Consider the following 118,377-nt stretch of genomic DNA (forward strand, 5'->3'; position numbering starts at 1 on the left):
TTTATTTGACAGAGAGAAATCACAAGTAGATGGAGAGGCAGGCAGAGAGAGAGAGAGAGGGAAGCAGGCTCCCTGCTGAGCAGAGAGCCCGATGCAGGACTCGATCCCAGGACCCTGAGATCACGACCTGAGCCAAAGGCAGCGGCTTAACCCACTGAGCCACCCAGGCGCCCTATTTGTATTTTCTTATCTCCAGGAATATTGCATTGAATAACGTGCAAAACTGCACCCTAACAATAACAATGACATGTATCCTGAAAACTTTAAAATGGTCCTGTTAGTTATTACTGAATTGCCTTATCCAAAATAATTATTTGGTACCTATAGTCCTAGGATATTAACATTTTCAAGATAATTCTGGAAATTAGGGACGCCTAATAGCTACATAGAGGGAGGAGTAAATAGTCCAGTTATTTTATATTCACTTTTAAACCAAGAAAGCTATTTTCTACCTTGATGTTTCACTTAATTCCCTATTATAAATTCCAAATGACTTTTAAAATTCTTACCAGAACTCTGGAGAACAACGGACATTAACATATCTGACATAATATACATAATTTCAAACATTATGAAAGGCATTGCTAAAGTTCACAATGCATTTTAAGTAGGAACTACTCTGGGAATAACATTCATTTGAAAGAACACAGCTGAGGGCGCCTGGGTGGCTCAGTGGGTTAAGCCGCTGCCTTCGGCTCAGGTCATGATCTCAGGGTCCTGGGATCGAGTCCCACATCAGGCTCTGTGCTCAGCGGGGAGCCTGCTTCCCTCTCTCTCTCTCTCTGCCTGCCTTTCTGCCTACTTGTGATCTCTGTCAAATAAAAAATAAATAAAATCTAAAAAAAAAAAAAAAGGAAAGAACACAGCTGTTCCTACCCCCTTATTTCACAAATGAAGCAGCGTATGTAGGGGCTAGGAGTTTGGAGTTTGAACTTGGGTTCAAACTAAGCTCCGTTATTTACTAGCCAGAACCTTGGAGCAAATTACTCTAAGCCTCAAATTCCTCATCTCTAAAATCTACTTCTATCTTAAATCTTATTCTAATAAGAGAGGCAATGCTTATGGAACACAATGCTCAATACAGTATGGATGGTGTCAAAAAATTTAAAGACAACAAAAACACTGTGAAGCACAGGGAGATTAAAGACTTGCTCAAAGGGGCACCTGGGTGGCTCAGGGGGTTAAAGCCTCTGCCTGCCGCTCAGGTCATGATCCCAGGGTCCTGGGATAGAGCCCTACATTGGGCTCTCTGCTCAGCAAGGAGCCTGCTTCCCCCTCTCTGTCTCTGCCTGCCTCTCTGCCTACTTGTGATGTCAACTAAAATCTTAAAAAGAAAAAAAAGACTTGCTCAAGGCATGGTTAAGTCTCACTATACTCGGATGCCTGAGTGGCTCAGTGGGTTAAAGCCTCTCTTCCTGCTCAGATCATGATCCCAGGGTCCTGGGATTGAGCCCTACATTGGGCTCTCTGCTCAGTAAGGAGCCTACTTCCCCCCTTCTCTGCCTGCCTCTCCACCTACTTGTGACCCCTCTCTCTCTCTGTCAAATAAATAAATAAATAAATCTTTAAAAAAAAAGTCTCACTATACTTTACAATGAAAAATTGTGTATGAGTATAAATACTCCTTTTAAGGCTTTATGCAAATAATACATTTTTGAAGTAGTATATAAATTATTTACACACATTATTGTGATAAATCCTTTAATAAGAGCAAAAGCACTTATTTCTATGACAATGAATTTTTCCCCTGGATTTGCTTAAATCAAGAAGTATCAAAAAACAAGTTCAGTTCTCTGGCTCCCATCTCACAGATACAGAGAGGATTATTAGCAAGTACCCAGTTCAAAGCTGAGGCCTGGTGAACTTTTCAGATTTCATCCTGCTCCAGGAAAAATTAGTTAACCTCACCTGTCTGGGTTATAGTTTACTTATCTCTAAAAGAGATCATATTAGGTTTTCCTTAAGGCCTTTAGCAGTTCCTGGCTCCTTCCACCTTTTTTATCCTAAAGCTCTCTCACACTGTTTTGAATTAGAACTCTAACTAGGACCTGAACACATAAAACTTTTAATAAAGGGTTAATTTTATAATAAGGAATGTTTTAACTTCTAATCAAGTATCCAGTTTTCAACACCACTTCCTGGTAAACTCCAACTAGAGTAAGTTACAGGAGCTCTAATGGCTCGTGTTCAATCCATTCTCATTAGGTTCTCAACAGGCAACATGAATTGGAAGTGTAGATATGGTAAGAATTCTGGACTTCAATGGATACTGATGCTGACCTAAATACTCCTAAAATCAAACCAGACACAGTATATTCTGAAAAGAACCACATCTAGTCAGATTCTTTGGAAAAGAAAAAACAAACTACACGTTGCCTTTTAGAAAAAGATTTTCTATTTTTTTAATTAGTAAAGAGAGGAAATACGCTAAATTCCTGAATCCTATTCCATTTTACAAACTGACCCATAACATCCTCCTTGGACTCTTCCTGTGTCCACTTCACCCACAACACATATCTCTCATCTATGTACCTGTTTAAGGAAATGACTTCCTGTTAAGACTACAGCCAAGACCAGAGGTAGTCTGCCTTGTGACTCTCTTGAAGGTTAACAGATTTGTTCCACCCTCTTTTACCCACTGAACACCTCCTCCTTTATTTACTCTGCTGGAGAAAAACAGTATTTATCATTCTTGCTCCAAGATGAGGTGAGGAATTTCCATCAGACATCAAAAATACATATTCATCCATTCAACCATCCATCCATCCATTCATCCATTCAATATATACACAAATAACAATGACAAAATTTTCTTTTTCCACAGCAATTGCAGAAGTTGGGAGAAAAGATCACCTGAAGACCCAAACTCCAATACCTATAAATGTGTGAAAAATATCATACCAACTTTAAAAATAACTCTTTAATCATATGCACATAAGGGGAATAAAGGGCAGCACCAGGCTGACTGGGGAAGGGACTAAGGGGTTTTCCCTTTGACCCAATGTCAGCTTGGCACAGTTCTGAGATCACACACACAAATAGGACTGGGTTGGGAAGTGGAATAAGAGGACTGAAGAGACAAAGGCAGGAGGGGAGAGGCAAGGGCTCGCAGTAGTTTCAGTCGGTGGACTCCAACACAGATTCGCTCAGTGCAAGGTCCCAGTAGTGTTCAGCCCCATGCTTTTTGAAGTGCTCTCGAGCCATGTTCTCTGTAGGGCACTGTTTGAACTTCATCTCTCCAAAGCTCCGGTCTTTGGCTGTACCCTGGGAAAGAGACATCTGTAGTTAAGAACACTGTAATTTTTAAAAATGATTTTATTTTTTAAAGTAATTTTTACACCCAGCGTGGGGCTCCAACTACAACCCCCATATCAAGAGCTGTAAGCCCCACCAACTGAATCAGCCAGGTGCCCCAAAACATTGCAAATTCTAATTTAAATCAGATATAATACTTTTTTAAAACCTAGTAGCATTTTTGGGGTGCCTGGGTAGCTCCGTCAGTTAAGTATCTGACTCTTGATTTCAGCTTAGGTCATGATCTCAGGATTGTGAGATAAAGCCCCGCATCGGGCTCTGCAATCAGCAGCGAGTCTGCTTGAGATTCTCTCCCTATCTACCCCGCCATGTGCACATGCACACACGTTCTCTCTCTAATAAATAAATCTTTATTAACTTTTAAATATTTTATTTATTTGAGAGAGAAAAGCGGGGCTGTTGTTTGCATACAAGTAGCGTGGAGGGGCAGAGGGAGAGAGGGAGCAAGACTCTCTACTGAGCAAGGAGCGCCACGCAAGGCTTGATCCCAGGACCATGAGATCATGACCTGAGCTGAAGGCAGACACAACTGACTGAGCCAGGAGTCGCACCTTGAATAAGTGAATCTTTAAAACCTAGTAACTTTTGTGTAGCAATGTGCCTAGTGAGCATGATTTTACAGTAAAAGCTATTCCAACTTCCACTCCCTTGGATATTTGTGTAAGTCTTCATGAATTTATAGGCATAAAAGGCTTCAGAGGTTGTTTTTGTTGTTGCTTTACAGTTCTTTTTTTTTTTTTTTTTTTGGATGAACAAAGGATGAGGAATTCTGTGCTCTGGTACCTGGATTAAAGAGCAAGTCAGGAAGGACTATGGAGGGTGAGATGGGATGAATCACTAACCCACCAGGCCTCCAGATCTAGATTTGGGCCTTAAAGGAGAGAACCAAAGGCTGAAAGGACTCCTTCTACCAAGACTCAGTGGGACCTTGTATATAAGCAGGAGGCTTTGGGGCCCACAGACCAAGAACAATATGAGGGTGAGGGGAAGAGGGGAATGGGAGCAGAGTGGGGGCTACCCAAGGAGAACTACAACAGAAAACCATACAGAACTGGGTGTGTAACCACAACCTTGCCAAAGGCGCCAGCAGCAATGACAGTCACTTTGGCATGCACTTTAGTGCTATCTCAAGAGACTCTCAGGGATGAAATTCCAGTAAGAAGCTAGAGTAGAACCTGGCTTGTTTCTGAACCTGAGATACAATTCCTGTGGATTCTCAGAGATAAATGGAAGAGAAACTGGAAGAGATGAAGGGGTTACGATCTTAAATATGCAGGTGGGGTTTATTATTAAATATATTTGTTAAATATATTTATTTAATATATTATTAAATATATTTATTAAATATGCAGGTGGTTATTATTCTAATTTGTATGCATAAATTGGACAAGTCTGGGATAAGACAAAAGGATATATGAAGAACATTAACAACTGCCTAACTGCCTAGAAAGAGTGGTCTTAAAGAATCAGAGATTAGAAGGAGACCATTTCAGTGAATGTTCTTCTGTGTTATTAGAATTCATTTTAATAAGCATTTACCACTTTTGAAATAATACTTTTATAATAAAGAACTAGTTACTAAACATGAGCACTTTAAAAAAATCGAAGATCTACATGTACTCAATATGAAATAATAAAATAAAAACATTACATCAACACAAAGGTAGAAGATACTTACAATGTAAAAAATGTATTTTGGAGTGGAAATAAAAGGATTACTGCAACACATCAGGATAAGGATATAATTATTCAAGAAAGAAAATTTTAATGCTTCCTGAAAAAACAGGATGGTATTTTATGCTTCTCAAATAATGAACAATCCTTAACTGACATTTTGGCCTGAATAAGCATAATATTCATTAATTCATTCTTCATAATGAACACTGGTTCACTAAGATTTCAGAAATGAGGGAACTGTATAACCATAAATAAGCTCCATTTTACAGAGCACTATTCCTAGTAATCTAATTCTGCTCAGAAAAAATTTGACAAATAGAAAGGGAAAATAATATCCACATTTTGTAGACAAACCAACAGTAATTGATGTTAAGTGTTTTGTCCAGTTGAACAGCTAGGGAGTGGTACTGCGCAGTCTCCCAACTTGATATTCTTAAGTCTAGTACTTCTTTCTTTATATTCAGACCAAAAAAAATCCCATAATCCATTTCCCTCTTTCCACATGTCATATCCAGGACTATGAAATAAACAACTTGGCCGAGCGTTTATATTCTTGCCACAGTTTTCCATACTCTCCCCCGCTCCCAGGTGAAATACACTATATACTCATCAATTTAACTGAAATATAATCAGGAAGAATCTGCTGCCAAATATTTACCATTGATCTCCAAAAAGAAACCTAAATTGCTTAAGGAATCAGTCATCACTTAGTTTTATCATTCCACTGCTCCTCTAGAATGCTATAAACAACTGGGAATTAGTTAAAGTTCTGCTTCAGTGGGTAACAGAAGATCACCTACCTCCCAGACTAGTACACATTTGTTGGTTTTCTTCACAGCTTCTTCATCAGATTCCTCATCATCTGGAAAAAACAATATAGCTAAATCTTGCTCTAGACTTAGACTAGAGATCAAGATTTAGATTCTAAACAAGGAGTATTCAAGTCTACCCCAATTCTTTTAAATAGCTGCCCCCCTGTTTGCCAGGTATCAGGGTCAAATTTCTTCTGTTATTTTTATTTCCCCCGAATTAGACTGAAAGCTCCAAAGAGCCAGAGATACTAATTAATTCAACATCTACTGAGCACTTACTATACATCAAGAGCTGCCCAGGTACTGGGAATAAGGAGAAAAATAAAAAAGACAAGTAATCAACAATAAAATCTTGTCTTAAGGGGCACCTAGGTGGCCCAGTCAGTTAAGTGTCTGCCCTCAGCTCAGGTCATGATTGCAGGGTCTTGGGATCAAGGCCCACATTGGGCTCTCTGCTCAGCAGGAGCCTGCTGGGGAAGCTCTCCCTGCCTCTTCTCCTGCTTGCACTCTGCTTTTGTCAAATAAATAAATAAAATCTTAAAAAACAAAACAAAATTAAAAACTTGTCTTAAACACTTTGAGAGCCAGGCTTCAGATGCCAACATGATAGAGTACCTTATCAAGGAGTTTTTAATCTAGTGGAGGAGGGCAGATAAACTAAATTAAAATATCTTAGAAACCTTGCAAAACGAAAGAAAATATAGGTCAACTGCAGTAAAAAAGTGTACTTTAAGTAGGGCACAAAAATACTTTAAGAACAAAAAATTTAAGAGGCCCAAAGTTAGGTAAAATTAAGAAAAGTAAGGCTCTCTGTGCATGTTAAATGCTAACCCAGGTTTCCAAAGAAGGGAAGAATGAATATTGATGATTCATGACTACTGAATGAATATTGATGATTCATGATGATTCATGACATGTATATTCAAAATATACATGTAATTTATATTTTTATATTTTATACATATATAAAGTCAGGCAAAAGAATAAAAGTGTATATACGTTTTGCCTTCAACCCTTTAAAAAGCTCCCCCCGCCAAAAAATACTTAAGACAATGCACATATAAGTGCATAGCTTGGGCTGCCTGGGTGGTTCAGCTGGTTAAGCGTCTGCCTTCGGTCTGGGCCATGATCCCAGTGTCCTTAGATCAAGCCCCCCATCAGGCTCCCTGCTCAGTGGGGTGCCTGGTTTCTCTCCCTCTGCTGCCACTCCCCTTGCTTATGCTCTGTTTCTGTCAAATAAATAAATAAAACCTTTAAAAAAGAGAGTATTCGTAGCTTGCTACATTTTCACAAACTCAATACACTCCCATAGCCAGTGACCAGGTAGACAGGGAAAGCAGCTCATAGAAAGGTCAGACAGAAGAATAACTAACAGTCACACGCATCACCACATAATAAATACTGTATGAATGCCTATCATGTTCACAATCCAAATGGGTCTTTCTAAAATTCCTAAACATTATCTAGTGTAAGCAATTTTCACTGGGAAGGAATGGCTGACGGGACAGAGAGCCACCCCCAACCCCTGCTGAATCCCCTTGAACCCCCATTCACCATCTCCCTTTGTGCTCGCCGTCTGCTCATCCCACTTTATCCGATGCAGCATGAGACGCTTAAATTTCTTCTGGGCCTTGGGGCCTGGAAACAGAGGAGGAGAACTTTGCCAGAAAGGTGGAAGATGATGACATAGAAAGAACCTCTAAGCGCATTTGTGACGCAGACCTTAATGTGGTAGTTGAAGCAATCCCAGGAACCATATCTTAGGTCCTTCTACTCCAATAAACACAGAAACAGAAACAGAGGCCCAGGATATTATAGCCAGGTATGGCTCTAAAACTCTTTCTTTTCTTCCCACCATTCTTATCACTTCAAGGCCTAGGGTTGCGTGGGGATGGTCTCCCTTCGTTTTTTCAGACTCACCCCCTTCCACTACTACCACGTTGACATCCTTGTGCAGTACCACCACCCCTGTCAGGTACAGCTGCCCAGCATTGGCCTCAATCTTGAACTTCTTGGCTGGGTTGCTCAAATTTCGAACTCTGGAGAAGGGAAAGTTTAGTTACGGCTTTTGTTTTAGCATCAGTTGCTGCCTGAATGGAATGGCAAATAAACAGATGGATCCAAAATGGTTTTCTCTCTAAAAACAAAGCCCTTTGAAGTAAGCAAATACACTAATGCTTAAAAGCTAGAATCAATGAGTATCAAAGTAACTCCACTGTCTTATGCTTCAAAGACTAGCACTGTACACCCTACAACAAACAGCAAGTAATTGAAATGTTCTCTAAGAAAGGAGAGGTATTTGCCATCATCCAAACATATGTGTAAGCTAATTGTTCTTGACAGTATAAAGATCAACAGGGGCGCCTGGGTGGCTCAGTGGGTTAAGCCTCTGCCTTCGGCTCAGGTCATGATCTCAGGGTCCTGGGATCGAGACCCACATCGGGCTCTCTGCTCGGCGGGGAGCCTGCTTCCCCCACCTTGCTTGCCTCTCTGCCTACTTGTGATCTCTCTCTCTCTCTGTCAAATTAATAAATAAAATATTAATAAATAAATAAACAAATAGATAAAGATCAACAAACTCTGCCTCCTAGATACTTATCACGTAAAGTAGTCAGAATGCTATGCATGGAAAATTTCTAGAAAGCTACACAAAAAACTGTTACTCGCAATTACCTACAGTAGGTGGTGTCAAGGGATCAGAGAGTAGGAAGGGGATTTTTTCAGTAAGGGCCTTCTATAGTATTAGATCAAAAAAAATTTTAATAAGCTTTCACTACTTTTCTAATAAAGTACTTTCATAATAAAGAGCTAGTTATTAAAAAGGAGCACATTTTAAAAAATGGAAGGTACACAAGCACTCAACATAAAAGAATAAAATGAAAACCTTAAATCAACAGGAAGGTAGAAAATATTTACAATGTATAAAATATACTTTGGAGTGGAAATAAGAGGATTACTGCAATAAGTGAGGATAAGAATATAGTTTCTGGTTTAGTGCTTCCTGGAGAAATAGGTTATTTTATATTTCAACAAAGGATGATGATCCTTAGTTCACAGGTTTGTTTCAACAGGTATATTCATTCATTCATTCTTCAGAACTAGTACTGGTTCACTGAAAAGCCTCAGAGATCAACAATTAAGTCCTTAAACCTCCCTCATTATAAAAGATTCACTAGCTCCGGATTCATGTTGGAGTCATAGAAGACAGCAGAGACTGATGTGTGCTTTGTCCACAGTGATTCTGCCTCAAGCACTTGGAAAGTTTTTGGTATTTCTAAGGCAAAGGCTGGCCCAGATTGGACACCTACCTATATACAGATATGTGTACCCCCTGTGAAATGTCTTCTTTAAGCTTTTTAATTTTCTTGACCTTTCTCTGTTCTGCTGTAAGTTTTCGGGCAGCGTTGGCCTCTTCATGCGCTCTGTCGTGACAGGAAGGACATCCACAAGTGAGAAAGGCATTGAAGATCAGAGGCAAAGCTGAGGGAAAGAGAGAGCAACAGAGGACTCTCCCCTCCCTCCAAATATGGATCCCCCCAGAAGAGTCTGGGAAAGGTACTTGCCCTGGGTTTCCACCCAATCCCATGGCACTTACTTCTGTCTTTTTGCCATCTGAGCTCTGACATGGGCTTCTACCTTCGTGGGGTCTTGAACAGCTTCTGTTCCTAATACTCGCATCAAATTTGAAATTCTCACTGCATATGGAGAGAGGATATAAAACAATTAATTCTCCAGATGAGATAACCTGTCACCTCTTCTCAATTCATACTGTTTACCTACTTGAAATCTCTGCTCAAAGTTCATTTCCTCCCAAAATCCCTACCTTGAAAAGCCCATCCAATTAACTCAGCATTTGTGGAAGGACACACAATCTAAATAGTTGGTATACATTTACTTAAACTGCTTGAAAATTTATGAAAGATAAGGAACTTAATTTCTTTGGTATTTTTCACTCTGATCACAGCATTTAGTTAAAGATCCTACAGTGCTCACTCAAAAGATTACTGAGTGGTAATGGGAACTACAGGAGTGAAGGTTTCTTTTAACAGTATCTTTGTCAGATATTAAGAATTATGTACAAAACAAATTTATGCACATTCTGCAGCTACTATCTTCACATATTTCAAGACCATTATTCTTTCAGGAAGATCACAGTGCTATATATTTTCATAAGCCTTAAATGACCTCTGAATATGCTGACCTGTCTTAGTAAAATTGTAGAAAATTTAGGAAAGGAAGAAAAGAATCAATGAATGAGTCCGAGAAATGGAAAGCACCCAAATATAGAAAGATGAGAAAGTTCTTCTAGAATTACAGAGATAAACAAACGCACCACCCTTTCTTCCCTCCCTCTAAGATACATACCTTTGGGTTCTGGAGGAGGCATCAGGCCCAGCCTGACTTTCTCTTGTAGTTCCTTCTGTGCTTCCCTCCTTGTTTGCCTTCGAAGTTTCTTCTGTTCCTTCTTAGTAAGATATACCCCCAGAGTAACTGGTGTGTCATTATCAACTGCCAGGTAGAGAAATGAAAGTATAAAAGCAACAAACCCATCAGAGGAATGTAAGTGAGTATCGATCACATTAAAAGAAATTTGGGTGGCTCAGTTGGTTAAGCAGCTGCCTTCGGCTCAGGTCATGATCCCAGCGTCCTGGGATGGAGTCCCACATCGGGCTCCTTGCTCCGCGGGGAACCTGCTTCTCCCTCTGACTCTGCCTGCCATTCTGTCTGCCTGTGCTTGCTCTCTCCTCCTCTTTCTCTCTGATAAATAAATAAAATCTTAAAAAAAAAAAAAAAAAAGAAATTTAATTCTTACTATTTTTTTTTCTTAAAGATTTTATTTATTTGTCAGAGAGAGAGGGAAAGAGAGCGAGAACAGGCAGACAGAGAGGCAGGCAGAGGCAGAGGGAGAAGCAGGCTCCCGCCGAGCAAGGAGCCTGATGGACACTGGATCATGACCTGAGCCGAATGCAGCTGCTCAACCAACTGAGCCACCCAGGCGTCCCTAATTCTTACTATTTTTATGTTGTGATAATGGTAGCATGTTACATTTTTTTAAAAGATTTTATTTAGTTGATAGAGAGAGAGACAGCAAGAGAGGTTAATACAAGCAGAGAGAGAAGCAGGCTTTCTGCTGAGCTAGCAGCCCAATGTGGGGCTTGATCCCAGGACCCAGGGACCATGACCTGAGCTGAAGGCAAATGCTTAAGAACTGAGCCACCCAGGTGCCCCTAGTATGTTACATTTTTTTTTTTAAAAAGCATTCTTATCTTTCATGAGAGTGATCTAACTTGTTTTTTCTTGAAGGAGTTGAATGCTTTAATCAACTGAAAAGTGGCCGATATAGAAAAGAAAGTGAGAGCTGCTCTAGTTATCTTGTCTGAGGATTTGGGGTAGGTGGGGCCACGATGATGAAATTTATACTTTTGAAGTTACAGGGATTGGGGAAAATCCTCGAGACTCCCAAAGCAGGTTTGCTCAAATTTTTATTTAATTTTATTTATTATTAGTTATAAAGATTATTCATTTCAACAATGTCTATATCCAAAGTGGGGCTCAAACTCATGGACCTGAAAGCAAGAGTCACATGCTCTTCTGACCTGAGCCAGCCAGGTCAGAAAACCCTCAACTTTTTACTATTTTTTGAAGATTGATTTATTCATTTTATACAGAGTGTGTACACACATGCAAGTGAGGGGATGGAGGGGGAGAGGGAAAGGGAGAGATCTCAAGCAAACTCCCTGCTGAGTGTGAAGCCTGATGTGGGGCTCCCCTGGATTTCTTTTTTTTCTTTTCTTTTTCTTTTTTTTTTTTTTTTTTTAAAGATTTTATTTATTTATTTGACAGAGACACAGCAAGAGAGGAAACACAAGCAGGGGGAATGGGAGAGGGAGAAGCAGGCTTCCTGCTGAATTGGGAGCCTGATGCGGGGCTCAATCCCAGGACCCTGGGATCATGACCTGAGCAGAAGGCAGAGGCTTTAACCCTATGAGCCACCCAGGTGCCCCAACCTCTTAACTTTTTAAAACAAACACAGTCCCTATGGTCTTCCAATGATCCACACTGATGACATCTAAGTAGACTCTTACTAAGTGATATCCAGTGATTTCCATACGTTGTATTACCTCAAGGTCTCAACCTATTTTTCCAAATTTACTAATTGAGGTATTGTGTCCTTTAGTCATCCCAAATCTGATGCAAGTATTAAAATCTTTTTTTTTTTAAAGATTTTATTTATTTATTTGACAGAGAGAGATTACAAGTAGGCAGAGAGGCAGGCAGAGAGAGAGAGGAGGAAGCAGGCTCCCCGCCGAGCAGAGAGCCCGATGCGGGACTCGATCCCAGGACCCTGAGATCATGACCTGAGCCGAAGGCAGCGGCTTAACCCACTGAGCCACCCAGGCGCCCGCAAGTATTAAAATCTTTAATGATCTGTGGGGTGCCTGGGTGGCTCAGTGGGTTAAGCCTCTGCCTCCCGCCCAGGTCATGATCTTGGGGTCCTGGGATCGAGCCCTGCATCGGGCTCTCTGCTCAGCAGGGAGCCTGCTTCCCCCTCTCCCTCTGCCTGCTGCTCTGCCTATTTGTGATCTCTTTCTCTGTAAAAATAAATAAATAAAATCTTTAATGATCTGCATAACTCTTGTTGAAGAAGATGTAATAGTTAGTATTATCTCTACATGTGAGAAAATTCCAAGTAAATCTAAGTGATTTACCCAGGGGATTCAGCTAGGTAAAAAAAGAGCCACAACTAAAACTTCTCTCTCTTTTGAGTGAGGCAACAGACTTTTGCTACAAAAATGAAAGAGAGAATGGGTAAAGACAAAGGAGACTGAAGAAGGGCAAGTATTCAGTAATGGTGTACAAGACTGGAGTTGGGAGTCGAAGATAAGAATGCTTCTCATTTATTTATTTTAAGTAGGCTTCACACCCAGCGTGGAGTTCAAAGTAGGGCTTAAACACAAATCCTACCTGAACCGAGATCAAGAGTCAGATGCTAAACCGACTGAGCCACTCAGGCATCCCAAGAATGATTTTTTTTGAAGATTATATTTATTTAGAAATAAAACAAAGAGCGAGCACAGAAGGGGGAACAGCAGGCAGAGGGAGATGGAGAAGCAGGCTTGCTGAGAAGGGAGCCCAATGTGGGGCTCAATCCCAGGACACTAGCCGAAGGCAGACACTTAACGACTGAGCCACCCAGGTGCTCCAAGAATGATTTTTTAAAACCCAATTTGTTACACGCATCAGTGAAACCATCTCTGGAGTAGGGCTCACTGCTCTAGAGCTGCACTGTCCGATACCGTAGCTAATAGCCACACACATACACTATCTGCCTACCTACATATTTTTAAAAATTTACTTATTTATATATATATGGAGAGAGAGCGTGTGCATGCATACAAGGAGGAGTGGCAGAGGGAGAGAGAGAGAATCTTAAGCAGGCTCCACACCCAGCACAGAGCCTAACACAGGGCTAGGGCTTGATCCCACAACCCTGAGATCATGACCTGACCTGAAACCAAGAATCAGATGTTAACCATGTGAGTCATCGAGGCACCCCACACATACACTATTTAAATTGAAATTAAAATTGAACATAATTTAAAAGTTAGTCTTTCAGTTGTATTAGTGCAACTCCGTTTTCAAGTGCTCAGTAGTAACAAGTGGACAGCCGATACTGTACAGTCAGCACGGGTAGGGAATATATTCATTATCACATGAAGTTCTACTGGATAATACTTCTCTAGAGCCTTAACTGAGTAAGCTATACATTACCTGGAGGATTGAGTTGGGCTGGGTGTTCAACAAGATTTGTGATTCCAAAATAATCTTCTCTCTTGGGATTTTCCTCTGTACTAAAATTGGAGGAAGAAAGGAAAACAGGATATGTGGGTAGAGACAATTCCAAGAGAGAGGGAGTCTCAGAAACACAATAAAAAATGAACTCTCCGTTATATGTTCTAGCACTTTTTAGTGTTTATCTACAACATGTAATTATATTACATATAATTTTCAAGATGAGAAAACTGGCTCCTACTAAGGTTGGACATATTCTCCACACCAGTCATTCTCAACCTTTTTCCTACACTAACATCCTTGATAGATGTCACATTCTTTCAACTAATAATGGTAACTCCCTGGGACAGTGGTTGACAAAGAAAGGATAAGGGGAAATCCTGGACACAGTCTCCTAAAGCCATGTATCAGAATTATAGAGCAGATATAATTAAAGTTCTTCAAATGTTTCCTAAATGCTTTATTTACCATTCTCTCCCTCATCAATTAAGAATCCTTCCACTATTTTAGGACTGGATCTTTAAGAAATATAAAAACCTATTATAAGTAGCAGAAAATGTAATTAAGAAAACAAATAACTACGTATAACAAAAGCAAATATAAAACTTACATTTTTTCTTTTAGATTATTTGTGCCTGTTCCTTTCAATATTAACACCCAAAATTTAAAAAAACCTATACAATATATTCTTCAGAAAAACATGAGTCTGTGTATGGTTACCTATTTCCCCAGGATTTTAAAATTTTACTTACTGCATGAATATCACCTCTCCCAATAAAACTCTAGCTTTATCAAAAGGTATTACACTGGGTAATAACTCACAGGTCAAAGCCATTGGGGATGATGTAAGAGTCCCACCACTCAATTTCAGGGATATCTCCTTCCTTTAGCTCTTTTTTGGGAGCAATGAGGGCCAGCCTAGTTGAAGTATGGATGCCAGTTTTTCGAGCTGCCTGTGAGATCTCTGCCTGCAGCTTCTCCAGTTGAGCCTAAAGACAAGATAAAACAAGACCTGAAGATAAACTAGAGTTACAGAACACAGGGATATGACAGAACCCCGTATTTTAAAGCACTCTCTTGTTGAACTCTTTATGCCTAATGCAAAGAATTCGTAATTTCTGAAAGCTTAGAAGAACCTTCCGCTTTATTTTATCCTTCGTTGATTTACATACAACTAACTACTCTCAGCACCACCCGCTTCACCCCCCAGTGTGTGCCTATAGCAAATACACGGACATGGAATTTCATGAAAACACCCTTCTTAGAGGATGAAAACGAGCAACACTCACTGAATATACAGCCAATCTAACTCTCCACGTGTGGAGTTAATTTATCTGCAGTAAATGTTAACACCAGGCTAGCTTTCCTCAGTCACTCAGAGTATTCTGAATTGTTTCCTTCCACTGTTTGTATGTGAATTTTCAAACTCAGTTTTATTTCCACATAAGCAGAGTGTAATTAAGAAGACAAATCAGCTAAAAAAATCAAGGATTCCAGGCATAAATGAAGTATTTTAAAAATTAAGTCACTGTTTTATTACTTGTGTATCTAATTGCTAAAACTTAAGAGAACTGAGTTGATAGTTATTCAGGCTGTATTAAATTTCCTTTTCCCCTTCCTAACTTCTAGTTCTGGGTTATATTCTTAACTAGGTACCTTTGTCCGTAACCGCTGGGCAATCTTCTCAAATTTGCCCTTGTCGTGGAATTTAAAAGTGCGTCTCTGGCGCTGGGAAGGGGCAATTGAGACTCGGGGGTCAAAAAAGGTATTAGACTCCATGTCTTCAGATGGCTTTTCTTTTAGCTGTTGTTTGAATTGTTCCCTCTTCACAGCACGAATATTGGCCTTCAGAGTAGGCATGCGGTGCGTCAGCTCGATCTCCTTGCCAGTTGCATCCACAGTCCGGCCTTGCTCATCGAGAATCAGTGGTGTAGGTTTAGTTTGATCTTTTAACTCCACCTTCCTGAGAAACAGTCCACCAAGAAATAAATGCCATATGAGACAATAAATAAAGCAAATAAAAACAAAAGAAAACAAATCAAACCCAACAAAGAGAACAGGTTACAAAATTCTAGGGAATATAAGCCCATCGGTGAATAGTAACAGCTTGATTGAAAACCTCAAACTAAATATTTGAGTACAGGAGACAATCAGATGAAATGAATTTATGTATACATTACATTGATAAGAATTTGCAATCCTATTTCACTCCTAAATTTCTGAATCAGATATAATATGCCAAACCAACTGTAGGTGATAGAAATAAAGGCTATTATCTTTACCCAGTGTAGGGAACACTGAGATCTGGGATCACTCACTGTGATTTAATGGATTTGGCTGAGTTAGGAACCAGGAGACCTGGTTCTATTCCTAGCTACAACAATAAATAAATAATCTTAACCTCAGTTCTACCAATTGTAAAAAGAAGATAAATTCTGCAACAAGGAAGCTAAAAGAATTCATCTGGTATTTATTAAGCATATGTAAGAAATATAAAACTAAGAAATGATGTAGGTTTCTTGGAAGAAGAGGATCAGTAACATTTCAGGGTTTTTGTTTGTTGTTGTTGTTTTTTAACTTTCAAAGGTATTTACTGCTTCTCCAGCAATAACAAGAGGTTCCATGAAACAGATACTCACGGGGGAGCAATGCCCATGGCATGGAGATTGGCCAGGCCCACCATGTTGGCATTGCCAATGAGCCCTGGCTTCAGTGCCAGCTGGGCTTGGATGCGGGCTTGTAATTCAGCTGCTTTCCTTGCCTTCTCAATGGCATCATTCATGAAAGTGGCAGCCTGGGAGGGCTGAATAGTGTTGCCAATTGGAAGTCGCTCTGGTTGGGAGGAAGAAGGAGTCTTTGGCTGTGAGATAGAGAAAAAGAAGTCAGAATCAGAAGAATTGGGCAGACAGGTCACACAAAAAGACACACACACAGACTGGTAGATTGTAGGATGGAACATGCAGTCACCTTCCAGACTCTCAAATGAGTAGACCGCAAGAAATCTTTGCTAAAGAGTCTTCTTTTCACAGTACCTGAGGAGTAGGGGGGCTAATGAAGCTCAGCTGCTTTTTCCTCTCCTCGATTTGCCGTGTAGCTGCCTCCATCATCTGTTTGATCTGTTCTCGATGAGGGAAAAAAGGAAAAAAACTGTTAATTTTTTTTTTTTTTTAATTTATTCATTTGACAGAGGGAGAATGAGAGAGCACAAACAGGGTGGGCAGCAGAGGGAGAAAGAGAAGGAGGCTCCCTACTGACCTGGGGCTTGATCCCAGGACCCCAGGTTTATGACCTGAACCAAAGGCAGATGCTTAACCAACTGAACCACCCAGGCACCTCAAAATCTCTTTTTTATTTCTCCTGTATGGGTTCCTAAACACAAAAGGCTTTTAGGTATAGAGAACTAAAATGTTTGAATGAACCCATCATATTCTGCCTACACGATTGGCTAGAAATTTTAGTAAAGATAAGCCTATATAGCTGAGCACTGAAACTTTTCAACCCATCATCCTACTGAAGGACTGGCATGTTAGGTAGTAACATAATTTGACGATTAAGACTTGGGTTAAGTGTCCAACTCATGTTTTTGGCTCTGGTCATAATCCCTGTGGGATGGAGCCCTGCGACAGCCTCCATGCTCAGCAGGGAGTCTGCTTGAGATTTTCCCTCTCCCTCTCCCATTGCTTCTCCCCTACCTCTCTCAAAATAAATAAATCTTAAAAAAAAAAGCCTCAGGTTAAGAGAAACCCAAGCCTGAATTTTAACTGACACTTAATGCTTGTGTGACCTTGGATATGGTATTTAATCTCTAAAACTCCAAGTGTCTAAATAGGGTAAAAACAGTACCTACGTTACAAGACTATTATGAGCATTTAAACAAAACTCCTAACAGAATCAACACAAATGACCCTACTTTTTTTTTTTTTTAAAGTATATTTATTTATTTTTTGGAATTTCTACATCCAACATGGGATTCAAACTCAGGACCCTGAGAAAAACAGTTTCATGCTCTTCCGAATGAGCCAGCCAGGTGCCCCACATTATCATACTTTTTATGAATACCTGCTTTGGGTAACTGGAGATGACAAACCAAAGACCTGTTTCCTAGCCTCTGTAAAACCCTTTTGTCCTAAAGAATATGAAAATGATAAGCTCTGAAAATACAATTAAATAACTCTTTCTGAATTTTCCAAAAAAGAGACCTTGCTGCCAAGGTGCTTCATGGTATTTTTTGAAATTTATTTTTATTTTTTTTAAAGTTTCATTTATTTACGTAATGTCTACACCCAACATGGTGGTCAAACTCACAACCCCAAGCTGCGTCCTCTTCTCACTGAGCCCACTAGGAGCCCCTTTAAAATTCACTTTTTTTAAACATTTTTTTGAGTAGGTAAAATGTTTACATAGTTCAAAATGCAAAAGAAGTACAAAAAGGTGTATTATTTCTTCCACCCCCTATTCTCTATAAAGCACCAACATTCGTTTCTTTCCAGGGCACCTGGGTGGCTCAATCGGTTAAGTGTACAACTCTTGATTTCGGCTCAGGCCATGATCTCAGGGTGATGAGATCAAACCCCGTGATAGGCTATACCCTGGGAGTGGAGTCTGCTTAAGATTCTCTCTCTCCCCATCTCCCTCTGCACCCCCTACCTTAAAAAAAAAAAAGGAAAAGAGGGGCGCCTGGGTGGCTCAGTGGGTTGGGGCCTCTGCCTTCAGCTCGGGTCATGATCCCGGTGTCCTGGGATCAAGTCCTGCATCGGGCTCTTTGCTCGGCAGAGAGCCTGCTTCCTCCTCTCTCTCTCTGCCTGCCTCTCTGCCTACTTGTGATATCTCTGTCTGTCAAATAAATAAATAAAATCTTTTAAAAAGAAGGAAAAGAAATTCATCTACTCATCTATACACATATATGTATATATTCTATTTCCCTTCTAAGAAATTTTAAAAGGCACAAGAAATATTTACTGTTTATAAAGGTTAAAGACTTCACTTACTTATTTATATGAGAAAGAGAGAGAGAGAAAATAAATCAGAGAAGAGGGAGGAGGGAGAAGCAGATACCCTGCTGAGCACGGAGCCCGACATGGAGCGCAGTCCCAGGACCCTGGGATGATGACCTGAGCCAAAGGCATACGCTTAACTGACTAAGCCACCCAGGTACCCCCAGATAATTCCTACTAAAAAAAAAAACCCAAAGTCGGGGTGCCTAGGTGGCTCAGTTGGTCAAGCATCTGACTCTTAGGTTTGGCTCCTGGAACAAGCCCTGTGCTGGACTCTGGTCAGCACAGAGTCTGGTTGGGATTCTCTCTCTCTGCCCTTCTCTCCTGCTTGTGTGAGCTCGCTCTCTTTAAACAAATAACATCAAAGGAAAAAACAAAAAAAACCCACAAACCGCCCCTACCACCCTGACAAAGTTAACTTGAAACTATTTTTAGTGGATTATATCATCTTGTCTCTGCATTATATTTGGAAATTCTCCTCTGCCATCAAGCTGAGTTCTGATTATTTCAGTAATTTTCTCAATGACTCAACAAGGTACACAACTAGGCAAATGATGTATGTAATACAGCTTGTTTGCCATATAACAGGTGCTCAGTAAATACAACTTCAATAGTCTTCCCCGATGCTAAACACTAATCCAAATTAAGGTCACAACAAATCTGGACCCATGCATCTCTTGCTTCTTCAACTCATAAAATCACTGCTTTCAGTTCCTAATTACTCACCTGGAGCTTAGTTAGCATACCAGGACTTTCTGAGGGAGGTCCAGGGATCACTTCAGGCTCTTCTTCCACCTCCTCAAAACGGGGTATCCGTCGCTTCTTTACTCCTGATGATTCCTTGGAGATCTCAGAGTCATCACCAAACACTTCCTAAGGAAACCCAAGACGAAAGAAGAGTTGTCTCCCTGCCCATGGGAGAAGGGAAGAATCAACCTAGTCCCTATCAGCATTTTGTGGCTTTTCCCAGAGTCTTCTAGTCCCTCCACCAAATGGACCATCTCACCCAACTTCATCATTCTCCTACTCCAGCCAAGCAAATTTCATCTCCGTGTCCTTACAAATGTTCCCATCTCAAGCTCTTTACAAAAGCTATTGCCTACATTTGTAATGATTTCCCTCAATTTTTCCACACCCCTATTCCAAATCCTGCCTGAAACTCACCTCCTCCAGGAAGTTTTCCTCATAAATAATCTCATCCCACTCTGATCAAACTGTTGTTTCATATCCTCTTAGCACTTAAGACCTGGGCTCATGCTACATAAAATTACATCGCTGATATTCTGCTTGCCAAGTGTTAAGTCTTTTAATGTTAGTACTTTCTCCCAACTAGAGTCTAAGCTCTTCCAGGACAGGGGTTTTCTCTTTCTTCTTCAGTATTCCCCAATAACACTTGTTGTCATCAAACAATGGGAACTCAAATATGTTGACTAATTTGCAAGGTGAATTTAACAGGACCAAGAGTGGCCAACTGGAAGGGACAACGGGAAAAAGCAAATGTACACACCGGTGGTAGGCTTTGGGTGACATCCCCTCTTCACTAGGAGGGCTCGTGTTTTGCAAGGACATATCCTCGGCCAAGGGCGAGCGCTTCCTGGAACTCCTACAGTTCAAGAAAAAGGACTCTCCCATAATATATTGTGTGGGGTGGGGACCTGAATGGACCAAAATGGGACCCATATCCCAAGGCTATCTAGATACCTCCTTCAAGAAACCGTTTTCATTAATCCCACCCAATGTAGTGACTTCACTCACAGCATGCCTCAGAACTTACACAGCCACATGCCCTATTATAGCACTAACTTTGCTCCACAGATCTGTGTATACTGTGGATCAAGCATTCCCCTTCAACAAACAAATTCAACGTCAGTCTGACTCTATAGTCAACTCTAAAATATATAGGAAACCGCTACTTAGATTTTATAATTTGCGACTGTATTTTGTTGTTATGTCCCTCCCACCCCCAAGTTGCCAATTCCTTTAAAGCAAGGGCTATTTCTCATTCCTCTGAACACCTTACAATGCCTTAAACATAAAAGGCACAGGATTCTCTACTTCTCTTGGTACCACAGCCTGGCCAGGGACCGAGCCAACATTGCTTATTCAGTCTTTGTGCCTCAGGAAAAGCAACAGGATAGCTAAGGTTTCAAATGCACTTTGGAAGGTTTGATGGGACTCACAGAAAAGAGTATCTTAATGGAAGAGACAGAAAAGAGAGAAATCAGCCACTTGAAGCTGCTAATATTGAAAGATGGCACGATGAATCAGCAGTCACTGAATAAAAAGTGAAGGAGGTAAAACAGTAATAATGGTCCTTTTAAGCACTCCACTCATGGGGCCTGATGACCAGAAAAATGCTATATAGCAAACAGTAGCCTCTCAAGACATATAGTAAATAATAGTTTTTGTTAGGTATTCCAACTACAGGTCCATTCCAGAGAAACCTCTCAAAGGTGCAACAATGAGGTCTACAGCAGCAGAGTCATATTCTGAATCACTGTATTAGTTACCAAGTAATCCAAAGAATAAAACCTTAGACAATCAATTTATAGGTAGTAGCAAGGGGGAGGGTGGAGGACACATAAGGAAATATAAGAACCAAAACCTCCTAACTGTACATGAAAAAGGACAAAGCTACCAATTGTTTCTTTGGAGTATTTCAACCCATGAACTCAGGTAGTTCATCACCATAAAATGGTGATAATACAAGTACACCTCTCCTTTAATGTCTAAGTACCTCTCTTGAATATTATGTATTCTAATAGGGGATATCAAAGTGTGGGGCATGTAAACTCAGCAACTTTGTTACCATTCAAAACACTCCCCAGCTCATTGGATAGTTAACTGTAACCTACCTTCAGCTCTCTTTTTCTGCTCCTGTCACTGCTAGACTTGGAATGTCTAGAGCTTCGGCCTTCCTCCACAGCCTCAAATAGTTTGTCCACAAATCGGAGAGTAGAATCATCAAGAAAAGGTTTCAGATGGTCTGACAGGAAAAAAAGAGGTGATAGGGTTGAAAAAGTAAGAGTACTTAATCCAACACTAGGCATATAGCAGATACCAACACTGAAATTTTATCGCCAGGAGGGAGGGAAAGGTCTTCCTAAGTTCTTTGTAGGATTCCCATAAATCCTTTTACATTGAATGACTTTACTTTTTGAGGTAAAAGTACAGTCAGAATTTTTTTACAGTAGGAAGTAGCACAGCCAGAGCAAACTATTCAGGTTGAGCATCGAAGTTTATGATGAATAGGGCATCTGGATGGCTCAGTCAGTTAAGCACCGGTCTTCAGCTCAGGTTATGATCCCAGGGTCCTGGGATTGAGTCCCAGGTCAGGAGGCCCCCTGCTCAGTGGGGAATCTGCTTTTCCCTCTCCCTCTCCCCCCTGCTCATGCTCTCTCTTAAATAAATAAAATCTAAAAAAAAAAGTTTATGATGAATAATCATCCCAACTCTTCCCAAAGAGCAAGCTATAGGAGGCTACCATAAACAAATTCTACCATCCTCAACTTTTTTCATGTTTTTATTTTTCAGAGACTTTGATGTATTTAGATGTCAATCTCAATCTGAACATACCTACCTTGAATACTTTAGTATATTTCTTAAGTAAATATAACCTAATCAATTCAATATACTGGTTAAAGGAGTAGTATAAAAAGCCAGAAAAAATGCAAAATTAGTCACTTAGGCTATTTCCATTATAATGCAGGAGAAAATAAAATGTGGCCTAATCTTTTTCAGATACTCCAACAGAGAATTTGGGGAAATTCAAAGCAGCGTTTGGGATCATACTATATGTTAAGTCCAAAGATTCATGAAAGGACATACCAGCTGCCTTCTTCTTGTCCATGCCCTTCCCCACACAGTTCAGTGCTGCTGTGACCACTGTGGGCTCTGAGAAGCCCAGCACCCTCTTCACTGTCTTCTCTATCCATGGTTTCAGCTCATCCAGCTCCCTCTTAGAAAGTGCCATTCTTCAGGAAAAAGGGGGTAGCTCAAATGGGATTCAGTACTGCACCTAAAAAGAAACCAGGAAAAAGCTCTGTTAGGGGGTAGGAAAAGACCATTCCAGGCAATGTTTAGTATATCATGAATGACATCTCCATCCCTCTTCTCAATCAGGCAAGTGCCTGTACTTCATTTCAAGCCAAATACTTCCCCAAAAACCCATATTTCAAAGCAGAAAGAGTCACATTCTGTTTGTAACCCTAACTCAGTAAGTATCAGTGCATCAGTAAATTTGTGGAATAAACAAGGAAACCCTGGGAATAATCTAGTCTATCTAGTCATCTAGTCAGAGTTTTAGCTTCTGTTTTGGTCCTGTCATAACAAGGGTTGGTGGCAAACATATAACCTGAAAACAAGACTGAAAAGCCCACCCAGAGACCAGCTTTTCTATTTCTCCTAGGCAGGCATTCCTTAACCCAGCCTTGACCTGTAAGTTTCCTTTCCTTTAAAGGATGAATAAAAAAAAAGGAGGACTTATCCAGGTCAGTCATTGTACAATAAAGTTCATAATCAAGGATGCCTGGGTGGCTCAGTTGGTCAAGCATCTAGCTCTTGATTTAGGCTCTGTTCATGATCTTGGGGTTATGCAACTGAGCTCCACGCCAGGGTTCATGCTGGGTGTGGAGTCTGCTTGAGATTCTCTTTCTCCCTCTTCCACCGGCCTTCCCCCAGCTATGATTTAAAAAAAAAAAAAAAAAAAGGCTCATAATCCTGGGGAGCCTGGCTAGCTCAGCTGATGGAGCAAGTGACTCTCAATCTCAGGGCTGCAAATTCAAATCCCACACTGAGTGTGGAGCCTACTTTTAAATTAATTAATTAATTAATTAGCTAATTAATTAAAGCTCCTAATCCTTAAGAATGTCATCACATTTCTCTATAGTCATATTCATCCCCTGTGGAAATTCTGTACCCAGATGATTTTCTCTCATGTTCTATAGGATCTCTCAGTTGACTTCGTAAGATTAATCCTTTGGCTCAGAAAAGAATACCCTCATTTTGGATGTACCTTCTCTCTCTCCCTTTTCATCTTTATATTTCTACTTTTTAGTTTAGCAGAGAAAACACTACCACAAAGGACCTTCTACAACAAACCTTTGTTATTTAATTCAAGTTAGTATAACTCTTCAACATTATTCAGGTTTACATTCAGCTTTCCCATTTAAATAGCAAAGCTCATGAGCACAGAGAAATTTATTTCTCTAATTTTCTCCGTAAGTGCCTAAAGTCAATAAACAGCACTGACCTCAATTTCCAAGCAAACTTCCTCCCAGCAGTGCTACAAATCAGAGTCTCTGGGAGTCAATCTTTCAAGATGTTTTAAGACATCTTTTCTCCTAAAAGATAGTCTGATTAATTTCTACATTCTTGGCAGGTTTATCCTCTGTAAGACCTGTTGCTAAACAGCATATTTAATTTTGGTATAACCATAGGAAGCTAGCAGATTAAAGTCATGAAAATAGGAGTGAAAGATTTTATGACTCGGGGACATGTTATATGAATAATTCTGTGGCAGCTCTATTCAACTCTCATGAGATAGCAGTAGGGCCTATAAATCTCTACATATTAAATGTGCATTACTCAAAAAAAGCATACTCAGACACCAAAGAGTGAAGAAAGAATTCACCCTGAACATTTGGAACACTGAACTCTACCAACTTTGGAGCAAATAATTCCTCTGTGGCTTAGTTTACTCATCTTACAAAATGAGGCCCATCCCCACACCTAAAACATCCTTAATCATTCAATAGATACTTATTGCATAATTACTAGGTCTCAAGTAGTGTACTGTGTGCTGAGGATACACAGGACAGTGAACATAACAGACAATCCTCGCTTTAACGGATCTTATATTCCACAAGTACTCAATCGTGGGCTGGAAAGTGTAAGCAATGTGAAAATCCAAAGCAACAAATGAGGTATCACTCTATCAGATGAAATGTGTGTCCAAGTATCATGCTAACAAATGCATTCAACTTCGATCCAATCCTCTAGGAAACTAAACAACCAGTGGGCAAAAATAAAAGTTTCAAACAGTAACCAGCTTTGTCACTAATCCAATGTTCAACAATAAGTGGCTGGGGCGGGGCGGGGTGGGGGTGGAAGTAGAGGAAGGCAGAGGATCTCTGAATGAGCAGGTAGCAGAATCTAATCTTCTGAAGAAATTTCCTTACTCCGTTCTCTTCTTTGCTATAAGCTGAGTTTCCCCCGCTGCAACCCCTATTCTTCTGTTTGCCCTCTTCCTATCTCCGACCTGCTCCCTACTCCACCTTGTTCTCCCCAAACTCATCCTAAAGCTAATCTCCCCACTCCGTCCCCTTCCCGCCCCCGCCCTTTTCCTCCCCAATATCTCACTCCAACCCATTCTCCCTCAGAACCTTGTACTTCTTTCGGCTTTCTTCCCACTGAACGTTCCCGCCTCGGTCCTCCCCTTGGGCTGAGCCCTGGCCCTCACCGCTCAGACCGGAGGATACCCTCCCAGGGCCCGGGGCCACTACTCACCTCACAAACTTCAGCCCCTGAGACGGAGCCCGAACGTTACACCGGAACCGGAAACCCTCCGACCGCCCTACGGCCTGCCGTCGCTACCGCCACAGCCGCCGCCACGCCGCGGTCCCCCGACATGTGACGGGGAAGGGCCGGGCCACCGATTCGCGCAGCCGTGGTAACCACTTTCCCCTCGGCGGAGCGCATGCGTGCTGGAGCTGTAAAGTTCGCACTTGAAAGTTCCTATCCCTTTAAGTTTCTCCAGCGAAATCTGGTAACTAGAGTACTGCGAAGTTAATGTTGTCTGAAGCAGAAACTGGGCTGCTTGCAGTACTCATGTCGTGAATAAATGCGCTAAAAGCGGAGCTTCTGCGTTCGCGCTAAACGGGGCCTTTCTGGTAGAAACGAAACCATCTGAGAGTCGTTGTCACTAGCATTAGTTACCCCTTTCATCTTTCTCCCTTACTTGAGCGTGGTGCCAGAGACTACCAAGAAGAATGACGGGGACGCCTGGGTGGCTCAGTTGGTTGGACGACTGCCTTCGGCTCAGGTCATGATCCCAGAGTCCCGGGATCGAGTCCCGCATCAGGCTCCCAGCTCCATGGGGAGCCTGCTTCTCTCTCTGACCTTCTCCTCGTTCATGCTCTCTCTCACTGCCTCTCTCTCAAATAAATAAATAAAATCTTAAAAAAAAAAAAAAAGAAGAATGACGAACATAGAAGGACTCTGAAGATAGTAGCCCCTGTGCCTTTTGTTTTATTCATTCACTGACGTAATACTTGTTGACTGCCCACTACTCAGTGCCAGGCATCCTCTGAGAATCCATAGTTCTTAATGATTAAGACCATGGCTTTAAAGTCAGACTGCCTAGATTTGTATTGTAGCCTCTCTCCTTAGCTGTGATATTAGGCATGTTACTTAAGCCCTGTTTCCTCACCTGTAAAAAAAATCCACTTCATGGGGCTGTTCTTAGGACTACAAGAATGACTGAGGGCAATGCACTTAAAACAGTGCCTCTCATAGAGTTCAATAAAGCTACATTATATACAATGATAGTCAATTGCCTACATAAATGTGTAACAGGCATTTCAAATTCACATGATGAAACTAAGCTCCTGATTCCAAACCTCCCCCCACTCGTCCACCCCCGCAAAAGAACAGCTTATAGTCTTCATCCTCCGTCAATGGCAACCCTATTCTTACAGTTATTCAGGCCAATAATCAGAATCTTCTTGGACTCCTGTTCCATTGGCCCTACTTTCAAATATATACAGACCCATTTGCTTCTCACCACCTTCACTATTCTCATTTTTATGCCTGGGATTATTTTAGTAGCCTCCTGCTTTCTCTCTTGCTTCCCCCTACCCTCCGTTAGTCTCATCACATAAGCTAATAAGCAAATTATCTAGTACTAGAATGGCAAGTATTATAGTGATCATGTAAACACATCGGAAAGGTCATTATTATCCCCCTGCTTAAAACCATCCCTTGGCATTCAATTTCACTGAGTAAAATGCCCTACAAAATGCCCCACGCCATTACCTATGTGATCTCATCTACTACCATTCTTTCCCTCACTCATTGAGCTCCAAAATCCCAATCCCTTGTTTCTTGAACATGCCAAGGATAATTTCACATCAAGGCCTTGGGACTTGATGCTTTCTGCCTGGATTGGTCTTTTTTTTTTTTTTTTAAAGATTTTATTTATTCATTTGACAGAGAGAGAGATCACAAGTACACAGAGAGGCAGGCAGAGAGGTAGGCAGAGAGAGGGGGGAAGCAGGCTCCCCGCTGAGCAGAGAGCCCGATGCGGGGCTCGATCCCAGGACCCTGAGATCATGACCCGAGCCGAAGGCAGAGGCTTTAACCCACTGAGCCACCCAGGCGCCCCATGCCTGGATTGGTCTTAACCCAGATATAGGATTTGTTCCCTCAATCTCCTTCAGATTCTTATTCAAATATGGCCTATGTAAAGCCTTCCTTGATCACCCCATTCAATTCTAAAGCCTGTCTGGCACTCTAGAGTCCCAAGTTTCTTTTTTTTTCTTTTTCCATGGTACTTATCACCACCTACCATACTAGTACTAGTTTACGTTTTATTGCTTATCATTTGACTCCCTCTGGTAGAATGTAACCTCCTTAAAGAGAGGACTCATTGTCACTGAAATATCCTAAATGCCTATAATAGCACCTGGCACAATTAAATAAATTCATATTTGTTGAACTAAAGAATGAAGTTTTTTCAGCAGCAGATCTTGCAGGCCTTAGAACTGGCTATAAACTGTTTTTCACCTAAGGAATGGAGATACCTTAAGGCATTTTGTGTCACATTGTCTTTGTATCTCCGGGACCTAAGAGTATCAAATAAAATAAAGGCTCAACAAATGATAAATGAGTAAGACTTGACAAAACAGATTTTCTCATTCTACAAGTAAGCCTGTATTTTTTCCTTTCTTCAGAATGAGGCTCTACACCTTACTGACCCTTTAAACCACTGCTTCTGAAAAGCATGCATATGGGCAAAGTAAAGTTTGGAAAAAATACATCGAATATTATGGTACAGTTTCATATATGGGAAACAAACTATTCTGCTATATCCAGTTACAAACTGCAGAAACTAAAATTCCAGGATGTCTTCTTAGATGATAGGCTCACCACAAAATGCAGTTATTCTCTAGGGAGGTTATTAGAATTTCCCAGGGAAGGTAAGACTTGTGTTTCTAAAGGCTGGTTTTAGGGGCACCTGGGTGGCCAGTCGTTAAGTGTTTGCCTTTGGCTCAGGTCATGATCCCAGAGTCCTGGGATCGAGCCCCGCATCGGCCTCCCTGCTCGGCGGGAAGCCTGCTTCTCCCTCTCCCATTCCCCTGTTTGTATTCCCTCTCTCGCTGTGTGTCTCTCTCTCTGAAATAAATAAATAAAAATCTTTAAAAAAAAATAAAGGCTGGTTTTAAACACGTACGAAAAATACTTTCCTGATTAAACAAGTACGAAAATATCTTCCCTGATGTTGCACCATGACATCATGGAATAAAGCTTGGTGTTGTTTGTTTGGTTGGTTTTTTTAAAGATTTATTTATTTATTTGAAAGATAGAGATCACAAGTAGGCAGAGAGGCAGGCAGAGAGAGAGAGAGAGAGGAGGAAGCAGGCTCTCTGCAGAGAGCCTGATACGGGGCTCGATCCCAGGACCCAGGGATCATGATCTGAGCCAAAGGCAGAGGGTTTAACCCACTGAGCCACCCAGGTGCCCATAAAGCTTGGTTTTGAGTAACAAACTGAGGGAGCTCCAGCATGTTGCTCAAGTTATTCATGCCTCAGCTTAACCATTGTATCTACAGCACCTAACACCAATGTCTCACAGAACATTCACTCTAAGTCTGCTAAATGGGTTAATGATTCCAACTCTGCAGAGTTTTAAGTTTATTCTGTTTCAGTGCCTTTAACTGTCTGGGCTCAATTCCCCAGAGGGAAATGTTTTTCTACGAACTGATTTTATTTCTAATGCTTGGAAAATGGATGGGTTTAAATCCTTAGTCTCCCAGTTACTAGCTATATTCCTTCAGGTAATTAACTTTTCTGAGGTTGTTTACCGAATTATAAAATAAGAGTAAGAATCTCTACTTCAAAATACTATTATGAGGATTAAATGCAATGTATAAAACACAGTTAGTGTGGTACCAGCATAAAGGACAGCCATGCAGACCAATAAAACAGAACTCAGAAATAAATGTCACAAATATGGCCAGTTGATATTATGACAAGGGTGCCAAGACTATTCAATAGGGACAGGACAGTCTGTTCAACAAATGGTGCAGAAAAAAATGGGTACCCACATGCAAAGAATAAAGCTGGACCCCTTTTGCGCATCATATACAAAAATTAACACAAAATGGATCAAAGACCTAAACTTATGGACACAAACTGTAAAATTTGTGAACGAAAGGGAACATGGGAAAATCTTCGCGACATCAAATTTGGCAGTGATTTCTTTGCTATGGTACCAAAAACACATGTAACCACAGCAAAAAATAGATAAATTGGACTTCATCAAGATTAAAAACTTTTGTGCATCAAAAGACACTATTAAGAGAGTGAAAAGACAATCCACAGAACAGGAGAAAATATTTGTGAGTCATATATCTGATAAGTGAATAATATCCCAGAGTATATACAAAACTCCTATAACTCAAAAACTTAAAAAAAAAGCCCAAAACCCAATTCAAAAATGGGTGAAGGACTTGAATACACATTTCTGCAAAGATATACAAATGGCCAATAAACACATGAAAAGATGCTCAACATCATTAGTCATCAGAGAAAAAGCAAATCAAAACCCACAAGGAACAAAAATGTACAAGGAGATTTCACCTTGTACCCATTAGAATGACTATTATTAAATTTAAAAACAAAACAAAACAGGGGCGCCTGGGTGGCTCAGTCAGTTAAGCATCAGACTCTTGATCTCAGAGTTACAAGTTCAAGCTCCACATTGAGCTCAACGCTGAGTGTGGAACCTACTAAAAACAAACAACCAAAAACATCTCCCCCCAGAAAATAACAAGTGTTGGTGAGGATATAAAGAAATTGAGGGGGGGGGGATTGGAATCCTGTGCACTGGTAGTGGGAATGTAAAATGGTGCAGCTGTTATGGAACACAGTAGGGTGGTTTCTCAGAAAATTAAAAATAGAATTACCATAGGATCCAGCATTTTCCTTCTGGGTAAATACCAAAAAGAACTGAAAGCAGGGTATCAAAGAGATATCTGAATATTCATATTCACACCCATTACTCAAAATAACTAAAAAGTAGAAGCAACCCAAGTGCCATTGACAGATGAATAGATAAAATGGGGCACCTGGGTGGCTCAGTCAGTTAAACATTTGCCTTTGGAGTCTGAAGATCCAACTACCTGCTCAGCAGGGAGACTGCTTCTCCCTCTCCCTCTCCTCTCCTCCCCCAGCCTGCTCATGTATGCGTTTTCTCTCTTGCTCTCTCTCAAATAAATAAATAAAATCTTAAAAAAAATTTTTTTAAATGAATGGATAAACAAAGTGTGGTACATATGTACAATGGATTATTCAGTCATTAAAAAGAATGGCCTTGGGACGCCTGGGTGGCTCAATTGGTTGGACGACTGCCTTCGGCTCAGGGCGTGATCCTGGAGTCCCTGGATCGAGTCCCGCATCGGGCTCCCAGCTCCATGGGGAGTCTGCTTCGCTCTCTGACCTTCTCCTCGCTCGTGCTCTCTCTCACTGTCTCTCTCTCTCAAATAAATAAATAAGATCTTTAAAAAAAAAAAAAAAAAAAAAAAAGAATGGCCTTCTGATATATGCTACAACATGGATAAACCTTGAAAATATGCTAAGTGAAATAAACCAAACACAAAATGATAAGTATTATATGATTCCACATACATGAGGTACCTAGAATAGACAAATAGATAGACTAGAGGCTACCAAGGGCTGCAGGGGGGGGCGGGAATTATTGCTTAATGATGACCGAATTTGTCTCAAGTGATGAAAAAGTTTTGGAAATAGTTGTAATAGTCACACAACATTGTGCAAGTACTTGATGCCACTAAATTGTACACTTAAAAATGGTCTAGGGGCTCCTGGGTGGCTCGGTGGGTTAAAGCCTCTGCCTTTGGCTCAGGTCATGATCTCAGGGTCCTAGGATTGAGCCCTGCCATCTGGCTCTCTGCTCAGCAGGGAGCCTGCTTCCTTCTCTCTCTCTGCCTGCCTCTCTGCCTACTTGTGATCTCTGTCTGTCAAATAAATAAATAAAATTTTTTTAAAAAAACGGTTTAAATTATAAACTTCATGTTATGTATATTTTGTTTCAATAAAGAAATATTTAGTACAGTGTCAAGCACATAGTAAAACTCAACTGATCATTGCTACTGTTGTATGCTCCTTCAAGAAATATTTTTTGAGGGGTACCTGGCTGGTCAGTCAGTAGAGCATTTGACTCTTGATCTAGGGGTTTTAAATTTTAAACCCCACGCTGGGTGTGGAGATGACTATAAAAAAAAATTCTCCGGACGCCTGGGCGGCTCAGTGGGTTGAGGCCTCTACCTTCGGCTCAGGTCATGGTTTCAGGGTCCTGGGATCGAGAGCCACATCGGCTCTCTGCTGGGTAGGGGGCCTGCTTCCCCCCACCCCTCTGCCTACTTGTGATCTGTCAAATAAATAAATAAAATCCTTAAAAAAAAAATCTTAAAAGAGGGGTGCCTGGGTGGCTCAGTCATTGGGCGTCTCCCTTTGCCTGAGATCATGATCCCGGGATCCTGGGATCAAGCTCCGCATCTGGCTCCCTGATCGTTGGGAGGCCTGCTTCTTCTCCCACTCCCCGCTTGTTCCCTCTCTCACTGTGTCTCTGTCAAACAAATAAAATCCTTTAAAAAAACCCCAAAAAAATATTTGTTGAGCATTTATTTTTTTTTAAAAGATTTTATTTATTTATTTGACAGAGAGAGAGATCACAAGCAGGCGGAGAGTCAGGCAGAGAGAGAGAGAGAGAGAGAGAAGCAGGCTCCCGCCAAGCAAAGAGCCCGATGCGGGGCTCGATCCCAGGACACTGAGATCATGACTTGAGCCGAAGGCAGCAGCTTAATCCACTGAGCCACCCAGGCGCCCCGAGCATTTATTTTCTTAAAGATTTCTTTACTTTGGGGACGGGAGGGGCAGAGGGAGAGAACTTCAAGAAGACGCCCCACCAAGCACAGAGCTTGATCTCAAGACCCGATGTTCATGACCTAAGCTGCAACCAAGAGTTAGATGCTCAACCGCTCAACTGCCTGAGCCATCCAGGTGCCCCATTTATTGAACATTTAGACGATTGGCATTATATCAGGCACTGGAAATACAGTGGTTCAAAACAAACCACGACCATCAACAAAGATCCAACCTCCAGGTAACTGAAAATCTAATGGAGGGAGAAAGGCAACTAAGCAGTACATCACAACAAATTACAGAAATAAACTACTATTGGGGCACCGGAGTGGCTCAGTCGTTAAGCGTCTGCCTTTGGCTCAGGTCATGATCCTGGGGTCCTGGGGTCGAGCCCCACATTGGGCTCCTTGCTCCACAGGGAGCCTGCTTCTCCCTCTCCCTCTGTTTGCTGCTCCTCCTGCTTGTGTGTGTGTGCTCTCTGTGTCAAATAAATAAATATATCTTTAAAAAGAGAGAGAGAGAGAAAGAAACTACTATTACAGAATTAAGCTGATAAGAGAGAATAGAAGAAAAGTTGGTATAGAGATCAAGGAAGTCATCTCAGAGAACATCCAAACCAAGAGCTGGTAAACAGGCAGATGGAGAAAACAGCATGTCCCAGAATTACATTGGAGGGGACAGTGGCTAGATAGAAAAGCATGATTCAATCATGAAAGGCCTTAAATGCTATGCTAGTAGTTTGGACTTTATCTTGAAAACAATGGGAACCAAATACCTCCTTAAGCAGGAAAGTGAAACAATCAAGATTGCATTTTTTTTTTAAAGATTTTATTTATTTGACAGAGAGGCAGGCAGAGAGAGAGGAGGAAGCAAGCTCTCCACCGAGCAGAGAGCCCAATGTGGGGCTCGATCCCAGGACCCTGAGATCATGACCTGAGCCGAAGTCAGAGGCTTTAACCCACTGAGCCACCCAGGCACCCCTCAAGATTGCATTTTAGAACAATCATACTGAACTAAGGGTGGAGGGACTTGAAGGCCAGGCAACACTGACGCAAGATTGCTAAGTGACTATTGTAATCCAGAACAGAGCTGGGACTCGGGTTGTGGCATTTAGTCTTCAAGATGGGGAATAAATGGATGCTAGTGATGGCTGAGTGTGGAGGAGGATGCAATGATCAGGCTTTTGCCTGGCACAACTGAGGGATTATTGCTAACATTTATTAAGTTCTACGTGCCAGAAACCATGCTGAGCATTTGACATGCATGATCTCATTTAATCCTCACCACAAACCCCTATACACAATTATTTTCATTTTACAGGGGAAACTAGATTTTATATTAAATAATTTGCCAAAAGCATGACTAAATCCAGATCTAAGTAAACAACTTCGTATGTAAGATAACAGACACACACTAGAAGTCCCAATATTTTCCTCTCCCTTCAAACACCTATATTTCACATATCACTCCATTATTACTTTACCTTGTGAGTATTCAGTGACTTACTACTCCTTAATATTTTCAGTTAACATAGGGGCAAATTCTCATTTCATACTTGTGCACTTCTGGAAGCTTTAGAGTACAATGTCAGAGTTCCACAACAGAGTCCCAGTTTTAAAGGGGTATCTGTTTCCAGAGCACTAAACATTGTAAGATCCTTAAATTATGACTAGATTGGACCTGTCAGAGGAAATCCAGTGGACATCTAAGAAATGTCATGGGTGCCTGGGATCAGGATATGAGGTACCACATCTATCACACTGCAACTGGGTCAAACACCAAACCACCTCTCTCTTGAACCCAAGGCAGGGATAAAAGGATACAGAAATTCCTATTCATTAGATGACCATGAGATACCTTCTAGCTTCTCAGAGCAGAGAGTGGAAGGTCTTTTTCCTTGCCATGACAACACAAACTCCGTAGACTTCAGGCAGACAGTCAATGAACCCCTTTACCCAAGAGGCATCCCCACTAGCTATCTGCTAAAACCCATCACTGTTCACTGTGCTGGGGTACATGAGCAATGGTCAGGAAAATGACTACAACAAGCAGGGGATCATTTTGGAGATGAAGGAAATTCCAGATCTTAAGCCACCACTTGATGTTTTGGAGGGAGCCCAGGAGCAAATGTAATCTCAGAGGAATACTGCCAAGTAACAGGCCTGGCTCCTCCTCTTCTTCCTTTTTTTTTTTTTTTAAGAGGCCTTAGCTCTTCTATCACAAACATAACCTGCCATTTCGGCAAAGGCCAGGCCTTTATTCTTCAGCAGCAGCAACTGGCAGGAAGTGAACCAGTGCCATGGCTCAAAATCACTCAAAAGTGATACATTAAAGACCAAATTCAGAAACTGAAAAGGGATTCAGAAGTATCAATATCTAACTTGAAAATGAGGTTGTACAAAGGTAACAAAATTGAACACAGTCTGTATTTAGCACTTCTCTAATAGCAGTTTAAGTTTCTGGAGTGCAAGGACCAGATCTTCCACCTCTAAGCTACTTCTTTGCTCTGCCCTATGATATGATTTGTTCACCATGAGCTTTACTCATGAGGGGAAGAAAGATGATCAAGCGCTGAAAGACAAGGAAGCATGGTTCCAGCATATCTTCATGCAGGCCTGCCTAGTCAATAAGTATGGTAATTGTGAAAAGGAGAAATGATACTGAAAAGACTAAAATTAAGACCAGAGAAATCAAGGGGCGCCTGGGTGGCTCAGTGGGTTAAAGCCTCTGCCTTCGGCTCAGGTCATGATCCCAGAGTCCTGGGATCGAGCCCCACATCGGGCTCTCTGCTCAGCGGGGAGCCTGCTTCTTCCTCTCTCTCTCTGCCTGCCTCTCTGTCTGCTTGTAATCTCTGCCTGTCAAATAAATAAATAAATAAAATCTTTAAAAAAAAAAAAAAAAAAGACCAGAGAAATCAGAGTTCACGCAGCTATACCACAAGGGGGCAGTGTTTGAACATCAGTAATCTGGAGAGACATGGTGCTTGGCAGTCTGCCCTTTACCTCCTTCTTCAACATCATACTGAGGGCTGGAGCCTGGGAGAGGAGAAATGGGCTAGTCGCTCCACCTACTCACTGTGTTCTACAGGGGCTGGCACCAACTTTACTTATACTAGCAGTGTGGCTGTCAGGGGAGCAAGGCCAAAGGAAACAGCAGGAAAGGAAGCAGAGAGGCTTACATACCCAAGAGTGCCTGTTGAGCAGAAGTAGGGGTGATAGAAGGGACCTCTGCCTGGAAACTACTTTTGAGTAGGATGGGGCAGGAAGTCTCAAACTTTAGCGGGCATCAAAATCACCTGCAGGGCTTGTTAAAATAGATTACTGGGCTCTAACTCCAATTTCCTATTCAGAAAGTCTAAAGTAGGTCCCAGAATTTGCAGTTCAACCAATTAACTGGGTTATGTTCATGCTGCTGATCTTAAAACCATACTTTGAGAATCACTGCTGTAGATATTTCTGGCTCTGTGCCCTTATATCCCTTAACACTCACCCATTCCTTCTTTTCTACCATCTACCTACTGTTCTATTTCTTCTCCATTATCCCTTCAGTAGACTCCTTTAGGAAAACTAAAGGATGGGGTGCCTGGATGGCTCAGTCGTTAAGCGCCTGCCTTCGGCTCAGGTCACAATCCCAGCATCTTGGGATCAAGCCCCACAGTGGGCTCCCTGCTCAGCAGGAAGCCTGCTTCTCCCTCCCCGGCACCCCCCCTTGTGTTCCCTCTCTCGCTCTCTGTCAAAATAAATAAATAAAATCTTTGAAAAAAAAAAAAAGAAAGAAAACAGATTTGTCTTAAGGATTCCTCTGCATAAGGATTGCATCACTCGAGTCTCATCGGTGGGAGTTTCAGTAGCAAAATTTATTCCAAATATGTAGATGCCTCCTCTCCTTTTATCTAACAGTTGGTAGGAAGGGACAGTTCAGGAAAGAGTAACAGATGCTTTTCCAATAATGTCTTGCTTTGGGTTTTATAAGAATTGAGTAGGAAATGGTAGATATATTCCACTACATTTTAGAAAAGTTCCTTACCTCTCCTAGACTAAAGCATTTTATTAGAGCTAAATATACATAAAATTTGCCATTTTCACCATTTAAGAGTACAGCTCAGTAGCACTAAGTACATTCACATTATTGTGCAAGTATCACCACCATCTGTCTCTAGAACTTCTTCAGCTTCCCCAACTGAAATTCTGTACCCACTTAACACTAATTCCCCATTTTCCACTCCCAACCAGCCCTTGGCAACCACCATTCTACTCCTAGACTATTTTTTTACTTAGTTTCTCTTTCACACAATAGAACAGAGTGTCCATTGCTAACTATGGGATTCCTTCTATATATGCAGGCCTTCTTGCATATACGGGATTGAATTTATTATAAGAAAGGTAAGAGAAAATGGGATTGGAGAAAGGAGACACCTAGATAGGGATTTTCATACTGGGCCTACTATCCACAGGCCTCAGCAGCCCTGCCATGGATCCGGCCGATTCTTCCGCATCAAGAAGTTGATCTTGCGAGCCATTTCCATGTTATAGATTCGCCGACAGGTTTCGTAGCTTTCCCTCTGTCGTCGGCGACAAGGCTTTTCATAGTACCGCCGTCGCTTAATGTCCTCAATGAGCCCATCCATGGTGAGGATTCTGTATAAAGGCAGGCGATGAAGTTAGAAATCTGGGCTCATTATTATTCTTTTCCAGTTTCACAGATGGCCAGAAGTCAACTGATCAAACAACTGGCGTCTATAAAAATTATCATGTGAAATGGTGGTTATACAGCATTAATTGCCTACTTATCGAGGCCCCAAATAGGAATTTGGGCGAAATACCAAAGCAATTAATGACACAATCTTTGCTCTTGGGGAGTTTATAATCAGGGTCATATTTTCAACCTTTATTCTCCTACAGCACATCTCAAGAATGTGACACAGTCCTTATAAACAGTGGCTCTCTATGGCAGTGATTTTCAACCAAAGGATCATTTCAGAATCTTCAGATGGGTGACTCATTTGTAGTAGGAAAAACAAATCACTGCGGGTGACTCCTGCTTCATCCTTAGTGGCAAATGCTGCCCCGTCCCTACAGTTTAATGGACACAGCTGAAGTCTGTAGGCTTGAGATTATTTCTGGACCTAATTAACACAAGGAGAGAAGAGGCCTTCATCACACCAATGATACAAATGGGAGTGGAGTATTAAGTAACAGCCTCACCCACCATTTTCCCCATGTACCACATGCTCCAACCACACTAGTCTGCTGACTACTCCCTGAACACACTCTGGTACCAAGTCTTTATTCATGCTGCTTCCTCAACCTAGAATGCCACCCCCACGTCCAGTTGCCAACCTTCTGAGTAAAATTTTCCTCCTCTTTTTGATGCCAAACCTAGACGTCACCTCTCCAAAAAGGCTTCTTGTCTTAGAGAAAATCATTTCTATTACTGTATACCTAGCTAGTAATTATTTCATTCCTCCATTCCATTAATTATTAATACAAATGTCTCCCTCATTAGACTGAAAATCTCTGAAGGAAGAAATGTTTTATTAATCTTTAAGGGTCTATAAAATTGAGCTCAATCTGGTTTTTTTCTTGCCCACCCAATGCAGTTACAATGCAGTTCCTCTTGTTGCACATATTTTTTCCTTTTCAAATTTTTATTGAAATTCTAGTTAGTTGGGATGCCTGGGTGGCTCAGTCAGTTAAATGTCTGCCTTTGGCTCAGGTCATATCCTAGGGTCCTGGGATGGAATCCCACATCAGGCTGCCTGCTCAGCAGGGAACCTGCTTCTCCCTCTGCCTGCCACTCTCCCTGCTCGTGCTTTGTCTCTCTGACAAATAAATAAATAAAATCTTAAAAAAAAAAAAAAAAGAAATTCTAATTAGTTAACATATAGTATAATATTGGTTTTAGGAGGAGAATTTAATGATTACATATTTATTACATTACATATAACACCTACTGCTCTTCACTTAGCCCATTCCTTACCCACCTCCTTTTATCAATTCTCAGTTTGTTTTCTATCGTTAAGTGTCTCTTATGGTTTGCTTCCCCCCTGCTCTCTTCTTCCTTCCCAAATGTTTATCAGTTTTGTTTCTTAAATTCCACATGAGTGAAATCGTATGGTATTTGTCTTTCTCTGAATGACTTCTTTCACTTAGCATAATACACTCTAACTATATCCACATCACTGCAAATGGCAAGATTTCACTCTTTTTGATGGCTCAGTAACATACACACACCCACCCACCTACCCACCCCCATCTTCTATGTCCATTCACCAGTCTCTGGACATTTGGGCTCTTTCCACAGTTTGGCTATTGTTGATAATGCTGCTATAAACATCGGGGTGCATGTACCCCTCTGAACCTGTCTTTTTTTATTCTTTGGGTAAATACCCAGTAGTGCAATTGCAGGGTCGTTGGTACTCTTGTTGGATTTATAACACATCTAACTCAAACTTCCCTCTTTGTTCTTCCACAAAGACACTGGAGCTTATTCTATAAACTACTCAATCCCTCTGGCTCCATTCTGTAATTTGTTGCTTCCTCTCATCTAGAGGCATCTGCTGCTGCCGCCCTCCATTTCTGGCATTGTTTACATGGGCCCTTTCCTGCTCACCCTGTTCTTTCATTACAGGTAAAAAGCAAGTCACAAACACAATTGGAGTTAAAGAGGTTAAGTGGAAGAAGGGGGATAGAGGAAAAAGAAAATCAAAATAAGAGAAACCACTAGCTACTTCTGCCCAGTGGGAAGCCCTATTTCTTGCTGCTATGTTATACTATAAAGCCCAAGATAACAACTACAGAATGAATATGAACTTGAAAAAAGATGTGAGCTCTAGGTAAATTACAAATGTGAACAGACATGGGAACCACTCTCCCAGGCTCCTGCTGTTTAATATCAAGAATGCTCTATAGGCTACTAGAAAATCTTATTTGTATAAATCAGTCTGTTTAGGTGTTAGTGGTAGGAAAATAGAAGGCAAGGGAATTGCTGAAATTCCCAGAAGCAGGAGAAGCAGATAATTCAGGTTCTACTGGAAACACAGTCATGCTCAGAAGACATGTGGACCCAACACTAGAATCTTACAATAGAGAAGTGAGGCACCAAAGCCTAAAAGACTCCATATCCTGGCCCATAAAGGTTTCTTTTGCTAATGTTAGTCCTTAATTTACTCTTGAATGTTGGTATCCCTCCAGATTCTGACTAAAAACCTTCTTTCTACACCTACTTAAGGAGGTTCTACACGACCCCCTTAACCTTTGCCAGTGAGCCTCAACACTAATGCACAATGGAATTATCCCTTAAAAGGTTTTTAAAAGAGTACTGATTCCGGCACCTGGATGGCTCAGTAGGCTGAGCAGCCAGCTCCTGGTTTCGGCTTGGGTCATGATCTTGGGGTCCTGGGATTAAGCCCTGCGGCGGGGCTCCACAGTCAATGGGAGTCAGCTAGGAGGTTATTTTCCCTCTGCCTCTCCCATAACTTGCACAGACGCACGCATGTGCTCACGTGCATGCACATAAGCTCGCTCTCTCAAATAAAATTTTTTTTTTTTTAAGTCCTGACTCCTGGGCCCTATTCCTCAAAGATTCTGATTTAATTGGTCTAGCACGGAATTATGCACTGGAGATGTTTTAAAAGACTCCCAGGTGGGATGCCTGGGTGGCTCAGGAGGTTAAGCCTTTGCCTTTAGCTCAGGTCATGATCCCAGGGTCCCGGGATCAAGTCCTGCATCAGACTCCTTACTCAGTGGGGAACATGCTTCTCCCTCTCTGTTGGCGCCCCTGCTCATGCTCTCTCTCTCACTATCTTTTTTTTTTTTTTTTAAAGATTTTATTTATTTATCTGACAGAGAGAAATCACAAATAGACGGAGAGGCAGGCAGAGAGAGAGAGAGGGAAGCAGGTTCCCCTCTGAGCAGAGAGCCCAATGCGGAACTCGATCCCAGGACCCTGAGATCATGACCTGAGCTGAAGGCAGCGGCTTAACCCACTGAGCCACCCAGGCGCCCCTCTCACTATCTATCTTAAAAAAAAAAAAAAAAAGTGATCACCTTAGCAATGCCTGTGTAAATGCCTGTGTGATCAGGCAAAAAAAGAAAAAAAAAAAAGCAAGGTAAGAAAAAAGTACAGAAGAATTTAAGAATGGAGGAAGGGAAAGAATGAAAAGATCATGGTCCCCAATATAATGATGGGACAACTAAATGGTGTTCCCTGGATGGCTCTAACTACTCTAGTGAACACTTACCCAGCTCTTTTTAGTTATCCAAAAAAGTTCCAGAGTCCCTACAGTAGAGGCATCTACTCAACTCATTTTTTAAAAAAGATTTATTTGTTTATTTGACACACAGAGAGAGAGAGATCACAAGTAGGCAGAGAGGCAGGCAGAGAGAGAGGGGGAAGCAGGCTCCCCGCTGAGCAGAGAGGCAGATATGGGGCTTGATCCCAGGATCCTAGGATCATGACCTGAGCTGAAGGCAGAGTCTTAACCCACTGGGCCACCCAGGCACCCCTCAACTCATTTCTAATAAAACAAAATTTCAAGAAGAGCTTTGCAGAACTGAGGAAGTAATGATGCTTCTGCTTCCAAAGGTAGTTCAGGGACTAGCAGACCAACAGCTTTAGAGTAAACAGATCAGCCTGGAGTTCGGGTGCTTGGCAACCTAACACTGAAGGAGAAATCAGCTGCCAATTTTAGTTAAATTCATCAGATTATGTAAAAGGAGCTAAGCTGCCCAGGCTGGGGGAGGTTGGAAGTGGCAAACTCACATGTCAGCATAGCCAGCCTACTTCAGGATAACGTGTATGCACGAGGACTCACTGGGCCCCGAAGCTCGCCTACCGGGAATAAAAGAGGTCAACTAGGCACACTTCCAGGGTGCTTGCCTTTCCTTGCTTGGGGGCTAGACAATCATACAGGCCTTCCTAGCAACCCCCACTCTCCATTTCCTCATCCCAGGGCAGGAATGAGGGCCCTTGGTTATATAACAAACATTTTGTGGTGGTCTCATTGAACAGACACATAGCCTGTTTCCTTTTTAAGACTGCCTTTGTGCTCCAAACACACCAAAGCTTTAACGACCTCTCTCTCACTTGCTCTCCTACCTACTGTTGTAATTAGACCACAGGACATTCAACTAATTTTTAAACTACCAACCATCAGAAAGCTGGGAGAGATAAGAAGCCTGGGATATAATAAAGAATACAGAATACAGAAGAAATGTAATACAAAAAAGGTGGCCAAAGAGGATATTAAAAAAAAGCAGAGAAAAATTTAAAAAGTGCATCAGAAAATATTGTGTTTGACTAACAGGAAGACTGGGATACTCCAGAACTAGCTGGATTCACATTTTCAAGCTTAAGTCCTTGCCTAAAAAATTATTCCAAGAGCAAAATATTTGTCCATTTTCTCCCCCTGAAACTAAAATACAATTAATAGCATATAATTCTAATACTCCAAGTTAAAAGGAAGAGGAATGTAGCTTCCTTAAAGACGGAACATAACTTGAGAAAATAAGTATCCTCCCCACAGATTATAAAAATCACTACTATAACACTGCTCCAACCTGGCACCTTCCAACAACATACACTGCTCTTTTTCTTTTTTTAATTCTTTTTTCAAAGATTTTATTTATTTATTTATTTATAAAGATTTTATTCATTTATTTGACAGAGAGAAATCACAAGTAGATGGAGAGGCAGGCAGAGAGAGAGGAGGAAGCAGGCTCCCCACCAAGCAGAGAGCCCAATTTGGGGCTCAATCCCAGAACCCTGGGATCATGACCTGAACGGAAGGCAGAGGCTTTAATCCACTGAGCCATCCAGGTGCCCCAAAGATTTTACTAATTTATTTGAGAGGAGAGAGAGAGAGAGAGAAAAGCTGAGGGTAGGGGCAGAGGGAAAGGGAGAAGCAGACTCCCTGGTAAGCAGGGAGCCCAATGTGGGGCTTGATCCCAAGATCCTGAGATCATGACCTGAGCTGAAGGCAGACGCTTAACCGACTGAGCCACCAAGCACCTCAACAACATGCACATCTTGTACTGCTTTCCTAGATAATCCCAACCACACAATATTAATTTTCTAAATTTATAAGAAAGCTGAAAAGAGTTAATCACACCCCAGACTCTGAGTCTCTGGGACTTGAATCTTTTCATATATTTTTCTTCCCAACCATTCCTCTTCTTTCTGATCAAAGTCTTTCCTTTTTAAGTAATATATAGTTTTTCCCCAAAAGCTATTTCTAAATTGGTGTTTTAATCCCTGAAATGAAGAAAAATAAAGCCACTTTTTTTTCCCTGTATACATTTATTTATTTATTTTAGAGACCGGGGGGGGGGGGAGAGACAGGCAGGAGAGGTAGAGGTGGGGGAGAGGGAGAGAGAATCCTCAAGCCGACTCCAATGAGCAAGGAGTGTGAAGTGGGGGGTCAATCCCAGGACCCTAAGATCATAACCTGAACCAAAATCAAGAGTCTGCCACTTAACCGTACGAACCACCCTGGCCACCCATTAATGCCATATTTCTTTTCTTTTCTTTTCTTTTTTTTTTTTTTTTAAGATTTTATTTATTTGAGGGAGAGAGAGTGTGAGAGAGAGAGCATGTGGGGGGAAGGGTCAGAAGGAGAAGCAGGCTCCCTGTCGAGCAGGGAGCCCGATGTGGGACTCCATCCTGGGACTCCAGGATCATGACCCGAGCCACCCACGTGCCCCAATGCCACATTTCTTAATAAGGATACTTGACAGTGTGCCAAGGGTATAATCCAGAGACAGAAGTCTCTAGATAAATTTGATGCATTTGCCCAGAGCTCTAATTTTAACTTGAAGAGGGGCAGAGGTGCTAGCCCTAGAACAGATGTAACGGCAACGAATTAAAAAAAAAAAAAATCACTTAAAACTTTAATTAAAAGAGAGACTTCAAAGAGCTTCCATGTTTGCTTATAGTAGCAAAACCCCTATAGTTCCTTTGTTCTCCTTTGTTGTTAAGGATACTTCAGTGAAAAGGTTTGACAAACACTAAAGTAAGACTGAAAAAGATAAAGAAATATCTACATTCATTAAATAGACACTTATTGAGAGCTTTCTATGGGCCACTTTGGCATATGCAAGGGATATACAAATGAAAATGCACAGGTCTCTGCCTTTAAGAAGGTCATTACAGGGGCGCCTGGGTGGCTCAGTGGGTTAAGCCGCTGCCTTCGGCTCAGGTCATGATCTCAGGGTCCTGGGATCGAGTCCCGCATCAGGCTCTCTGCTCAGCAGGGAGCCTGCTTCCTCCTCTCTCTCTGTCTGCCTCTCTGCCTACTTGTGATCTCTGTCTGTCAAATAAATAAATAAAATCTTTAAAAAAAAAAAAAGAAGGTCATTACAATCTTGACTCAACATTAAAATCTGATGGGACTTTTTTTTTTTTAATTTTTTCAAGACTTTATTAGTCAGAGAGAGAGAAAAAGAGCACAAGCAGGAAGAGCAGCAGGCAGAGGGAGGAGAAGCAGGCTTCCTGCTGAGCAAGGAGCCCGACACAGGACTCAATCCCAGGACCTGGGATCAGGAGCTGAAGGCAGAAGCTTAATCAACTAAGCCATCCAGGTGTCCTCATGGTATATTTTAAAAATACTGGTCAGCCGCAACTGCCCAGACTTAGTCTCAGGCTAGGTCCTGGCATCAAGAATTTTCTTTTTTTTTTTTTAAAAGATTTTATTTATTTATTTGACAGAGAGAGATCACAAGCAGGCAGAGAGGCAGGCAGAGAGAGAGAAGGAAGCAGGCTCCCCGCTGAGCAGAGAGCTCAGATGCGGGGCTCGATCCCAGGACCCTGAGATCACGACCCGAGCCGAAGGCAGCGGCTTAACCCACTGAGCCACCCAGGCGCCCTGGATCAAGAATTTTTTTGGAAGGTTCCCCAAGTAATTTTAAACTGGTGGTCAGAGTTGAAAACCATATGGTGTCACAATAAGCAATCTCCTATGGTTTCCGACTAAAATTATTAGGTATAGGTGAACCATAAGAGACTATGGCCTCTGAAAAACAATCTGAGGGGTTTAAAGTGGTGGGGGGGTGGGAGGTTGGGGTACCAGGTGGTGGGTATTATAGAGGGCACAGCTTGCATGGAGCACTGGGTGTGGTGAAAAAATAATGAATACTGTTTTTCTGAAAATAAATAAATTGGAAAAAAAAATAAAACATCGATGATCACAACTGCAAAAAAAAAAAAAAAATACATTAGGTATACCTAGGAAAAAAGTATGCATAAACTGCCATTCATCTACAAAAAGAGAATCTTGAAAGAATTATGGGGCTGCTGTTTAACAAAAAGAACAAAAGAGAGAGAAAAAAAAAAAAAAAAAGACAGAGAGGAATGTGAAAACAGATTCCTAAGAACAAGAAGTGAGATAGTACCAGGCCAGGCCAGATGGCAGAAAGAATCCAAACATGCCTCACCTTCTGCCACTTATTTATTCTTCCCTCACCTGCCACCCACTTGCATCTGGACTCAGGAAGGATTTTTAGATAAAATGAAAAAAAAAAAAAAAAAAAACCCAGCAAAAGAAAAACTAATGTTGATTAAAATAAAAATATAATTGGATTTTGGGAGATGCAGATAAATAGAGGTTTGGTTCTAAGTTAATTAGAACAATCTTAGACAAAGACAATGGAAAAGTCTTCTCTCAGAAGACAGAAGGCCTAATTCAGGTCTGACATCAATGGAAAGATGAATTCCATAAGGCAGGAAATTAGAAATATTTTGTTTTTCAGGTTTTAAACTTTTCTAACTGGAAATGGAGATGAAAGAGCACAGCAGGGGCTCCTGGGTGGCTCAGTGGGTTAAGCATCTGCCTTCAGCTCAGGTCATGATCCCAGGGTCCTGGGATTGAGCCCTGTATCAGTTCCCTGCTCAGCAGGGAGTCTGCTTCCTCCTCTGCCTGCCTCTCCCCTTGCCTGTGTGCACTCTCTTTGTGTCAAATAAATAAAATCTTAAAAAAAAAAAAAAGAACAGACCATACAGAGGGAATAAATGCTATTATTTCAAAATGAGATTAGCAATAGGCTAAATAGAAGAGCCTTTGTTGGAAAGTATCACTCTATAAGAGCCTATAAGAGGGGACGCCTGGGTGGCTCAGTTGATTAAACCACTGCCTTCAGCTCAGGTCATGATCCCAGAGTCCTGGGATTGAATCCCGTATTGGGCTTCCCCTGCTTTGCGGGGAGCCTGCTTCTCCTTCTACCTCTGCCTCTCCCCCTGCTCGTGCTCTCTTTCTCTCTGTCAAATAAATAAGTAAAATCTTAAAAAAAAAAAAAAGTCTATTAGAAAAGTCATTCCAGTATCAGTAGCAAACTGGACTGTCCTGACAAAATAAAGCTTAACTTTCTCACTTTTTCATCTCCAGGCCACCTTGAGCATAACCTAATGATCAAGGAAGATAGGGAAAAAAAAGCTAATGTAAATTCTTTATCATCCAAATTAAATAAATAAATCACCCACAAGCAAAACCAAAAGGGTTAAAACTTCCTTACGATGAGTTCCAGCTTATGATAATAGCTAACACACAATGCCTGCTATGTGCCAAGAACTCTTCTAAACAATTTAATCATATTAACTAATTTAATCCTCACATCATCCCCAAGAGGTAGGTACTATTATTAGTTCCACTTTACAGAGGAAGAAACTGAGGCAGAGAGAGAGACATTGTAGCTTATGATAGATCATGCAGCTAATGAATGGCAGAGCTGAAATCTTATCTGAACTGGGCCATCTGCTTCAGGGTCTGTGCTTTTTTTTTTTTTAGATTTACTTATTTTAGGGGCACCTGGGTGGCTCAGTTGGGTATCTGCAGGGTCCTGGGATCAAGCTCCGTATCAGGCTCTCTACACAGCAGAGAGCCTGCTTCTCCCTCTCCCTCTGCCTGCTGCTCTGCCTGCTTGTGCTCTCTCTCCCTCTCTCTATCAAATAAACCAATAAAATCTTTAAAAAATAGATTTATTTGAGAGACAGAGAGTGAGTGCACGCAAGCAGGGGCTGGGGTAGGGGGGTAGGGGAGAGGGAGAGAGAAAATCTCCAGCAGTCTCCCCCTTGAGCGCAGAGCCTGACTTAGGGTTCAATCCCATGACCCCAAGATCATGACCTGAGCTGAAATCAAGAGACGGTTATTCAACCGACTGAGCCACTCAGATATGGGGATGCAGGGGTGTCTGTGCTCTTATATTCAAGCCATGACTACAGTCAAAAGTATTAAAGTTGTAGCTACTTTCTTGATACAAATATAAGAAACAGTTCAATAAATAGTTCTGCACCACAAACTGTTCCTTTATTCCTTGCCAAAGTAGCTCATTTCTTAAAAATCAAATTTTTGCTTTTGTGTTATTTGCACTTTAGGAACAGGGTAGTTTAGGGGAGCCTAAGCTAAGCCTTTAGAAATTTGTTTTACCATCAAGTAATAGCTGGCCTTTGACATCAGTCAATAATACAAACATCTCAATCACCCTGGCTAACAGTCCCCTCTAAATCCACCAAACTAAATCACACAAAGACTTCGGGGAAAGATCAGAAAAAGGGTGGGGGAATCCGCAAGACTTCCTTTTCCCAAATTCAGCATTTCATTTCATTGGCTAATTCACTACTGAGTCTATAAAGACATTCATTTTGTGCTTATAATATATGAGCACAGAAAGGTCATTAGACATTTTGAGCCTCTCACAGACATGCCACTTTGTCTGAAATAGGAAAAGAGTTGGGAATGAGCAGCGATAGAAAAAAAATGATAGGGGCACCTGGGTGGCTCAGTGGGTTAGGCCACTACCTTCGGCTCAGGTCATGATCTCAGGGTCCTGGGATCGAGTCCCGCATCGGGCTCTCTGCTCAGCAGGGAGCCTGCTTCCCTCTCTCTCTGCCTGCCTCTCCATCTACTTGTGATTTCTCTCTGTCAAATAAATAAATAAAATCTTAAAAAAAAAAAAAAAGAAAAAGAAAAAAAATGATATAGGGTATTTTACCACACGGTACTTAACTGATTACCTTTAGGGAACAGCTTCTATGCAAGGATATAACTAGTATGCACAGACATAGAATGAGGTAATGGGGCTGACTTAAAACCAGATCCTTTTATTTTTATTTATTAATATTTTTTAAATAAAGGTTTTTGTTTGTTTGTTTGTTTGTTTTTTAATTTAACAGAGAGACAGATCAGAAGCAGGCAGAGAAGCAGGAGTGAGAGAGGGAGAGGCAGGCTCCCCACCAGGCAGGGAGCCCGATGCGGGGCTCGATCCCAGGGTCCTGGGATCATGACCGAAGCCGAAGGCAGAGGCCCAACCCACGGAGCCACCCAAGCGCCCTGACCAGATCCTTTTAAAAGACAAACAATCTTGGGGTGCCTGGGTGGCTCAGTTAGTTAACTGTCTGCCTTCAGCTCAGGTCATGATCCCAGGGTCCTGGGATCAAGCCCTGCATGGGGCTCCACGCACAGCAGGAAGCCTGCTTCTCTCTCTCCCTCTGCTCTCCTACTCCTGCTCTGTCGCTCTCTATCTCAAATAACTAACCAACTAACTAAAAATAAATAAATAAATAAATAAATAAATAAAAGACATACGATCCATCTTGAGCCTGCAAGTGCTTCTCAATTACACAGCTTGACAGCACAGTTGCCCTCATTTTCTATGGTCTTCTGCCATCCAACCCTCCACACCTAAAACTCTTTGCTAAGAACTAGTTTCATTTTACTTACCTTTTCGGTCCCCAAGAACCCCACTAATAAACCCAGTCAAATAAAGATTCTTTTTGTTTTTTTTTTTTATTATTTTTTTTTTAAAGATTTTATTTAATATTTGACAGGCAGAGATCACAAGCAGGCAGAGAGGCAGGCAGAGAGAGAGGAGGAAGCAGGCTCCCTGCTGAGCAGAGAGCCCGATGCGGGGCTCGATCCCAGGACTCTGAGATCATGACCTGAGCCGAAGGCAGTGGCTTAACCCACTGAGCCACCCAGGCGCCCCAAATAAAGATTCTTAACAGGAAAATGACTGCCGTAAGTGTCTACATTTCCAGAGGAACTAGTAAGCAATTTAGTGATATAAAGCAAAGAACACTGCAGTAGAAAGGTGTGATTTATGTTCCTCTCTACCGTTCAATAATTGTGTGATCCAAGAAGCATAATTTCCATGTCCTGTATTTCCACTTGTGTAATAAAGCTATCACTTTACTGGCCTTAAGGCAGAAGGACAGCTCATGCATTCTCTTAAGATCTCTTTCAAACAATTCTTTGACAATTTAATTCCACAAGGATTTGTTTCTTTCACACTCAGGAGAGAAAATGATGAAGCAAGCCAGAAAGTCAAAATCCTTACAATCAGTGATAAAGGAAGACTAAGGCACTATTGGCCTGAGAATGTACAACAGTAAGGTACTCTTTATTACAACCCTTCTACATCTTAGTCTAGCATTCAAAACCTTTCAAAACAGCTCTTCTAGGGGCGCCTGGGTGGCTCAGTGGGTTAAAGCTTCTGCCTTCGGTCATGATCCCAGCGTCCTGGGATCGAGCCCCACATCCGGCTCTCTGCTCAGTGGGGAGCCTGCTTCCACCTCTCTTTCTCTGCCTGCCTCTCAGCCTACTTGTGATCTCTGTCTGTCAAATAAATAAATAAAATCTTTAAAAAAACAAAAACAAAACAAAACAAAAATCAGCTCTTCTAGTCCCAGTTCATTTCCATCTTTACGTTTTGCTTATGCTGTAACCTTTCCCTAAACCTGATACACTTTTCCATCTCTTGCTTGCTTCTCCAAGATCCCAAATCTGAATTCATCTTGCCATTAGCCTTGCTCTACACCAATCCCACCGTCGACCTTCTATTTATCATATACTACATCCTTGCTTCCCCACAACTTTACACTTTGATTTTCCCTTTGGGTTCCTTAGGTCTTGGGGGAGGGAATTCAGGCTCTGTATAAACAAACCTCATACAATCAGGTTTGGGAGAAAAGTCCATTTTAAAGATAATAAACTAAGGCGCTGAAAAGTTTCAAGAGACTGTGACTACCTGGGGTGCCAGAGGTTTGAGAACGATCTATGACGGGGGAAGGGAGAAAACAGCCACCCAAGAACTTTCCAAGAGAGCTTTTCTAGGCACAATTCTGGTTACCTGTTCAGGGTCCTGTAGGCACCTTCCATGTTCCCTTCCTGTACCATCACAGTCCTGGCAATGAACTTCAGATGTTTTGCCATGACCTTGGAATTTAAATCTTCACTCTGCAGCACCTAAAGAATAATGAATAAAGGGAAAGTATAGAGACCAGGTAAGAAAGAGAAACACAGCAGAATGCATACTCTACCGCTTGGCTTACTTAGGGTCTGGAAAAGCAACGTCCCCGGGAACAAGGGACACGGGGGCACGCGGAAGTCTTCATGTCCTAGAAAGGATACGCTAATCATAATCAAGACTGCCTAGCTCTCTTTGCCAATACAACCCTAGCATCGGGAAGAAAAGAGATGGTAGCGGGGCGTCATCACAGAGATGTACGTGGCCGGGCACGGGAGGATCCGGACGCGCCACAGGGTACACTCCAGTTACCGCTCACCGTCCCAGGAGGGTTTGGGGTGGGAGACTGGTACGAAATCTTTCTCAGGCAAGCTTCCCCTCCCGCTACACCCGGCTTGCTTTCCCCATCCCCAAGCCCAGATGCTCACCCCACGCCCTCAGGAACCGGCCCCCGCAAAGGTAGCTCGAGGCCGGAAGCGGAAATACGTAATCTCTTGCGCCACGCGAAGAAATCCGGGCTGAAAGGAGAAAAACTGCCTGGAAACCATGGCAACATTCTTCCTGGCTCCAGTTGATGGCTTCTCCACGCCCTCCACCCCAATACCTCCAGCCCGGACTCTACACTTGATATTCGTTGCCTTAAACTCGCCCAAAACAGATTCCTCGTTTTCTCATCCCTCGGTCTCAGAAGGTCAGCGCGATTCCCTACCCCCGATCCTATCAAATCTGTAATAGATATTTAAGTCACTTATTTTTCTGGAAGGAAAATGAAAGAAATAGGCAAAGCTTCCTGAACATGCTTCCTGTTTTCTCAAAGGACCAGATTCTTTGAGATCTGCTGTCCGGAAAAAACAGCTTCACGCCCCTCATCTGCTTAAAAACTAAGGAAAAGAAACGGAATGAACATAACATGACTTTCTCAAAACATCATCTGCCCGGGCATTTCACTACATAAAGTGAGATTACTAAACAAAGAATTAGGAAACGCCTGAGGTTTTAGAATCGAAGACTTTTCTTTTTTCTTTCTTTCTTTTTTTAAATTAAGATTTTGTTCTTAAGCAATCTCCACACCAAAGGTGGGGCTTGAACCCACCCACTTCCCCCACTCCCAGTCCCCTCCAAGCCCTCCCAACCCCCATCCCCGAGATCGAGTCCGGTGCTCCACGGACTCAGCCAGCCATGCGCCCGAGTTGAAGACTTCTTTTAGGACTACTATCCATTTAGCCTCCCAGTGAGACCTAGTAGTAATATTTCCTTTATTTCTTTACTGTGGAAACAGCTTTTCTTTTATTCATATGTTACTTAACATATCCATCTGTGGTTATTCACATAAATTCAGATCTAGTGGCTACTGGAAAACAGTAGAGAAAGACTCAAAAAAAGAAAGGTGCACAATGTCCCACACAGGGCACCTTGCTCAGCGGGGAGCCTGCTTCTCCCTCTGCACTCCTCCCTGCTCTATCGCGCTCTCTCTTTCTCTCTGACAAATAAAATCTTTTTTTAAAAGATTTTATCCGTTTATTTGACAGATCACAAGTAGGCAGAGAGGCAAGCAGATAGAGAGGGGGATGCAGGCTCCCTGCTGAGCGGAGAGCTGGATGCGGGGCTCCATCCCAGGACCCTGAGATCATGACCTGAGCTGAAAGCAGAGGCTTTAACCCACTGAGCCACCCGGGTGCCCCTAAAGCAGAGATTTTAAAAAATATATATTAATTTATTTGACAGAGAGACACAGCGAGAGAGGGAACACACCCGGGGGAGAGTGAGAGGGAGAAGCTGGCTTCCCATGGGGAGCAGGGAGCCCAATGCAGGGTCAATCCCAGGACCCTGGAATCATGACCTGAGACGCTTAATGACTGAGTCACCCAGGTGCCCCTCACTCCTGTTTTTGTAAATAAAACCTTATTAGAGCACAGTTGTGCTCATTTGTTTACATATATTAGATATGACTGGTCTGGGCAACAATGGTAGATTTGGGTAGTTGCCTTCAATCACACAACATTTGTCATGGGAAAAAAATCTGTCATGGGAATCAAATGGGATAAAATAATTTTTTTTAAATAAAAGAAGAGGGAAAGTAATGTTTTTGAGAATCTGTTCTATTCCAAAACTTGTATGGGCACTTTATGTGCATGGTCTCATTTGATGAAATAAAGGGCCAAAGACAGCTTATATATCATGTTTAGTGGAGAAAGTAATTGGTAGAAGGACTTGAGTTAGTCTCTTAAAAGGGGGTAGGGTTTAATTGACAGAAGCAAGAAAGGCTGGGCAAGGTGATGAGCATGAACAAAGGTTTAGAGTTAAAAAGTCTTAACTGTTCATCAAGGGTGAATAAAAAAGTTAACAGAGGTATCAAGTAGGGGAACAGAAGGAGAAACAAAGACTTTGACTAAAGGCTTTGAACTTCTCAAAGCACTGAGGAGCTGTTGAACAATTTGAATAGGAAATAACATGCGGGGGCACCTGGGTGGCTCAGTGGGTTAAGCCTCTGCCTTCAGCTGGGGTCATGATCTCAGGGTCCTGGGATCAAGGCCCACATCAGGCTCCCTCAGCAGGGAGACTGCTTCCCCCCTCTCTGTCTGCCTCTCTATTTGTGATCTCTGTCAAATAAATAAATAAAATCTTTATTTAAGGGGCGCCTGGGTGGCTCAGTGGGTTAAAGCCTCTGCCTTCAGCTCAGGTCATGATCCCAGGGTTCTGGGATAGAGCCCTGCATCGGGCTCTCTGCTTGTCAGGGAGCCTGCTTCCCCTCCTCTCTCTCTGCCTGCCTCTCTGCCTACTTGTGATCTCTGTCTGTCAAATAAATAAAAATAAATTTTAAAAAAGAAAAAGGACGGGGCACCTGGGTGGCTCAGTGGGTTAAAGCCTTTGCCTTCGGCTCAGGTCATGATCCTGGGATCCTGGGATCGAGCCCCGCATGGGGCTCTCTGCTCAGCGGGGAGACTGCCTCCCTCTCTCTCTCTCTCTGCCTGCCTCTCTGCCTACTTGCCATCTCTGTCAAATAAATAATATCTTAAAAAAAAAAAAAGGAAATGACATGCAAAACACTGTTCTAGGAAAAGTACTCTGGTATCAGTGAGAAGGGATTAGAAGTAAGAGAGACTAATGTTATAATTAAAGTTTAGGCTAAAGATGTGGTAGTGAAATGGGTAGGAAGAAATGGATTTTAAGAGACATTCCAGGGGCGCCTGGGTGGCTCAGTGGGTTAAGCCTTTGCCTTCGGCTCGGGTCATGATCCCAGGGTGCTGGGATCGAGCCCCACATCGGGCTCTCTGCTCAGCGGGGAGCCTGCTTCCTCCTCTCGCTCTGCCTGCCTCTCTGCCTACTTGTGATCTCTCTGTCCAATAAATAAATAAAAATCTTAAAAAAAAACTCTTAAAAAAAAAAAAAGAGAGAGAGAAACATTCCAAATACAGAACAAAAAGGATTTGGTGGGACCCCTGTGTGGCTCAGTAGGTTGAACCTCTGCCTTCAGGTCGGTCCAGATGCCAGGGTCCTGGGATTGAGTCCCCGCATCAGATTTCTTGCTCAGCAGGAAGCCTGCTTCTCCCTCTGCTTATGCTCTCCTCTGACAAATAAAATCTTAAAAAAAAATATATATATATATATATAGGATTTGGTGACTGAATGGCACCAAGTTTTAAGTTTAGTTATCTAGAAAAAACGATGGTAGCATAGATAGTGTTAACAGAAGAAAAAGCATATAAAAAGGAAGAACAGGACATCTTTAAAGGAAAGATAATATTTTGATCTGTGACTTCTGGAAAAAGCAACAGACTGGAAACCCAGAGTTCTATACCGATGTTATGTTGTCTTGCACAAGCCACCAAAATTTCCTCATCTAAAAAATTAGGGAGGTGATGGTGTGCCTGGATGGCTCAGTCGTTAAGTGTCAGCATCTGCCTTCATCTCCGGTCATGATTCCAGGGTCCTGGGATCAAGCCCCACGTTGGGCTCCCTGCTCAGTGGGGAGGCTGCTTCTCCCTCTTCTCTCCTTCTGCTGTGTTCCCTCTCTCGCTATGTCTCTCCCTGTCAAATAAATAAAATCTTTAAAAAATAAAAATAAAAAATTAGGGGAGTGAATGATAACTCTTGGCTCTAAAATGCTGAAATTTTCAACAGTATTTAGGTGTCAATAACATATAAATAGAATTGTTCAGCAGAGATGTAGACTTTCAGTATGTCTTCCAGGGGAGAGAGTGGGACTAGAGATGGGGATTCAGAAGTCTTCAAAGTTGAGGCAATAAAACCATGAGAGATGAAATCTTTAAGTGAAAGAATATAGTCAGAGAAGAGTAGAAGATCAAGGACTGAACCTAAGGGAATACCCACTCTCTAGAGCAGGCAGAAGTGGGGCCATTAAGGGATAGGGAAGTTGCTGCCAGGTAGGTAAGAGGAGGATTAGGATAGTGTGCTGTCATGGGATCCAAGGGAGGAGAGTTTCAGTAGATAGCATCAAGAATGCCAAATGCTACAGAGAGCTTGAAGCAAATAGACTTTGTGCTTGGACTATTGATTTGGTGGAAGCTACATTAGAATACCTGATCCTGGAGGCTCCTGGGTGGCTCAGTGCTTTAACTGTCTGCTTTTAGGTTTGGGTCATGATCTCGGGATCCTGGATTCAAGCCCCTGCATTGGGCTCCCTGCTTGTATGGAGTCTGCTTCTCCCTCTACCCCTCCCGGCTGCTTGTGTGTGCATGCTCTCTTTGATAGATACAATCTTTTCTTTTTTAATTTTTAAAAAAGATTTTATTTACTCATTTGAGAGAGAAAGAGAGAGAGCAAACACGAGCCAGGTTGGGGGGGGGTGGAGAATGGGGAAGGGGTAGAGGAAGCAGAAGATTCCTGGCTGAGCCAGGAACCCAACGCAGGGCTGGATCCCAGGATCCCAAGGATCCCTGGATCCTTGAGGAAAAGAGGAGAAGGAGGACAATCAGACTCAAGAGATGTTTTCCAGAAGAGGAGACCTGGTCTCACTTGTGGGAGGAATAAATATTATTTGTAGGAGAAAAAAATAAATAATTCAAGAACAATGTGAAGTTACAAGATAAAGAGGGGATAAATGATACAGCAAAAGTTCCAGAGGAGAAAGGTAATGCAGAGCACAAACGGAGAGGTTTGCCTTAGAAAGAAGGTCATGTGGCAAGCCTGGGGGCTCAATTGGTTAAGCATCTGCTTTTGGCTCAGGTCATGATCTCAGGGGTCCTAGGATTGAGCCCTGCATGCAGCTCCTTGCTTAGCAGGGAGTCTGCTCCTCCCTCTCCCTCTGCCCCTCTCTCTGCTCATGTTCCATATAAAATGAATGAAATGAAATTAATGAAATATGAAATGAAATGAAATAGAAAGGAGGTCATGTTCTCTGAAACCAAAGACAATTGTTCCCTGAGAACAGGGACTTGAAAAATAGGGGAAAGAGGGACGCCTGGGTGGCGCAGTTGGTTGGACGACTGCCTTCGGCTCAGGGCGTGATCCTGGAGTCCCGGGATCGAGTCCCACATCAGGCTCCCAGCTCCATGGGGAGTCTGCTTCGCTCTCTGACCTTCTCCTCGCTCATGCTCTCTCTCACACTCTCTCTCTCTCAAATAAATAAATAAAATCTTTAAAAAAAATAGGGGAAAGATGTATAACTAGCTGTGAGAAACATGCTAAGTAGCCAATAAACAATAACTAAAATGACCAAGTAGTCTGATACACTGCCAAGGCTTAGGATGGGAGAAGACATGGTTTTGGTGGAAACTGGGACAAATGAGTCAGTGTGATATACAGAGAAAGGTAGATATAGATAAATTAACAGACTTTGATGTTTGCCTCCTGATAACGCTGGGTAGCTTTCTTTACTCTTACATACATTTAGTTGCAGCCTTTTTTTTTTTAAAGATTGATTTATTTATTTTAGTGGAGGAAGGGCAGAGGGAGAGGGAGAGAGAGACTCTCAAGTAGGCTCCATGCCTAGCATGGGGTTTGATTTCAACCCTGAGATCATGATGGGAGCCAAAATCAAGAGTCGGATGCTTAAGCTTGACAGATTGAGCCACACTGGCGCCCCTCCTGCAGCTTTCTGAATAAAGATGTGGCCCAGTGTCTGAGGAGACTCCCCATTTGGACAGTTCTAGGGCACCCCTTCCTCTTTGAAACAGACAATGACAGTGGGTGTTCTGGTTCTTTTTTTTTTTTTAAAGATTTTTATTTATTTATTTGACAGACAGAGATCACAAGTAGGCAGAGAGGCAGGCAGAGAGAGAGGAAGGGAAGCAGGCTCCCCGCTGAGCAGAGAGCCCGATGTAGGGCTCAATCCCAGGACCCTGGGATCATGACCTGAGCCGAAGGCAGAGGCTTTAACCCAGGCGCCCCAGGCTGTTCTGGTTCTTGTGTCCCTCCTCTGCCCACAGAAGATGACATATGCATTTATCCACAAGCATCAACAGCTCTCATCAAAGCAGAGAGCTATCCCAGAGGAGAAGAACCTGCTAGTCTGGGCCAGCTGGAAGACTACAAAAGGGAAAAGTACTAGTCTCTGAGACTAAATGAAAACACAAGCCCAATTCCAAACCCTGTAACCATCCCAGGAGTGGTCCCTAGAAAGCCAGCAGTAGTCTCATTTGCTCTCCACAGAGACCAGGACTTTTGTCATCATTTTTATCCACAGGATTTTGTTTTAAAGATTTATTTATTTATTTATTTGACAGAGAGATCACAAGTAGGCAGAGAGGCAGGCAGAGAGAGAGAGAGAGGAAGGGAAGCAGGCTCCCCGCTGAGCAGAGAGCCCGACGCGGGACTCAATCCCAGGCGGATTCCCAGGTGGGAAGGCAGCGGCCCAACCCACTGAGCCACCCAGGTGCCCCATCCACAGGATTTTTATCATCCCATCCAGACTTCTAACTTGCTGGAGTTCAGGTGCCTGGGTAGCTCAGTTGGTTGAGCAACTGCCTTCAGCTCAGGTCATGATCCTGGAGTCCTGGGATCAAGAACCGAATCGGGCTCCCTGCTTGGAGGGGAGTCTGCTTCTCCCTCTGACCTTCTCCCTTCTCATGTTCTCTTTCTCTCAAAATAAATAAATAAATAAATAAAATTAAAAAAAATATATATATATAGGCGCCTGGATGACTCATTGGCTTAAGCTTCTGCCTTCTGTTCAGGTCATGATCCCAGGGTCCTGGGATTGAGCCCCACATCGGGCTCTCTGCTCAGTGGGGAGCCTGCTTCCCCCTCTCTCTCTGCCTTCCTCTTTGCCTACTTGAGATATCTCTCTCTGTCAAATAAATAAACAAAGTCATAAAAAAAGATTATATATATATATATATATATATCTATATCTATATCTATATCTATATCTATCTCTTGCTGGAGCTCACTGTCACAAACATTCCCACCCCCTTTCTTCTCTGCAGCTCAGAGGATCGATACTGGTACTTGGAGCAGAAAGTTGTAACTTCCTTCAATCAACAAACTGTTTAGGTATAAAATTTCTTTAATCAAAAAGGACTTCTCTTCCCTCAACACAAATGCACACATTAAAAATAAAAAAAAATAGATGACAGAGACATATATTTACACAAATCAGAAACCACAGTCTCAAGTCCTGGATTATGGGTTGAGAGAATGGACATCAGGAGCAACTGGAGGATGGCTTCTCCACTGCTCTAGATGTCCCACAGTCATCTCTCTGACCATGGTGGGTAGACTAGGACCAGATCGGGGACAGCCCCAGTCTGGTGGCAGAGTTACTGGCAAGTGGTGGCAATGAGGTCCATCTCCAGAGAGTTTCTTAGGATCACCAGGGATGACAGGAGACGCTGTAGTGGGTGGAACTGGAGAGGCTGGGGCAGAGTGGGTGAAGGGCTGCACTCCATGCTGGACAAAAAGGATGACACCAATGCTGGCTCCAGTGCCTAAAGGACCATGGCTAAAGGAAATGGTACCTGGGGAACTGAGGGGGGGGTTGCAAATTGGAGTGGTGTGGATCCAAGTCAGGTGCATAGTTGGCCATTCAGTGAGATGCCAAGGCTGCTTTGGTTTCAACAGTAGATGTCCTAGCTGTGTCTGGTCCGTCTTTTCCATGGGAGGGGCAGGAGAGGAAGCAGCTAAGGAACTGTGGTGGCTTGGAAAATGCTAGAAAGGGGCGACAAGAAGAAAAAAAATATGTGATAGAGCTTTCAGATTAATTCCACTTGGTTGCTTAAAACTTTTCTTTCCCTGGGGACTCTGTTTGCAATGGAAACATACCTCGTTTTATGCAACAGCTCATTTTCTGCCAGGCAATGATTAAAAGTTTTAATAACCTAATTATACTTTCATTTACTGAACTAATACTTGAAGGCTTGTTATGTACCACACACTATATCAGGCACTGGACATTCAGACAGGCAAAATAAAACAAACAGTCCCACAGGTTCTCACTGTTTTTAAAATAATTCGTTTGGAGCTTCTTTCTTAAAAGTCTATTTTTAGTTGGAATCATCATTCACCAATTTCTGTATTTTAAATTTTAATTTCCCTTTGTTGAGTTTCTTAAATGTAAGTTAATATGCAGGAAACATCCTCCTGCTTATTTTTTAAAGATTTTATTTATTTATTTGACAGAGACACAGTGGGAGAGGGAACACAAGCTGGGGGAGTGGGAGAGGGAGAAGCAGGCTCCTCGCTGAGCCAGGAGCCCAATGTGGGGCTCGGGGTTCCTGGCTCGATCCCAGGACCCTGGGACCATGGCCTGAGCCGAAGGCAGACACTTGATGACTGAGCTTACCCAGGCTCCCCTGCTTATTTTTGTTTGTTTGTTTGTTTGTTTTTGTTTTTTTAATTTTTTTCCCAATTTATTTATTTTCAGAAAAACAGTATTCATTATTTTTTCACCACACCCTCCCCTGCTTATTTTTAAATGAGTTATTCCCACAGCAATAACAACTATGGTTAATAGAATACAAGAAGGACTGTCCATTATCTATAGGAGATTTTACCCTCCCTGTCATTCGAGGAGATAATAAATATCCTATTATTTGAAGGCACAAAAAACCAGGTCGCTTCCACACAGGTCCTTCTATGCATGCATGACAGCTCTCCTCCCCTCCCAGTGATATACTTGTTATGACCAGTCCTTGAAGCCAACCCTTCCAGAGGATTTGGTACAAGGATACATTGGTAGGAGTAAAAAGAGGGAGAAGGAAAGAGTTTTAGGGCAACAGAGAAGAAAGGATTTGTAGAGAAAAGCTAAGAACTCTTCCTGCATCACTCATTTGGCCAGGTGAAAAGCCTTCTGTATCTATGCAGAAAGCAGATAAGCTGCAACACGAAGGATAGGGTTAAACTTCATGAAGTTCTTTGTAGTGATCAGAACAAAACAGAACAAAAACCATACAGGAATCAAGACAGTGTAGGAAGGTGAGGCATTCCCTCCCCTGAAAAGAAACCTGTTGGAAAAGAGGAAAAGACTCAAGAGAAAACAGAAGGAACCCATTTCTGCAGATACACTTTGTTTCCTTATTTCCCCACCCCCCCTCAGTTTTACAAGTTCTCACCTTGGTCAGCTGATGCCTGCTATTACCCAATGATGACTTTTGGGCAGCTATATGAGGAAACCAAGTCTTTAACATCCCTTCTACCTGTAGCAAGGTTCCTAGGTAACGTTCCCTGTGAAAAAGACATTTCTTTAAAAAGCCATTAAGTGTGAAAAAGCAACAAGACAGGATTATAGATATCTCCTTTTTTACGAAGTACCAAGGAAAGAACCAGGGGAACTTACCCCATCTGTGGCTTCTGCAAAACACCTACAATACGCTGGATTCTATCCATTGCCACACTCTGCTGGAAACTGCTCAATCCTGGGATCAGGGAGAGAGAAAGGCATCAGGGGTTGAGATTCAAGAATTTCGTCAGGGAAAGGAAGGACAGAACAGGGTTAGAATAAATGCACCTAAAGAAATTAAATCACAGATGCAGAAAGGTAATAATGTATCCTATGAAGATTTAAGAGAAATACACATTTAAAACATTGAGAGAAAGAGAAAGAGATGAACCTAGCCCAGATAATCGCAACTAATCAGATAATTACCTCTCTCAAATCGACCCATCTTCAGCCCATTCAGTAGGTCTGTGAGAGGGTGAATGAATCCTTGAAGCTCTTTACACTGTAGGAAAACAGGACAAAGGCTATGAGAGGACTGAGAATTGCCCATACAGTACGGTTCCTCCCCACCTCCAAATCTGGGAACCAACACTATCTTCATAGGGTTCTTACTAACAATCTGGATGCTAAGTCATTCCAGTATTGTCTCCTTTCTCCTGCTTTCTCTTACCTTCTGAGCAAAAAGCAGGTCTCCTTCTGTGGTACAACCCTGGATGTTTATGTTGGGCTGTAATTCACCATCTCTTGATCTTTTGACCCCAGATCCTGCCAAAGGAGAGGCCAAGCCCCGTTGTTCCAAGTGAGATACTGTATATTGGTTGCTGGAAACCTTGGGCCGTTGTCTGCAGCGGATAGGACCAGGGCTGGGCCGAGAACATCCCCTTTGCCCGACAGGGTCGGACCTGGGGTTATGGGTCTCCTTGTCCTCCCCCTCACTATCGGAGGGGAGGCCAAAGTCACTGTTCACTGGGGAGGTGGAAAAAGAGGAAGAGAGAGAGTAGGAAGAACAGGAGGAAACGCTAGCTGGAGAATCCATAGGTTCAGAAGCAGGGGCTGGAGAGCAACTCCCGGAGTACCCAAAAATCGGAACCTGCAACTGAAGAGCAAAGCGAGGGAGTTTGTAACCATAACCTGGAAATTAGGAAATGGATTGGGAGACTGGGGTGTACCTCTCCTCCCCAGCATTACATGTCTCAGAGACAATAGAAAAAATCATCTCCTCCTCCTGCCCGCCCCCCCCCTCAGTTAAGAACCTGGACTAACCCTCTGGCCTCCACAGAACAGTTTCTCAGTATGATACAGACTGTTCTTCCCTCCCCTCTGTTCAGAGTAAATTAACCGACTTGACACCATCCCCTGACAGTTGTTCACTGGGTCTGTTCCCAGCCTGACCCTACAGTGAAGGCTACTGGAGGAGATCCCTAAATCCCCGGTAACCCACCCAGCCCTAGGGACGAGTGACCCCGTAGGGACCACTTCCCACAGGACCCTCACGCCTCTTCCCAATCTTTCTGATCGGGATCTCTGAGCCGGGACCCTCTACAGTCGCGTCTGCCACGTGATGCTATCTTTCCCAATACCAAGATCTGCTTTCGGTTCCAAAACCTACTCCCTCCGGGTCTGATCCTCTCGCGCGGATCGCTTCCTTATCCTGCAAGCCTCCTCACCCGTGCCGGTCCGCTCAGCCCAGGCTGTCTCCTGCTCCTTCTCTAACTCTGCGGGTCTCCGCTGCCCACCTCCGCCTCTCTCCCACTGGTCCCGCCCCTTCTCTCCCCCCTCCCCGACACGTGCGTCTGGGCACGTGCCTTACCCCTGCGTACACAGACCTCGCACCCTCATTGGCCGTCTAGCCGGTGGCACGTGACTCCTGTTACCGAAGTTTACATTCCATTTGCTACAGCCTACAGGGGCTCGGCCAATAGAGACCCAGGTAGATGACGATTGGCTGAAAGGGAATAATTCCGTGCCCCGCCCCTACATGCGGCTGGCGAACTGGACCCGGTGATGAGAAAAGGAGGAGGACGGGAAAGAGTGGAAAAGGGCGGAGCCCGTGGCGTTAAATAGGATGATGGTGGGCAGAAGACGTGCGGTTGGAGTGTGCAGACTGGTTGTGAGATCTGCGGCTCGCGTGTTGCGATGTGGGACTCGGGGTTCCTCCTCGGTAGCAGCGCCCCCCCCCCGCTGCTCCCCTCCCCTCTGAGCGCCTCATCTCACGAGGGCAGCACGTGGAAGCTATCAGCGACTTGAGTCTGCAACGTGTAGTGAGAGAATGGATGTATCCCACTGTGTATCCTCTCCCCCTCCGGGTCGCGCGGCCCTCGTGACTCTCGGGTTTCTGCTTCATCCTCTCCGCCTCCTCCTCCAACAAGTTGGGTGCCTCCTGCCCTGCTGGGTGAGGAGGGTGGGGACTGCCGCCGAGAACACCGCGTCCTCTCGCGCACTCCCACTGGGGCGGCTCCTCCGGCCCTTTCCTTACATAACCCGCCACGCACGTTACCAGCTCAGATGCCAGCCAGACACGACTCTAGAGGTCAAAGCCGAACTCGGTTGTTCCTGACTTTTCTATCCGGGCCCCTCGGCCCCTGCGCCCTGAATTCTGTGACTTCTAGCGCAGGGAACGGAGTATGGGTAGGTCCCTGATTTCCTAGTGGACATTTGTCCACCTTCGTTTCCTTTATTTGTTCTCTGGAGAAGATTCGAAAGGCTTGGAAGGAGGGATGGTGGCGAGTCCGGAGATGACAGAGTCAGGAATTTACTATTCAGTGCCCTTTGCAGTACTCAAAGTACAGCTCGGCGGAGAGGCTCAGGGACCGAGGGTTGATTGAGGTTGTGGCACCGAAGAGACCGCAAGGGGGCAGACCAGTTCTGATTAGGGTCTCGAGGACAGAGAGTTAAAGTATGTCCCTGCCTGCCCTAATTAAGCGCTGGAAAAGGCACATTGTTGGGGGTTGGGGGTGTAAGTGGAGGAGGGTGTGAATTTTTAAGATCTATTCTAAGTAGTTTTTAATATTTTACATATGTTTAACAATGTGCTTATTTTATAAAAAGAAAGAAGTGTTCTACAAAAACCTCAACTCTCTTTTCCCAAACACAGTCTCAACACCATGTGTAATAAAATATTAGAATTATATATTAACTGTCTGTTGGTGCTCTTCTCCACTCTTCACATTTCAGGTTTATTCACAGTCCTAACTATTCCCTCTAATTCTACTGCCACCTAACTCCCTTTCTAATCTACCCTTCCATCCCCATATCCTGGTGCTCTCTTTAGCATTGTGAGATTAGAACAGACCCTTATGAAGGAGTAGACAGAAACCAGATTATTTCATTTATTTATCTTCCAATTTCCTCTTCCCAAATCCCCATCAAAATAGTTGTAGCAGCCTTCTTTCTCCTAAAAAAGCAAAGAGAAAGGGAAAAATAGGGGGCTCAGGAAGCTCAGGAAGCCCTTCACCCACCCACCCCCCATGAAAACTCCCCAGATTTCATATTCTGGGCTAGATTTCCCTCATCTCCTGGAAGATATGTCCCCTCCCCTCCTCATTCCTTCCTCTGGTAAATCTCTTCACCCATAGTTATTTAGAATCCCAATTTTAAATCTCTTTCCTATAGTACAGGCTTCTCTTCCCTCCTTCTTGCCTCCACCATCTCTCCTCTACTTTTAGGGAACCAACTACCACCCCTTCTGCCTCTGAACTTTGCCTCTTGACTCTGCCAGGTTGTAGGGCATCTCCCACTATGCCCTCTGGCAACTGCCATATCTTAAACTACCTCCTGGCTGGAATAAGCTTTAATTCCTCAAGGAAATCTGGAGAGGTTTCTTCTGTTTCACCTGCTTCTGCTGTAGGAGGTCCTGAAGTTCTCCCAGTTCAGAAAAAGTAATGACTCTCATTTGAAAAGTCTTTGCCTCAACATATCCTAAACCTCTTTAAAATTAGAGGATTTTTCTAAATGGGACCCCTTGACCTTCAAGCAGCAGAGAATTGATTGACCAGGCTGGAAACACTAGCCAGAGATATTTGTAAAAAATTACTTCATGGACTCCCCCAAGGCCAGTGGCTGCACTCTCACCTTCTACATGAAATACATCCCCCCCTGAACGAGGGCCCAGGACAGGAGGAGGGGAACAGGACTCTGCAGACTGGATACAGCATCGTTCAGATCTGGACTCTGCTAAAATACAGACATTCCCCCACGGTAGGCCAGTGTCATCCTTCCTATCATCCCTCCTCCCCCTCTGGAAGGATAGCCATCTCTTTATACGACCTCAGTGTTTCTTTCTTCTGAACTTAGAGAAAGATCCAGCTCTCCTCCCCTTAACTATGAAGAGTACTTTTCTTGTGCCTTTCAGCCTCCTGAGCATACCAGGGAGGGTCAGCTCCATTCAACAATGTGTATTTTTGGGCGCCTGGGTGGCTCAGTGGGTTAAGCCGCTGCCTTCGGCTCAGGTCGTGATCTCAGGGTCCTGGGATCGAGTCCCACATCGGGCTCTCTGCTCAGCAGGGAGCCTGCTTCCTCCTCTCTCTCTCTGCCTGCCTCTCTGCCTACTTGTGATTTCTCTCTGTCAAATAAATAAATAAAATCTTTAAAAAAAAAACCAAAAAAAAAAACAATGTGTATTTTTTTATCTGTTATGTGCATGACACTATGCTTAGTCACTGCGCTAGGTGCTACATCGGGGATATAAGTGTGATTAAGACCTTGCTCCTTGGGGCACCTGGATGGTTCAGTGGGTTAAAGCCTCTGCCTTCAGCTCAGGTCATGATACCAGGGTTCTGGGATCGAGCCCCGCATCAGGCTCTCTGCTCGGCAAGGAGCCTGCTTCCTCTTCTCTCTCTGCCTGCCTCTCTGCCTACTTGTGATCTCTGTCTGTCAAATAAATAAATAAAATCTTAAAAAAAAAAAAGACCTTGCTCCTTTCTTCAGAGAGTTTACAATCTAAATGGAGCCTACTATATACCTTAAAATATTTCCTCGTCCTTGTCATCAATCACCAACTTTCCACTCTTACTGATTCCTCCCATCTGTGTTCAACAATATTCAGGCTACACTTTGATCCTCTTGCCCTTTCTGGCTGTTGCTTCTCTTTTTTCACTACCAGATTTCTCAAATAATTGGTCTATATTCTCCTTTACCTTCTTCACAAGGTACTCCCTCTCTAACTCCACAAAAACCTAACTTTTGCTTAACCACTCTAAAACTTCTTTCTTTGGAGCTACCAATGACCTCCTTTTCTTTGGCCTCTTGGTTGCTTTTTATTGATTATATTAAACTTTATCTTCTAGATTCTATAATACAGACTTGGCTCTCTGCCTACCCCTTCACTCAGTTCTCCATTTCCTTGGTTGATTCCTCTTCCTCCTGCTAACTACAGGCGTAGTCATTGGCCTTTGGTCTTCTGTGTACTGGCTCTATTGAGCTTGTCTACTTTCGTAACTCTGACTTTGCACTTAGAACTGTAGCTCTGATGTAGGTCAGCTACCTTTAGGACACCCTCATAAGGTTGTCACCATAAATTCACCTTGGCCAATACCTAATTTATATAAATACCTAATTTATAACTTCAGTCCTAAACCATTCTGACCTTTCACAGTTCCCCTTTTGGTCAGCCATTTTCCCAGACATCCATATTTGAAACTTGTAAGCTATTTCAACTCTCTCTTCATTTATTGCTCATTACATTTTCTTCAAAATATTTATTTTTCTCCTCTTCATTCAAAATGCTATTTCCCTAGTCCAAGCCTTTAATGGATTGTTTCCAGAATGATGTAAATCTCATGCATCTCTCTCCACTCCACTGACACTTCAAATTCTCTTGTGATTCAGCCCTATTGCTTTCCCTATGTGAAATTACCAAGCAAGTATTAGGAGACTTGTAAAGGTTAATTTTTAGAAAAATTTCCCACTGTTCCTTCCCATACACCTTCTCCTTCAATCATACCTATCCACCAAACATGCCGTATTCTGTCCCCTCACCAATGTAGCTCTTACATCTGCCATTCTTCCTTCTAATTGTTTTTCTACTTTCATAACTTACGCCACTCAAAAGCTTACCTATTCTTCAAAGTATATCTCACCTTCTAAGAGTCTTTGAGGCCAGTGTATTCTGATTTCTGTCCTTCCACTAACTAAAACACTTGCCTATGTCAGATGCTCTCAGATATATATGTAATTAAACATGGATATGAACCTCTTCATTTTGTCCTAAATGTTTTGTAAGTGTGAATTGAGGTATGATGGCCAAGCTTAGCTAGACACCTGCATTGCTATATTAGTTATTTGGTTCCTTCTTCCACCGAAGCCTATTATTTCAGCCCTCCCTCTGTTCTCTGTCACCAGCCCTGGGATCCACCACTGCCCCCATCACCCCGCCCCACCCCGCCATCCCCAACCCACTTACTGGTTCCCTTGTCATTGGTTTCACTGTTTCCGGCTTCTGAGTGTGTGCACCTTCTGTTTCATGGCTAATGGTAGTCTCTGCTGCTTCCCTTACCTCCTTATCCAACCTGTTCTGCCCTCAGTAGGATCAAGAAACACAGAGTTATCATTGCTTCCATCCAACATCCTCAGAGTTTTTCTGTTTAGACTCCTTCTCTCCTGCACCCCCCATCCCCCAAAACTTAAGCTCAGGGATCCTCCCTACTTTACGTTTGCATAGATTATGTACCCTATCCCATCACCAATTCCCCAGAGTCAAGGCGTGCCCCTCCCTCTCAATGTCTTCCGCAAACCTACTGAATTCTGGTTTTATTCTCTTCCCCAACTGTGGTTAACATGTCTGCTTTGGGCATCTTTCCCAGTTCCATTTCACTAACTTATTTGCATTCCTGCTAATCATTTATATTTCGACACTACCCAGTTCTTTTTTTAACTGTTAACTATCCTGACCATCTTAGATGTAGAGGTCGCTCACCAGTCTGTCCTCAGATTCAAACACGGAGTAATCAACAGTGAAATTTGCACTGAAGTCATCTGGGGAGAAGAAAAAAATCAGTAGTGACAAATGAAAAAGGTACCAGTAGGTCAAGAAATGGAAGGAGGTAGAAACTGCTCAGAATACTTTAACTTGCTCAAGTTGCAAAATTTATTGGTGTAATCTAATTCTAATGAACTTGAATGTTAAGAATGTTTTTGAATGTATCTGCATTTATGTTTTCAAACTGGTATTGAAAATAATTTACAAATTTGAAAATCTTCAAATTGTTTCAGCTGGTTTCCAAAGAATTGAAAATCACTAGCTTGAGAAATAACATTATGAGGCTTGATAAGGGCTTTGCTCATAGCCTAATTTCTCTCTGATCTAGTTGTTCCCATTGCAAAGAGAAAGGCAAAGTCTCAGAACTAAATCTCCCCAAAACCTCTGTGCATCCTGCTATAGCTCAGAGCCTTCTACATACTCACCATAATTAGGAGTGACTGTGTAATAATAGACCACCTGATAATAATCATCCTCTTCCAGTCCTTCTTCATCCTCATATTCTTGTCCTATGGGGACAAGGACTAGAAGTCAGGGAGCATCTGGAACTCCTTAGCAAGATAAGGACACCAGAAGGTGACCTCAGCTCTATCAATTTCTTTTCTCTCTGCCTCCCCCTCCAAGGGTCTTACTATCTCACTGCCTCTAAACCCTTCTCAGTCTTTGGGGCTCCATATCTATGATGAGGGCTGTTACTCCATGCCCTTTCAGCTTAGGAACTCCTAGAGAGAAAACAAATCCCTTCACATTCTGTAAACCCAAAATGAGAGCTAAAGCTAAAAAAGGTAGGAAGCAGAGATGCCAGCAAAGAAGAACTCCAAATTGCCTCCCCAGTATTCCGCACACTGTATTGGATTTGTGAGAGCCCTCCTTCTCTTCTTGGTGTGTCTCACACATTAACACAAACACAAATCTTACGTTTTTGGACTTGGGTTTTAGTTCCGGATTCACCGCTAACTAGCAGAATGATCCTGAAGAAGCCACTTAACATCCGCTCTCTTTAAATGAGTCAGCTGGACTAAATGACCCATCTGCATTAGTTTTTCTTCCTTCCCAGGACTAAAAATATGTGGCTTTGGCATGATTAGATCAAGGACTTCAGGCCTCCACATTTCCCTAAGCTCCTTGAATGCTCTCCCTGAACCCCAGGCAATGACACAGGAATCTGGAGGAAAAGGAAACAATGACAGTACCTGGCAGCCTGGAAACAAAGGAGGGAAGGAGCCAAGCTACTTTTGGGACTCTCTCCCGGAGGGAAGCCAGTTCTCCACTACCCTAAAGGCCACCCCCCCACACACAATTTCTGTTTCCTTACTAATATAACGGTTTTTCTCCAGCCCTCTGGGAAAGAAGATACCCGGGCTTCTCTCACCAGTTTCAGACTGCACCATCTTCCAGGAGCCCACCTCTCTCCTCCACCCTCTCTGGAGTCCCTTTCCATCTTACTCAACTCTGGTGATGGAGAGCTAAGGTCACTCTTGTTAGGACCTCCAAATATCTGGGGCTCCATCCACATAAGCTTGTCTCTTCTTTGACAGGACTCTGCTTTCTTCCCCTTTTCCTGGCTTTATGTTCTAGGTCCCTCCCCCTCCCCCCAACTGGACTCTGGCACAGATGGGTGTTATCACCCTCCATCAAATTGCGCCTCTCACCCTCTCCTCATTTTTCTTTTCTTCCACCCCACTTATGATAGAAGACCTGGTCCAAGAGCTCAGGGAGAGAAGTGAACTTACCTAGGATAAGTTGCACAGCAAGGATGGCTACGAAGAGGACATCCATTCTGGATTCTGCACTATTGTTGTGAAAGTAAAAAAGGAAGTTACAGAGTTTCTCACCAAACTTACCCCGCCTTCTGCCCTCCTCCAACGCTGCAGCAACTCTTCTCCCAGGGGATTGAATTCCCCACCCACTTGCTGACGGACTAGATCCTCAGTTGTGACTGGTCAGCCAGATCTGCCCAGATGAAGAGAGGCAAAGTGGGTTTTGAGGTGAATGGGTGCACTGAATTCCCCAGCCCTAGATTAGATCCATTCAGGACTCCCCAGGTGACCACCACCAAGACAAGCTAACAAACAAGCAAAAAGCCAAACCAAAACAAAAAACCTCAGCTGGCCTAGGAACTTCCTGTCTCCCCTCCTCTCCTTCCCTCCTCAGTCCTCACAACAAGATCCCCCTCCTTCTCAGTGTCCCTGACTTACAATCACCAAGCAGACTTGAGGCTTATGCACAGTCTCTCTTCACAGGCAAAATGTTGTGAGGAAAGGATGGGCATTTTTTCTGGACTGAAAAAAATTCCCTCTCCTCTCCTATCTTGGATTATGAACTACAAGAGCAATATCAACATCATTGTCTGATACTCAAAGCACTTACTGCATTACTTCTGATAAAAATCTCTCAGCCAAGGCTAGTTATTTCCTCTCTAGTGAGTACTGACCTCATTTCATTTCTTTCTCTACTTTCTGGATATAGGATGGAAGAAGGGAGGAAACAGCCTCTTTTCACGTACAGATGCCCCTGTCCTTCTCCCACTTTCAGTCACTTGGTATGCTCCCTTCATTCCAGCCCACAGGGATAGAGGTCATCTCACTGTTTTCTCTGCTTTTGTATTTCCCCTTTCCATTTCATTCAACTCAGAAACATTTAGTAACGTTTATGCTAGGCGTGGTCTGATAGGCAATGCAGGGTCTACTGGCAAGGGGATGAGCATCGTTATGTTTTTTAAGAGGAAGTTAATAAGTTTCTATTCAACATCTACTAAGAGCCAGGTGCTATGAGGGTCTCTGTGGAACCACCTGTGGACAAGACAGGTTTAGGTGCCTGCTCTCATCCGTCAGAAGGTGCTGTGGTAATAGCTCTAAAGAGAGATAAGAAAAGTTGTCTCACTCCTATCTCTTCCCCTGACTCCGCCTGTTAGGCTCAGAAGCAAGACATACTGGAGTTTTGAGCACTGGCCAGGATGTTTCCATCCTCTCAGCCTTTTGTGGGGAGGATTTGCTTGATTATGGTGTTTTCCATGTAAATCTACACAACCTATTCCTTCAGCTCCTTTTAAGAATTTCCTGGAAAAAAATGTAAAATGCTTATGTGGATGTACCCATATGCATTAAGTCATAAGTCATTTCCAGGAAGGAAAGGAAGCCTGGTTCCCTTTGAACAATTTCTGTGGTTTTTTGATACTTTGATAGTCTCTCAAAAACAATTTTCCAGATGTCCTCACTTTCCCGTCCTGGTACTCTTTTACCTAAATATCCTTCCTAAAGGCAGACCCTAGCCCCATCCAAATGAGGTTACAATACCCTCTTCTCCTACTTTAATTTTCTCTCACTGTGATAAACACAGCCACTGTGCCTTCCACCAGCCTAAGGAAAAGATACCACTGAGGTTCATTTTCAGAAAATAAATGGAGGAAGTGTGACCTAAAAGGAACTGTGTGACTTGGCTGGTGTGTGTGTACGTGTATGTGTGTGTGATTTTCCTTCAACCCCATAGCTCGAATTGCTTTTTTACAAACAGTCTTAACTTTGAATCTTAACACCAAAGCCCAGGTAACGTCCTTCCTAACATTGCTTCCCAGGCTCCTATTCTTCTGATTCACTGGTCATGACAGATGAAGGCTTCATTAGCGATATACCCACTGAATTGCATGTTTCCTATACTAGCCTGTTAAAAGAATCTTACTTTTAAGTCTAACCTTCATCTCTTAGGCAGTAGCTCTAGCCCATTTCCTCTCATTCAAGTAAGAACAATACCCGTCCCTATCTCCCTGCACCCTCTATCCTGTGCTTCTTTGTATTTGTCCTTTAGGTTCCAACAGGATCTTCCCCCACCGCCCACCCCCCGGCCACCCCTGCATCTCTTCACGAAGACGTAGAATTGCTACCCCTCTTCTACAAAATAACGAAAGAAAGCCGCAGGCAAGGCCCAACGGGACCCAGGAACCCAGGCCGGTCCCAACCCACTCCCTTCTTTGACCGGCTCGAGCCACTCCCAGAACGCGGGTCGAAGGCTCAGTAGGGCAGAAGGACTACAACTCCCAGCAGGTAGTACTGCCCCGCCCCCGAAGCTCCGCCCCCGCCGAGTCTCCATTGGCCTTCGGTGGGTGGGGATTGGATGGGAGGTGGCCATGGGGCTGCGGCAGGGGTTTGTTCCCTCTTCGGCTTCCGTAGAGGAAGTCGCGCGGACCTGTATCTGGGGTTTCGGTGTCCCCCCTCCCCTTCCCCGGGGTCCGGGGGTGACATTGCACCGCGCCCCTCACGGGGTCGCGTCGCCACCCCAAGCGGACTCCCCAGCTGGCTTCCTGCCCCCATCCACCCCTCTTGGCCAGGCTTTCCACTCTGCCCCCTGCTGCCCAGCCATGGGGGCCGCAGTGTTTTTCGGATGCACTTTCGTCGCTTTCGGCCCGGCCTTTGCGCTTTTCTTGATCACTGTGGCTGGGGACCCTCTTCGCGTCATCATCCTGGTCGCGGGGTGAGTAGGGGGTCGACGAGACGCGGGAGGGCGCCAGAGAGAGAGAGAGAGATCCGGAAGGGGCTGGGCAAGCTTGGGAGCCTGAGTTGGGGGAGACAAGTCGGAGGTGAAGATTGGAAAGCGTCGAGTCAGGGGTGTAGATGATTTGCCCTTTCCCGCAGTTGGTTTCCGCCTTCCAGGGATTGCACAGATTCCTCCTATACTCCTCCCGGCGACGTCAGAGGAGGCCCAAGGCCAAGACTCGTGAGGGGGTTGTGCTGACCTCCGGCGGCCTACGGGAGGATCCAGGAACGGATACCTCTCGCTACTGCGCGCGTACATTCTGGCTTTCATCGCTCTGAAGACTCATTAATCAGATTTCTATCCCTTCCCCTGCGTCCAGATCCCTACATGACTCCCTTGGTGGAGACACCGATCCTATCTCCTCCCAGTCTCTCTGACCATCCGGAAGTCTAACTTCCACTTTCCATGCTGCAGCCTTGATTGGTTCCCCTCCTTGATTTCTCTGGCTCTCCCTACCCTGACCTGATTGCCCTTGTCTTTCCTTAGGGCATTTTTCTGGCTGGTCTCCTTGCTCTTGGCCTCTGTGGTCTGGTTCATCTTGGTCCATGTGACCGACCGGTCAGATGCCCGGCTCCAGTATGGCCTCCTGATTTTTGGTGCTGCGGTCTCCGTCCTTCTACAGGAGGTGTTCCGCTTTGCCTACTACAAGCTGCTTAAGTAAGAAGATGGGATGGTTCCGAGGGGAGAAGGGCAGAGGACTGCACTGTGAGAAGTGGGGTAAAATGCTGGGTGGTGGGTTTGGAAGAGGAGGCACTAAAGGGAGGACGTTAGAGGGAAAGGAGCATTCCTGCCCTCCCTCATATTTCCCCTACCCCACCCCACCCTGCCCCATCCCAGGAAGGCAGATGAGGGGTTAGCATCGCTGAGTGAGGACGGAAGATCACCCATCTCCATCCGCCAGATGGCCTATGGTGAGCCAAGGGAGAGGGACTGGAGGAGGGAGTTGGACACCCCCCCTCTCCCGGGGAAGTAAAAAACATCCACGTGTTCTAAGTGGCTGCTGCTTTTCCTTCATACTTGACTTCCAAGGAGAGGTGGTCTGGAGGGGAGAATAGGTGTGGGGGAATTGCCACTGGGAATGGGGCGGGATCACTGGTAATCAGGTTATAGAGATCTGTAACATTGATGAGACCCTCCTTCCCCCCAGTTTCTGGTCTTTCCTTCGGTATCATCAGTGGTGTCTTCTCCGTTATCAATATTTTGGCTGATGCACTTGGGCCAGGTGTGGTTGGCATCCATGGAGACTCACCCTATTACTTCCTGACTTCAGGTAAGGTCTGCTTTCCTGCTTGCCTTCCTGCCCTATCCATCCTTGGCCTTGATCTGGTTTATTAGCCTTCACTGGGAGACCTCTTTGGCTCAACATCTCAGGAGGCTGGGAGAAGATGAGGGATGTAGCTCATCCCCATCTCCCTCCCTGCAGCCTTTCTGACAGCAGCCATTATCCTGCTCCATACCTTTTGGGGAGTTGTGTTCTTTGATGCCTGTGAGAGGAGACGGTACTGGGCTTTGGGCCTGGTGGTTGGGAGTCACCTACTGACATCAGGACTGGTGAGTGGGGGATACCGGGCTGAGTTAGAGAGAAAAAACTTTAATGGTGAGTGGGGTGGAGGGGTGATAGATTCTCACTTCTTAACATTTTAAAATGTACCTAGAGAGATGCAGTAGAAAGGTAAGTGTCTAGAAGTCTCTCACCTCAGCATCAGTCGTATAACCTGCTCTGGGATGCTCTGGGAGGAGTTTGAATGGGTTAGTCCATCTGTAATACAAATGGCTGAGAGGAGCAGAAGGGTGAGAAACCTCTGGGGTAGCTAAAAATCAAAAGTCCTCTTAAACCACAAGATGTTGGTACCCTGAAGGGAAGGATGGGGGAGGGGTGGGGGTGGGGAGGGTTGAGTGAGCCAACTGGGGTGGGGGGAGGTTTAGGTGAAAGGCACAAAGAGAATGTGGGGATTAGGCAGAGGGAGAAACTAACTTCTTTTCTACTCTTACCCTATCCCTAGACATTCCTGAACCCCTGGTACGAGGCTAGCCTGCTGCCCATCTATGCAGTCACTGTTTCCATGGGGCTTTGGGCCTTCATCACAGCTGGAGGTTCTCTCCGAAGTATCCAGCGCAGCCTCTCGTGTAAGGACTGACTACCTGGACTGATCGCCTGACAGATCCCACCTGCCTTCCCACTGCCCATGACTGAGCCCAGCCCTAGCCCGGGTCCATTGCCCACCATTCTGTCTCCTCGTCGGTCCATCCCATCACCTTCAGGGTTTTGCTTTGTCCACTCGTCACCTTTAGTCTCTAGGCTTCACCAGGAGCAGCCTGGGTTCAGCCAGTCAGTGACTGGTGGGTTTGAATCTGTACTTATCCCCACCATTTGGGGACCCCCCTCGTTGTCCAGGACTCCCCATGTGTCAGTGCTCTGCTCTCGCCCTGCGCAAGACTCACCCCCCTTCCCCTCTGCAGGCCGCCGGCAGGAAGACAGTCGGGTGATGGTGTATTCTGCCCTGCGCATCCCACCCGAGGACTGAGGGAACGTGGGGGGGACCCCTAGGCCTGGGGTGCCCTCCTGATCTCCTCGCCCTGTATTTCTCCATCTCCAGTCCTGGACAGTGCAGGTTGCCAAGAAAAGGGACCTAGCTTAGCCGTTGCTGTGGAGATGAAATTAATGGAAGCTCAAGGGTAGACGAGCCCTCAGTTTCCCAGTACCTCCTCCCCAGACTGGGCGTCTTGGTCTTTTTCTCAGGTCTGAGGGGAACCATTTTTGGTGTGATAAAGACCCCAAACTGCCTTTTTCTTTTTCTTTCTTTCTTTCTTCTTTTTTTTGAGTGGGGGAGGGAAGAGGTGTGTTGGAATTCTTCTAACCTCCTTGAACTATATTTTTCCTCCCCAAATTGCTCCTCATGGTGGGGCTTATATCTATCCACCTTTCCCCTTTGTCCCAGGCCTTGGGGAAAAGGAAGGAAGTGCATGTTTGGGGAAACTGGTATTACTGGAACTAATGTTTTAACCTCCTTGACCACCAGCATCCCTCCCCTCCCCAAGGTGAAGTGGAGGGTGCTGCGGTGAGCTGGCCCACTCCAGAGCTGCAATGCCACTGGAGAAGTCAGACTACCATGACATCACAGGGAAGGAGGGCAGATTTTTTTCTAGTTTTTAATTGGGGGATGGAAAGGGGGGGTGGGGAGGTTTTCTATAAACTGTACCATTTTCTGCTGAGGATGGCATATTGCATCCTTTTAATCAAGGTGATTGTGATTTTGACTAATAAAAAGGACTTTATAATTGTGGGGGAACTTGGCTTTTAAGGGAGGGGATAACATGTTAATCGAGACCTCTGCCCTCCCACATCTCTTATCCAACCTCCTGCCTTACCTGGCAACCTCTGATTCCCTCCAGCACAGCTTTGGTATGAGGACAGAAATCTGGGCTGGCGCTCTCACATGTCAGGAACTTTGGGTTAAGTATTTTCCAGAGGCAGATCTCCCCTTGCAGGACTGGGGTAAAAAGAGTCATTTACCTATGCTTCTTTTCCCCTGTCCTTTGCCAACCTCTGCCACCTGAGGGATTAAGGAACTCCTCCACTCTCAAGAGCCACAAAGGAAGACCAGAGGTGGGATTAGAAATTTTCATTTTCAGATATATTGAGCAAAAAAATAATAATAATAAAATAAAACCCCAACAGCAGCAACTCTTTTTCCTAAGGGGAGGTCCTGCCCTATATCTGGGGGAAAAGACATAAAGGTAAGCGGGTGGAGGACTTTGGGAGGTACATCCCCAACTTCCTCCACAGCTAAACACAATTTGCCATCTGCATTGTCAACATAGGGTTGTCCTGATCTGTACACTTCGAGAGGTCGAAGGCTCTGCTCTTAGTCCACGAACCAGAGCCTGTCCATGCCTCTCTGTAGGGGCTGTCTGGAGGAAGGAGGTGACTCTGCCCACTACTCTTAGAGTATTTTCTGACCAGTCCCTGCACCTCATTTTAGAAGCTTTCCGATTGGCACAAGGAGAAGGCATCCATGATGTTGGCAGTGGGGCGGGGGGTGGGGGGCAGGAGAGGGGATCTATGCCTCTGTGGCTGGTGCTGAGGTGAAGACCACGCTTTTCCCATTTCCCAGCCTCTTCTTCCTGGAAGGGGGAATAGTTCGTGGAAATTACTAGTGTCCTAGGTGAAACAGATTACAGATAGAATAGAGTGCTTTCAGTAGAAAAGAAAGGACTGAAGGAATGGAAAGTAGGACCTCACCGGATCTTCCTAGCGATGAAATAAACAGCCAGTAGAAGGCAAAGACAGCCAACTAAGATTCCGACTCCTAGACTCAGCATTTCGCCTGGGAGAGACAAACACGGAAGGTGTCATTCTAAGAGTGACAAAGATAGTGAGACTTTACCTTGCTCACTGTGGTGCACCCCCCCCAGCCCCCACTTGGTTCAGGGTGTCTTACCTGTAGTATAGGAGGATTGCACTGTAAGGGAAGAAGACGCTGGTCAGTGGGACTCGAGTGCCCCATTCCAGCTGGGAGCAGCACACTATGCCTCCATGCTGGGGGAGATCATCACTTGGCACTCAAGGGACTGGTGGTAGTCCTAGTCCAAGCAAGTCCTAGAAACCCCTTCCCCTCCCAGCCTTTCTTTTCTTCCCAGGGGGCCCTAGTTCCTATTGCCGTGCCCCCCAATTTCCCATCTCCTTTTCCAAGGCCGGTGCAGTCACCTTGGATGAAAGACGCAGAGACTGTTCGCTGATTGAGAGGCTGGAGGGCTCGGTAGTTCTGTACCAGGAGCTTAGAGGGCTCCTCTTCCGTGGAAAACAACGTCTCCTGAAGCTCTTTCAGCTGAGGAGTGGAAGGGTGGGTTGAGGGGAGAATTGTCACTATGTGGAGCAGGATAGGGTCTGAGGTTATGTCCCTGCTGCCTCACCTCTCCACGACTCACCTGTTCCACCGAAATCTGAGCCCTTTGATTGAAGACTGTCCACAGCACACTCTGATAGCAGGGGGGTGTGGTGAGCGAGCCATTGTAGCGGAAGAACTGGTCCCGCCGTGGGGGGAGCAACTCTCCCACGTTGAAGGGAGGCACCGAAGTCTTCTGATCTAGAGGAAAACAGACTAGGACTCCTCTTTCCCTCACTGTACCCCAGCTTACCTAGATAGAGCTCCCAGAAGCAAAACCTCTGGCCCCTAACTCATTGTCATCCTAGATCTCATAGGCCTTTTTGGGCAAGTACCCCTGAGGTCCAATCTCACGGGCTCACCTTTATGCCTAATTTCATGCAAGTGACTCAGAATGTGTTCATAAACTGGATTCTTGGTCTCACCCACCTGGAAAGGGAGAGAGTTTGGAATGAGTCCCCCTTTGAAGTATGATGTTCACATACAGAATAAATTGACAGAGTGGTTTGCTGACTAGCCTAGGGAGGGAAAGCAGCAATAGACATGGGGAGAATAGGACTGGAGGGTGTAGAGAGATTGGAGAGAAACCTGGGAGGGTCTGGGGGGACACTGACCTCAATGAGGATGCCCAAGACAGCCAGGCCCTGGGGCTTTGGAGCAGCCTCACTCAAGCTGTCATAGGAATCAGAATCATAATGTACAATGTGGAGCTGAGGGAGGGGAGAGGGAATTAAATCATTTAATGTTTCTCCATTACCCCTTCCCAAATGCTTTGACCCTAGCCACCACCACCACCTCCAGGGTGCCCTAAACCTGTCCCACGAAAGTTGGCCTTATTCTCCAAGTATGACTTTCCCCAGTTTCCAGATTCTTCCTTTCCCTGGCACCAACCATGCCCGTCGCTATGTACCAGTCCACACTTTGCTCCCCAGTACCTCAGCAGCGGTGGCTTCACTGTTGATCTGGTGCTCTGATCCGCCCAGTGATCCTGTCTTGCCCCAGTGCAGGTGGAGCTGGGCAGCTACATATTTTCGGGGAAGTCCCTCCAGATACATGGTAGAGGGCAGAGAGAGTTGCACTGTGATGACAAGAGAGCAAGCTAGGGTTGGGGGAGGAGTGTGGAGACATTCCTAACCCTCTGATGCCACTGTTTCTTAGGAGAATCGGGCCAGCCTTTTCTACCTCCGTTCCCCAGTGGCACCCAGTCCTTCCTACCACTGCTTTCCTAGCATATCTTTCCCTTTCTCCGTGAGGATCAAGTTGAGGTTATGATGCTAAATCCACCCTGATTGTAGACATTCACTCCCCACCTTTGGCTTTCGTACCTCCAGATTTGTAGATGAAGCCTTCTGAGAATTTAGAAGCTAGGCAAATGCTTCTTTTCCCTGACTCCTAAGATTGGAACTGGAGTTTATCCCTCCGTGGAGCCTGGGCTTTTTACCTGTGTGGCCATTATTGTGCAGGTCCAAAGGCTCAGTGCTAGGCTCGTCATATCCATGGGGCTGCAGGGGACGTAACTCAGGATCGAAAGTCACACTGTCTGTCTGGATATTGATGGGAGATTGGGCATTGCTTCCACATTCAGGGTAAGAGGCTGGCCAGTGGTCTTGACCATGTGGGCCTGGTGGAGATTACCATGGTCATTTGTCCTGCCTTCCAAGCCCCAGCCACCCTTCAGGAACCTCCTCCCACCCCAACCTTTGGTGAAGACCCCAGGTGTAGGGCTATGTGAGGAAGGGGTCCCTGGTGGACTTGCTGCAGCAGCACCCTTCACCTTCTCTGAGACAGTGATGATTCCCCCACTTTTCTGATAGATAAGAGTAGTGGCTTTTACTTACCTGTAGTTTGGGGACAAGAAAGCTGAATGAAAGGAAAAGGGATGGATAGAAAACCTGCATGCCTGGAAAGGTGGGACTAGAGCCGAAGCAGGAAAGCTGGGGAAATAAAGTGATCCTAGAATGATGAATGATTCTTGGGGTCCCCCCTAGGAAATGGCCTGGGGATTCCGTTCCTTCTTTTCTCTCTCACACAGGACTTTGCATCGACTCTGGAATTTGCTTATTAGTCAGAAATTCAAAGGAATTGAGTCCACCTCTGTCAGGGTCACCAACTATCCTGCCAGCCTCCTGGACGGACCTCAGGCTCTGTCTGGATTCCAGATTAAGTAGGATCTCTGAGGTCAGAAAAAGCGCCAAGAAGTGGTGGATGGGCAGCTAAGATCAGTGTTCCTTTCCCTACCTGGTTTCCTCTCCACTGCAGCTCCCTCATCCCCACACACACTGACTGAGGACATCACTGGCCTTTCTGCTGAATCCGGAGGTGTGGGATTTGACAGAACCGGGTCTAGGAGTCCTATATGTAAAAAGGTAGGGCCTGGGGGTCTGGGGGAGGGAGAAGCTGGGGTCGGAAGCTAAAGGCAACTCCCCACCCACTCGAAAGAAGTCTTCCAGGTGAAGAGTTCCCAGTGCGAAAGGGGTAGCGGAAGGCCCTGGGTTCTGCTCTCACCCTCGTATGTCCAGTGTTGACCTGCAAGGCAGAGAGAGTAGGGTGGCCGCCAGCCCTCTCCCTCCCGCGGACACTGCGCCGCCCCACCTCCCTCTCCTCTTCTTTCCCCACCCTCCTCCCAGAGCACTTCTCGAAGGAAGCCCTGAAACCGGACACCTCGGCGGAAAGGTCGGGGGCCCTATTTAAAATCACCAGCCCCGCGGCGAGGGAGCTTGCTGAGCAGAGGGGGGAGGAGAAAGGAATAGGTAGAGCCCGGAGACTAAAATTAACCCCGACCCAAAAGTGCAGCTTGCCCCGCCCTCCCTTAGCTCCAGCCGGAGCCAAGCCAGTCCGAACACTTAGAAGATTAGGGTGAGGTGAGGGTGTGGACAGAGGATTTGGAAGAGAGGGACTAGAACCGGGGAGTGGGAGGGGAGGAAGGTTGTGTGCGTGGAAGGGGACTTGGGGGGGGGGGCGGAGGACAGATGCTGCTCCCCAGGGGACAAGAGCCATTATTCATTGGGTTTGAAGCACCCCGTCTGTCCTGGCGTGAGGCGAGGCCCTTGGCTGTGAACTAACATTCAAGTTCTTCGTGTCCTAGGAGCTCTAAAGGAAACTTTGCCCATTACCAGGAGCCTCGGCGCTCTAGATCCCCAGATGGCTAGGGAAGGTGGGAGTCGGGGCAGGTCCACGCCACTTTGAGGGTGGTGGTGGGTGGGCACTGGCAGCCAGGCTGGCAGACACAGGCTGAAAGTGAGGCATTGTGTGCGGAACAGAGAGCTGCCAACTGGGTCACATGCCAGGCTCCCGTGCAGTCCTATCTCAGGCCGAAAGCCTGAGGTGGGGGTGGGGGGTGCTTCTGGTCCAGTCTCACCCAGGGCCAAAGGGCTTCAGCGGGAAAAAGAAGGCCTTCCCCCAGGTTTTCTCGCTGTTATTCCCATTCTAGTTCAAATTCAAGCTCTGGGGGAAAAAACATCCTAAATTCCTTCCGATCTCTCTCTTACTCCCTCAAATTCCTCAGACTGCTGAGATAGCCTTGATCTCATCCTTGGGCTCTTTTCTCACCCATCCCCTGGTTCAGACAACTCTGAAAGGCAGCCCAAGGGGCAGGGCTGCAGGCAGCCTCTCCCTCACCAGCTCCATGGGACTCTGGGTCAACTTGAATTCCGCATTCTGGGGCAGGCTCACAGCCTTGCCGTTCCCCTCCCGCCAAGTCCTCGACCTGCTGGTTCTTCACCTCTTCCTCTTCTTTCCCTGGTTTTTTCTTTTCCCTCAGATGTACTTTCCAACTCTCCATTTGGCTGGCCCCCTCACTCCTTCATCCTCCCTGCAGTCCCCTTCTGCTCTCCAGGCCCTTGCCCTCACCCTGCTCCTTCAAGGGATCTTAATTACACACCTACTGTGTACCGCTACTATGCTAGGCATAGGTAACACAAAAATGAGGGGGTAGGGGTCCTGGGGACTCTCTTGGGAGCCCTGAGGCCTGTTCTCCTTATCTCCTGGGAGCTTCTGAAAATCCTTTGTAAGCTGTAAAGGCCCAACAATGTTGACTAGTATTGCTACTGCTTTCAGGGAGATACTGGGAAGGCAGTCGCTCCATAGAATCAAGCATGGACATTGGCCATGAGGTTCATGAGTGAGGATCAGGGTCTGAGTTAGTCAGGAGGCGCAGGGGTATGCCCCCCACCCCCATCAGTCCTCTCTATTTTTTTACGCCCTACCTCCTTGGCTCCCTCAGTTGAGGGAGATCAGAAATAAAGAAGGCCCAGGAGGGTTGCCTGGGACTAGGGCAGTGCAGGAAAGAGTGCGGAGAGAATCTGTAGCTTGCAAGGAGATTCCTGCAGTGTGTGTCCACATCCTGTTCCCCAGCTAGCTCCCCAACCCTCCCCCATCCCCACAAACAACAAGGCTGGATAGGCAAAGGGGAAAGAAGGAAAGTGCTCTTTTCCCCACTCCTCTCTCTTCTCCCACATCCCGGAGTCCATTATTATTCAAGCTCCTAGTCTTCCTTTTATATCTCTCCCTCTCCCGCCCCCTCCCCGCTCCCCCCCACTCCATTAAGTAAACCTGGCAGCATATGGACATCAGCACAGACAGACACACAAATATCCAGATGTACCTACCCCCTTCAGCAGCCAGGATCCAAATCACCTCCAGCAGGAGAGTGAAGAACAACATGGTATCCCCGGAAGAAGCAGGTACTGGGAGTTTGGGGAATAGAGGGCTAGGGTTGGCCAAGAAATGGGGGGGGGGGAGGGGGACACAGAGAGGGAGGGAGGGACAGAGCGGGAAAGAGTGAGAGAGGAGTTTCTTGGAGCTGAGCTGATTTTATTTATCTCTTTTTCTCTAGCTGTCTCTGTGTCTCTGTGGGCTTCCAGGGGATTTGGTTTTCAGGATAGCGTAGGGTTTGGGATCCCTGGGACAAATGTCTCACTTCCTCTCTCTCTTATTTAATCTACCTCTACAGTCTTCACTCCACTTGCTGGCTGGTGACTTCACAATTGCCTCCCGCTTTTAAGGTGGCTCTGGACGAGTGTACGTGGTGGTGGGGGGGTGCTGCCTGGGTTGCTGGAGAACAGCTCCTTAAATAGCCTATTAGGCATGCGGAGCTGGAGCGTGCAGCCGGTTCACGGGGAGCCCTGGCCCTGGCTCAGGAGCGCAGCTGGGGTTTAGCTCTTCCTTCCTCTGCTCTTCTCATGGGCACTGGCCAGGTGGGTGTCCCCTAGAGCAGGCCTGGGGCATGGAAGGAGGGCTTGGGGGTCCAATCCAGGCCCCTGAGGGGGACACTGTGCTCTCATTCCCCGTCTGTCTGGCTTTTCGGAGGAGCAACTCCTCTGGGTGGCCTGGGGCAGAGGGCGGGAAGCCCTGCTCCCTGTCTCCTGCAGAAGCGGAGCTGCCCCGGAATGGGAAGAGTCCAGAGTTCCAAGATAGGAGTTGGAGACCCAGGGTGCAGGTGAAGGGTAGGAAGTCCAGGGCTAAAACCCAGCTAGTGGAAAATAAAGAAGAGAAGTGAGGCAAGAGAACTTGTTTGGAGCGATCTCTTAATGCGCCTGTCACCACCCCCTTCCCACGGTGAGGCCTGGGTCCACGTGCCTGTGTGGCCTGGGTGGGGGGGGTGGTTTTGTTTGCTGTATAAAGCCCATTTGTGTGCCCAGCGGGGGAGGGGTTGCAGCAGCACCATGGAGAGACAGCGGCTCCAACTGCCAGACCCAGCCACCTCCCTCCCCAGGGAGCCCAGATCTAGGGCGGCTTTTGTCATTGAAGAGGACACTGACCCTTGGCAGGGAGACCAGGGCAGGAGGAGAGATGGGTGAGACCTCTGAAACAATCATTACCACCGTAAAAAAAAAAAAAAAAAAAAAAGGCGGACTTTAGAGAAAGGGAGGGGAGGGAGCTGAGAGACCATGTGATCTAGTTGGACGTGGGGCCCAGGGTCTTCCCTCCCGCTCAACAAAGAGCCAAGAGGCCCGACCTCTGGGACTGAGTGAAATCTACCACTGGGAGCTGGATGTGTAGAGCATGGCGGCTGCTGGGTCTCAGGAATGTGGGCTGGTGCCTTTTTCCCCACGGGACTGGAAATCCCGATCGGAATGTACATCCTAAATCCCCCACTAGAGAATGTGAAATAATTTCCAGCCAGGCACTGAGACCTCTTTCTCCTCTGTGCCCTTCGCCAGAGTCACCCGCCTGAGGATGCGCCCATTTGAGCTCCCTCTGCGCTGGTCCCTCCGCCAAGGAGCAAGAAATAGCCAAAACAAAGGGAGCAGAAGCTAAATAAGGGAGCAGGAGAAAAGCCAAATGAACAGAATAAGGCATGCGCCTGGCTCGTCAGTGTCTGCCCAGGCAGGAGCCACCATGCCTTCCTGGCACCCCCCACCCTCATTGATCTGCGACGCAAAACTATTCGGCAGATATAGTTTCCTTCGTTTTCTCATCATCACCCTCAGAATTATTTTTCCCTTCCAAGGTGCAGTTTATATTTTGAGGTTCCCCCAAAGCCCCACCCCTCTCGTCTAAGAAGAGTACAAGGCATAAAGTGTAAACTAGGCATCTTGGGAATCAGGATAGTTAATAGAGAGAAATACAGAAACAGAAAAGAAGAAAAGTGGAGACATTTATTGCCTGGGGGTAAAGAGTCGGCCTGGACAGAATGACCTCCGCCAGGTCAGAGTTCCCTTCCCGAAGCTGGAATTCTAATTCAGCTTCCCCTAGGCCTCTAGGCGCCACCTCCTGGTTGTCTCAGGAATTTTTTAAAGACCAAGAATTAGGGGCACCTGGGTGGCTCAGTGTGTTAAAGCCTCTGCCTTCCGCTCAGATCAAGATCCCAGGGTCCTGGAATCGAGCCCTCCATTGGGCTCTCTGCTTGGCAAGGGGCCTGTTTCCCTTCCCCTCTCTCTCTGCCTGCCTCTCTGCCTACTTGTGATCTCTGTCAAATAAATAAATAAATAAAATCTTAAAAAAAAACAGGGATGTCTGCGTGGCTCAGTTGGTTAAGCAGCTGCCTTCGGCTCAGGTCATAATCCCAGCGTCCTGGATCGAGTCCCACATCGGGCTCCTTGCTCAGCAGGGAGCCTGCTTCTCCCTCTGACTCTGCCTGCCTCTCTGTCTGCCTGTGCTTGCTCACTCTCTCTCTCTGACAAATAAATTTTTTAAAAAACTTTAAAAAAAGGTTTATAAAAAAAAAAAACAAACCCAAGAATTAATTAATTAATGAGTTTACTTATTTATTTTGACATACAGAGAGAGATCACAAGTAGGCAGAGAGGCAGGTGGTGGGGGCGGGGGGAAGCAGGCTCCCCGGAAGAGCAGAGAGCCTGATGTGGGATGGATCCCAGGAGGGAGATCATGACCTGCGAGGAAGGCAGAGGCCCAACCAACTGAGCCACCCAGGTGCCCCTAAATTCTAAAATTTTAATTAAAGTGTGTGTGTGTGTGTGATTGTTTCAGGGAAGTGTTTTGCTGCTGGTGGGACTTGGGATTTTTGCTTACAGGAATAAACATTGTTTCACAAAAATGTCCAACCCCAGACCAGCAGTTTCCCACTTCTAAGTGAGCAGCCTTTCCAGGCCCTGGTGCTTCCTAAGCGGACAAAGGCCTTTCCTAAGCGGACAAAGGTTTCTGGGTGGGAGGGAGAAAGGAGACAAGCGCAGACCTCGGGGCGCTTGTCCTTATTTTGATCTTTGGCTCCACTATGATATTTCTGTTGCATCAAGCTAATTTGGAGTATGTGTCAAGAGGACCTTTATACGTTAAAACAAAACAAAATGCCATCCCACCTCCCACTCCCTTCACCTCAGTAGCTACTCAAACTCTGACACTTCTGTTTTAATTCCTACTTCTCCAGCACAATTCTTAGCCCGACTTGGCTAAACCCAAAGGCGTTCCACTGCCTTCTGGCGCCATCTCCTGTCCTTTCAAAAGCAGTTGAAATGTGAGCAGAGAATCAAGTGTCCCAACTGTGGTAGCTTTTTGGTTTGTTCTTTCTTAAAAGGTCCTTTTTATTTTATTATTAACTTTTTTACTTAAATGACCTCTACACCTCATGTGGGTTTCCAACTTACAACCCCCGAGATCAAGAGGGTCATGCTCTTCCAAATGATCCAGCCAGGCATCCTATTAAGAAGTCCTTTTAAAAAGGATATTTAGGGGGCGCCTGGGTGGCTCAGTGGGTTAAAGCCTCTGCCTTCGGCTCAGGTCATGATCCCGGGGGTCCTGGGATTGAGCCCCAAATGGAGCCCTGCATGGAGCCCGGAGCCCTGCATGGAGCCCTGCATTGGGCCCCGCTCAGCGGAAGCCTTCTTCCTCCTCTCTCTCTCTGCCTGCTTCTCTGCCTACTTGTGATCTCTGTCTGCCAAATAAATAAATAAAATATTTAAAAAATAATAAATAAAAAGGATATTTAGGGGTGCCTCTGACTCCTGCTCCCCATGCTTATGCGTACTCTTTCACTCTCTCTGTCAGATAAATAAGTAAAATCCTTTAAAAAAAAAAAGGATATTTAAGCTCAATAAATGTCCTAAATAGTCTAAAACACCTTACAGGAGCCCACTAAACCCTCTGAGTTTGTGTGGTGGGTATACAAGAGTTCAGTGTGGGAGGGAGGCTAATCAAAAAGAAAGGAGGCGTGCCTGGTGGCTCAGTCACCTAGGGTCTGCCTTCAGCTTGTGTTCTGATCTCAGGGTCCTGGGGTTCAGCCCTGCATCGGGCTCCCTGCTCAAGCCTGCTTCTCCTTACCCCTCATGCTCTCTAACAAATTAATTAAAAATAATAATAATAAAAGCAAAAAGAATGACCAACGCAGGAACTTACTCAAGCAATACAGTTGGTAACTAATTATTGAGAAAAGAGAACCAATGAGGAGACAATTAGATGGAATCCAATTTCATAAAAGAGCAAGTAACTAACTTTGTGCCATGAAATAATGTAGACGCAGAGATATTCTAATTTGATAGATGATCACATTTATTATCACATGCTTGTCTTCTAACACTTGAGTACTGAAGCCCCTTAAGCAAACACAAGAATTTCAAGAATTGAAGTCAGAGAAAAAAAAATTCAAGTCCAACTTATTTGGGAGAGGGGTGGTCAAAATTCTGGATCATTTTCTCAGTTTTCCAGTTCACATTGCCCAACAAATGCAATGTGAGACTACTGTAGACAGAAGACAGACCTGAAATCTTGTAATTTTTTTTTCAAGATTTCATTTATTTGACAGAGAGAGATCACAAGTAGGCAGGCAGAGAGAGAGGGAGAAGCAGACTCCCCACTGAGCAGAGAGCCCGATGCGGGGCTCCATCCCAGGACCCTGAGATCATGACCTGAGCCGAAAGCAGATGTTTAACCCACTGAACCACCCAGGCACCCTTGAAATCTTGTAACTTTAATCAAAAAGTAACAATTTTTAAAAGGGACAGGAGTCTAGGGGCGCCTTGGTGGCTCAGTGGGTTAAGCTACTGTCTTTGGCTCAAGTCATGATCTCAGGGTCCTAAGATGGAGCCCCCGCATCCGGCTTTCTGCTCAGTGGGGAGCCTGCTCTTCCCCCTCCCCCCCGCCCCACCACCTGCCTCTCTGCCTACTTGTGATCTCTCTGTCTCTGTCTAAATAAATAAAGAACATCTTTAAAAAAAAATAAAAGGACGTGAGTCTTAAAAGGTTAAGTGACTTGGCTGAAGTCATATAGAAATATTTCTGGGACAAAGAATCAGGTTCTGACTGACCCCTCACTCAAAACATGTTAAAATGCTTTAAAGAACAATACCAAAAATCTTTAAGGAAAATAGAGGGTTTTGTTTTGTTTTTTTAATAGAGGACATTTCTGGTTCTGGCTGTTGCTCCTGCCTCAGTTAGTTCCCTGTAGTAGCTGAGGAGGCATTGCTGGAAGAAGGAAGTCCAAAACCCAACAAATCTTTTTTTTTTTTTTTTAACCTTCAAGTAATTTTTTAAAAAAACGACTTTATTTATTTATTTGACAGGCAGAGATCAAAAGTAGGCAGAGAGGCAGGCAGAGAGAGGGGAAGGGAAGCAGGCCCCCTGCTGAGCAGGGAGCCCTATTCGGGGCTCAATCCCAGGACCCTGAGATCATGACCTGAGCTGAAGGCAGAGGCTTAACCCACTGAGCCACCCAGGTGCCCCAACTTCAAGTAATTTCTAAGGAACATCTGCAAAAGTCGTATGCAGCTATTAATGAGCTCATAGATTCTGCATTATTTCTACTGTTCTACTATCAAATGCACTTATTATTTCGGGTATTACATATATTTTAATTAAGTAGTGCTTTCACAGGGTGGTTATAAATCCATTCACATTGGGAAAAATTGACTTTTTCCTCCTTAAAAAAGAAACAAAAACGGGGGACCCTTGGGTGGTTCAGTTGGTTAAGCCTCAGACTAAGTCTCAGCTCAGATCTTGATTTTGGGGTCGTGAGTTCAAGCCTCACTTTGTGGTTTTTCATTTTTTTTTAATTTTTAGAAGATTTTATTTATTTATTTGACAGAGAGAGAGCACAAGTGGGGGAGTGGCAGGCAGAGGGAGAGGGAGAAGCAGGCTCCCTGCTGAGCAAAGAACTGTATGCGGGACTGAATCCCAGGACCCTGGGATCAGGACCTGAACCAAAGGCAGACCTTTAACAAACTGAGCCACCCATGAACCACTCTTTCGTCTTCCCCTCCTTTCCTTCCTCCCTCCCTCCCTTCCTTCCTTCTTTCTTTCTTTTTTGTTTAGATTCTATGAGAGAGAGAGCGAGAATGAGAGCACAAGCAGGGGAAAAAACAGGCAAAGGGAGAAGCAGACTCCCCCTCAAGCAAGGAACCCCACATGGGGTTTGATCCCAGGACCCAGGGATCATGACCTGAGCTGAAGGCAGACTCTTAAACATCTGAGCCACTTGGGTGTCCCTCAATCCCACTTTGGACTCCACACTGGGCATGCAGCCTACTTAAAAAAATAAACAAATAAAAACAAAGGAAATAATTACTAGGAGTTGGCTCTAGAATGGTAGAAAACATTGGATTTTAGCAACGGCTTGTCGCTTTTCCTTTTAATTATTATTATTTTTAAAATTTTTTATTTTTTAAAGATTTTATTTTATTATTATTATTATTATTTTAGATTTTATTTATTTATTTGACAGACAGAGATCAGAAGTAGGCAGAGAGGCAGGCAGAGAGAGAGAGGAGGAAGCAGGTTCCCTGCCGAGCAGAGAACCCGATGCAGGGCTCGATGCAGGGCTCGATCCCAGCACCCTGGGATCATGACCTGAGCTGAAGGCAGAGGCCTTAACTCACTGAGCCACCCAGGCACCCCCTTTTTAATTATTATTAATTCTTTAGTATTATTATTATTATTATTTTAAAAAGATTTTATTTATTTATTTGACAGAGAGAGATCACAAATAGGCAGAGAGAGAGCGGTAAAGCGGGCTCCCGGCTGAGCCGAGAGCCCAACAAGGGGCTCGATTCCAGGACCACAACCCAGAGGCCCTAACTCACTAAGCCGCCCGAGCGCCCCTCTTTATTATTTTTTAATTATACAAGTAGTACCTGATGAATTTAGGGAAAGTAGAAGATTCAAAAAAGAAAAAAAGTGGGGCGCCTGGGTGGCTCAGTGGGTTAAGCCGCTGCTTTCGGCTCAGGTCATGATCTCAGGGTCCTGGGATCGAGGCCTGCATCGGGCTCTCTGCTCAGCAGGGAGCCTGCTTCCTCCTCTCTCTCTGCCTGCCTCTCTGCCTGCTTGTGATCTCTGTCAAATAAATAAATAAAATCTTAAAAAAAAAAAAAAAAGAAAAAAGTCATATCACTTTGTCCTATTCCTTCAGTTAGAAATTCCTTCAATTAGAAATAACCATGTAGGGGGCACCTGGATAGTTCAGTCACTAAACGTATGTCTTCAGCTCAGGTCATGATCCCAGAGTTCTGAGATCAAGCCCTGAGTTGGGCTTCCTGTCTGGGCTCCCTGCTCAGTGGGAAGACTTTCTCTCTCCTCCACTCCCCCTACTACTACTGTTCCCTCTCTTGCTGTGTCTCTGTCAAATAAATAAATAAATAAAATCTTTCAGAAAAAAAAAAAAGAATAACCGTGTTAATATTTGGTATTTTATAATCATTTTCTTTTTTCATTAATTATTTTTATTAACATATAATGTATTATTTGCCCCAGGGATACAGGTATGTGAATTGTCAGGCTTACACACTTCACAGCACTCACCATATCACATACCCTCCCCAATGTCCATAAACTAGCCACCCTCTCTATACCCCCCTGCCCCCAGCAACCTTCAGTTTGTTTTGTGAGATTAAGAGTCTCTTATGGTTTGTTTCCCTCCAGATCCCATCTTGTTTCATTTTTTCTAACCCCCTACTCTGCCTCTGAAATTCCTTATATCTAGGGAAATCATATGATAATTGTTTTTCTCTGATTGACTTATTTCACTCAGCATAATACCCTGTATTTCCATCCACGTTGTTGCAAATGACAAGATTTCATTTCTTTTGATGGTTGTATAGTATTCCATTTTGTGTGTGTGTGTGTGTGTGTGTGTGTGTGTGTGTGTGTATCACATCTTCTTTATCCATTTATCTGTTGATGGACATCTAGGTTCTTTCTATAGTTTCACTATTGTGGACACTGCTGCTATAAACATTCGGGTGCACACGCCCCTTTGGATCACTACATTTATATCTTTAGGGTAAATACCCAGTAGTGTGATTGCTGGGTCGTAAGGAAGCTCCATTTTCAACTTTTTGAGGAACCTCTGTGCTGTTTTCCAGAGTGGTTGTACCAGCTTGTATTCCCACCAACAGTGTAGGAGGGTTCCTCTTCCTCCACATCCTCACCACATCTTCATTTCCTGACTTGTTAATTTTAGCCATTCTGACTGGTGTGAGGTGGTATCTCATTGTGGTTTTGCTTTGTATTTCCCTGTTATTAATTGGTTTATATAGTTGGCTGCTCCCATCTTAGGGACACAGATATTTAAAATTGTTCTTTAAAATTGTTAGAGCTTCTTGTTGGACAGACTCTTTAAGTATGATATAGTGTCCACCCTCATCTCTTATTATAGTCTTTGGCTTAAAATCTAATTTATCTGGGGGTGCCTGGGTGGCTCAATGGATTAAAGCTTCTGCCTTCAGCTCAGGTCATGATCTCAGGGTCCTGGGATTGAGCCCTGCATCGGGCTCTCTGCTCAGCGGGGAGCCTGCTTCCTCCTCTTTCTCTCTACCTGCCTCTCTGCCTACTTGTGATCTCTGTCTGTCAAATAAATAAATAAAATCTTTAAAAAAATATAATTTATATGATGTAAGGATTGCCACCCCAGCTTTCTTTTGATGTTCATTAGCATGGTAAATTTTTTTCCACCCCCTCACTTTAAATCTGGAGGTGTCTTTGGGTCTAAAGTGAGTTTCTTGCAGACAGCATATTGATGGATTTTGGGTTTTATCCATTCTGGTACCCTGTGTCTTTTGATTGGGGCATTTAGCCCATTTACATGCAGGGTAATTATTGAAAGATATGAATTTAGTGCCATTGTATTGCCTATAAGGTGACTGTTATTGTATAGTGTCTGTATTCCTTTCTGATATACTACTTTTAGGTTCTCTCTTTGTTTATAGGACCCCTTTCAATATTTCCTGTAGGGCTTGTTTGTGGTTGCAAATTCTTTCAATTTTTGTTTGTCCTGGAAGCTTTTTATCTCTCCTTCTATTTTCAATGATAGTCTAGCTGGTTATACTATTCTTGACTGCATATTTTTCTCATTTAGTGCTCTGAATATATCATGCCAGTTCTTTCTGGCTTGCCAGGTCTCTGTGGATAAGTCTGCTGCCAAAATAATATTTCTACCATTGTATGTTACAGACTTCTTGTCCCAAGCTGCTTTCAGGATTTTTTCTTTGTCATTAAGACTTGTTGGGGGACGCCTGGGTGGCTCAGTTGGTTGGACGACTGCCTTCGGCTCAGGTCATGATCCTGGAGTCCCGGGATCGAGTCCCGCATCGGGCTCCCAGCTCCATGGGGAGTCTGCTTCTCCCTCTGACCTTCTCCTCGCCCATGCTCTTTCTCACTGTCTCTCTCTCAAATAAATAAATAAAATCTTTAAAAAAAAAAAAAAGACTTGTTGGATGCTGTGTGTGGACCTACATTTATTGATTTTGAGGGGGTTTCTCTGTGCCTCCTGGATTTTGATGCTTGTTCCCTTTGCCATATTAGGGAAATTCTCTACTATAATTTGCTCCTATATACCTTCTGCTCCTCTCTTTTCTCTTCTTCTGGAATCCCAATTGTTCTAATATTTCATTTTATGGTATCACTTATCTCTCAAATTCTCCCCTCGGGGTCCAGTAGTTGTTTGTCTCTCTTTTGCTCAGCTTCTTTATTCTCCATCACTTGGTCTTCTATATCACTTATTCTCTCTTCTGCCTCATTTGTCCTAGCAGTAAGAGCCTCCATTTTTTTTAAAAAGATTTTATTTATTTATTTAACAGACAGAGATCACAAGTAGGCAGAGAAGCAGGTAGAGAGAGAGGAGGAAGCAGGTTCCCCGCTGAGAAGACAGCCTGATGTGGGGCTTGATCCCAGGACCCTGAGATCATGACCTGAGCCAAAGGCAGAGGCTTAACCCACTGAGCCACCCAGGCACTCAAGAGTCTCCATTTTTTTTTAAGATTTTATTTATTTATTTGACAGAGAGAGATCACAAGTAGACAGAGAGGCAGGCAGAGAGAGAGAGGGAAGCAGGCTCCCCACTGAGCAGAGAGCCCAATGCAGGACTCGATCCCACAACCCTGAGATCATGACCTGAGCCGAAGGCAGCAGCTTAACCCACTGAGCCACCCAGGTGCCTCGAGCCTCCATTTTTTATTGCACCTCATTAATAGCTTTTTTGATTTCCACTTGGTTAGATTTTAGTTCTCTTATTTCTCCAGAAAGTGTTCCTCTAACATCTTCCATACCTTTTTCGAGCCCAGCTAGCACCTTGAGAATCATTGTTCTGAACTCTAGTTCTGACATATTGCCAATGTCTGTATTGATTAGGTCCCTAGCCATCATTACGGCCTCTTGTTCTTTTTTTGGTGGTGAGTTTTTCCACCTTGTCATTTTATCCAGATAAGAATATATGAACAAGGGAATGAAATACTAAAAGGGTGTCAAAGACCCCAGAAAAATGTGCGCTAACCAAATCAAAGGAGATCCAAAACCAGGGGGACAAGAAAGGGGGAACAAAGAAAAAAATATATATATATATTAGACTGGTGAATAGAACAGAGCCACCCACTTGATTTTGGGTGTAGAAGAAACTACCTCCCAAACTACCTCCCTTACCTTAGAAGAAACTACCTCCCAAAATTTTAAAGAATGAAAAAAAAATTTTTTTAAAGAATGAAGAACTTATATGTATACAGTAATAAGGGTAAACACGATGAAGGGATGGAACGTGACTGTAAAGATGAAAATTTTGAAAAAATTCTAAAAAAGGAATTGATAAGTTAGTTAAAAAAAAAAAGGGAGGGAATGTGCTCAGGCTGGAGACTAGAACAAAGCCATGTGCTAGATTAGGGTATATTTTGATCTATTAGAAGAAATTGTACCCCAAAATTTTTTTAGAAAAAAAAACCCCATATGTATACAAAAAATAAGGTTAAATACATTGAAGGGATAAAATATGACTATTAACAATGAAAGTCTAAAAAGATTTTTTTAAGAAAAGTATTATTAAGATAAACTAGTTAAAAAAACATTAAAAGAGGAAAGAGGAAAAGTTAAAAAATAGATTAAGAAAAAAAAAAAACTGGGGTGCCTGGGTGGCTCAGTGGGTTAAAGCCTCTGCTTTCGGCTCAGGTCATGATCCCAGGATCCTGGGATCGAGCCCTGCATTGGGCTTTCTGTTCGGCGGGGAGCCTGCTTCTTCCTCTCTCTCTGCCTGCCTCTCTGCCTACTTGTGATCTCTGTCTGTCGAATAAATTTAAAAAAATAAATTAATTTTTTAAAAAAAAGGAAAAAAAGAAAACTAAAAAAAAATTTAACTTTGCAAGATGAAAGGATCATGGGGGAAAAGCAGTGAAGTCTATGAGTTGCTTTCCCGGAGCTCTGGAGTTCCGCTGTTTTCGATCTGTGAGCTTGGTCTTGGCTAGATGTTCTTGCTGATCTTCTGCAGGAGAGGCTCCTGTTGCAGTGATTCTCAAGTGTCTTTGCCCAAGGTGGAAATGCACCACCCTTGCCAGGAGCCCAGCTAAGTAATCTCAGGTTTGCTTTCGGGAGGTTTGGTTCCCTGAGCACTTCCTTGGAGGATGGGAATGAAAATGGCAGCTTCCCAGTCTCCTGCCTGGAGGAGCCGAGAACTTGGGACCCCACTCCTCAGTGTGCCCTCAGAGAAAAGCAGACAATCACTCTCATCTCCCTGGTCTCTGGCTGTGCTCCAACCTCACCTGGTCTCTGACCAAGCATTTCTATCTGTGGCGCATGGCCCCATTTGGAGTCTCCAAACCCAGCAGATTCCTGCCGCACTGCTCCTCCCAGAGGAGGAAGGTATGTCTCCCCAGATTGGCCACTTGAGGGGGTCCTTGCTTGAAGAGTAGTGGTCCGACCGTGCCTTGGATCATGGTTTAAAGTAACCCCAACTGGGACGCCTGGGTGGCTCAGTTGGTTGGACGACTGCCTTCGGCTCAGGGCGTGATCCTGGAGTCCCAGGATCGAGTCCCACATCAGGCTCCCAGCTCCATGGGGAGTCTGCTTCGCTCTCTGACCTTCTCCTCGCTCATGCTCTCTCTCACTGTCTCTCTCTCTCAAATAAATAAATAAAATCTAAAAAAAAAAAAAAAAAAAAGTAACCCCAACTGAGAGCTCACTCCTTGGCTCTGTCTCTGTAAGTTGGCTTCCCCACTCTGATACCTGGCAGCTCTGCCACACTCATACATCCCTGATCTTTCTGTGACCCCATGGGACCTGAGACCATACTATCCCTGTGAGGGCTCCACCCCCGCTTAGCCTCTGGAGTGGTGTCTTTCTGCGGAGCAGACTTCCAAAAGTTCTGATTTTGTACTTCACTGCTCCACTGCTTGCTGGGAGATGGTCCCTCCCGCCATGGTCTATCCTCCCAATGCTTTGGGTTCTCTTTTCTGCTCATCCTACCTTTTCAGAAGGTGGTCGATTTTCTGTTCCTAGAATTATTGCTCTCCTTCTCTTCTATCTCCTGTTGAGTTTGTAGGTGTTTGGAATGGTTTGATACCTATCTAGCTGAACTTCTGGGATCTGATGTCATTTCAGTCTGCTACTCCTCTTCCATCTTGCCTCTATAATCATTTTTCTATGAAGTTACATCTAAATGCATACATTTTGCTGCACCAGGATGGCTCGGTAGGTCAAGCGTTTGCCTTGGGGTCAGGTCATGATCCCAGAGTCCTGGAAACAAGTCCTGCATGGGGCTCCTTGCTCAGTGGGAAGTGTGCTTCTCTCTCTCCCTCTAGTTCTCTCCTCTGTTTCTGTGTGCTCTTTCTCTCAAATGAATAAATAAAATCTTTTTTAAAAAATGCATATATTTGGGCGTCTGGGTGGCTCAGTGGGTTAAGCCGCTGCCTTCGGCTCAGGTCATGATCTCAGAGTCCTGGGATCGAGTCCCGCATCGGGTTCTCTGCTCGGCAGGGAGCCTGCTTCCCTCTCTCTCTGTCTCTGCATGCCTTTCTGTCTGCTTGTGATTTCTCTCTGTCAAATAAATAAATAAAATCTTTTTAAAAATGCATACATTTATGTGTATAAATGTACTTTTTACAAAAATGTAACCATACCATACACATATTGGTCTGTAACCTTTTTTTCTAACATTATTTTGTGAATATTCTTCAATGTCCATAAACATGTTTCCCTGTTTCTCTTTCTTATACTTTTTTTTTGAAGATTTTATTTATTTATTTGACAGAGAGAGAGATCATAAGTAGGCAGAGAGGCAGGCAGAGAGAGGAAGGGAAGCAGGCTCCCTGCTGAGCAGAGAGCCCAATGCAGGGCTTGATCTCAGGACCCTGAGATCATGACCTGAACGGAAGGCAGAGGCCTAACCCACTGAGCCACCCAGGTGCCCCTTTCTTTTGCTTTAACAGATGGCTTGCTCTTTTCTTTAGTTACGAAAGAAATGAGACCTACATATTAAATTATTGAATATATATAACATGCAGTACATATTCATATTCACTAGAACTACAGAGTATTATCAGTATCAAAAAATTCTTTCTTTTTTTTTAAGATTTTATTTATTTGTTTGAAAGACAGAGATCACAAGTAGGCAGAGAGGCAGGCAGAGAGAGAGAGGGAAGTAGGCTCTCAGCCCTGCTGAGCAGAGAGCCTACTTCCCTCTCTCTCTCTGCCTGATACGAGCTGGATCTCAGAATCCTGGGATCACGACCTGAGCTGAAGGCAGAGGCTTTAACCCACTGAGCCACCCAGGCGCCCCTCAAAAAATTCTTTAATTATAATTTACATTTCCCTTTTCCCCTAATAATCTTATATTTATCAATATTCTAACTAAGCAGAACATAGTAACCTCGCATGTGTTTCTGGAGTTCCTCTAAGCATCAGATATGTTTGGATATTCTGATAGGGAAATGTTTATACTTCAGAATGAAGACAGTGAGACAAAGAAGTTCACTATCAGCCCACTCTCCCCTTCTCTGTCATCAATTTAAGCGTCATAATATTGTATAGAAATAACCACTCCTCTGCCCTGGGATTTTTAGAGTTTTTTTTTTTTTCCAGTTTGTATCTATAATGATACTTCAATGAGAATATTCTTGTTTATATATATTTACACATCGTCCCATTGTTTCCTAGAATTGCAAGAGGGTCTATGCTTGTTCTTTTAACTTTTTATTATGAAAAAGTTCAAACACAACCCTTTTTATTTTTTTAAGATTTTATTTATTTATTTGACAGAGAGATCACAAGTGTACAGAGAGGCTGGCAGAGAGAGAGAGAGAGAGAGAGAGAGAAGCAGGCTCCCTGCTGAGCAGAGAGCCCAATGTGGGACTCGATCCCAGAACCCCGAGATCATGACCTGAGCCGAAGGCAGCGGCTTAACCCACTGAGCCACACAGGCGCCCTAAACTCAACCCTTAATAAAAAAGATTTATTTATTTGAGAGACAGAATGCGCGCATGGAGGGGGTGGGCAGAGGGGTGGCAAGAGAGAGTCTTAAGCAGACTTCATGCTGAGAGTGGAGCCTGATGCACTCGATCTCACGACCCTGAGAACAGGACCTGAGCAGAAACCAAAAGTCGGGCGCTTAACCAGCTGCTCACCCTGGTGTCCCCAATCCTTTTTAAAAAGTCAGGTTTATGAAGGTGTTATTTACATGCAGTAAAATTCGTCCTTGTTAGCGTACAGTTCTATGTGTTGTGACAAATGCATACATTCTTGTAATGACCATCATAATCAAGACAGAACAGTTCATCATGCCTGCTGCTCGGTAATTCCCTTGTGCATTTGTTGTCAGCTTCTCTTCCCACACTCATCCTTTGGTAACTACTGATCTGTTTTCTGACCCTATGATTTTGCCTTTCCCAGAATGTTATATATTAAATTATACAGTATGTAGTGTTTTGAGTCTGCCTTCATTACTTAACATTCATTCGTGTTCTTGCATATCAGAAATTTGTTGCATTTTATTGCTGCATTTTTCTACTCTATGGATGTACCACAGTTGTTTATCCATTTACCAGTTGAAGAACATGTGGGTTGTTTCCAGTTTTTAGTGACCAAGAATCAAGCCAGTGTAAACATTGGGGTACGAGTTGTTTTTTTTTTTAAAGATTTTATTTTTATTTATTTGACAGACAGAGATCACAAGTAGGCAGAGAGGCAGGCAGTGAGAGAGGGAGAAGCAGGTTCCCCGCTGAGCAGACAGCCTGATGTGGGGCTCGATCCCAGGACCCTGGGATCATGACCTGAGCTGAAGGCAGAGGCTTTAACCCACTGAGCCACCCAGGTGCCCCGGGGTACGAGTTTTTGAATGAACCTATTCTTTTAATTGTTCTTGGGTGGGAGTAACAGTGGGAGTGAACACACTGTGCTGGGTTGTAAGGTAAGTATATGTTTCACTTTGTAAGAAACAGCCAAACTGTCTGTCGTTGTGGTTGTACTATTTTTCATTTCCACCAGCAATGTGTGAGAGCTTGTTTTTCCAGTATTGGGCATTGTCTGTGATATATCTATATATGTATATGCATGTGTATATACATAAAACAAAACAACAAAAAGTAGCCATCCTAATAGGTCTGTTGCAGTATTTCTTTTTAATTTGGGGGTGTGCTCCTTTTGAGTTTTTTTTTCTTCTATATTTATTGTAATATTGCCCTCCTTAAAGGTCATATTCTTCCAATGGTATATACATAAGTTGTCACTCTTTCCTTCTTTCTCTGGAGAGATAGAGAAAGGACCCTACAATTGGTGTTCCATGGCTAGGCAAAAATTTAGTATTTTTCTCTCCCTCATAACCTTTTAGCTATTTTGCAGAAATAAGATTCACTTGTACCATGGTTAAATTTTTTATACAACAAATCCCATCTTTTCATGGATTTTCAGCATAAAAAATATATATATATATATTTTTTAAAGATTTTATTTATTTATTTGACAGAGAGAGATTACAAGTAGGCAGAGAGGCAGGCAGAGAGAGAGAGGAGGAAGCAGGCTCCCTGCAGAGCAGAGAGCCGGATGCGGGACTCGATCCCAGGACCCTGAGATCATGACCTGAGCCGAAGGCAGCGGCTTAACCCACTGAGCCACCCAGGCGCCCAAAAAAGACATATATTGAAAGTAAACCCACCACATTCTAAGAAGTAATAACACCAAAATAATTTATATTAATGCAAAATACTGCAGTCAAAGCAGCTCAAATAACCAAGCAGGAGAAAACCTGAATTCAGTGAACCACATTGTACCAGTTCACTCAGCTTCTGTCAAATTTCAATATATTTCCATAGGATTGCATTAAACTCTTGGGTTACTATGACTTGGTTTTTGGTATTTTGTGGAAGCTGTTGACATGATTGAACTAAAGTTAAATGGAAACCCAAACACAGCCTTGGCAAAAATCCAGACTGTATTAAGAAATAAACAGAGGGGGGCGCCTAGGTGGCTCAGTGGGTTAAAGCCTCTGCCTTTGGCTCAGGTCATGATCCCAGGGTCCTGGGATCGAGCCCTGCATTGGGCTTTCTGTTCGGCGGGGAGCCTGCTTCCTCCTCTCTCTCTGCCTGCCTCTCTGCCTACTTGTGATCTCTGTCTGTCAAATAAATAAATAAAATCTTTAAAAAGAAAAAAAAGAAAAAAAGAGAAACAAAGAAAGGAACACACTTATCCAAACACATGGCAGAAGAAAATACCAAAATCCCGTCAACAGGCATTGTGCATTGAATAAGCTCTCTACCCTGTAACTGGGAGTTTGGCTTTGGCATGGTAAACTCCTCTGTAACAAAATATATGTATATTCTTATCTTTTACTACAGAATAAGAAAAGCAAATGTTGGCTTAAAGATAGCTAAAACACTCAATTTATTTTCTTCTTTGTATAAGATCCACAAGTCAGTTGTTAGATACCTCCTACATTGTTGTTGTTGTTGTTATTTTTAGAGGGGGAAGGAGTGGGGAGGGGCAGAGAAAGGGGGGCAAATAGAGAATCTTAAGCAGGCTCCATGTCCAGCTTGGAGCCCAGCGCAGGCTCAATCTCACAACTGTGAACTCATGACTGGAGCTGAATTCAAGAGTCAGACACTTACTCGACTGAGCCACCCAGGAATTGCTACCTCATGTTAATTTTTAAAATTTAACTTTTAATTTTATCAAAGCAGTATAGGTACATAGTTTAAAAAGCCAAAAAGATTGCTAAAAATCATAATACTCTATTCTCCCCATATCCAACTTGTATTTCCTCAATAATTGTAACTTTTTAATGGTGTCTTGTAGTCTAGCACTCTAAATTTTCTTTCTTTTTAGAAAAAAAGGTTTTATTTTTATTTATTTGAGAGAGACAGATAGCATAAGTGGGGAAGAGAGGGAGAAGCAGGTTCCCCGATGAGCAGGGAACCTGTTGTGGGGCTGGATTCTAGGACCCTGGGATCATGACCTGAGCTGAAGGCAAATGTGCAATGACTGGGCCACCCAGGTACCCCTAGAATTCCAAATTTTCCAAAAGCATGTTTATGCTGCTCGCTCTTTCTTTCTTTCTTTCTTTCTTTTTAAAAAAGATTTTATTTATTTATTTGACAGAGAGAGATCACAAGTAGGCAGACAGGCAGGCAGAGAGACAGAGGGGGAAGCAGGCTCCCCGCTGAGCAGAAAGCCCCATGCAGGGCTTGATCCCAGGACCCTGGGATCACGACCGGAGCCAAAGGTGGAGGTCTTAACTCACTGAGCCCCCAGGTGCCCCGATTTTTCAGTTTTAGATATTATCTTTTAAAAGACATTTTTAATATATTTAATTTAAAAATATTTTTATTTATTTATTTGAGAGATTGAGAGAGCACAATCAGGGGGAGCTGCAGGCAGAGGGAGAGGGAGAAGCAGGCTCCCTGTTGAGCAGGGAGCCTGAGAACATGATGTGGGGCTGGATCCCAGGATGCCACCCAGGTGCCTCTCTCTCTCTCTCTCTCTCTCTCTATATATATATATATATATAATTTTTTTTTTTTAAAGAGGCTCCATGACCAGAGTGGAGCCCAGTGTGGGATCTGAACTCACAACCCTGAAATCAAGACCTGAATTGAGATGAAGAGTCCAAGCTTAACCGACTGAGCCACCCAGGCGCCCCAGATATTATCACCTTTTAATTTCCAACTACAAAAGATCAGGATTTACCTCATCATGTGTTACTCCCCAACACATTTCTACCCTATCCTCCTGATATAGTTATTATATATATATTTTTAAAGATTTTATTTACTTTTTATTTGACAAGCAGAGATCACAAGTAGGCAGAGAGGCAGGCAGAGAGAGAGAGAGGGAAGCAGGCTCCCCGCTGAGCAAAGAACCTGATGCAGGACTCGATCCCAGGACCCCGAGATCATGACCTGAGCCGAAGGCAGTGGCTTAACCCACTGAGCCACCCAGGCGCTCACAGTTATTATATTTTTAATTGAAGTATAATTAACATAACAATGTTACACTAATTTCAGGTGTACAATACCATGATTTGACAATTCTGTACATTGTTCAGTGCTCAGCAAGGTAAGTGTATTATTAATCCCTTTCACCTATTTCACCCATCCCTCCATCTACCTCCCCCCTGGAAACCATAGGTTGTTCTCTGTATTTAAAACTGTATTTGTAAAAACAAAACAAAACAAAACAAAAAAACTGTATTTGTGTACCTGCGGGGCTCAGTTCTTAAGCATCTGCCTTCTGCTCGGTCTTGATTCTAGGGTCCTGGGATGGAGCCCCACATCAGGCTTCCTGTTCAACAGGGAGTCTGCTTATTCCTCTCCCTCTGCCTGCCTCTCCCCCTGCTTGTTTTCTCTCTCTCTCTCAAATTAATAAATAAAATAAATATATTTTAAATCACCTGTTTTTTTTGTTTTTTTTTTTTTGGTGAGCTTTTTGCCTCTGTGTAGTATGCCCACTTCCCTTTCTGCCTCCACGGACACCAATGAGACCCCTGGAGAAGCTTGTGGGGAAGGGAGGCAAGAAAAGAAGCAAGTTCTGAAGTTTACCCTTGACTGCACTCACCCTCAAGATGGAAGACGGAATCATGATGCTGCCCCTTTTGAGCGGTTTATTCAAGAGAGATTCAAAGTGAATAGAAAATCTGGGAATCTTGGGGGAGGGGTTGTAACCATGGAAGGGAACAAGAGCAAGATTATTTTACCTTTTGAGGTGTCTTTTTCCAGCAGACGTTTGAAATATTTCACTGAAAAATATTTGAAAAATAGTCTACGTGATTGGTTTTATCTAGTTGCTAACAGCAGTTAGGAATTGTTATGTCGTGGCGCCTGGGTGGCTCAGTGGGTTAAGCCGCTGCCTTCGGCTCAGGTCATGATCTCGGGGTCCTGGGATCGAGTCCCACATCGGGCTCTCTGCTCAGCAGGGAGCCTGCTTCCCTCTCTCTCTCTGCCTGCCTCTCTGTCTACTTGTGATCTCTCTCTGTCAAATAAATAAATAAAATCTTAAAAAAAAAAAAGGAATTGTTAAAAAAAAAAAGGAATTGTTATGTCTAGACTTATCAGTGCGAGGAAGAGGAGGAAGATGGAGATTAAAACTCATTTACCTGGAATATTTTTTTTTTAAGATTTTATTTATTATTTGACAGAGATCACAAGCAGACAGAGAGGCAGGCAGAGAGAGTGAGAGGAGGAAGCAGGCTCCCGGCAGAGCAGAGAGCCTGATGCGGGACTCGATCCTAGGACCCTGAGATCATGACCTGAGCCGAAGGCAGCGGCTTAACCCACTGAGCCACCCAGGCGCCCACCTGGAATATTTTTTTAAAAAGATTTTATTTGACAGACAGAGATCACAAGTAGGCAGAGAGGCAGGCAGAGGGGCGGGGAAGCAGGCTCCCTGCTGAGCAGAGAGCCCGATGCAGGGCTCCATCCCAGAACTCTGGGATCACAACCTGAGCCGAAGTCAGAGGCTTTAACGCACTGAGCCACCCAGGCGCCCCTATCTGGAATATTTTATATGAGTTCTTGAATAAAACTTGGGAACCAAACAAAAAAAAAGTCTGGTTTTTTTTTTTTTTTTTTTGGTTTCTTTGTTTGCTTGTTTGTTTTGTTTCTTAAATTCTACATATGAGTGAAATCATACGGTATTTGTCCTTTTCTGTCTGACATTTCATTTAGCATTCTACCCTCCATGTCCATCCATGTTGTTGATATGGCAAGATCTCTCTCTCTTTTTTTTAATGGATAAAAACTATTCCATTGCGTTATATACTGCATACACCACAATTTCTTTATCCATGGATGGACACTTGGGTTGCTTTCATATCTTGGCTATGTAAAGAATGCTGCAACAAACATAAGGATGCATATATCTTTTGAATTAGTGTTTCTGTTTTCATTGGGTAGATAGCCAATAGTGGAATTACTGGATAATATGGTAATTCGATTTTTAATTTTTCGAAAGACCTCCATACTCTTTCTACAGTGGCTGCATCAATTTGCATTCCCACCAACAGTTCTTGAGGACTCCTTTTTCTCCACATCCTTCCCAACACTTGTTATTTCTTGTCTTTTTGATTCTAGCCATTCTGACAGGTGTGAGATATCTCATTGTGGTTTTGATTTGCATTTCCCAGGTGATTAGTTATTGAATCATAATTTTAGCTAAGGCAGCATTTAGAAAATCATCAATATTTACTCACAGCTGAGTCAAGCAGCAGTGTATTTTTTTTTAAAAGATTATTTATTTATTTATTTGTCAGAGAGAGATGACAAGCAGGCAGAGAGGCAGGCAGAGAGAGGAGGAAGCAGGCTCCCCGCTGAGCAGAGAGCCCGATGCAGGGCTCGATCCCAGGACCCTGGATCATGACCTGAGCCGAAGGCAGGGGCTTAACCCACTGAGCCACCCAGGTGTCCCAGCAGTGTATTTTCTTGCACAACTTTTAATTTCCCTTGAATTGATAATGCCCTTCCTTCTTCTCTTTGCTTTAATAGTTGCTTACTCATCTCTAAACTCACTGTTGAAAATGTAACACTTTCATGTTCAAGTGTATCAAGTAACTGGTCATATCATTTTTTAAAAGGAATATTCCTCATGGAACTCTCTATCCTTCAGTTCTGAAGTTAGACTGACTTCTTTAAGGAAGCTTTTAATATATTTCCTTTAGGGGTGCCTGGGTGGCTCAGTGGGTTAAGCCGCTGCCTTCGGCTCAGGTCATAATCTCAGGGTCCTGGGATCGAGTCCCGCATCGGGCTCTCTGCCCAGCAGGGAGCCTGCTTCCTCCTCTCTCTCTGCCTGCCTCTCCATCTACTTGTGATTTCTCTCTGTCAAATAAATAAATAAAATATTAAAAAAATATATTTCCTTTACCCTGGATGTTCTATAATTTCATGATAATGTATCATGGTGTAGGGCTTTTTTATTTCTTGGAAGATTGTTTTGTGAGTTCATTTGCCTAAAAGTTTATGCACTTCGGCTCTGCCATGTTTTCTTAATTTTTCCTTGATAATTTTGTTTTATATATTCTCTTCTTCTGAAACTCCTATTAATTGTATGTTGAACCCTCTGGACTGGTCTCTAATATTCCCACTTTTTCTTCCATTTTCCATCTTTTTGCTTCGTATTTATCTATTTATTTAAGTAATCTTTGCATCCAATGTGGGGCTCGAACTCATCAGGATCAAGATCAAGAGTTGTATGCTCTACCGACTGAGCCAGCCAGTCTCCCCGCCATGTTTTTGCTTATTCTACTTTCAGGGTGATTTGCTCAACTTTGTCACCTCTATTAAATTATTAATTTCTGCATTCATTATTTAATTTTCATAAGCTCTTTCTTCCACATATGTTCTTTTTTTTGATTTGTCTTTTTTTCTAATTTATTTATTTTCAGAAAAACAGTATTCATTATTTTTTACATATGTTCTTTTTAAAAAAATATTTTATTTATTGATTTGACAGAGAAAGAGAGCATGAGTTAGGGAGAGGAGGAAATGAGCAGAGGGAATGGGAGAGAGAGGAAGGAGCCGACTACCACTGAGCTGGGAGCCTGATGTGGGAATCAATCCCAGGACTCACAGATGTTGACTTGAGCTGAAGGCAGATGCTTAACTGACTGAGCCACCCTGGTGTCCCATGAATGTTTTTTCTATAGCACTATTTTTTTTTAAAACTTTCACAAATACATTATCTTGTATCATGCTAATTTAGGCTTTCTTTTAAAAATTGTATTCTGCTTCTCTCTTTTTCCTCTAGGTTTTTTTTTTTTTTTTTCAGTTTGTTTATTTTTGGTCTCGCTTTTATGTGAAAAGTCTTTCTAAAATATTTGGTGATCCTTACCTATCCATTTACATTTAAGAGTGAGGCACTTAAGGGGTGTGTGTTACCATACATGGAAGGTTGTTGACCGGTAGACGGTACTGTGAGGGGATGGGACAGGTATCTGGCTATTTCCTACTGTTTTGTCAATACTTCTGGACTTTCTGTAATGCTGATCAGTTTCTCCAGATAGGAAAGCTTAACCTGAAGGTACACCCAATTGTATGATGGATGGAGGACAGAAAGAGGTTGGTTTGTGGCAGTGAGTTCTCACTGTTTGAAATATAGATTTTTTTGCTTTTCCTGCCAATTTTCATTACTTTTTTATTTTATTTTATTTTATTTCCCAATTTATTTATTTTCAGAAATTTTCATTACATTTTTAAAAAAGATTTTATTTATTTGTTTGACAGAGAGAAAGATCACAAGTAGGCAGAGAGGCAGGCAGAGAAAGAAGGGGAAGCAGGCTCCCTGCTGAGCAGAGAGAGCCCGATGTGAGGCTCCATCCCAGGACCCTGAGATCATGACCTGAGCCGAAGGCAGTGGCTTAACCCACTGAGCCACCCAGGCGCCCCAATTTTCATTACATTTAACTTATGGCAGGTGTCTTTGAGTTTAGAATACCTTATTTTGACCTCTGTGGGTCAGAGCTGGGAAGGAATTCAGTTACTTTTTTTTTTTTTTTAAAGATTTTATTTATTTATTTGACAGAGAGAGATTACAAGTAGGCAGAGAGGCAGGCAGAGAGAGAGGAGGAAGCAGGCTCCCTGCTGAGCAGAGAGCCTGATGCGGGACTCGATCCCAGGACCCTGAGATCATGACCTGAGCCGAAGGCAGCGGCTTAACCCACTGAGCCACCCAGGCGCCCCGAATTCAGTTACTTTTAACATGAACTTCAGGGGCCCCTGGGTGTCTCAGTCATGAAGCATCTGCCTTCAGCTCCAGTCATGATCCCATCCTCCTGGGATTGAGCCCGGAGTTGGGCTCCCTGATCAGCGGGGAGCCTGCTTCTCCCTCTCCAGTGTTCCCTCTCTCACTGTCTCTCTCTGTCAAACAAATAAATACAATCTTAAAAAAAAAATGAACTTCAACCAAATCTATTTTAGTCCTCCCTTCACCCTCATCTTCAAGGGTTCTCAGTGCTTCCAAATTCCAAATGCTTGTGTAGTTCTAATGTGAATTAGTTTGTACCTCAATCTCCTGCAGGCTGTTAGGTTTCAACTTTCTCGTTTTCTAAGCTTATTACTTCTAATCTACCGGGATCTCTGAAGGGGATCCCAATAATGGCATTCCTTCTTTGATACAGGGGTCCTGAACAAGTCGAGAAATAAATCAATAAGGCAAATATGGAGGTAAACATACCATCTTTATTACTGTTAGAGACCAGATTGGAGGTGTACTTTAGTATGGGAGTTAATGGGCCTGCTAACTGTGCCCAGAACCAGACAGCCTGGACAGAGACAGGGTTCCCTGTGGAGGACCAAAGCAGAATTTTGTGTTCTGAGGAACAGGCTCCCTCTCCCAAGAGCAAGGAGGATGGAGCAGGGCAGAACATTCCTGTCGGGGACCGCCTCCGGCTGGGAAAGTCCCCGCCATTACAAGATGGCGCTTGGCTCACTGCCAGCAAAATATGCTGCAAGTAAACACCGAACTTTCTGGTGAAGCCCACCTGAAGGAGGACATAGTCATTGGCTGTTTCAAATTTAATCAGTATAATAACAGGACTCTCATTGGCTCTCCCCATTGTTTGGCCCCTTATTGGTCACCCTGACACATATAAGCTAAGAAAGTTGTCGAAATAAAGAGACGAAGCATTAACACCATGCCAGGCTGGTTGTCGTTCTTGCGGGCCGAGGGCAACAAATGGTGCCGAAACCCAGGAATAGTTAACGAGTAAGTAAACCTTGCAAGGAGAAAAACCGCAGGTAAGCGGGGAAGGAACCACAATTAAAGTGGTGGCAATCTTGTACAAGACCACAATAAGAAGCGGGCGGCCATAGAGCCGGGATTTTCTTCCGCGGTAAAGCGGGGAGTAAAGGTCGACTGAAGTATATGCGCGTAAAAAGTCAATGTGTTGGTTAGTGTCTTTAACGTCTGCGTCTGTTGTCTTTGTGTTCATAATGGGATCTGAAGTATCTAAAGAGTGGTCTTCTTGTGCCTCAGAGGGGGGTAGTTCTAGTGAAGAGGAAGAAGAAAGGTCAGGGGAAAAGTTAGACCGTAAAATGTACTCCAAGTTTGAACAGTTGAAACTGTCGACTCCAGCAACGCCTAGTGCCCCTCCGCCGTATAATCCTATGGCGTGCCAAGGAGCTTGTAGCTGCTGCACCACATGCGGTAGTGGCAGGGCTTCGAGCTGGAGAGATCATGACCTGACCTCTGCCTTTCCGGTTTTAGAGGACCAAAACAACCAGCGGTATCATCAGCCTCTTGATTTTAAACTAGTTAAGCAATTAAAGGAAGCAGTCATGCAGTATGGCCCTCAGGCAGCCTTTACAGTATCTTTGTTGGAGACCATAGCGGGAATGAACTTAGTCCCTGAAGACTGGGGTAATCTAGCCCGCGCAACCTTGTCAGGAGGGCAATATCTAGTATGGAAAACAGCCTGGCAAGAATACTCACAGGACACTGCCCGCCGTAATGCAGCGGCTGGAAATCCTCAGTGGGACCTAGAAATGTTAATGGGAATGGGACCGTACATGGGAAAGCAGGCCCAAATACAATACAACCCTGCAGTGTATCTGCAAATAGCCGCGGCGGCCACTAAAGCATGGAAAACCATTCAAGGCAGTGGGGATTTACAGGGTCAGCTGTCTAAGGTAATACAAGGACCAAATGAGGCATATGCTGATTTTGTAGCGAGGCTGATGCAAACAGCTGGTCGAATATTTGGGGAGGTAGAGGCAGCCATGCCATTGATAAAACAGCTGGCTTATGAGCAAGCTAATAAGTGGTGTAAAGAAGCCATCAGACCTTGGAAAAGCAAAGACTTGAGTGCATATATTAAAGTTTGCAGGGATATCAATGACAGTGTTATTCAAGGGCAGGTTATGGCTGCAGCTATCACTCAAGGTTTACAAGGATTACAGGGAGCTCAACAATATAAACATAGGGATACTCCTGGAGTTTGTTATTACTGCAAGGAGCCAGGACACCTTAAGCGTGAGTGCCCAGAGATAAAGGTGTCTTATCAAGAGCCTAAAAAACCAGGTATCTGCCCAAGATGTGGGAGAGGTGCCCACTGGGCAAATAAATGTCGCTCAATAAGGGATATACGAGGAAATTCTCTGCTTCCAAGAGGGTCAAAAAACGGGAAGGGGGGCCCCACACCCCAGGGCCCTCAAATGTATGGGGTGCTCCAACAGGTGGCTCGCTCGCATTATCCGCCGACGAGCCAAGGCGAGCCACAACAGGGAGTGCAGGATTGGACATCCGTGCCACCACCAGACTCATATTGAAAGACTCCGCATATAGACACCCCCCCCCCAGCCATTGATTAACTAACTGCTTCTTGGCTTTTCTGTAATCGCTCGCCCTTCCCCTGTTAGACCCCTCCCCCAGTTAATTGTTTAACCACTCCCTTGCCTTTCTGTAACCACTTGGCTTTTAGGGGGTGATACTGGTCTCCTGTTTCAACAGGATACCTTATGCGCATAGTCACATAGGCAAGGGGGTCGCCTAGGTACGTGGGCCTAGTCACGTAGGCAGGATGTTTCTCTGCTGAGTAATAAGGTCCAACTCCCCCTCCTCACTCCCCCTCCCCACCTTTCTCTTCGCGCGCCGGGGTCCTTCAAAGCCAATCTACAAACACCGAGTATGCCTTACATTCAAACCAGCCAATAAGAACCTTGTAACTATGTTTCTGCTTCTGTACGTATGCTTTCGCTTCCCCAAACCCCATAAAAAGGCCCTGAACAAAGGGCTGGCGCGCGAGTCTTCCTAAGACTTGATCGCCCGCAGGTACCTGTGTCAACTCAATAAACCTCGTGCTGTTTGCATCTGATCAGTGGACTCGGCTTGGTTTTTGGGTCCGGGGGTCTCCTCCTGAGAAGGGGTCCATTCCGGGGTGCTTGGAGCCCCGGGGGGATCTTTCATTTGGGGGCTCGTCCGGGATACGAGACCCCCCACCCAAGGACCACCGACCCACTGTCAGGAGGTAAGCTGGCCAGCACTCTATTCGTTGTGTCTGTTCGTTGCGTCTGTGGCTGCGTCTGAACCTGTTACTTGTGAATTTGCGCATGCGTTTGGTTTGGGGTTCGATCGGATCCATTTGTATTTGGCGGGGGCCAGAAGGAGCTGACGGGCTCGGACTTCTCCCTCGCAGCCCTGGAAGACGTTCCAGAGGCGTTTGTAGTCCTCCCGGGCGGGACATTTGAGTCCTTCGGGACATTTGGGCCCCGGTGCAGCGGGGCATTTGGAGCTCAGCCTGTATCAGAGAGATACGTGGCCTTGGTTGGAGAGGGGGAATCCGGACCCCCAGGATCTCCGCTTGAGTTTTTGCTTTCGGTTTTGTACCGAAATCGCGCAGCGTCCTTCTTGTTAACTGTTTTGTGTGTCTTACTTATTGTCCTTGGTGTTTTCTTTGACTCTAAAATGGGGCAAACACTTACCACCCCCTTAAGTCTCACTTTAGGTCACTGGAGAGATTCTGAGTTTCTCCTAATAGATGTGGGGGTTTCTCCCTCACTCACTTCCCATGTTAATGGCTATAACTGGAACCAACGGGTTGGTCTAACTCGAGACAGAGACCATAAGGAATATTCCCGAGCAGCTGCCGAAACTCTCTTTGTTTCGGGGAAGTTTCCCTGTGTTCTCTGGCCCGACTTGGACTGCTTAACCCCTCCCCCCTTGCTGGTGGGAAAGCATGGCATCTGCTCCTCTGTTGGGGCTTATGAGCTCTAAAACCGGGAATCTTTTCTCTGCCTCCTGGCAGCACTTTGTTTCTTCTGTTTCCCCCTTATCGTATTTCTGTACCAATGTGCGTGCAGCCTGCATGACTAGCCTCTCAATCATGCACCATGGCTCCTTCTCTCTTCACTGTCAAGGAGCAAGAAGAGCAGCCCCTGGACCTAACGCACCCCCACTCCAGATCTTCCCACGCATGTCTCAGGTAAACATTCAAAGTGGAGTGGGCCCAGGTGGAACATGAATCACTATTGGAACTAAGTTAAGTTTGTTAGTTTAATTAAGATAAGATGTGTCTTTAAAGTTACAGCAGTAAATGTGAAGCTTTTATTCTATCAAAGTTTATTGAAGGTCAAATAAGCTTGTGTTATTTATTAAAATTTGTTAGCAAAGAAATGACTAAACTGATGGTTAATTGTCTGTCTCAAAGTTCTAATGGGTAATTGCTGAAGTAGCTTTCAAAGTCTTTGGTAACCTGAAAGTTTTAAAGTTTTGCTTGGATGACAAACGGAATTGAATTGTGGACATCTATATCTTAACCAAACAGGATAAAAGGCTAAGTCGTTAATTACTGGATGTAGATTTGTGCTTTTGACTTCTTAACTGCAAAGAAACTAAAAGTATTTAAATCTGCTGGTAAACTTGTTTTCCACTTAACTGATTCATAAATTTGCCACCTGAAAAATTCTGTTGTAACAGTTCACAAATGGCTAATAACTAAAGGTGTTTCTAAGAATACAAAGTTCTGCTTAGTGTAACTAAGACTGATGGAAATAAGGGAAACTCTGTATGTAGGAAAGTAGGAGATATGTAAGAAAGATTTAAGGAATGGGAATACATTTTGTTGAAGGTAAGGGAAGGTAATTTTGTCCTCAATGAGATGGTTGTTTGGAAGGAAATGGCTTGGGACAAAACCTGAATGCAAAGGAAAAATATAAAAGGTTTGTAAAGGAAAATCTTCAGAAAAGGAATTTTAGATATGGTCAGGACAGACTAAAAAAAGAAAAACAGCCTCCAAGGTGATTTAATACTCTCCTGACCTGCCTCCACATAGATTATACTTCCAAGTATAAGGGCCATTTGGCCTTGAGAGATTAAAAAAGCAGCCCAACCTTGAGAGACTGCAAAAACACCCGGTTGCCATCCTCCATTGCCTGTAACCATAGAAATTCACTCTAATCTGTAAAGAGTAAAAAGGGAGATTGATCACCTCCCATTAGCCAGAGATACCCAAAAGGGAGGGTATCCAACCTGTTTGAATCTGAAGAGTGCCTGACCATGTAAATCTGTCTGTACGGCTTCACTGCTTCGGCTACGGAGTCTGAGTGGGCTGCACCCTGAGTCTCGCAGGGCGTCATATGGCAGAACGGTCATCTACTCCACGGAGTAGCCTGGTCTGGGGTTTATTTGGACAGGCCTTAGCTAAAACGCTCCTAAGTTCCTGTGGGGAATGCGAGCAGGACAGCAGGGGAAAGATCCCCCTCCCTTGTCTGCGACATCATTCATGATGGGAGAAAAACCCAGAAAACTCCTATCTTAAGACTGCACACTTAAAAATAAAATTAAAAAGGGAAAAGACACTGGTATAAAAAAAAAAAAGCTGATTTTCTTTGTTTAAAAGGACAAAGTTTTCTTAGATTAATTGATCAGATAAGAGAATGTAAATGGTTTTCTCTTTGCCAGCCCAGAAAACCCAGTCTCTATGTTTTGTTTTATCACGTGTTTAACATCCCTAATTATATTTAGGCATGTGCTTTAAAACTTTCTAAGATTTTAGCAATTGTTGACAAGATTTAAACCAATGATAAACCTTGGGTTACATTTGGGAAAATGCTATAATTATTCTAGAGATTCTATACATTTCCTAAAGTTTTAAATGTTTTAAAAGATCATCGCTTGATATTATAATTACAGAAATGTTATGTGTCACAGAAGTAACCTGATTTCCTTGTCAGCTAAATTGTAAACTCTTGTCTCATCAGCTCTAACCATATCCATTCCGAGTTTTGTCATTTGTAATTGTTTTAATTCTCTTGTAAAATGAGTTTTATCTTAAAGGAGATTCATATAAAGGACTTCCAGGACAAATACAGATATTTGATATACTTGAAAATCCTAAAACTGAAATGGGTAAGAATTTCCAAAACTAACTAAAGGTGCATTCACCAGATTTAGTAACATGGGACTAAATGAACTACAAGATTATAGTGTTGTGTCTCTTAATGTTTTGTCTTGTTTTAGACATTGCTGGTTCTCTAATGTTTGCTCTTCCAGACTAGGGATACTTTTTCTTAAGTTATCTATAACTCACAGAGATGTAAAAGTGCTCAAGGCATTCAACTTTTCTCTCTATCTAAACCCTCTGAAACCAAAAGGTCTCAATAAGTATTCTTTCTTCCATGGCAATCAGTCATTTGCATAAGTTCAATAAGAATCTGTTCTCTTTATAACAGGACAGCATTGGAAACTGGTTATTTTACCAAGGCTTTGACTGGAATGTCATAGTTGAAAAAGACATGCATAGACTCAGATATGACCAGACAGCTTTAAGGAACTAAGGTTGACTTTATGAAACCTGGAGCCATAAAGCCCCTTGGGACTATTGGCCTGATACCTTGTTTACAGAGTTCCCAGCAGCCTCACCAGGTGAGTAAAGAATGTCACTCCTTGGTAGGTGCTGAATCTCATGAAGAGGCATATGCCCAAATCGACAGGTATTACAGGCATGCCTGATGGCAAGTATGTGGCTTGGCTTCTGGCCTGGAGAGGCTACTAGAAGTTCAACCTAGAGATTCCTTATAAGAAGTTCCAGCAAAGCAGATTCTAAAAGATCTATATGATCACACTCAACTGTTCTTGCTGAGCTTATGTAAATAATGGGCCAAGTTTGTTAAAACTGGACTTGTTTCACAAGTGACTTAGTCCTGATTTGGCTATCTCTGTAAATGAGGGTTATCTTAGAGAGAAAAATTATATTTTAATAACACACCTTTATGGATATTAAATTCTAGATTCGATTGTCTTTAAATGTTTGTTTACCTAAGCTAAACAATTTGAGGTAAACTTCAGAGAAGTTACACAATAGCTTCTTTAATCAATCTTATTATCTTGTGGGTATATTAACAAGACCCCACGGCACATGATTAAACAACTGGAAAATGGGATTGATTCCCCTATAATTGTATAACTTAACTAACACCTTGTTTGTGGCTGGGATAATGAAATTGCCTAAAGGCCAGCCTATTGCACTCCATAGGATTAACTATGGACTTATAGAGATAATGGATGACCCCACTTTCTTTATGATTAGATCGGATGATGCATGGGGAACTCCCCTTATCTCTTGACAAGTTTTCTCACTTGCCAGTGATCCTCTGTAATCAGGATATTGTTAAGGCTGGACCACTCAAAGGTCTTCTTATTGGTTTCATCCCTTAGTCATATTTATCCTAGAGGCCACCTCTGTTGAGGTGCAATTGCAAACAGATGCTTTAGCGAAACCTAAAACAGCCCCTAACTAATGAGTTCACATCAGGTCCAGATTTTTCTTAGAATTCAAAGGCCACCAAAGAATGATGAAGGCCGACTAATTAAATATTGGGCTATACTTACAGATATGCCAGATGAATGACAGTTTACTGATGACAATAGTTTTCATAGAAAAAAAAAATAAGAAAAGCTAGGTATACTGTAGTGTTCACTAGCACTTTGCAATTGCCAAAGCCTAAGAATAAACATTAACACTGACTCCAAATATGCCTTCCTGGTACTACATGCCCATGGAGCAATTTGAAAAAAAAGGGGATTGCTGTCAAGCCATAACTCCCCAATCAAATATGGGCCTAAGTTACAGAACCCTCCTTATCGCTATACTAAGGATGGTATATATCAAATCTGGGATACATATCTGTGGCTTACACCCACGATTGGACGGCTCAGTCAGAAGGCAGTTTTATGCTGGGAACAAAGAAATCATACGAGTGATACTTGGGCAAAGAACGCACGATATCTAGGATGGCTATCACTAGAAATGTGTTCCCAAGTAACAGTACTCCAGGCTACTGACTGGTTTGCTACTGACTGGGCAAGGCGACCTGGCATTAGATGGCCAGCTCCAAACAGAACCCACTGGATATGTGAAACAAACCTGTGGCCCTGGCTTCCTCCAGGGTGGATAGGTCGCTGTACCTTAGGATTTGCCTGGATTCATGGGCGCATTACTAAAACCATTACAACTCCAGCTAGTCTCCCCAACTTAAAACAAAGATGGATGCGATCTATTTTTTAAATGGTATAATCACTTAGCATCCATTTTTGTTCCATCTTTGTGACTAGAGGATGTCATGTGGCATATATGTAATTATCAAGACAGAATGTTGTGTGTACATCCCAGACTATCACAAAAATGTCACAGGATTAATAAAGGATATGAATGCCCAGATTAAAGCTCTACAAGATCCTTCTCTCTCTCTCTGCAATTGGTTAGCTTACTGGTTTGGAGGAGGACTGTAGCCAAATCTCCTTTTTGGGCTTCTCATTCTTATTGCCTTATTAGCCTTAATATGTTGCTTTGTTCGCTGTTTCTCTACTTGGTGCCGAGACTCCATCGCTGCAATGACTTCACCATGACAGATGATCCTTACCATGCGCAAAGATACTTTTTCACTGTCAGCACTGGATTCAGTTGCCTCCGCCTTTCGTAACTCCCCTATACATTCCTCCACTGATCAATGTTGACCTGAGTAGGTAGGGACAGCTCTACGCCCCTATTCAGCAGGAAGAAGTTACAGAAGATAAGACCTTCCACCTTCAACCACCTTAAAGATTTAAGGGTCAAAATTGTTCAGGAGGCTGGCTGAAGAGGGAGCAGGGGCTGGCGCCTTGCACCCCCTCTCCACCCCTCCCCTTGGTAATATGTATGACATTTCACAGGCACCCCTGACTGCCCTGAAAAAAGAACAAATGTTTATATTGCAGAGATCACAGTCTTGTAAGGCAGGAGTCTCCCTTTGTTTGCAAATGTCCTTGAGATTTACAACAAAGAAGTTACCTTATCAATAGCCCAATTTCCAAAGACACATAACTCAGTTCCTCAAGCCCATCTGCAAGCCCTGCAGCTAGTACACCCTAACATCTGCAAGCTAGCAATGGGAACTCCAGCCAATTAGGACGTAGAAAATTACTTTGACCGCCTTCACAACCATCCCCCCCGGGGTGACTCGGGTTAAATCCTTGGGGAAGCTATGGGGACTGAAGTCAACAAAGTATGTTAAGAACACTTATGCCCCGTGTTTCACAGACCCAGAGAGTGGACCTACTGTAGTGGGACATCCCACTTTTATTGTCGCTATTGGGGCTGCAAAACCACTGGTGACACAGCAATATCAGCTAATTCGACAGACCGGATCCCAAACTGACCTGGTACAGGACCAGAGCGAATGGATATAAGATTCTATCCATGATAAAGAAAAAGGGGGGAATGAAAGACTCCGCATATAGACACCCCCCCCCCCAGCCATTGATTAACTAACTGCTTCTTGGCTTTTCTGTAATCGCTCGCCCTTCCCCTGTTAGACCCCTCCCCCAGTTAATTGTTTAACCACTCCCTTGCCTTTCTGTAACCACTTGGCTTTTAGGGGGTGATACTGGTCTCCTGTTTCAACAGGATACCTTATGCGCATAGTCACATAGGCAAGGGGGTCGCCTAGGTACGTGGGCCTAGTCACGTAGGCAGGATGTTTCTCTGCTGAGTAATAAGGTCCAACTCCCCCTCCTCACTCCCCCTCCCCACCTTTCTCTTCGCGTGCCGGGATCCTTCAAAGCCAATCTACAAACACCGAGTATGCCTTACATTCAAACCAGCCAATAAGAACCTTGTAACTATGTTTCTGCTTCTGTACGTATGCTTTCGCTTCCCCAAACCCCATAAAAAGGCCCTGAACAAAGGGCTGGCGCGCGAGTCTTCCTAAGACTTGATCGCCCGCAGGTACCTGTGTCAACTCAATAAACCTCGTGCTGTTTGCATCTGATCAGTGGACTCGGCTTGGTTTTTGGGTCCGGGGGTCTCCTCCTGAGAAGGGGTCCATTCCGGGGTGTTTGGAGCCCCGGGGGGATCTTTCATATTGACTCCAGAGATGGGGACCCAGGTAGTCGAATCAGATTTTAAGGGTCCATTACCTGAGGACACCGTGGGCCTCTTGCTAGGACGGAGCTCCACGGCATTATCAGGACTCATTGTTCACCCCGGAGTTATAGATGCTGATTATAAAGGAACAGTGAAAATCCTGGTATCTTCCCCACGTGGAATTACAGCTATTAGTCCAGGTGATAAGATAGCTCAGATCCTGGTATTGCCTAGTTGTCACAAGCTTTTTGGAAGCCATGAGGTTACGCGGGAACAAAAGGGGCTCGGTTCATCTGGAGCTCCTCTAGCATGCGTCACGCTAGGCATGGAAAATAGACCCCTTTACTCTCTTTGGATAAGAGGCAAGAAATTCATAGGCTTATTGGACACTGGAGCGGATCGCAGTATCATCAATGAAGCTGATTGGCCTAGGGATTGACCTGTGCAAAAGGCTGATCAAACACTTCGAGGATTAGGGATTGCTCATAGCCCCATGTGCAGTGCAGCTACACTGCCATGGAAGGATGATGAAGGCCACCATGGACTTGTGCAGCCATATGTCCTTAAAATTCCCATTTCATTGTGGGGACGGGATGTTTTGGCCCAAATGAACCTGAAGTTGACTACAGAATTATTCTATAGTGAGGAAGCTCAAGCCTTAGTGAATAAGTCTGGTTATCCTGGAACAGGAGGCCTAGGGAAACAGCTGCAGGGCACTCCTGAACCTATTCCCTTGACTAATTACTTCTCTCAAAGAATAGGTGGGCCAGGGCTGGGTTTTTCTTAGGGGCCACTGAACCTCTAAAAATTCAATGGAAAAACAGTAAACCCGTGTGGGTTTCTCAGTGGCCCCTGCCTAAAGAAAAATGTGAAGCTGCCCACACGTTGGTAAAAGAGCAACTTGCCGCCGGGCATATTCGGCCCTCCACATAAGTCCGGGAAGTGGCGATTGTTACATGACTTACGAGCTGTTAATGAAAGGATGGTGGCCATGGGAGCAGTACAGCTGGGGCTGCCTTTAGTCTCAGCCCTGCCCTCTGGTTGGCCCTCTGTGGTAATCGATGTTAAAGATTGTTTCTTTTCCATCCCATTGCACCCCAGGACACCCAATGTTTTGCTTTCACAGTACCTACCATTAATCATTCTAGTCCGGATCAACGCTATGAATGGGTAGTATTGCCTCAGGGCATGGCCAACAGCCCTACAATGTGCCAATTATATGTAGATCAAGCCCTGAAGGAGGTGAGAACACAATTTCCCCCACTCATTGTGTATCATTATATGGATGATATTTTGCTGTGCCATAAAGAAGAACAGTATATTGAGAAGGCCCTTTCCTTTCTTTTCAAACATTTTGAGAGATTCGGATTACACATAGCACCAGAAAAGGTCCAAATGACGCCCATTAAAGAGTATTTGGGAACTAGGTTAGAGAATACTAAAGTCAGACCTTTAAAGATAACCCTGCAGACAGATCACCTAAACACATTAAATGATTTTCAAAAATTGTTAGGAGATATCAATTGGATCAGGCCCTATCTAAAACTCACTGATCAGGAATTGTCACCCTTATTTGAGACACTTAAAGGAGACCCTAACCTCACCTCTCCTCGTCAGTTGACTGAGGGGGCAAAAGCAGCCATCAGTCGGATCCAGAAAAGGCTAGAAGCTGCTCAGATAGACAGAATTGACTATTCCAAACCTTTGCTATTTTGTGTCCTTGCCGAAAAACGAGCTCCCACTGCAGTTTTTTGGCAATCTGGCCCCATATCATGGGTTAGTTTGGCCCACTCTCCAAGGAAGGTCTTGCCTTGGTACCCAAGCGCCTTTGCGCAAATTATACTTAAAGGGATTAAACTTAGTATAGCAGCGTTTGGTAAACAACCAGATACTATAATAACACCATATACGCAGGAGCAAATAAAGTGCCTAGCAGCCTGTGATGATGACTGGGCCATTTTGATAACTATAACGTGCGCTCAATTTGATAACCACTACCCATCACATCCATGGCTACAGTTCAGTTTATCCAATCCAATCATATACCCTAGGATCACTCATCATAAACCCCTCAGTAATGTAAGGCTTATATTCACTGATGGATCTAAGCAAGGAGTAGGAGCTATAGTTACCAAAGAAGAGAGTTGGACCTTCCTATTTCAAAGCTCCTCTCCCAAAGAAACCGAGCTGCTCACAGTGATAAAAGCATTTCAAATGTTTCATCAAGAACCCTTCAACCTTTTATCAGATAGTAGATATGTGGTGCAAGCTGTCTCTATCATTGAAAATGTGGGTTCTATTAATGCCAGGTCTACTATCTCTAAGGCATTACAAGAATTCCAAACATTAGTTTGGGACAGGAAGGTTCCATTTTACGTTGGCCACATAAGAGCTCATACAGCCTTACCAGGCCCCCTGACACAAGGTAATCGGTTAGCAGACTCCTTAACCAGAGGAGAATTTGTCTTTGCCATTGAGGACCCGGTGCAACAGGCGAGACACTATCATAAGCTGTTCCATGTGAATGCTTTAACTCTTCGCCTCAAATTTAACATAACAAAAGCACAGGCACGGGACATAGTAGTCTCCTGCAGAAACTGCGTGACTTTACTACCTGCACCGTCTTTGGGGGTTAATCCTAAGGGTCTGTTACCTAATCATATATGGCAAATGGATGTCACACATGTTTCAGAATTTGGAAAGTTAAGATATGTTCATGTCTCTGTAGATACCTGCTCTGGAATAATTTTTGCCTCAGTGCATACGGGGGAAAAATCCAAAGATGTTATCGCCCATTGCCTACAGGCTTTCGCGGCATGGGGAAAGCCACGCCAGTTAAAGACAGATAATGGTCCAGCCTACACCTCACAACCCTTTAAAGCCTTCCTACAACAACTTGGCATTCACTTGATACATGGAATACCCTATAACCCACAAGGACAGAGTGTTGTGGAGCGCGCTCATCTTACAATAAAAAATGCGCTTTTAAAACAAAAAGGGGGAATAGGGGACACCTTTAGGTCCCCTAAAGATAAGCTCAACACCATTCTCTTTATTTTGAATTTTTTAACGTTGGACAAAACAGGTAAATCAGCTGCAGACAGACATGCAAGTGCTGTTGCTGCTCCCCCTAAGCCTTTAGTACTTTGGAAGGACATCCTCACAGGAAAGTGGAATGGACCAGATCCAGTGTTAGTATGGAGTAGGGGGTCTGTATGTGTTTTTCCACAGGAAAAAGAGGCTCCAATTTGGATCCCAGAGCGGCTGGTGCGTGCAGCCTTGCCTCCGAACACCAGTCATGATGCTGAAGATGCTGATGATAATGCTGGGAATGCTACACCTCCTGCGGCAGACTCAAGCCAGAGAGCTGTGAGCAGTGGTTAAAGCATGGCTATATCCTTTACCAGTGACTAATTCTTTTCTCATATTCCCTCCTCTCCCTTTGATGCATGGCAGGTCTGTGACTTGTTAGGAGCATGTACTGATATCTCAGCAGTGTCCATGTTAAATGGTGGCAAATTCCTCAACTGTTCTTATAAACAAAATGACTCTGGTACCTTTGAGACAACAGTTAATGTGTCTTGTCCCAATAATATTATTTATCAGCCCACTCCCATATGCGTCTCGCCACTGTTCCTTTTCCTCGTAACAAATGCTAGCAAGCTGAATGATATGTTGAATTGCACTAAGAATTGCTATCTTTCCCAGTGCTGGAATGTCATGGCCTTCAAGCTGGCTGTGATTATGCGTATCCCTACTCCTATCCCAGTTTTCATTCCAGAGGACAAGTTACCGGTGGTGCTATCCAGAAAGAAGAGAGACTTTGGTATCATAGCTGCCATTGTGAGAGCATTGCCTATATCTACAGCAGCTGCCATGGCAGCAGCAGTCTCGCTTGCTGCAACTATACCCACTGCGGAAGCTGTGAACACCCTTGCAGAAGGAACGGCGGCTGCCCTTCGAACAGACTCAGATCAATGCACATCTGCAAGCAGGAATCCTGATAGTCAACCTGAGAGTGGATTTGGTTCGAGAACAAGTGGACATATTGGGGGCCCTATTGGGACTGGGATGTGTAGCACCCTTTCCGGCAATTTGTGTAACTCCCATAGCCTATACTAATATGAGTAACTTACAGAATGTCTCCCGACAGCTCTCCCAGTATTTGCAGGGTGCTTGGTCTGACGATTTTCTGACGATTTTCAAAATTTCATACGAGTACGTGTGTGCAACCAACTTCCCTCCCAGAGCTATTTCAAACATTCAGCAATATGTTCCAGTTTACCAAACAATGGGCTGGCACAATTGGTCTTCTTGTCCTCCTTCTTATTGGCATTCTGCTTCTATTCAGAAAAGTTCGCCAATGGAGAACACAGCAGCGAGAGCAGAGCCGAGCTATAGTACAAGCCCTTATGTCAATAGAGGCTGGGACATCTCCCCAGATGTGGCTAAGCATGCTAGATCGGTAGTCAAAGACGGGTAAGATCAGTAGAGAAACATACCAACCTAAGACAGGACAGAGATCATCGATATCTTGTGTCTGATGACGGGTAAGGATGTTTTCTGCTACTGACAACCTAAGACAGGCACGATCTCCGCCATAAAACAAAAAAGGGGGAGATGTCGGGGACCGCCTCCGGCTGGGAAAGTCCCCGCCATTACAAGATGGCGCTTGGCTCACTGCCAGCAAAATATGCTGCAAGTAAACACCGAACTTTCTGGTGAAGCCCACATGAAGGAGGACATAGTCATTGGCTGTTTCAAATTTAATCAGTATAATAACAGGACTCTCATTGGCTCTCCCCATTGTTTGGCCCCTTATTGGTCACCCTGACACATATAAGCTAAGAAAGTTGTCGAAATAAAGAGACGAAGCATTAACACCATGCCAGGCTGGTTGTCGTTCTTGCGGGCCGAGGGCGACACATTCCACTTAGGGTGGGTGAAAAAATGTCTGAGAAAGACCAGTTACACTACCTGAGCTCTTTTCACTAGAAGTAAGACCTGAGGAGTAAGCAAGCCTTTCTAAACTACATAGTACATCACTTTCCAGATGTTAAGATTTTGTTGCGCTTGGGGCACCTGGGTTGCTCAGTCTGTTAGGCATCTGCCTTCGGCTCCTGGCATGATCTCCAGGTTTTCTGGTCAAGCCCCCGAATTGGGCTCCCTGGTCAGCAGGGAGTCTGCTTCTTCGCCCTCTGCCTCTGTTCCTTCCCGACCCTCTTGTGCTTTCTCAAATAAATAAATAAAATCTTTAAAAAAGATGTTTTTGCACTCTCTCATCAGCTTTCTTCTCTTTGCTCACTCTCTCTGTCCTTTTGGGTGTAGATTTAAAAAAAACTTTATTTATTTATTTGACAGAGAGACACACATTGAGAGAGGAAGTACAAGCAGGGGAAGTGGGAGAGGGAGAAGCACGCTCC

General features: G+C 44.0%; 6 protein-coding genes and 1 long non-coding RNA gene across 14 annotated transcripts; 2 read left to right on the forward strand and 5 right to left on the reverse strand.

Moving 5' to 3' along the window:
* Window positions 1-2,905: 2,905 nt before the first annotated feature.
* PRPF3 (pre-mRNA processing factor 3) lies at window positions 2,906-25,190 on the reverse strand. Its single transcript, XM_044239132.1, has 16 exons — window positions 25,100-25,190; window positions 22,421-22,610; window positions 21,448-21,578; window positions 19,319-19,465; window positions 16,631-16,714; window positions 16,238-16,458; window positions 15,255-15,561; window positions 14,421-14,587; window positions 13,578-13,657; window positions 10,170-10,313; window positions 9,400-9,499; window positions 9,113-9,226; window positions 7,725-7,843; window positions 7,359-7,442; window positions 5,793-5,854; window positions 2,906-3,264 (listed from the first exon to the last, which is right to left on the reverse strand). The coding sequence occupies exons 2-16, from the start codon at window positions 22,563-22,565 to the stop codon at window positions 3,118-3,120; spliced, it is 2,052 nt and encodes a 683-aa protein (XP_044095067.1). The 5' UTR covers window positions 22,566-22,610; window positions 25,100-25,190; the 3' UTR covers window positions 2,906-3,117.
* A 10,400-nt stretch (window positions 25,191-35,590) lies between these two features.
* On the reverse strand, window positions 35,591-49,506 carry MRPS21 (mitochondrial ribosomal protein S21). Of its 3 annotated transcripts, none has more exons than XM_044239133.1 (3): window positions 49,418-49,506; window positions 48,873-48,988; window positions 35,591-36,392 (listed from the first exon to the last, which is right to left on the reverse strand). In XM_044239133.1, exons 2-3 carry the CDS (start codon window positions 48,953-48,955, stop codon window positions 36,212-36,214), a joined length of 264 nt encoding a protein of 87 aa, XP_044095068.1. In that variant the 5' UTR covers window positions 48,956-48,988; window positions 49,418-49,506; the 3' UTR covers window positions 35,591-36,211. The 3 variants fall into 3 exon arrangements, with proteins under 3 accessions (XP_044095068.1, XP_044095069.1, XP_044095070.1); XM_044239134.1 differs by lacking the exon at window positions 49,418-49,506 and adding an exon at window positions 49,309-49,409; XM_044239135.1 differs by lacking the exon at window positions 49,418-49,506 and adding an exon at window positions 49,075-49,281.
* Window positions 49,507-56,439: 6,933 nt separating this feature from the next.
* CIART (circadian associated repressor of transcription) lies at window positions 56,440-60,350 on the reverse strand. 2 transcript variants are annotated; one of them, XM_044236507.1, is made up of 6 exons: window positions 60,276-60,350; window positions 59,279-59,704; window positions 59,035-59,110; window positions 58,726-58,804; window positions 58,502-58,613; window positions 56,440-57,098 (listed from the first exon to the last, which is right to left on the reverse strand). In XM_044236507.1, exons 2-6 carry the CDS (start codon window positions 59,642-59,644, stop codon window positions 56,574-56,576), a joined length of 1,158 nt encoding a protein of 385 aa, XP_044092442.1. In that variant the 5' UTR covers window positions 59,645-59,704; window positions 60,276-60,350; the 3' UTR covers window positions 56,440-56,573. The 2 variants fall into 2 exon arrangements, with proteins under 2 accessions (XP_044092442.1, XP_044092441.1); XM_044236506.1 differs by having other exon boundaries at window positions 60,218-60,341.
* Window positions 60,351-61,923: 1,573 nt separating this feature from the next.
* Window positions 61,924-67,841, reverse strand: C2H1orf54 (chromosome 2 C1orf54 homolog). Of its 3 annotated transcripts, none has more exons than XM_044239137.1 (7): window positions 67,783-67,841; window positions 67,318-67,376; window positions 66,010-66,093; window positions 65,522-65,580; window positions 65,009-65,119; window positions 62,680-62,778; window positions 61,924-62,002 (listed from the first exon to the last, which is right to left on the reverse strand). In XM_044239137.1, the coding sequence occupies exons 2-6, from the start codon at window positions 67,361-67,363 to the stop codon at window positions 62,683-62,685; spliced, it is 396 nt and encodes a 131-aa protein (XP_044095072.1). In that variant the 5' UTR covers window positions 67,364-67,376; window positions 67,783-67,841; the 3' UTR covers window positions 61,924-62,002; window positions 62,680-62,682. The 3 variants fall into 3 exon arrangements, with proteins under 3 accessions (XP_044095072.1, XP_044095071.1, XP_044095073.1); XM_044239136.1 differs by having other exon boundaries at window positions 62,680-62,781; window positions 67,783-67,837; XM_044239138.1 differs by lacking the exon at window positions 62,680-62,778 and having other exon boundaries at window positions 67,783-67,839.
* Window positions 67,842-69,700: 1,859 nt separating this feature from the next.
* On the forward strand, window positions 69,701-73,393 carry LOC122900448 (gamma-secretase subunit APH-1A-like). Its single transcript, XM_044239139.1, has 7 exons — window positions 69,701-70,051; window positions 70,601-70,771; window positions 70,952-71,025; window positions 71,262-71,384; window positions 71,538-71,665; window positions 72,118-72,241; window positions 72,575-73,393. The coding sequence occupies exons 1-7, from the start codon at window positions 69,708-69,710 to the stop codon at window positions 72,637-72,639; spliced, it is 1,029 nt and encodes a 342-aa protein (XP_044095074.1). The 5' UTR covers window positions 69,701-69,707; the 3' UTR covers window positions 72,640-73,393.
* A 329-nt stretch (window positions 73,394-73,722) lies between these two features.
* On the reverse strand, window positions 73,723-79,666 carry LOC122900449 (carbonic anhydrase 14). The gene is made up of 11 exons (XM_044239140.1): window positions 79,608-79,666; window positions 77,506-77,526; window positions 76,442-76,621; window positions 75,936-76,078; window positions 75,615-75,710; window positions 75,363-75,429; window positions 75,044-75,201; window positions 74,823-74,943; window positions 74,557-74,577; window positions 74,358-74,442; window positions 73,723-74,239 (listed from the first exon to the last, which is right to left on the reverse strand). Exons 1-11 carry the CDS (start codon window positions 79,660-79,662, stop codon window positions 74,176-74,178), a joined length of 1,011 nt encoding a protein of 336 aa, XP_044095075.1. The 5' UTR covers window positions 79,663-79,666; the 3' UTR covers window positions 73,723-74,175.
* On the forward strand, window positions 76,630-81,786 carry LOC122900450. Of its 3 annotated transcripts, XR_006383227.1 has the most exons (4): window positions 76,630-77,366; window positions 79,547-79,682; window positions 79,952-80,003; window positions 81,162-81,786. It is a non-coding gene; the product is annotated as an uncharacterized LOC122900450 (long non-coding RNA). The 3 variants fall into 3 exon arrangements; XR_006383229.1 differs by lacking the exon at window positions 79,952-80,003; XR_006383228.1 differs by lacking the exon at window positions 81,162-81,786 and having other exon boundaries at window positions 79,559-79,682; window positions 79,952-80,013.
* Window positions 81,787-118,377: the final 36,591 nt, after the last annotated feature.

This window comes from Neovison vison, chromosome 2, assembly GCF_020171115.1.
Source record: "Neovison vison isolate M4711 chromosome 2, ASM_NN_V1, whole genome shotgun sequence".
Taxonomy (NCBI): domain Eukaryota; kingdom Metazoa; phylum Chordata; class Mammalia; order Carnivora; family Mustelidae; genus Neogale; species Neogale vison.

What these genes read in the sequence shown, in the direction of transcription:
- MRPS21 (XM_044239133.1), bottom strand. Translation starts at nt 48,955, where the DNA reads ATGGCAAAACATCTGAAGTTCATTGCCAGGACTGTGATGGTACAGGAA. An exon ending in GCCTACAGGACCCTGAACAG is followed by an intron (nt 36,393 to 48,872) that starts GTAACCAGAATT and finishes GCCTTTATACAG; the next exon opens with AATCCTCACCATGGATGGGC.
- PRPF3 (XM_044239132.1), bottom strand. Translation starts at nt 22,565, where the DNA reads ATGGCACTTTCTAAGAGGGAGCTGGATGAGCTGAAACCATGGATAGAG. An exon ending in GCCATGGGCATTGCTCCCCC is followed by an intron (nt 15,562 to 16,237) that starts GTGAGTATCTGT and finishes ACTGTTTCTCAG; the next exon opens with GAAGGTGGAGTTAAAAGATC. An exon ending in AGCCCAACTCAATCCTCCAG is followed by an intron (nt 10,314 to 13,577) that starts GTAATGTATAGC and finishes TCTACCTGGCAG; the next exon opens with TTGATAATGACACACCAGTT.
- LOC122900449 (XM_044239140.1), bottom strand. Translation starts at nt 79,662, where the DNA reads ATGTTGTTCTTCACTCTCCTGCTGGAGGTGATTTGGATCCTGGCTGCT. An exon ending in GATCCTGGCTGCTGAAGGGG is followed by an intron (nt 77,527 to 79,607) that starts GTAGGTACATCT and finishes TCTGCCTTGCAG; the next exon opens with GTCAACACTGGACATACGAG. An exon ending in TCTTGGGCATCCTCATTGAG is followed by an intron (nt 75,430 to 75,614) that starts GTCAGTGTCCCC and finishes CTCCCTTTCCAG; the next exon opens with GTGGGTGAGACCAAGAATCC.
- C2H1orf54 (XM_044239136.1), bottom strand. Translation starts at nt 67,363, where the DNA reads ATGGATGTCCTCTTCGTAGCCATCCTTGCTGTGCAACTTATCCTAG. An exon ending in CACAGTCACTCCTAATTATG is followed by an intron (nt 65,581 to 66,009) that starts GTGAGTATGTAG and finishes TCTTCTCCCCAG; the next exon opens with ATGACTTCAGTGCAAATTTC. An exon ending in AACCAATGACAAGGGAACCA is followed by an intron (nt 62,782 to 65,008) that starts GTAAGTGGGTTG and finishes TCTGTATTTTAG; the next exon opens with CAGAGTCCAGATCTGAACGA.
- CIART (XM_044236507.1), bottom strand. Translation starts at nt 59,644, where the DNA reads ATGGATTCTCCAGCTAGCGTTTCCTCCTGTTCTTCCTACTCTCTCTCT. An exon ending in ACCTGCTTTTTGCTCAGAAG is followed by an intron (nt 59,111 to 59,278) that starts GTAAGAGAAAGC and finishes GTTTTCCTACAG; the next exon opens with TGTAAAGAGCTTCAAGGATT. An exon ending in TTGCAGAAGCCACAGATGGG is followed by an intron (nt 58,614 to 58,725) that starts GTAAGTTCCCCT and finishes TCTTTTTCACAG; the next exon opens with GGAACGTTACCTAGGAACCT.
- LOC122900448 (XM_044239139.1), top strand. Translation starts at nt 69,708, where the DNA reads ATGGGGCTGCGGCAGGGGTTTGTTCCCTCTTCGGCTTCCGTAGAGGAA. An exon ending in GCCTACTACAAGCTGCTTAA is followed by an intron (nt 70,772 to 70,951) that starts GTAAGAAGATGG and finishes GCCCCATCCCAG; the next exon opens with GAAGGCAGATGAGGGGTTAG. An exon ending in ACCTACTGACATCAGGACTG is followed by an intron (nt 71,666 to 72,117) that starts GTGAGTGGGGGA and finishes CCCTATCCCTAG; the next exon opens with ACATTCCTGAACCCCTGGTA.